Here is a 144,179-nt window from a genome sequence, read left to right as displayed (position 1 = left end):
AGATGTAATGTATTTAGTTCCTGATGTATCCCCACTTGGTTGGGTGATGGATATATGTATTGAGTCTTTTGGTGATAGGAAGGTCATTTATGATATATAGAGTCATGTTCTTCTTATAGAACATCTTTTTGCATACCTTGCTTACAGTCAGGGGGAGCTTGAGCATGAACAGCACTATATAGCAGAGCAGATATCTCAGAAAGAGCATTATCAGATTGGTGCACCATGGCATAATACAAAAGGGGAGCTCATTCAGAGACTTCGGCAGATCTTGTTTATAGTCAAGGGGAGCATGTTCTTAGGGGGAGCAAAACCCTTTGCCCTTGATGTCAAAGGGGGAGAGTGATTTGGTGTTGTTGCCATCAAGTCCAAAGGGGGAGATTGTTGGCATTATGATGCATGTGTTGTACTTGATGGCAACCCTCTCATAGAAGATCATCTCACTTGTATACATTCAGATGAATCCACAGAAGAGATACCAGATATGACAGAATACATGGATGTAGGATAGTTCAAAGGGATCAGATGACAGTTCACAAGTAAGCTTTGCCATCAAGTCCAAAGGGGGAGACTGTTGGCATTATGACTAAAGTGTTGTCCTTGATGGCAACTTATACAGGTGATGGATCACAGTACAACCAGTCTGTAGCAGAGATTGATGATCAGCTCTCAAATATTGAAGAAAATATGGGGTACGCAGGTACACCGTACAAAAGGTGCGGACACGCAGGCATGTCTTAGAAAAGGTGCATACATACCCACAAGTACACCATGTAAAAGGTGCGGACCCCAGTTCACGCACTTTCATGCAGTGAAAAAGTATTCTCACGTGGGAATCCGATGGTGGACCATAGTATTTAGCCCGACGTATTTGATCCTATGGTTTGGTTAGTGGTATTGTTTTATATTATTATTATTATTATTGAGCCCCATGTTTTTGGGCCCCTTGTTTTGGTTATCTATGGTATTGATCCATGATTTTAGGAAGAGCTTGCCTATATAAAGCAAAGGAGATCATTTGGCTAGACACTTGTGAAATTAGAAGATCTTAAGAGAAGCTAGATCTGAAATTCTTGTAATCGGTTTGTGAAAGAGAGTTGAATCAATATCAAGGAGAAACATGAGAATTACAAGTCGGATCTACTAATGGGTTGATATCTCCTCGGCGCATGTTCAGATCTGTAGATCTGATACTCTGGGTTATTCTTGAAGTCTTGAAATTATCTATACCCGCAGGTACGCAAGTACAGTGAAAGAAAAGTGCGGAGATACGCAGGCGCAGAAGTGCTACAGGTGCGCAGATACGCAAGCCCAGAAGCGCTGCAGATGCGGAGGTGCGCAGGCAGTTCATTGGACACAAAGCGCAGGTATGCAGGAAGTCTGTAAGGCACAGTGCGTGGGTACGTAGGAATGCAGTTGGAAACAGTGCGTACTTCTACGCAGGTGTTATATGGGTGAAGCTGCGTACTTCTCATGAAATCTATTTAGCTGCCCCTGTTTATTGTTGTGTTCTGGGTTTTGAAGTGATGTCTGGTTTCTGGTATTAAGTTCCGATAACAGCAGTGATTGATTAAAGGTTTATACATTGATGGATGAATGGATCAAGTTCTTATTGACTCATTTTATGTGATCTCATGGACTAGATCTAATTGATGACTCACTTGTATATGTATTGATCTAGTGCTTGGGTAATTCAGAAGGTTGCTTGATTATGAGCTTCAATGTTGTTGGGCCCAGTATGAAAATTGGATGAAATGTGGCCTTTCAGATTATGTGTTGTGCTTCAGTGTATCTAGTCTGAAAATTGATGAAACATGGTACCTGGAGGAGAGAAGATTGTAGGTCAGCACCTACATACTAGTATCTAAGCTAGTACAAGAGCTAAAGGAAATCTTTGGAGCATTGTACCAGGTAGTAGCCTGCATACTAGTAAATGGATCGGCTAGTACAAGAGCAAAGGGGTTGTAGCTCCTGTACTGGTATAAGACTGCACCAGTACAAAATATTGTAAAAGGATTTTCTTATTAAGAAGAAGATTGAAATGACTTGTAGCAGGTGGTTTTCTCCCGCATTGGGTTTCCACCTTATATCATGGTGTTCATGTGTGTGCCTTATGTGTGATGATCTACTCTATGTTACTGCATCTATTAACTGATAATATGGTTGATAATGTTCTAATGCACTCATTGAAGATCAATTAACTTAATCATAAGAAGTTGTGGAAGTAGCATATATGAATCTGATTATGGAAATGAAAAAGTTTTATTAATGTGATAATACTGATTCACCCCCCCCTCTCAGTATTATTTCCAACAGGAAGTGTGAAGACACTGACACTAACATTATGCTTAGTAGAAGGAAGGCCTGACATGTAATCCATGGAGATGGATTCCTAAGGTCGACTAGGGGTAGGCAACGGAGTATAAAGGCATTGCTCCTTGATGGTAGGTTTTGCAATGGCATAGGTAGTGCAAGATCTAATGTACTTCTCAACATCCTGTCAAAGATTCGGCCAATAGAGATACTTCTAAAACACTACCATGGTTTTCTCGACCCTAAAATTCCTAGTGACTTGACTGTAGTGCGATTCCCAAATCATCTCGGTACGCTCGCTTGAAGGAACAAAAATGTGTCCGAAGTGGCCTAATAGTGCATCCTAGAGGTGAAAATCTAGAACTTGCTGACCCTCCAAGAGCATTTGGTATGTGTGGCCGAATTCCTGGTTGCTTTTGTAGAGAAGTGGCCAATCAAGAGTCTCGTGCTCACAAGAGTTGAACCCGGTTGTTAACGCCATGATAGGTGGTCGGTTGAGGAAGTTTGAAACATTATTGGTGCTTCCTTTCTTGTACTTGATATTCAAATGGAATTGTTGTAGGTATGTGGACCACTTCTGATGGCGATCACTCTGCAACTTCCCTTGCATCTGTATGAACTACAAGGTTCGATGTTCTATGTGGATGACTGTTTCCTTCCCCAAAATGTAATGCTTTGATTGTCGACAGGCCTACACAATGGAATACATCACTTTTTCATAAGTAGGATACTTTCATACTGTGTCTAAAAGTGTGTCACTATTATATGCCACTGGATGCACCTGTTGAGTAATGACTTCCCCAATAGCATAGTTAGAGGCATATGTCTTGATCTCAAATGGTTGTTGTGAGTCTGGTAATGTGAGCACTAGTGTAGAGAAGAGGCATTGTTTCAACTCTATGAATTCATTCTGTTGATATTCAGAGAAAAATAATTTTTCTTTCGCTCCTTCCTTGGTGACTTGACTCAAGGGCCAAGTGATATGAGAGAACCCCAACATGAACATGTGGTAGAAATTTGCAAGACCCGGAAAGCTATAGAGCTATGTCAAAGTGGCTGGGGCTGGCCAATCCTGAATGACCTGGATCTTGGCTGGATCCACATGCACCCCAAATTCATCAATAATTTATCCCAGATACTGAACCTGTCTCATGCCAAAATTGCATTTCTCCAAATTGGCACACAACTTGTGTTGTCGCAGTGTCTAAAGAACCTACCAGATGTGGTGGAGGTGTTATTCCCAACTTTGGTTGAAGATCAGGATGTCATCCAAGTATACCACTACAAATGAGTTGGTGAATGGCTGCAAAATGTCATCGATCAGCCTCATGAAGGTTGCAAGAGCATTCGTCAACCCGAAAGGCATAACCAACCATTTGAAAAGGCCCTCCTTAGCTTTGAAGGCAACCTTCCACACATCAAAGGATTCGATTTGTACGTGGTGATATCCATAATTCAATTTGATCTTACTGAAATATTATGCCCCATTGAGTTGGTCTATAAGGTCATCAATCCATGGGATTGGGTGCCTATTCCGGATAGTGATCTTGTTTAGCACCCAATAGTCAATACAGAGTCTCCAAGGCTAATCCTTCTTCTGTACCAACATGATTAGGCTCCCACAGAGTGATGAACTCAACCAAATGTGACCTTTCTACAACAACTCCTAAATCTTCCTCTTGATTTCATTGTTCTCTAGAATAGAGTGCCCATAGATTAGTCCATTGGGAAACGATGCACCTAGGGTTAGATCAATGGAGTGCTTGACCTAATATTGTAGAGGAACCCCTACAGGGGAGGTGAAGATGTCCTTGTGCTCCTCCACGACTGTGTCCACCTGTTCTTGTCATGCGGAGGGGATCTATTTGAAGGTCATGGCCACCATCTTCTTCTTTCCCTTAGGGTCTATCATCAGGAAAACAAATTTCCTGGTTTTGGAAATGATCTTATTGCATTTTTTTGCAGTAGCCAAAGAGATGGTGGTAAGCGGTGCTACCTCCGGTATCCTATACAACTTGTTTCTATAGGTGACAATAATAATGCAAGGCCTTGACTCATATACAACATGTCACTTCCACACGTATGGTTGGCTTAATAATACATCGAAAACATCAAGGGGAGAAACATCACATAATATTTCATCTATGAAGGGCTTGATGTTGTATGTAAGGCGACACTACTTGGCTAACATGAAGATCTTGTCTTTGGTGAAGCCACCTGATGGTGTACAGTTGGGGTGTGTTGTGGTCAGTAAGCCCAACCGTTTCATGACCTATGCTGAAACGAGGCTCTTTTCACTTCCAATATCAACAATGAACTGTAGCGGGGAACCCTCTACCCACATCTGGGGGTGGAAGAGGCATTCCTCCTCCTTTGGATCTTCGGGTTCCTCCTTCTGGATCTTCATGGTGGCAATAGTGGCCTTAGGCTCCCTCATCGATAATCTTCTTCCCTTTTTCATTCCCCTTCTCAGGTTCAGACTCAGAGTAAGAACATGCATTTGATTCTGAAGCTTTCAGCTTCACCACTAATGACTGTTTGGCTCGACACTCACTTGTGTTGTGAGTGGAGCTCTTATGGAAATCACACCACTTTCCCGTGTCCTTCTTTTGCTTCGCAGTGTTGTTATTTCATTGCGGATTTGGCAGGTTGTCTTGGACCACCCTGCCTTGGATTTTTCCTTTGTTCGATGGTTTGGGGCACCTTTCCCTTGATTGAGATTCGTAGATCGAAAGCCTCGCTTCTTCTGTTTAAACTTCTACTCGATCTTGATAGCGTATCAATACACCGTGTCGAGCAAGGAGATGCCCAGGAACTCCATCTCATCCTGGATGTACCGGAGTAGGAGACCGTTGTACTTGAGTACCAAAGGGTTCCCAAAATCCTTGATACCCAACTTTGTGCGAAGGGTATGAAAAACATTGGTAAACTCTGTAACATCTTGGTTCCTTTCCCTGCCACAGCATGGTCCACTTTATGTATTTATCCTCATAGCTCCTAACAGGGTAGTACGACTCCTTGATGACATTCGAGAATGAATTCCAAGTGGTTGTGGATGAAAACAGTGAGGGCATAATTTCATCCTTCGTCTCACAGTAGGTTTCCCACTAGTCCTTCATGTGGGGGCGACTTTGAGAAGAGAAATAGTAATATTTTCTCGACTAGAAAAATCATGAACAAAAAAAATCATTCTAGCAGATTTAACCATTTATCTACAACACCTGCATCTACTTGGCCCTCAAATGTGGGAATGTCAAAGTTTACTTGTACCTTAAAAGTAGCGACGTCTCCAGAGTGGTTGCTGGATGTGGATGCATCGCCGGTGGGAAATCATTGAAGGACCTAGGGAAAGTTATCAATCATTGCGTTCCTTTGTTTCTCGAGGGCCTCCTCGAGGAATATTTTGATAGGATATCCTGCTCCCTCATATTTATTTTCTTCCACCATGGGAGGTCGTCGGTTTTTGTGAGGCTGGTCTGGAAAAGGTTTGATTAGTTCAAGCCCTAACTCCTTAAATGCCGACATCATTGGGGACATGCAAAGAAAAATATAGAAAGAGAAGGTTGCTCTGATACCACTGATACGAATTTAAACACGAACACAAAAAATTATATATATAACCATAAATACAAATATGAAGAAAAAATAACACTTCATTTCATTAATATCAAATACTAAGGTATGCTTACAAACAAAATGCAAATAAGACTAGCTCGGGTGATGGTAGGTTATCTCTAAGAAGAGATGTGGCGGCTACATGCCTTTGAACTATGTTACAATGAGGCTCAAAGGCCTACTTATTATTGAGAAACAATGGAAAACCCTAAACATCTGAAAACCTAGCCCTAGGAGATGAAGCACCAAACTATCGGCCCTATTTGGGTAAATTGGTACATCAACTTCCCGAGGTCGTAACTTTGGAATATGATCTACGTTTGACGTGCACAATACCTCGTTAGAAATATCTATCTGAGGAATACAACTTTCGAGTGGCCAACATTGACTTATCCATGTGAAATTTCATGAACATAGTTTCTTTAGCTACATATTAATAACAATATTTTTCCTTCATTTATATATTCATTGATGGTATTACAACAATGTGAATGTCATATATTTAAAATCACATTGGTATGGTTTGCACAATCGTGCAACACATGCTACAAAAATAAGGACCATTTTTATCATTGCCATAACTTCTTTACATGCCACTAAGAAAAGATATTAAGCCATTCAAGTAGATATCAACATCAAGTCATGAAAATTAGAGAAAAAACATAGTTAGAGACAAAACTATCACACAAACAAATTACTCGATTATCCATTACTCAAAATTGAGCTACAATTTATAAGGAAAATTGATGCATCAATCAACTCCTAAAATTAAGGACATGATAAAACACTTTCTCTCAACGTAGGAAGCTTCTAGCTTATTATCGAACAACTAGTTCTAACCACCTAAAAATCAATTCATTTCTCAATTATTATGAATGCTCCCCCTCAATATAGAAATACATTTCTACAACACACAAATTGTTTCTACAAATTACAAACTTAACCTTTCCAAAAGGGTTTGTAAATACGTTGGCCACATTTACAATATACCAAGTTAATTTATCTTGATTGTATCTTTTCTCTTACAAAATGGTGTGGTGTTTCAATAAGCTTTAACGTGGTATGATACACTAGATTATTTTCTAATTTTATGGAAAGGATTATCACACTTGATAATTTTAGGTACATGCTACTTTTCTCCAACTTCTTCAAGGATTCTCCTAAGCTATACTGCCTCACAAGTGGCATTGTATAACACTTTGTATTTGAATTTTGTGGACGATAGTGAAACTTTTAGTTGTTTCTTACTGCTCCATGATACAAATCTTGATCTTATATTAAATATATATCTAATGGTAGACTTCCTTTCATCTGCATTTCTAGCCATATTTGAATTAGACCTATCAACTCAATAGTACAATCATTTGTATATTCAGTGCCAAAATTAATAATTCCTTTCTAGTGTCCATTAGGGGAATTTTGAGGTAAAAAACGCATCTCAAAACAAAAAATGTACTAAAAAAATTAACTTTAAAGAAATAATAGGATTCAAAATGATGATGTCATCCCCAAGGCTAAATATTTTTTTAGGGAAAAGAACAAAACTACCCTTTTATTGTATTTTTGGCTTATCTCCTTATAGGTTTACTCAAATCTCAAGTTTAGACACATGTTGGATGCATAATTAAATTTTTCATCCAATGAGTAGCCACTCTACATACTTCTAAGTAGACCCACATTAGAAAAAAATGAAAATACATGGAAAAGCATGTTCAACACACTTTTTTCATGTATTTTCAATTTCTTCGATGTGGTTCTACTCAAAACTATGCAGAGTGGGTATGGAATTTAATCCCATATTCAACAGGTGTCTACTCTTAATATTTGAGTAAACCTATAAAGAGATAAGCCAAAAATAAAATAAAGAAAAGTACTTTCTTGTCTTTTTCCTTAACAAATTATCTCTTATTTTATTATTTTATCTATTAATTCATTATTTTCCTTAGGAGGCTCATTTTAGACCTCAATATTTCCCTAATGCAAAGGATCATTGTTGCAACATTCCAATGATTATTATGAGGCTTTTCCATGAATTGACTAAGCACATTGATTGAATATGCAATATGTGGCATGGTTGTTGTAAGATAATTAAAATTTCCCAACAATTGTACCATCCACCTATTTTTTTCCATCATCATTGCTGAGATTCAAATTTTACTCTAATGGAGTGGACATTTCCTTAGATTCATCCATTTAAATTTTCTAGAGTAACTCCTTAACTTATTTACTTTGTGCGATTAAGGTCTTACCGTTTTCCCTCCATACCTCAAGACCTAAACAATAGTGCAATTGTCCAATATCCTTCATCTCAAGTGCATGTGGAAACTATCTATTGATATCTTTAATCAAGTCAATATCGATCCATGTTATAATTAGGTCATCAACATATAAAGAGACTAAAGAAATTTGTACATTATCATCTGACTTCATACACAAATTAGGATCACTTTTAGTTTTTAGAAAACCTCGTTGAAGGAAAAAGATATATATTTTCACATACCATGACTTGGGTGCCTGTTTAATTCCATATAAACCTTTTTCCAACATACAAAAAAGATGTTCTTAATTTTATTTTGCAAACCATATCGTTGAAAAAGATAAGCCTCTCCTTTTAAATCTCCATTTAGAAAAGTTGATTCTACACATAAATGACATAGCATCCAATTGTATTTAGTGGTTAATGTTGTCATTATTCTAATTGTATTAATCTTTTTTGTTGGTGCAAAAGTAGCATCATAATCTATACCTTTATTTAATGAATAAACCTTTGCAACCAATATTACCTTTTATTTTCCTTTGCTACCATAAACATTAAATTTTAACATGTAAAACCGCTTTGATCCTATAGGAGTTTTATTCTAAAAAAACTCTATTAATTCCCATGTTTCATTTTTTATAATAGAATTATACTCTTCTCTCATAAGATCCATCCATTATTTATGATCCTTGGTGGTTCAAAAATTAAATGTTCTATAAATTGAGTTGTTGAGGCATAGTCATGATACCTTACAAACAGCTAAATTTGTTTTGTTGTGTTGGGATGGGTTCCCCTCGGTCAGTTTTGGGGTTAAGATAACCCAAGTTTTGGTACAATTTTTGTAAATAATGTAAAGTCTTCATGATTTGTCGATGCGGAGCGCGTAGATGAATAAGAGTCAAAGGGGTTTAGCCCCTTGTTTTATGTAAATTTTGAGTCAGTTTTGAGATTCACCCATGGTCCGCAGACCATGGCATTGTATGAAAAATCCTATAAATAGGTGTGTCTTAAAGACTCTAAGGAAAAGAAAAGGAAGTAGATAATTGATGGAAAATGGATGAGAAGTGATATTCAAGGGAAGTGGGTAAGATAAAAGAAAGGCTCTGTAGCTGAGTGCAGAGAGGCCTAGGTATGGTCTGCAACTGAGTGCGCGAACCACTACAACTGTGTCCGCGGGGTAGTTTTGAGTCTATAACCTTGAATTGAAGATAAATAAAGACAATTTCCAAACAATTATTACATATATATGTTTATTTATGTTTATGCTATATGTTTTCGATGAATGATGTGTTTTATGAAATATTGATTGAATACCACACAATTCTCTTGAATAAGTATTAATGATGTATGCAATGCATGTTTAAGTATTTTCTCGAAGACTCTGATGAATTCTTTGATGTATACTAATAACTTAAGTAAATTAGCATGAACCCTAATTTAGGATTGCTCTATAATTTGCGTAAGTAGACAAATTGATTGTTAGAGGTCTGCAAGGACTGATCATAGACCTTTTAAAAGGTTTGAAGGTTGTTTAACAAAATTACAACAACGATCCCTAAGAGTGTATCAATATGCGCGAAGGCAGATCTAAGGCGTTAGAAGACATCACACTAGTCTCTGGATGAAGAAACTTGGTTCTTGCATACCCCCTACTGCTTTGGGTGAGACTGCAGCCTGCGCTACATGAGTTGTTGCCGGAAGGGCCAGTAGTGTAGGGTTTTGTTGGTTGGATCAACTAACTATGAACCTGGGTCAAGACCCCCTAATCTCAATGGGGAAGGTGCAGCTCGATAATTCATAGTGTGGACTCCAAAATTAGCGTGATAGTTAAATCCTCTAAAAACTAGATCACGCGGGTTGTCGATCACTGGATTGATCGAATTATAGGAGGATTTGTTACAGAATTTGCAGTTGATACCTCAGTCAGCTATAGTGAAGCGGAGCAAATATTTTTCAAAGGATCACGAGGTAATTACTTAAGATCATTGAGTATGTGGATTAAAATGTTGTTATGTGAAAAACGGGTGATTCCATTATCTTGATGTTTGGAGCTATGCACAGTGGACAACTCCTTAGAAATTGCGAAGGATCAAGACCAGATTATAGTCCATTGATTAGACCTCTTTTACTTGACGATGAGGGGGCGAAATGGACTCTGCCGCAAAGCATTGTTCATCTAATCACTCAAGGGATTCCTCGAGTAAATAATCTGTCCACTCCACCTTTGCCTCCACCTCCACCACATACACCTTTTCCCAAACCTCCACCTCCACCACCACAATTCAACGTGGTGAACGCAATGAAGTTGTCGATTTTCAAGGGTATAGGAAGTGACAATACAAAGAATTTTTGGTTTGTTGCGAATGTTGTGTGGACATCACAACATATTACTGATGATCATACAAAGAAGGTACAGTTGGTTACCGCTTTGCAAGATCGCACATTAACCTGGTATATTAAGTATTGTTCTGATAATCCTCTTGCATCGCTAGCAGAGACTAATGTGGCTTTAAACAAGGAGGTTAGTAAGCCTAAGTCTGACTCACAATCAGTAATTGGATTCAAAGAAATGATGATGAGGGTCAATGAGATGCCTTGGGAATTAGATCAAAGGTTGTAGTGTTAGATTTGAGAAGCTAACATGCAACTCATAGACAGTTAGCATCGTGAATGGTTTACAGCTTCACTTCTACCCCACCTGAGAATTTCTCTGTCACAATAGAAGATAGGAACACAGGCGAAAGCCTTGGAAATCATGATGAGATTGCATGCATCACCTATTTAGGATGCGACCTTGGGGGTACAAAACATCCACTCACAATTGCAAACCCTACACCTAGAATTACAGAGTTTGAAGAAAGACAAGGAGACTAAACCAAAAGTGCATGTAGAAGTCTAATGTTTGAAGTGCAAGAGCCAAGGGCATGATAAATACCAATGTCTCGTGTATGCGAATTATATTATAGGAGGGGGACCAATTCCCCTGAAGCTAGAAGCCCCAACAGGGTCAAGCATAGGGGCTATGCTATGGTGTGTTATTTTCTGGGTTACTAGACAACATGTGACGAACAATTTCAATTTACTTCAAAAGTTCATCCAGACACCTCGACAATTGTTCTGTAACTTTTGCAAATCAGTGGGCCATGATGAGAGCCACTTTTGAAACTATGAGCTGATGATGGAAAGAACACCTACATACCGGATGCAAGCAGAAACTCGACCTCCAAAGTAGGGCATTGCAGGAGAGCGCAGAAGTTATCAAGGTCAACGAGGAGGACCTGGTTGTTATAGACATTTTTGTGCCTTGCATCACTGAGCATGAAATGTCCATAATCAAGGGATCCAAAGTCCCTAAACATGTTGTTCCTACCCCTAGAGGAACAATGCCAGCAAACCACAGCAATTCACAAAAGTTCTCCACCTGAAAACACTCAAAAACAAGGCAATTCTGGATCATGTCAACTGCTCCACTGAGCATCTGCGCTGAATGTCAACTGCTCCACTGTCTACCTGCGTTGAATGTCAACTACAAAGAAGGCTACCTACGCTGAGCGTAAATGGACAAGTGGCAGGCTCATTTCTCAAGGTGTCAATGCCCAGGAAGTTTCCAAAATGACACTTGGATCAGGGAATTTGACTGGTGATGAGTAAGAGGTTCCAAATCTCCAAGTGGAAGCAAGAACATCCAAGTGGACTCAAGAACTGAAATGGGAGAGGACACTAGTCAGTTTCATACCAGCCTCAAGCTGACTCATCCTCTCTCCAAAACTCCTATATATAGATCTCTCTCCATGAGGTCAAGGGAGGCTGGAATTTGGTATTTGTAAAGAATTTTTGTTGGTTTGTGGCTAGAAACATTGGGTGTGTTATGCTTTGAAGGGAGCTGAAGAAGGAATTCCATTCTGCTGGGAAGGAGATGCTGGATTGGAGCCCTATGGGTTGTATCTCTTCCTGAACCCTGTTACTTTCAATAAAGCTATCTTGATTCTTTCCTATATGCTGGTGTATTTTGTATGATTGCATTAGTATATTTGATTTACTTCTAATCCTGAATCATTTATGAATATGTATATTTTCCTTTGTATTGTGTTCTTCTCTTGTCACAAGTAGCTGTTCTCTTGTCACAGGTAGTTGTTCTCTTGTGATCTCGTGAGATTCAAGTAGCTGTTCTCTTGAGTAAGCGAGGAGACAAGTAGTTGTGGACACACGAAGGGAAGAGGATCCAGATCGAGGGACAACCGGAAGACAAAGGTAAGTCTGCCGATCTCCCCTCTTTCACATTTCATAAAGGAAGAAATCATAATAGCTGTATTCGTTTTTTGCTAAGGCGCTGTCACACCTTAGGTGGATAGGATCGTCCTGCATAGGCATTTTTCCCCACAACAAATTGGCGACTCCGCTGGGGAGGATTGTTTATTCATTTCATTTGTGTTTCCGTCATTTGTTTACTTCATAGACTTGACAGCAACTATTGAACTGCATCTTTCCCGGATGCAAAGTAGAAAGTTGCTGCTTTGATCCAGTTGCTGGACTTGTCTATGATCTAAACTAGATCCACAAATGATTTGATGATCCTTGTGATAGTCTTTAGTACCCTCTCAAAGCATCCCTCTGTTTATACCTTGCTTGTGTTTCTGATTTGGCCTGAAACAGTTGATTTTTGAGCATTTTGTGACCCAGAAACCAAGGGAAACGAGAGTTTCTCTTTCAGCGCAGGCACTGTGAAGGCAGTCTGCATTTCAACGCAGGTCCCGTGAAGGCTACCTGCGCTGAATGTCAACTCCACAGTGTTAGACTTGCGCTGATCTAGTGTGGCTTTGTGCAGCTGGGGTTCTTTGCTGTCTATTGCCCTGTTTTGATCTCTGTTTTTTTGTAGCCTTTAACCAGCATAGGTACCAGTCTGATAACCCCTTTTCTTTGCTTAGATTCCGCCTCTTTTTTGTACAAAAAGACTGTGAATGTTTTTATGTGTTTGTGGCGTCATTTACAGTTTTCCTTTGCATGAGTAAAGTAGTCATCCTGTAGCCTTTGATTCAGATCTGATTGATAGTGATCTTAGAAGAGAGTTCATTGGCTATTTTTCAGATTGATTATAGATTTACTTTTGCTTATTGGTTTGAATTTGTCTCTTTCAAAGTGTCAAAACAAGTCTTTATTTCGAAAATCGCAAAGTGATTGTAATCTCTTCTACCCTTGTTGATTTCGAAGAAAGTGAACTTGTTTGTATTGATCATTTTAAAAGCAAATTCAAAGTTGTGCAAAGAGCTTTATTTGTAGGCATTTATACTAAGAAAGTGGAAAACAAACACCTGCATTGTGCATTTTGCATTTGATAGTTTCCATGTTGGATTTAGGGAAAGTGCATTAGAGTGTGCTGATTGCTCTTTGAGAAAAGATAGTGTTATTCTTTTCCCTTAGTAGCTAGGATTTTCAAAGTTGAAAAGATAATAAAGCTTGCTTATCATCTTAGACTGCATTTTAGAAGTTGTATCATACATCTCGTGGTGAACCTTGAAAGGCAAACTTTAAAAAGATCGACCTAAAATAAACTAAATGAACCTAACAACGCTTTGTAACATAATGCACAACATAGAGGTCTAGGCTAGAGACGTGTTCCAGCGTCGTTAAGCCTAGTGATTGTCGATCTCGTGGAAGGTGGGTGATTCCTCCTGAGGGACGATAGCGCTAGTACAAATTGTGCTCCCACGTACCGTCGCGTATATATTGGGAGACCCCTATAGGCATATATCCTTTATCCTTAGGAAGCCGTGTCGGCCGCCCTATTGATCGCAATGCAGTGAACACAGCATTCACGAAGATCGACCGCTCGTACCCTAAAAAGTATTCTGCGGTTTTGCGAAAAGTTTGGCACACCCTCTGCCTAGAACTCCAGAGTAGTTACCTTTTTCAGACTCTATAACAGAAAAAGTCCATCCGAGCATTTGTCACTTCGGGCTCGTTAAAACATCGAAGGAGACTAGAGTCATCTTTAGCTTTTTCTTGACTCTTTAAAATTGAAAAAGCAAGTTGTGACCAAGCGTCGTTAAAATTTATTTTAAACGGAATAATCATCACCATTCCCTCGTTGATCTTCGAAGTTAGTCTACCTTCATCACAAAGTTCTTATAGAATCGCTAGGAAATCTTTTGGATAAGACTAGATATGTCTGAACAACCATCGACATCCAGGACTGTGTCATCTGACACAGCAGCGGCAGAGCCTCCTGCTGCTAGCCCAACGATGTTCGATGGTATACCATCTGTCTCGGCAAGTTATCAACAACAAGCCGGAGTCCCATCAGGGACTGCTTCGACGACATGGTTAGTTCCTATTTCTTCATCCGGATTATCATCTGGTATTTCTTATGTTGAAACTCAACAAATTGATCCAATGTGTCTTCAAAGGCCAATCTACCCTTTAAGTACTGGATTGCCACCATATGGAGGGCAGTATGCTTTTTCATTGTTTCCCCCCGCAGAACAACCATATGGGAGTTTACAACAAAGTTCAGGTCAAACTGGAATTACATCCAGCGGATGGGTACCGATACTGCCTCAGCAACCAAGGGTTGCATATTCAATGCAACCAGTCCACCCTGTGTCGAATGTTGCCACTATACCTAGTATGGTGATTGCGTCGCAGGTACAAACGCTACCTGTTTTATGTCAACCCCAAGTTTCTCAGGTTGCCATACAACAGCCTCTTGTCTCGACAGCTCAATCACAACCTCCGATTAGTGCCTCCTTATCTGGAGCAACTCAGGCTCAAACAAGTACTATGACTCCTCATCTTGGTCAATCATCTAGTATTGGACAACAACAACTAGTCCAACAACCAGAGCTGTTTCAAACTCATCAACCCCCATTCCAACAATCATTTCAAGGACCTGAGCAACAAGTCTTTGTAAGTAATGGGCAATCCCATTTCCAAAGCGGTAATCAACAACCATATTATAATGGTTATGCCCATCAACCTTGTCAAAGTTGCCAGCATCAAATACATTATGCTGGTATGCAAAGACCCACTGCTCAGGCGATTCCATCTTATCCTGGATATGCTTCGCCTAACCTGAATCAACAGTTGCCCTTTGTAGCAACTCTAGAATTACCAGATCTAAACCGGCTGACGAATGATCCAATTGCTTATGCCCCTTGGTGGCCAGCGATTCCGCATAAACTTCCGTCAGATATTCCTAAATTTAATGGAAATCCGGGTGAAGATCCGTCGAATCATGTGATGACATTTCATCTGTGGTGTTCATCAAACACCCTGAATGATGATTCGATAAGACTTCGCCTTTTTCAGAGGACGTTAACGGGTCCAGCGGCAAAATGGTATATTGAATTGCCTAGAGCTTCGTTCGACAATTTCAGTACCTTAGCCACGACTTTCTTAACCCATTTTCAATTACCGATAAGGTATGAAACGGGAACAGAACTCCTAACCAACTTCAAACAGACAACGGCCACTCACATATCTGATCATATACATGAGTGGCGATGTCGTAATAGGATGGTAAAAATGTACGTTCCCGATTAGTTATTAGCTGAATGGTTTATCAAGTCACTACTTCCTGCCATCACGGAAGACGTGACAAAGGGGGGAGTCGTAATGGAAGAGCAAGTCATCGTTCGTGTGCAATATCTGGACTTGGTCTATACTCAGTCTGGCACGCTCTACGACAAAATACCTGACGCCCCTAGACCAGAATTCTCAATTCCTCCTCCTCCTAAATCAAACAATGACTCTCACGCCGGCGATGGAGTGATTGGCAAAACGGATACGAAATCGACAAAGGCTACATCTAAAAAGGCCTGTAAGATTTCTAGTCAAAATGCGAATGAGGAACTTCTTGCCTCGGAAGTAAAAGCCATGTTGGCCGACAAGGGCAAACAACTGAAGCGACCAGGGGGCAAGAAGAAAAAGAAAGGGAGAAAAAGGAAACCCCCTGCGGGGTGTCATATATGCGATGAGGATCATTGGATGAGATATTGTCCACATATAGCTGAAGTTAAGAAACTCTTTAAGAGTTCAAAAACCCCAGCAGTATTGACTGATCTGTTTCCAAGCCCGGGAACCCAATTGGTTGCTAATCAAAATGCTTCCCGATCCCAAGTGCTTATGTTGTCTGTCTCAAAACATCAAAATGATGCTTTGACAAGGAATAAAGATTACGGGAATCCACGGCTGTCGAATAACAAGGCTAATGAACAACCTAGTAGTTCGACGACAACTTTGACCAAAGTTGTGCCACCCATCGTTCCTGATCCAATGATAAAGTTGCCAAAGGGAGTAGTACACAAATCGACATTTAATCCTCGTGCCAAAGTAGCACAGAATTATAATATAGTAGAGGACCTAGCCCAATCGCCGTCCGCTATGTCAACACTTGAGAGACTGCAAAATTGCTTCTCCCAAGAGCAAGCTTGCAATAGGTGGGATTGGCCCAATGGATTCCAATCTTGTGGCCTTTGATCATAAAGGATATGACCCTCAGTTATCAGCTCCACTAGCTTTCCTTATTCAAGTGAAAGCCCTCAACAAAACTGTTCATCGAACAATTATTGATGAGGGGGCATCTACATGCATTATGTCGATGAGTTGCTGGAAAACTTTAGGATCTCCAACCTTGTCGCGATCTTCGACGACATTAAAAGCATTCGACGGAAGGACATACACCCCATATGGTATCCTAAATAACTTGAAAGTTGAACTAGGAGGGAAAACAATAGAAATAGATGTTGAAGTCATCGATGGGAATCTTGATTACAACATCCTACTAGGAAGACCATGGATCTATGCCATGGCCGTAGTTGTGTCGACCTACTTCAGGAAGATTGCATTTCCCTTCCAAGGAGGAATTACAATCGTCGACCAACAAACATTTCTCCCCAACAATTCACAAGTTACGGGAAGCATTCCAATGATCCATGGAAGGAATCATTTGCTCCAAAATATCGGAGTAGGTCTCCTAAAAGACCCTGCCTTAATGGGAACTTTTGCCCTACCACCTCCGAGTAATCTGGCGGAATTGGCCACAGTGGAATATGAAACCTTCTATATCTGATGGATTTGGACTCCGAGGACGGTTCTTATCTCATGTCAACCTCGTTAAAAAATGAAACAAGGAGTCATGAGGATAGTTCTTTCACTGTGTCAACCTCATTAAAAAATGAAACAACCCCCTTTCCAAATCTCAAAGGTAAACCTTCATTCCAACCACCAAGTTGAATGCAATGAAGCTTGGGGGGCATGCACCTCGATTTGCGTTGTTATGCTGGGGGCATGCAAACTTATCGAGCAGTTTTAGCATAAAGTTCATGCTCGTTAAAAAATAAACGCAAGATCCGTGCAATTTTAACGCGGTCTTCATGCTCGTTAAAAAATAAATATAAGCAGTGAGCAGAGTTTCCTCCAGTGTTTAAGCTCATTTTTAATTAAAAAATGAACCTATCCCGGTAAACAACCACTGTGAATGTAATTTTATCAGCCGTTAAAGCCTTGGTCGTGTTTGCACCTGCCACCTCCACTTTTCATTTGGCCGATCGTTCACCTCCATATGATTGTTTACCCATTTTGAGGAACAGCTGCGAAGAGTGATTTCACCTAGCCATCCTTGTGACACTGCCGTGATTGGAAAATTCCAACCTGTACCTGGAATCAATTGCTATCCCTGTTTATCACTCGTTCCTCAAAAGACGAGTCTTCTTTAAGCTCTTTTCAATTGACTCGTAAAATATGAAAAGAATTGCCGAGTTTTGGCCTTCCAGCTCGTTAAAGGACAGGAAGAGCTATCCCTCCTCTAGATTTTAATCTTTTTGGACCTGAGGGATTATTGCACAAAAAGGTCGAGCGCTTGTTTTATTCGGCTCGTTAAAATTATCGAAAACTCATCCCTTCTGTATCGTTTTATACTTTTTCGGACTTAAGGGATTAGATGACGAAAAAGGAATTTTGGAGTTAACTTTATGTACCTTTTCAGACTCTCTAAAAATGAAAAGGACCGAGTTATCCTTGTCGTTAGACTCGTTAAAATTGTTAAATAGCGACAAACTTGTCTTTAGACGAGAATGAGTTTCACTATCGCTAAGCTCGTTAAAACATAGCGATGGGCTTGCCCGAAGGGCAGGTTATAGAACAAGCATATGTTATCCTCCTCAAGCTTGACAAAAATAAAGAGGTATTGGTCAACAATGACTGGGGAAAAATTGGGAAAAATCAAGAAAACTTTGATGGTAGCAGGTCGCTCTTGAACATGACACTTTTCCTCCATACCACAATCAGGTTGGGTTGTTTCATTCACCGGTCACATCACCATGGTCTTGCCATACCATCCATATTTGGGGTAATGCTACCGATCCATCGCATCAGTGTCGCCATATGTTCAAGAGAAGTCGTTCAGAAAGAGTCAACCGGGTCCCATCCACTGCCATACATTATCCTTCATCCATTCATGACCGCCACCCTGAATCATATGTCACAGATCGTTTTCACCTCCATTAAAATCATTAGCTCCGTTCCATGTCACTGATGTGGGATTCATCAAGGCCCTCCTTTGACGGATCATTCCTTGTCGACATCAGCTCATTATCCAAGGAGTTGATCTAGGAACAACCCCTTCAGTACTTTGAAGCTTGCATGCCTCAATGGCAAGTTTCTCACTTCCGGCGATAGGTATACATCAATGACCTTCGACCAGAAGATCTTGCGTGGTGTTCGATGCCAAGTCCTTTATTCACACCACGTGAATTGTACTGCAGTACCTTGAGGGTCATTATCATTATCGGTGATTCCTCTCGTGCTTGTTAACGGTTTACATCATTGACCAGTAATCAAGCGATGTCTTTCCATGTTCGACTTCAGCGCAATTCTCACATGGATCGACTTGTACTTAGAGTGAAGATCGAACGAGTTTGAAGACCCCGGATCTAGTTTCATCCATCCGGGCTGCGATATATATTCAGGAAAAATAAAGACATTTGACATGTACATCATTACAACAGATGATCATCCTACTCAAAGGATGATAATTTCACTAAAATTATCAGTCTACCATCAGACGATCGTCTGTTCTATGTACAAAAAATGAATTTATAAAGCTGAGCATGGGAATGCCCGCCTCAGCTAGATCATGAAAGCAGTATGAATCATAATGTATTGTATTGTATTTTATTGCAGGTCTCCTCCCAGCAGATGGATGAACTTCGGACCCTCCTGGATAAAGCATTTCACCCGATAAACGGCCTCATACTTTAGGGGGCAACTGTTATAGACATTTTTGTGCCTTGCATCACTGAGCATGAAATGTCAATAATCAAGGGATCCAAAGTCCCTAAACATGTTGTTCCTACCCCTAGAGGAACAAGGCCAGCAAACCACAGCAATTCACAAAAGTTCTCCACCTGAAAACACTCAAAAACAAGGCAATTCTGGATCATGTCAACTGCTCCACTGAGCATCTGCGCTGAATGTCAACTGCTCCACTGTCTACCTGCGTTGAATGTCAACTGCAAAGAAGGCTACCTGCGCTGAGCGTAACTGGACAAGTGGCAGGCTCATTTCTCAAGGTGTCAATGCCCAGGAAGTTTCCAAAATGACACTTGGATCAGGGAATTCGACTGGTGATGAGTAAGAGGTTCCAAATCTCCAAGTGGAAGCAAGAACCTCCAAGTGGACTCAAGAACTGAAGTGGGAGAGGACACTAGTCAGTTTCATACCAGCCTCAAGCTGACTCATCCTCTCTCCAAAACTCCTATATATAGATCTCTCTCCATGAGGTCAAGGGAGGCTGGAATTTGGTATTTGTAAAGAATTGTTGTTGGTTTGTGGCTAAAAACATTGGGTGTGTTATGCTTTGAAGGAAGCTGAAGAAGGAATTCCATTCTGCTGGGAAGGAGATGCTGGATTGGAGCCCTATGGGTTGTATCTCTTCCTGAACCCTGTTACTTTCAATAAAGCTATCTTGATTCTTTCCTATATGCTGGTGTATTTTTTATGATTGCATTAGTATATTTGATTTACTTCTAATCCTGAATCATTTATGAATATGTATATTTTCCTTTGTATTGTGTTCTTCTCTTCTTGCAAGTAGTTGTTCTCTTGTCACAGGTAGCTGTTCTCTTGTGATCTCGTGGGATTCAAGTAGCTGTTCTCTTGAGTAAGCGAGGAGACAAGTAGCTGTGGACACACGAAGGGAAGAGGATCCAGATCGAGGGAAAACCGGAAGACAAAGGTAAGTCTGCCGATCTCCCCTCTTTCACATTTCATAAAGGAAGAAATCATAATAGATGTATTTGTTTGTTGCTAAGGTGCTGTCACACCTTAGGTGGATAGGATCGTCCTGCATAGGCATTTTTCCCCACAACACTGGTAGAGGTTGCAGTCAGATCATCTACTACAACTGTGGAGAGCCAGGACACTACACATGAGAGTGTCAAAATCAGACTAGCCCATCGTGTCAATACTGCAGCTAGTTCAACCATGCTATAGAAGAATGCCCTATGCTGATAGCTAAGTTGCAAGAGAAGAAAGGGCAGCCTCAGCAACCTACGCAAAATTTACAGATGATGAGAGTTGAGCCCCGCGAGGAGGATCAAAGCATGAATATATTGTTGAGAAGTGGAATAATGAATGGTGATGATAAAGGTAAATAGCCTGAAAAGGATGGATGGCTCCACAAAGTGCCAGAGAATGAAGTTGGCTTTGATCTAGATCACACTAAGGAAACATTTATGGAAGCCAAGAAGAGCTTCGCTGAGGCCTCCACATTAGGAAGTCAGGACATGGTGCAAGAAACTAGTGCTCCTATAGAGGTTGATCCCTCTATACTCACTACATTTTTGGAGACCTACATAAAATTTTTGCGCGATAGCAAAGCTGTGGAAGGCCTGCAGGAATTAATAAACAAATGCACCAACAAAGAGAAGGTCCCTGATGGACACTAGGTGGTCAGAAAAATTGGAAAAAATAAGGCACGAACAGGGCGCGAGATGAGGCTCACTACACATATAGGTGATTATGAGATGGACCAAGTCATCTTGGATCTGGGGTCTGATGCGAACGTATTACCAAAACAAACATGGGAAAGAATGGGGAGACCTATGCTGCAGTGGTCTCCAATTTAGCTCAGAATGGTGAACCAACAAAAAATCATCCCCATGGGATGATTATATGGAGTAACAGTTGATATAGAAGGTGTGAGTGTGATGACCGACTTTGAGGTTATAGAAATCATTGATGACAGTAATCCATACCCCACACTCCTGGGAATTGACTGGGCCATTGATATGAATGGGGTCATAAATTTGAAGAAGAGGACAATTTCGTTTGAAAGAAAATTGCTTCAAGTTTTAGTACCATTGGACCCTGTAGAAGGGGCATGTTATACTAAACAAGTCTAGGATTATGAAGAAAGTGATGTTGAACTGGATCAAATTTACAAAATAACAGCACGGGACTAGGACTGGATCAATCCAATGATAGATGGGATGATTGCATGGGATCGGGAGATTTCCTAGACCTATGATTCGGACAAAGAGTTGGAGCATTGGCAGAATCACTTGTATGAAGTATCTACACTATGATGCAATATGATGACAATGTTGTTGCACTGTGTTTTTTCGAAGGTAAGGAAACTACCCTATTATGATGATTTAATTGATGTAGATTTGTTTTTGGATGAATTTTAGCATGAAGTCCCTAAGGATCACTGCTTCCAAGCATTAGAATTGGAACTACGCATTACATCTACATGATGGTGGGGTATGCATAAGGATAGTCTTGATGGATGGCAAGATTACAAAAGAATGATGAAGTTTCCGTTTGGGCATGTTAACACCAAAATGAATGAGAAATATAATGGAAGGGAGGATCCGCATGACCACCTAGTGAAAGGGACTAAAGCATGGGGGGCGGAACCACAGCCAGAATGGGTACACATATTTTTCCATACTTTGGAATACAATTCCCATGAACTGGTATCTAGAAACCGAGCTCCGCCATGGCACGACGGAAGGGGATATATTGAGGGAAGGGTTCTTATTAACCTTGAGCTTTCAATATGGCTTTGCAAGCATCGATGAAGCACTACAAGAGATTAAGGTGGTTATCTTCAGAAGGCTAAGGGAACCTATGGAATGGACCCAACCAGATTAGAGCACTCATATGCACCAAGCATTGGAATGCTATAATGTGACCGCTGAAGAGGACAAGGAAGATCTGAGAAACATTAATATTCCAGAGGTAGAAGGGGATTATGAAGTTAAAGGCCCACAAATAGAAAACCCAAACATCTATGCGCCATTGAAGACAAAGCAAGAAAACATTGGCACTAAAGCAGAACCGAAGTTTGCAAAGTTTGGAGATTATTAGAATGATGCTATGTGGATAAAGTTTCTAAGTAACTCCATGAATACCAGGATATCTTCCTTACTAAGTTTTCAGTTTTGAAGGGCATAGTTGGTGATTTGGGTGTTATAAAGATCACTCTAAAGCCATACGCGAAGCTTATTAAACAGAGGCCATATCACCTTAATCCTAAATACAAGGAAAAGGTTCGCCAAGGGATGGATAAGATGTTGGAGGTAGGAATCATAGAACCTGTTGAGGAATCTAATCGGGTGAGACGAATGGTGGTTTAGGAGGAGAAATAAAAGGGTGAAATAAGGATTTGTGTAGATTTGCTGAACCTTAATGATGCGTCTATCCACTACCCATTCCCAATACCATTTACAGATGAAGTGTTAGACAATGTCAAAGGGCAGGAGGATTATTCCTTCACTGATGGGTTTTCTAGGAATCATTAGATCAAGATTGCGTTGGAGGATAGGAGAAAAATGACCTTCACAATGGAATGGGGTTCTTTTAAATACACTGTGATGCCATTTGGGCTTAAGAATGCACCTGCGATATTTTCTGTCATAGTCATAGCAACGTTCAAGGAGTTCATTCATAAGTTCTTGGAAGTATACTTTGATGATTGGACGGTGTTTGGATTAGTAAAGTGCCATGTAGCAAGTCTGTGCTTGATGTTGGATATGTGTCACAGATACCAAATCATGATTTTGAAGAAATGCATATTCCGTGTTCCCTTTGGGATCTTGCTAGGTCACGTGGTGTGCAATAAAGGATTGATAGTGGACCTTGCAAAGATTGCAGTAACTAGGAAACCGGAGGCCCGTAGGAACATCAAGCAGTGGTGCGTGATGTTGGGACATACAGGATATTATAGAAATTTATCAAATCTTATGCTCAAATTATCACGCTCATGGAAAAACTGTTGAAGAAGGACGCAACATTATATTGGGATGAAGAATGTAAGCACAACCTAGTTGTATTAAAAGAAAATAAGGTCATTGCACCAATCTTGGTATTCCTTTATTGGAAAAAGGAGTTTCACGTACATGTGGATGCCTCTTGCATTGCATTGGGTGCAGTGCTAATGCAAGTCGGTGAAGGAGAAATGCACCATCTTATAGCGTTCACGAGTAGGAAGTTATCGAAGGCCGTGAAGAATTCGATGACTGAGCACGAAGGATTGATCATGGTGTACTCGCTACAAACATTCAGACACTATCTATTAAGAGGACATTTCAAGATGTACATAGATCATTCTGCCTTGAAATACCTGGTCAACAAGCTTGTGTTGTGGGGGCAGGATCTGCAAATGGTTGCTATTATTTCAGGAGTATGAATTTGAAGTCATTGTGAAGCCAGGGAGGTTAAATGCAAGACCTAACCATCTATCGTGGATCGAAAAAGGAGAGGAGCCTAATAATCTGGAGGAAGGGTTTCCAAACACACAGCTCTTTGCAGTACACGTAGCGAATGATCATTTTTCTGATATTATTCACTTGTTGACTATGGGTATGGCAGTGGAAGGATATACAAGTCAGCAAAAGAAGGAATTAGTAGTGTGCATGACATATTTTTCAGTCATTCTAGGACATTTGTATAAGATGGGTGCAGATGAAATATTGCAAAGATATGTGTCGAATTTTGAGCAAGATAGCATTCTTGTTGAAGCTCATGGGGGAGCTGCAGAAGATCATTATGCAGGCAAGGAAACTGCGTAGAAGATTTTGCGCGTAGGTCTATGGTGGCCAACTTTTCACAAGGATTCCAAGGTGTATTGTAAGGCATGCGATGCATGTCAAAGAACTAGCAAACCATCACGAAGGGATGAGTTGCCACTACATCCTCAAGCGTCTTTGCAGCCCTTTAAGAAATCGACATTTGATTGTGTTGGGCCAATTCAAACCCCGAGAAAGAAAATAGGCGCGCACTATATCATCACCACGACGAAATATCCAACCAGATGGGCAGAAGCACACCTAGTTAAGGATTGTAAAGGGGCTACGGTAGCAAATTTTTTGTTTGAGTATGTCTTAACCAGCTTTGGTTACTTTAAAGAGTTGATGAGTGATAGGGGTACACACTTTTTGAATGAGACAATCAACGCATTGACTGAAGAATTCCAAGTATACCATCAAAAGAGTACACCGTATCATCCGAAAGCCAATGGGACTATTGAAGCCTTCAATAAGAATTTGGAAAATGCGCTGACGAAGAACTGCAACGCACAGTGAAATGATTGGGATGTACACATACCTACAATATTATGGGCTTATAGGACTACTTGTAAGAAGCTGATAGGGAAAACATCATTCAGATTAGTATATGAGGCTGAAGCTATAATGTTGATGGAGTACATTGTGACCAGTTTGCGTATAGTAGCCTTGACAGGTATGGTGGATCGCGAGGGCTTAGAGGAATGGATCGTGCATCTGTTGGAGTTTGAAGAGGATCAAATTTTCATAGGATTTCATCAACAAGTACATAAGGAATGTGAAAAATCATTGCATGATCGCCATATCAAGCTTCACCCATTCAAGGTAAATGATCTTGTATTGTTATATGATAGTAAGTTCACTAAATTTCCAGGTAAATTCCAGATGCATTGGTTAGGGCCATATATTGTCAAAGAAATTATAGATGGAGGTGTAGTTCAGCTCACGAAGCTGAATGGGGAACCCTTCCCAGGAAGAGTGAATGGGAGAAGATTGAAATTGTATACAAGGGATCTTGCACAATGACTATATGACAACAGGATAGTCTTAGTGCTCCAGGTAGTTGCAAGGGAGCACGGGACTATAAACTACACTGCCCAATTTGGAGGACAACGCAGGGGGCAGGTTGTGTAAAGAAAGATGAAGATACAACCCATAAAGCTGCATTCATGAAGCTGTGCCATGGAGGAAGGTGGCATGCAACACAGCAGGAAAGTGACCATTGAAGTTACTGTTCATGACTTGATGGCCAGAAGATGGTTAAGTGGAGTAGGCTGGCAACATTTAATGCAAAAATCTTTGAAGATCTGTTGCCAAGACAACATTTATTGTCAAAAATTGGGGGAAACAATCGGATTTGAATTCAAAACTTCCTATCAATTACGCATGCTAGTCCAACAAAGAACACTTTGTGCTCTAAGAATTATTGGTGAATTTAGTTGTTTGTTGCCTATGAGATGAGCATTTTGGGAAGATTTTGTTGCGAACCCCGCGTTTGTTGAGTTTCTTATGATAAACCAGAAGTTTATTCTTCATAAAATGTCTGCACCAAGTCCTACTGAAACTGTTAGTATTGGTGATGTTGCCTTTGAGACTACTACCCCAGAAGTTGTAAGTATGGAAGCTGTGGCTTTTGTGCCTACGACGTCGAGGTCTCCCAGGTCGCAGCCTACCCCTACCAGAGAAACCCAACCAGCCAAATCAAATCAATCAGGGAAGGACAAGCAGAAGAAGCCAATGCCGGTGCGTGCATCCCCAAGGAAGCATACTGAAACACAGAAGTAAAAGAAATATAAGCAGCCAAAGAAGGTAGTGGAACTGGAGGCGGAAGAAGCCCGAAGAAAAAAAGATATTGGTGGTGAAGGATCGGGGCCCATAACAAGGCTACCAAAGTATATACCTTTGCGGAATGGAAAAGAAAAGGTCATGAAGGACCCAGATTTTGAGAAGTTCACCATATCTATGCCCCTGCTACCTCAATAGGTCCCTTTTGAAGGCCCGCGACTCAAGGGTCCTGCTGCTAAAAATCGAGGATTAGGACCTCAAAGACCATGCTAAGTTTCCACACTTGGCGATAGACAAGTATATCCACAGGGTCTATTATGTAGAGTCAGGTGTTACAATGCTGGAAATGAAGGAATGGGTCTACGGTGTCGAGCACTCAAGGTTACCCAATTTTTTGTGGCTACCCCACTACCACCGCACCCCCATTAATATGATATGTGTGCACCAACTTCTCACATCGGTGCACGATGTGTGTTTATGGCTAGGAGGGCCTATCCCCATTACAGACATGCTCATTCATAAAATCACTCACCTACCTTAAAAGGGCACGTACCTGGCTAAAGAGTTTGATCGAAAGACTAAGGAGAAACACCTCACAGAAAGGATGAACATGGATTACGGCCTCCTAAGGAAGTCGCGAGGGTATTCAATTATTTCTATAATAGACCTAACAGTTCAATTGGCTACCCAGATTTTAGCAGGGAAGGTGATGCGAAAATGCTGCGTAGATGAAGTTCCAGCACTATTAGTTTCCCTGGCTACCATGAAAGGCATATAGTTTAATTGGTCAAGATAATTCTGTCAAGAGTTTCTAGCGAACTGTTGAGAGGCCCAAGATAAAATCAAGTCATTCCACTATGCTTGGTTATTGTTGTCAATTTTGCTCATTGCATGGGAATTGCCAGAGGATAGCCAATTTCCTCTAGTTGAGGAAGGATTGCTAGAGGCAGAGCAATTTGCTTCCTTATGGTCCCTAAAGGATGCCACGTGAATTATAGAAATGAATATATTTTTGGTTCTTATCGAAATGAGTCTCCGCATGGCCATCAATCAGCGTCTGAGGTTGTCCCCAACCTTGTTCATGCAACTGTCAGCCTATGCAAGATTCAAGGCCGACTTCCACAAGGTATATATCTAGGTGCAGAAGGATCTAGAGCAGAAATGGCACAACTTTCCCTATTTGGTGACAGAATTGGATGTGCAGGAGGTTGTAGCGAAATGGACTGCAGAGTGGTGCGCCCCATCAGACTTAGCTGTTGGACCAAGCACGTGTGTGGAAAGTTATTTCGTGTAGAAAAGAAAGGAGGCAACTAATCAAGCTGCACGTACTCTAGTAGCATAGAAAAAGAAAGAAGTCGTAGAAAAGGCTTGTGTGGAGCAAGAACGCGCTACCAAGGAGTAGGCGTAATAGGAACATCGCGAGTCACAAAAAGGTGACAAGTCACAAAAAGGTGACAAGTCACCTTTGTCGGAAATAGAGGAAGAATAAATTTCAGGAAAAGGTGGTGAAGGGGATGAGGGGAAGAGCACCCCATTTATTCTAAAGAGACCTGGCAAGGAGGAGCAGGGTGGTACAAGGAATATGCACAAATTAGATAAGTCACAGGTTAATCCCATGCTATTAACAGAGGACGATCTTGATGAGATCAGGGATAGAATTTAAGACACCACCACGGAAGTGTTGTAGCAGTTTGAGCAGCAATATATGTAGATGTTGGGGAGCATCCAGAAGTATCTGCACAAGCTGCAGATCCAAACGATCAGACTACAGGTGGGCATTAGACAAGCGAGGGCAGAGCAAGTGAGCTTGACACTAGGGATAAGCCAAGAGGAAGAGCTAGTAAGGACCCTTAACCTCAAAGCTATACCATTACCAAATGGGTCCATCCGCGTAGAGTTCGCTAAAGATCGCATTATACTAAGTACAATCAAGAAGATGAGACTGAATATAGTGGTCTTTTCCAATGAAACCCTCCATGCGCTACATATAGGTGTGGCATATGAATTGAGAACCTGTGAGAAATGAGCCTTCAAGCTCATAAATGAGTACAAAGTCAATAATGAGCAGATGTTCACTAAAAAGATGAAGGCTTCGAAGGAAAAGGAGGTGCTACAGGTGCATAATTCATGGTTCGAGTTAGTAGTAGCGGAGGCATGTAAGACAATGTTTGAGCTCCACATCCCGAAGGATGCACAACGAGAAGCAAAAATCTGAAAGCTAGCCGCTGGTGTGCACGAGGATAAAGGAGAAGTTGGATGAGTCACATTTGAGTTCAACATGAAGATCACACAGTTGCAGTTAATGTTGCAGCCGACAACTCTGCCTGAGGTTCGGGAGCAGTGCGAAGTTGCAATAAGGACATGCATGCCTACCTTGGATGCCATAGTCACTTACTGTGCGACATTATTTGAGAAGGCTATGGAGCTCATGACCAATCTGTAGGAGGATTTGAACCTGTAGACACTGAACACAGAGGTAAGGGAGCTGCAATGGCAATATGATGAAGTCAGGGCAATTGCATGCTTCTTCATACAAGCACATCGCCTTTCGAAATAACAAGAGGGAAAGCAACTCCTGACACAGGTGGAGGAAGCGGAGAAGAAGGAGGCCTTAATAAAGGCCATATTGTAGCCTTAGTTGGAGGAAGCTTATCAAGTCACAACTTCCATTCAGGATAAGTTTAAAGGACTGCAACAGACACAAAAAATGATCAGGTTGGTCGTAGAAGGACCAGCCATGGAAAAATTGGCTGATGAGGTTCAACAGGTAGCAACGTAGAGCACTGCCGAAGTTGCAGTGGTTCAGGTGGAGTTGGGGGATCTTCACAGTAAGATCGCAGCACCAGCAGAGTGATTTGAGGGCGAGTCACGGTTTTTGTGTTGGGGGCCTGTGGGGATGGGGTCCCTTGGGTCAGTTTTAGGGTTAAGATAACCCAAGTTTTGGTACAGTTTTTGTAAATAATGTAAAGTCTCCACGATTTGTGGATGTAGAGCATGTAGATGAATAGGAGTCAAAGGGGTTTAGCCCTTTCTTTTATGTAAATTTTGAGTCGGTTTTGAGATTCACCCATGGTCTGCAGACCATGCCATTGTATGAAAAGGGCTATAAATTGGTGTGTCTTAGATAGTCTAAGGAAAAGAAAAGGAAGTAGATAATTGATTGATAATGGATGAGAATTGATAGCGAAGAGAAGTGGGTAATATAGAAGAAAGGCTCTACAGCTAAGTTCTGAGAGGCCTAGGTAGGGTCCACAACTGAGTGTGCGGACCCTTGGAGTTGTGTATGTAGGGTAGTTTTGAGTCTGTAACCTTGAATCGAAGATCAATAAAGATAGTTTCCGAAGAATTCTTGCATATATATGTTTATTCCTATTTATGTTATATGGTGTCAATGAATGATGTGTTTTATGAAATATTGATTGAATGCCATGTGATTCTCTTGAATAAGTATTAATTATGTATGCAATGCACATTTAAGTATTTTCACAAAGACTGATGAATTCTCTAACGTATACTAATAACTTAAGTAAATTTGTGCGAAACCTAATTTAGGACTGCTCTCTAATGTGCGTAAGTAGAGAAATTGACTACCAGAGGTCTGCAAGGACTAATTGTAGACCTTCGTGGAGGTCTGAAGGCTGTTTAATTACAGCGACAAGCCCTAAGAGTATATCGATCTGCGCGAAGGCAGATTTGAGGCATTGGAAGACATCACACTAGTCTTTGGATGCAGAAACTTGGTTCTTGCATCCCCCCATACTACTTTGGGTAAGACTGCAGCCTGCGCTATTTGGGTTGTTGCCAAAAGGGCCAATAGTGTAGAGTTTTTTTGGTTGGTGCAACTAACTCCAAACATGGGTCAGGACCCCTAAGCCAACATGTTGACCTCCTTGTGCTACACCTCTTTGACGAGTTCCTTTATTTCTTCTTCTTCTTTGTGGAGTATCTTCATCATTTCTTCGTGTACACTCAATACTTGAGGTGTCCATGCTACACTGGATTTGTTCAACAAATTCTTCTTCTTTGACATTTTCATCAAGTAGATGTCATACATCATGACCATCCTCTTTTCTCCTTTCATCTACATATTCATGATATAAAATGTTTCTGCTTGTAAACACTTTATGAATGATAGGATCAAACACTTTATTAGTTTTATGATTTATATGATGACCAACAAAAATACATTTGATTGCTTTGGCATCAAGCTTTCTTCAATTTTTATGGGGAATATGTGAAAATGTCATGCTTCCAAAATTTTCGAAATTTCTAACTTTTGGTTGATACCCATAAAAAGCTTCAAAAGATGTTTTATGCTTTAAATATTTGGTAGGTATTCTATTTTTTAGATATATATAAATATTAATGGCTTTAGCCCAAAAGCCATTAGAAATTCCTTTACCTTTTATCATGCTTCAAGCAAATTCAACCAATGTTCTATTATTCCTATCAACTACTCCATAATGTTGAAGAGTATGTGGTATTGTATGTTGCTATAAAATTCCATTGTTTTTGCAATACAAGATGAATGTTTTTTTTTTGTATTTTTTGATCCATCACATTCAAATATTTTTAGTCAACATTTTGAGCCAACAAATGTGGCTCATCATCAGTACTTAGATAAGAAATTTGATCAAGCATTGAAAAATTATAAATGGATGAGAGATGCCATGTTAAGAGACAGTAGATAGTTAAGCTTAAAATAATACAAATATTAAATTAATAATAATAAGAGCTAAACAATCATATTAATTAATATAAAATATAAAATAAATTAATATAAAAATATAAAATATGTATAATAGTAATAAAAACCTTATAATAAGGAAAAAATCAAGAAAGAAGTTAACTAATTGAAATTGGAAATTAATACGAACAAATTAAAAATAAAGAGACAATATCTAAATAAATAGTCAAATATATAGAACTAAAAAGCATAAAGCCTCCTTGATTTGATCTAAGGATTTTTATGTACGTTTCTATTTGTTTTTCAACCATATTCTTGCATTCTTTAAACTACTCAAATACATCACTTTTCTTCTTGATGAAATATATCTAAATATATCTAGTGATATCATCAATGTAATAAGAAAATAACATGCTCCACCAAGATAATTTGTGTACATAATTCAACATACATCAATATGGACTAGCTGAAGAATTTCACATATTCTTCTCTTGTATGTATAGAAAAGTATTATCTATGTTGTTTACCTAGTACACATCCCTCACATTATTTTCACCATTTCTTTATTTTGAAGTAATATAAGATCATTATGATTCAAGTGTCCATACCTCTAATGCCATAATTATTCATTTGAAATGGTTATTGATGCAAATGCTTAATGACACTTCCTTTTTAAATCAATCTTGTATATTCCTAAAACTCTTACTTTTGTTGCTACAATTTTGTAGGGATCCTACATATCCTTCAACACACATTATGACTTCACAAATTCAACCTTTAAACCTCAATTTTCAGTAATAGAGATTGAAATCAAACTCTCCTTTATACCTAGTACATACAGAAAGTTTTGTATTTTCTTCTCCTATATATTAGGTAAAGTCACATATATGTCTCCATAACCTTTCATTTCATGAGATCTATCATCTCCAAAATATATATATATGCACAAAGTAATGTTTTCATTGTATGTATGAAAAGCAATCTCTATCTCAAGGCATATAAGTTGATTGATTCACAAACTACCTTGGATATTCCACTATAAAATTCGCCACAACAAATCTAATAAAGCATACTTGAAAATCTGAAATCTACATTATGAAGGTTTATTTATCTTTATCTTTCAAAATTATTGTTTATTGTGTATGCATGTGAATTATAATCATTCGAAAAATAGAGAACAACGAAAAAAATAAAAAAATAATAATTAGAAAAAATATATAACTTAGGAAACCCTTTTGGGACAAAACCCAACCAGAAGGTGAGACCACTCTACTCTCATTCTCTAAATAGAAAATGGGTGTGCGTACAAATAAGTAAGGCATGTGGCTCATGTTGGGTATGTGTTATATTATTTGCATTACTAGCTCCAATAACTAGTACATTGCACTAGGTGCAACAGGGAGGTAGGAAGGGGAGGGGGGTGGAAACCCCCTTGTCGGGGGGTTTGCAAGGGGGTGGTAGCCCTCTGCACAAGGTTTGAGGTAGCGCCTTGATTTTTATTTTTTTATTAGACCTAAGGATGGTGGGAAAATCCACCCATGGTTTTGGGCATGATTTTGTGTATAATGGTTTTTCCCATCGTATTTTGTAGATCCAGTCAAGGGAAATATGATTATTTTCTATTATAAGATTACTTGATTGGGGGTTTATAAATGCTTTGGCATTATTATAGTGTATTGTAGCATTGTGCTGACGTTGTGATCAACACCATCTAAAATTTTACCGACACGAGAATTTTGGAGCCTAATAAGGATCTATCGATCTTTCATTCCATAGTCGCTTCATGATCAATTAATGTTATGCTAAGTGTTTAAGTCTTCTTCTTAGTCTCTAAGTGTCAAAGTCACTTCCTCACACATGTTCAGTCCATAATAAGTTCGTGAGTGCCTTTTTTTACACGAGATTGAATAGGCATAGCATAGTTCATCAAGATAGTTCTTGTGCAATGTTTAACCTATGCCAATAGTCAGTGCACACTTTCATTGACAATATATCACTTTTGGTTGTGATTGTACTTCTATTTTGTGATTTTTTCCAATTGTCACTTTTGCATACCTTCACTTTCGAAATTTTTGTTTTCATGTTTATGACTGTCACTTTTGCTTGTTTTCACTCTAATAAGTGTGGTTTTCATGTTATCCTTACTTTGACATGTGTCACTTTTGATGTGGTTCGCATTTGCAAGTGTTGTTTCACTTTTCTCTAACTGTCACAAGTGTCGTATTTTGGCATGGGAAGTGTCACACATTGTAAAAGTAGAGTTGTGGTTCATCACAAGAGGAAAATTTGTACTGATGGGTCCTATTTACCATGTATACACATACTAGACCCATTTCCAATGTTTATTGTATTGTTTTACTAGTGTCATCACTGTCTTCGCAACGTGTATCTTAAGTGTCACAACTAGTTAGAGGTAATCAATTATACATTCTTAAAGGGTGGTTCTGATGCATTATCCTATACTAATGTGTCAAATTCATATTAGGGAAATACATCAAACATATTCCCCATGTCTTGAGAGTTATCGTACATGTGGCATTACTATCTTCACAAATTCTACCCTAAGTGTCACACTAGGAGGAGGTTGTTGTATTGATGTCACATTGAGGGGATCACATTGTTCTTGTGTATTAAATTTTCAATGTTGTGTTGTCAATTGTTTTGAGTGTGTGTGATCATTCATAAGTTCAATCCTGGTCTCACTTATACCTTACTAATTGCACACTTAGCAAAATCATGAAAATATTTCTGCTCGACCAACATGACCCAACTCAACCTCCTTGAACTATGCATTATGCAATAGAAAGGCTCAAGCTGCCCCCTTGCCTCTTGGAACTACATAATGCACAATTATTTCCTCCAAGGACTAGCATTGTGCATTATGAGTGCACAAAATTAACTGCTTGACCTCAACAATTATTCAGTTTGGCCTTCTAGTTAGTGTCCTTCTATGCATTATGCAATGACAAGCATCAAGTTATCTCCTTACCTCCTTGACTTGTCTATTGGGATGGGGTCCTTGGGTCAAATTTTGTCAGTTAAGTCAATTTTTGTACTAATTTTCGTGAAAGAATGTAAAGTCTCCACAAAATATGGAAGCAGAGCACGAAGTTAAGTAAGAGTGAAAGGGGAATTAGTCCCTTGTATGGGTAGGTGACAACATGGTTTTGAGACTTGCCCATGGTCTACAGACCATGGTATTGTAACGAAAAGGCTATGTATAGTTGAGTCATAGCGAGTCTAAGGAAATAACTCTTGAGGAAGAATTATGTAAAGGCAAGGTGCTAAGGTAGGAAAGGCCCGTTTCCTATACTTAGGTGAAAGGGGAAGGCTCTTGCAGCTAAGTGCGTGGAGACCTTGGTAAGTCTACAAGTAGAGTGCGCGGGCCCTTGCAGCTGAGTGCGTAGGGAGGATAAGTCTGTATCTGAATTTTTACATCTTAATAAAGACTTTCTTTAGTCGAATCCGTGCACTGTGTCTTGTTTATTTACTTATGTGTAAGTTTATGTATATTCTCTTTGTGATCTATTTATATGAATTAATAGAGTTTATTGCATGAAAGTAGTGAATATGTATCTTTTATGTATGTTAAGTACAATCAAGTACCTTCACAAAGGTTTGAAGGTCATTTCGATAGAGTTGTAGCAGTTGACAGTCAGAAGGAACAGATCCACAGGAAGGTAGATCTAAGATATCATATCCTTAGGAAGGCCATCACAAAAGACTCTGGATGCAGAAACCTGGTTCTATCATCCCCTAATATTGCTTCGGGTGAGAGTAAGCATGTGCTACATAGGTTGTTGCTGAAAGGGCCAACAGTTAAGGTTTTGTTGGTTGGTGCGAATAACTCTAAACCTGGTTCAAGCCCCCTTAAGCCAACAAATGGTTTTGTTACCAAGAGAGGGATCAAATCTGATGAATGCGTGATGTCGAATAAGTAGTTCCCTACTACGAAGGAAATTGAGAAGTGGCTCGATCGAAAGGAACACACGTTTGCAGCTAAGGATAATAGAAACCTAGATTTATGCAAGGCAAAGTTGTTGAATAGGTACCTATACTTAGACGAAACTGAGAACTTTTTTTGTTTCTTCCCTTGCGAATTGCACTAGTGGATGTCTAGATTAGTAGACAATCAGGGTATGTGGAGACTTGATGGCCCTATTGTGTGGACTCCAAAGCTCGTGAGGTGCCTAGAAGCTTCAGAAAACAACATCGCATAGGTCGTCGATCACTGGATTGATCACATACTCGTAGGAGTTGTTACTGAAGTCACGATCGATATGACTTTCAGTTATAGCCAAGCAGCATGCAAGCTCTTCAAAGGACCATGGGGTAAGTACTTAAAATCTTTGAAAAATTGGATTAAGATGTTATTGTGTGAAAAGTGGGTTATGCCATTACCTTGATGTTTGGGAATACGCAAAGTGGAAAACCCTTTAAAAGGAATGGAGAATCAGGCTCTGAATATAGTCCACTATTGGGATCCTTGTCAAGCAATGACAAAGGTACTATTCTAAATACACCACGAAGTGTGCTGCAGTTGGTAAGTCAGGGTATCCCATGGATACCTCATCCCTCAACTTTGCCTCCACCTCCACCTCTACCACATACACCTTCACCTCCACCTCCACCTCTGCCACATACACTTACACCTCCACCTCCACCTCTGCCACATACACCTACACCTTCACCTCCACCTCCACCTCTGCCACATGCACCTGCACCTTCACCTCCACCTCCACCATTAAACATGGTAAACACAATGAAGATGTCGATATTCAAAGGGGTAGGAAGCAAAGACCCCAAACAGTCCTGGTTCATTGCAGATGTTGTGCGGACAGTGCAGAAGATCAATGATGATAATATAAAGAAAGCACATTTATTCACAGAACTGCAGGATAGAACACTGACTTGGTATATCAAGTACTTTCAAGATCACCCTGGTGCGACATTGGCAGATACTTGGCAAGCATTGAACAATGAGTTTAAGAAGCCTAAATCTTAGGTGCAATCTATTACAAAGTTTAAGAATATAAAGAAAGTGATGAATGAATCCTCATGGGATTTCAATTAGAGGATAAAATGTTTGATCTGATAGGCTAACATGAACATCACAGATGAACAACAAAAACAATGGTACATTTCTTCATTGTTACCCCACCTAAGATTATCGTTATCACAACAAAAAATAGCAACGCAAGCAGAAGTTGTGGAGATTGTGATGAGGTTGAAAGCCTCGCCAATACAAGATACAAACACTAGAGTACAATATATTCACTCGTAGCTAGCAAGTCTACACCTGGAGTTTTAAAGCCTAAAGAAGGGAAACGAAGCCCAACCTGAAGTTCGCGCAGAAGTTTGGTGCTTGAAATGCAAGGGCCACGGTCACGATAAGGGCCATTGTCCGATTTATCATAATTATCTTATTATGGGACCCCTTTGCCCATAAAGCCATAAAATACCATTAGGTTGAGCACAGGAGTAGCGCTGAGTGCAGGAGCAACGCCATGGTGCACTATTTGTTAGGTCACATGACAACATGCGACAAGCAATTTCCATCTACTACAAAATTTTGTACAGACCCCCCAGCAATTGTTTTGCAAAATTTGTAAATCTATAGGTCATAATGAGCCCCATTTTTGAAGTTATGAACTAATGATGGATAGGACCCCTACCTACCGATTGTAGGTAAAAAATCGACCTCAGGATTAGGGCATAGGTGTAGCGCGCACGGGATTCCAAATCCATGGGCGACGAAGAGGAGGAGGGGTTGGAATAGGTTGCAGACAAGTTATTTGTTATAGCCGTGGCGAATATGGGAATTTTGCGTGCGAATGTCAAAACCTAACGCATCCATCTTGTCAAATCGTTTCAATATTGTACACAGTTCGACCATGTGATAAAATATTTCCTGATCCTTATGGAAAAGATGCAAGAAAAGAAGATGCAGATCCAACAACATACACAAAATATCCAGATGATGAGGGTGGGACCTCGCAAAGAAGATCACAGTTTTAATACAATGATGTGCAGTGGTATGGCCACAAGAGAAGATAAGGGGAAGCAACCAAAGACTGAGGGTTGGGTGCACAAGGCCACTGAAAAGGTAGTCGGGTTTGACCTTAGCTAGGCTAAAGAAACTTTAATGGAGGCTAAAAATAATTTCACTGAAACTTCTACATCTGGGAGTCAAGAGAAATAAGTTTGAACAGTGAAGTGAAAGATGTGGATCCTTCGATGTTAGCTACTTTCCTAAAGACCTGTATGAAGTTGTTACACGATAAGAAGGAAGTAGAAGGGCTCCAAGAGCTAATAGACAACTGTGCGGGTAAGATTAATCTTCCTTCATAACAACGCATTGTAAGGAAGCTAGCTAAGCATAAGAAGAAGACAGGGTGTGAGATGAGGCTGACCATGCAGATGGGGGAGTATGAAATGGACCAAGTAATCTTGGATTTGGGGCCTGATGCAAATGTACTGCCTAAATAGACATGGGAAAGGATGGGGAGACCTATGCTGCAATGGTCTCCTATACAACTACACATGGATAATCAGTAGAAGATTATTCCTATGGGGTGGCTGTATGGGGTAATAGTGGACATTGAAGGAGCGAGTGCATTGGATGACTTTGAGGTAATTGAAATAGTCAATGACAATAATCCTTACCCTGCACTACTAGGAATTTATTGGGCCTTTGACATGGATGTGGTGAATAATTTTAAGAAGTGGAAGATGACATTTGAGAGGAAGGCGCTGAATATTATTGTGCCACTACACCCTGTTGAAGGAGCGCGCTATACTGAACATGTTTGCAACTTTGTGGAGGATGAGGATGATCTAGACCAGATATACAATATAATGGCATGAGACAAACATTGGATCAACCCCACTGAGATGGATGGATTGCATGGAATAGAGACAGCTCATGCACCTCAGATTCAGATGAAGAGCTCGAACACTGGCAGAATAGGTTGGATGAGGTCACTGTGCTACGTTCCAATATGATGAAAAAATTGTTGCGATGCGTATCTACAGAGGTAAGGAAAATTCCACATTATGATGACTTAAATGATGTTAATATATTTTTCGATGAGATTTAAAAGGAGGTTCTCGAGGAACATCAATTCCAAGCACTAGAATTGGCATTGTGCGCTACGTCGGCCCGATGGTGAGGTACACATAAGGAAATCTTCACTAACTAGAAGGAATACAAGCAGATGATGAAGTTGCAGTTTGGATATGCTAATACCCGAATGACTAAGAAATATAGTGTGAAGGATAATCAGCGTGAACACTTGGCACATTGGACTAAAGCTTGGGGAGAAGAGATGCAACCATAGTGGATGTATATCTTCTGTCACACCTTAGATACTATCCCAATGAATTGGTATTTGGAAATAGAGTTAAGCCATGTGATGAACAAATGGGATATCTTGAGTGAAAGATTCTTATTAAATTTCAACTCTGAGGATGGATTTGAATGCATTAATGAAGCACTACAAGAAATTAAGGCCACCATATTTGAATGCCTGAAGAACCGGTGGAATGGGTACAACCAGACTGGAGTACATAGTTATGCCACATGATGGAGTGCTACAATGTGACTACTGAAGAAGAAGAAGAGGATTCAAGAAAAATTAACATTTTAGGAAATGAAGGACAATGCAAGGTCGAAGGACCTCAAACAAAGAACCTTGATGTAACAGATCCATTGAAAACCTGGCAAGTAAATATTGGTTCTGATGCATAACCTAAGTTTGCGAAGATAGGAGACTATTGGGACAAAGATGCAGTCGATAAGGTGGCCTAACTACTGTGCAAATACGACGATCTATTCCCAATGAACTTCTCGGATCTAAAGGGTATTGTAGGAGATATGGGAGTAATGAAAATTACTCTGAAACCTTATGAAAAGCCTGTAAAGAAGAGAACTTATCAGCTCAATCTGAGTATAAAGAAAAGGTGCACAAAGAAATCGACAAGATGCTAGAGGCCAAAATTATTGAGCCAATAGAAGAATCTGATTGGGTAAGCCCAATGGTTGTCCAGGAAAAGAAACACCAACGCGAAATTAGGATATGCGTAGATCTGAGGAAGATGAACGATTCAAGTGTGCATGATCCCTTACACCATTCATAGATGAAGTTTTAGAAAATGTTGGAGGACAGGAAGCTTATTCATTTATTGATGGATTCTCAAGTTATCATCAAATTAATATTGCACCAAAGGACCGTAGTAAGATGACCTTCGCAATAGAGTGGGGATGCTTTCAGTATACATTAATGCCATTTGGGCTGGATAATGTGCCAACAATCTTCTCAAGGGTATTAATCACGATGTTCAAGGAGTTTATTCATAAGTTCTTGGAGGTATATTTTGATCACTAGACTGTGTTTGGATTGGTAAAGCATCATGTTACAAGTCTGCGCCTCAAGCTGGATACATGTCGCAGATACCAGATTGCGCTGAACTTGAAGAAATGTATATTTTGCATGCCTATTGGAATTTTTCTAGGTCATGTAGTATGCAAGCAGGGATTGATGGTGGACCCTTGTGAATTTAGAAGCTCCCAAGAATGTTAAGCAGCTGCACCACACAGGCTACTATAGGAAGTTTATCAAATCTTATGTCCATATAACTACACCAATGGAGAAACTATTAAAGAATGATGCGGCTTTTTTTTGGGATGAGGAGTGTCAACAAAGTCTTGATGTGATAAAGGACAAGACGGTGACTATGCCCATCTTAGTATTTCTAGATTGGAAGAAAGGGTTCCATGTGCATGTCGATGCCTCATGTATTGCGATGGGTGCGGTATTAACCCAACTTGGCGAAGGTGAGATTGATCATCCAATAGCATTTTCAAGTAGGACACTGTCAAAAGCCAAAAAGAATTATTCCACTAAAGAGCGTGAAGGGATGGCGATTGTCTACGCATTGCAAAAGTTTCGACAATATTTGTTGGGCGCACACTTCAAAATGTACATTGATCACTCTGCTCTCAAGTACCTGGTCAATAAGCCTGTGTTGGGGTGGGGGGACTGTAGGTGGTTGTTGTTGTTCCAAGAGTATGACTTTCAAGTAAAATTGAAGCCTGGACAGTTGAACGTAGGACCAATCACCTATGATGAATCGAGAAAGGTGAAGAACTAACCAATTTGGAAGAGTATGACTTTCAAGTAATAGTGAAGCCTGGACAGTTGAACGTAGGACCAATCACCTATGCTGAATCGAGAAAGTTGAAGAACTAACCAATTTGGAAGAGTATGACTTTCAAGTAATAGTGAAGCCTGGACAGTTGAACGTAGGACCAATCACCTATGATGAATCGAGAAAGGTGAAGAACTAACCAATTTGGAAGAAGGATTGTTGGATGTGCAGCTCTTTGTTGTGCGTGTTGCAGATGACCACTTTGCTTATATCATTCAGTTTTTTACCATAGGTACACCCCCGAAAGGCTATTCTACTCAACAAAAAAAGGAATTAGTGGTTCGTGCAGTTGATTTTTCTGTTATAGCAGGATATTTGTATAAGATGGGAACAAATGAAATATTGCGCCAATATCTTCCGAATTTTGAGTGCGCTAGTATCCTCAATTAGGCAGATGAAGGAGTGGTGGGAGGACACTATGCAGGTAGAGCGACTACACAGAAGATTTTATGCATAGGGTTATGGTGGTCAGCAGTAAAGATTCTACGGCATTTTGTAAAGCATGCGATGTTTGTCAAAGGATGGGAAAGCCTTCGCAAAGAGATGAATTTCCATTAAACACTCAAGTTTTGTTACAAGTATTTCACAAATGGTAACTTGATTTTATAGGTTTGATACTACCACCGAGAAGGAAGATAGGTGCACGGTACATCATTACTGTGACAAAGTACTTAACTAGATGGGCAGAAGCGCAGCCAGTGAAGGATTGTACTGCTGCTATAGTTGCTAAGTTCCTATTTGAATATGTCTTAATGTGGTTTGGGTGCCCTAAGATATTAATGAGTGATAGGGCTATGCATTTCCTAAATGAAAACATCAGAGTGATGCTCGAAGAATTACAAGTTTACCATCAAAATATTACACCCTATCATCCCCAAGCCAATGGTACAGTGGAAGCATTCAATAAGATTCTAGATAATGCATTGACAAACATTTGTAACACAAAGAGAAATGATTTGGATGTATGCATACTGTCTTTTCTATGGGCATATACGATGATGTGCAAGAAGTTGACAGGCCAAACTCCATTTAAGTTGGTCTATGGGATCGAGACGGTGATGCCCATGGAATATGTTGTTCCAAGCTTGCACATTACAACTTTGAAAGAGTTGGTGGATCATGAGACCTTGGATGAATGACTTGCGTAGTTGATGGAGTTGGAAGAAGGTTGATTTCTTGCAGAATTTCACCAGCAAGTGGAAAAGAAACGTGAGAAGGCCTGGCATGATAGGAATATTAAGATGTGAATTTTCAAGGTGAAAAATTTGGTTCTTCTCTATGATAGTAAGTTCACAAAGTTTCTAGCAAAACTCCAAATGAACTGGTTAGGCCCGTATGTTGTTAAGGAAATCACAGATGGTGGCGAAGTTCAGCTCGCGAAGTTGAATGGTGAATTATTCCCTGGAAGGGTTAATGGAAGTCAGTTGAAGTTGTATAAAGGGGAACCTGCCCCTGCGCAATGACTACATGGTAGCAGAATAGTCTTAGCACTCCAGGAAGATGCAAGGGAGAATGGGACTATAAACTACACTTCCCGAAGAAAAGGAAAATTCAGTAAGGGGTTGTGCGAGGAAAGAAAGTAGCATGCCAGGAGAAGGTGCACCAGGAGGGTTGCGCCATGAAGGACGCTGCCACACAGATAGGTCCAAAAGTATTTGTTGAAGTTAGTGTTCATGATTGGATAGTGAAAACATCATTAGGAGGAGTGGCCAGGCAACATTTGTGGTGAAAATATTTGGAGATATGCCGCCAAAGATGCATTTATGATCCGAAAACAGAGGGAACAGTTGGATTTGAATTAAAAATCGCCTATACATCTGGCATTTTGGTCTGTCGTAGAACACTTTGCCTTCTGAAAATCATGTATGAGCCATATTGTTTTCACTCTATGAGTCGAAAAACTTGGGAGGATTTATTTGCAAGCCCAACATTGGCGAGACTACCTGAGTGGAACCAGAAGATTATCCTGGAACAGATGTCTGCCGAGCCTATAAATTCCGAAGCTATTGTCTCTCAAGTGGAGGCCCCTAAATTTGCATCAATGGAAGCTATGCCACCTATGCCTACGGCACCGTAGTCACCTAGGCTGAAGCAATCTATTGCTAAGGAGAAGCAGAAGAAGCCACAGCCTGTACTAGTGAGGCAGTCACCCAGGGAGAACCCCATGGAGGTTCAGTAGAAAGGGAGGATGGACAAGGCAAAGAAACCATACGAACCCGTGGATTTGGACATAGAATAACTCCCAATGGAGTTGAGGAATTGGATGTTGATGAGGGTGAGCCTATCACTAGTCTCCCAACATATATCCCTCGCAAAAAGGGAAAGCGAATGAACCCAAGGAACCGGATTCAGGAAACTTCACAATCTCTACAATGCTACTGTCGAAAGAAGTGGTATTTGAAGGCATGCTCATAGCACGTATTCCTGTGTTAAAAATGGAGGATTGGGATCTTGCCAATCATGAGAAATTTTCGCATTTTGCCACCAATAATTACATGACCAAGATTTACAATGAAGATACTAGGGTCAAAAAGTTGGAGCCAATGAAATGGGTAGAAGGGGTCGAGCAAGATGGATTGTTACATATGCCATGCATGCCACACTTCCACAGGTTGATTATCAATACTGTATGTGTGCACCAATTTCTCGCATTGGTTCACAATGTGTGTTTTTGGTTATGCAAACCCATCCCCATAACATACATGCTGATCCACATCATTACGAAATTTCCCTATAAAGGGGTGGATCTAGCCAAGGAGTTTGGAGGTAAATGCAAGGAGAATGAACTTGCAGATAAAATGAAAATTGAGTTTGGGCTAGTCAAGAAGTCAAGCAAATACTCTATCCGCTCTATTATATACCAAGTGTTGGAGTTTTTTGCTCAGATTTTGGCTGGGAAGCTCATGATCAAATGTCACATGGACGAACTTTCAGTGCCAGTAATTTCATTGGCTGCACAGTGCAAAAAGGCGGTGCAGTACAACTGGGTGCAGTACCACTGCAAGGAATTCTTAGCAAATTATCATGAAGCATGGGAAGAAAGAAAGGCTTTTCATTATGCCTGGCTCCTACTATTGATTATGCTTGTCACATGGCGACTCTCGGAGGATAGTCAGTTACCTCCACAGGATGAGGATTTATCGAAGGTAGTGAAGTTTGCTTCATTGTGGGCGACGAATGATCTGGAGAGGATCATAGAGTCAAAAGTATTCTAGATACTAGTCGAGATGGACCTCCGCACAATGATCAGTGAGAGGCCAAAGTTGTTTCCCACCTTGTTTGAGCAGTTGCGGGCCTTCGTGGAATTTAAGGCCGATTTTCATAATGTATCCATCCATGTGAGGTGAGACCCTAAGAAGATATGGCACAAGATGCCATACCTAGTTATAGAGGCCAATGTATAGGATATTATGGGGACATGGCCAGCGGAGTGCCAACAACCCACAGATCTTGGCGTAAGTACCAGCAAAGGTAGAGAAAGATCTTCTTCACAAATGACAGTTGCATAGAAATGGAAAGAAGAAGCACAAGCAACATCATGGGAGTTAGCTTATCAGAAGAAGAAAGAAGTTGTTGCTAAAGCAGATGCTACTAAGGTAGTTGCCAATAAAGAGCACGTTGTAAAAGAGGCCACAATAGAAGTTGAAGTATCAGCTTCTCAGCATACTGAAGAGTATGAACAGTTCGAGCAGGAAGGAGGCAGGGGTGACGAGTAGAGAACTCCCTTCAAATTGCAGAGGTGGACTAAGGAGACGACTTAAGGACCCAAGAATAAGAAAACATCAGACAAACATGCACACGTGGATCTAATGGTCCTCACTGAGGGGCACTTAGATGAGATCGAGGATAAGGTCCGCGACACAACGATAGAGTTGTGGACTCAATTTGAGCAGTAGTACATGAAGACATTGGGGAGCATCTAGAAGGATTTGTGCAAGTTACATATTCAAGCAAGCATAATTCAGGCAAGCGTGGGACAAGCGAGCGAGGTTCAAGAGAGCCTACAGTAAGCAAGCGAGAGCGTAATGGAAACAGAACGAACTCTGGACCTCAAAGTGACTCCCTTGATAGAAGGGGCATTATATGCAGAGTCAGAGGAAGATAACACTCAGCTCAAAAATATCAAAGGGATGGGTATGAATTTAGCCGCACCACCCCTTCAAACCCTCCATGTGCTTCATCAGAGGGTCTTAGATGAGCTTTAGATCAGAGAGAAGAGCGCGCTATTGGTAATTAGTGAAGAAAAAATGAAAAATGAGCAGATATTCACCAAAAAGGCTTAGGCTCTTAAGGAAAAATAAGAGCTATCAGTGTGAAGCCAGAACCTAGAAGCCACAATTACACAAGCATGTAATTTAGTACTAGAACTACACATTCCAGAGGATGCAGCAGCTTCAGCAAAGATTCAAAAATTGGCTGCTGCAGTGTGACAGTCTAAGGATGAGGTAGGATGAGTTACTTTTTATTTTCAAATCAAGATCTCGGAACTGCAATTGAAACTATGATTGAATACTCCGCCAGATGTTAGGGAGTAGCATGGCACAGCCATCAGAGAGCGCATGTCTACTTTGGAGAATGTAGTATCGGGCTGCAGTGGTCTTTTTGAAAATGCAATGGAGCTATGGACTACGTTGTAGGAGGACTCAAATCTGCAATGAATGCGTACATAGATCATAGAGGCACAATAGCAAGTTGATGAGATCAAGGTGACTACGTGCACTTTAGAGCCAGTCTAGCGCTTTGTGCACTTGCAAGAAATGAAGATGTTGCAGGCATAGGTTGAGGAGTTGCACCACAAAGAAGTAATTTTGAAGGCTCGGTTTCAACCATGGACAGAGGAAGCAAGCTAGATTACTCTAGCCATCCAAGAAAAGATGAAAATTTTCCAGCACACAGAAAGGACCATGCACCTCACGATGGAGGGGTCAATTATAGAGAAGCTAGTAGAAGAAGTGTAGTAGGCTGTAGTACAGAGTATATCAGACCTTGAAGTATTGAAGCACGAGTTTAGTGACCTCCACAATAAAGTGGAGAAGCCAACTTAGTGGTTTGAGGTCGAGTCACCATATTTGTATTAGGGGCCTATTGGGATGGGATCCTTGGGGTCAAATTTTATCAGTTAAGGCAATTTTTGTAATAATTTTTGTGAAAGAATGTAAAGTCTCCATGAAATATGGAAGCAGAGTGCGAAGTTAAGTAAAAGTCAAAGGGGCATTAGTCCCTTTTATGGGTAGGTGACAGGATGGTTTTGAGACCCGCCTATGGTCCACATACCATGATATTGCAATGAAAAGGCTATATATAGTTGAGTCATAGCGAGTCTAAGGGGATAACACTTGAGGAATAATTATTGTAAGGACAAGGTGTTTAAGATAGGAAAGGTTTACTTCCTGTACTTAGGCGAAAGAGGAAGGCTCCTGCAGTTGAGTACGCAGAGACCTTGATAAGTCCACAAGCTGAGTGTGCGAGCCCCTGCAGCTGAGTGTGCAAGGAGAAGTCTATATCTGAAATTTTATATCTTAATAAACATTCTTTTGAGCCAAATATGTGCATATATGCCTTGTTTATTTACCTCTGTTTAAGTTTATGTATCTTTGCTCTATGATCTATTTATATGAATTAATACAATTTATTGCTTGAAAGTAGTTAATCTATATCTTTTATGCATGTTAAGCACAATCAGGAACCGTAGCGAAGGTCTGAAGGTCATTTTGATAGAGTTGCAGCAATTGGTAGTTGGAAGGAATAGATCTACATGAAGGCAGATCTAAGCTATGATGTCCTTAGGAAGACCATCACATAGGCCTCTGGATGTAGAAACCTGGTTCTAGCATCCCCCAATACTGCTTCGAGTGAGACTGCAGCCTACGCTACACAGGTTGTTGCTGAAAGGGCCTGTAATTAGGTTTTTCTTGGTTGGCGTAAATAACTCTGAACCTGGGTTATGCCCCCTTAAGCCAACATTGTGCAATCCCTAGGCCTCTCTCTCTCTCTCTCTCATATAGCACATTCAGAAACTTTAAGGCTCAAGATTACCTCACTGAGCTCCTCAACTATACAGTCTCCCTACCCAAGGCTCCAAAACTATGAATTGTGCACTCTCAAGTTTCAATCCATCACTTGTGGCCCATGGAACTATGCACTACACGATCCTTGTGTATTCCTCTTCATCCAGTGCCCAGTCCTAGCGCAATTTGTCATATTTAGGAAGAAATATAGACTAGGATATTTATGGACTGATGTCATCTTATCATGAGTGGATTCCACTTGCATGTATTACATCTTGACATGAGAGGATGATGCTCAAAGAAGAAGAGAAGGAGACCATACGAGAAGACACTTGTGAAGCTGGAACCATGAATAAGTCATCGAGCAATAAGATGAAGGGATGCTATCTTATCACAAAATATCAAAGATCTAGATCACATGAAGACTCCATATCAATTAACCGCTTGGAGGATGAAGATGAAACACATGCAATATCCATCATGAAAATGAAAAGAAAGAAGCAAAAGGAGTAGCTTGGCAATGCCACATCATCATGAATTTCCATGTCATTATTTTCAAGGGTCATCTCAAGAGTCACATGTGTCATAATGCCTTGCCACATCATTTGTGGAATATAATTGTATAATTTCCCAAAATGAGAAAATGTAAAATATGTGGAAGACCAAGGGTCCCACATGGAATATGAAGAGTCACTATTGAGTTCTAAAGTCATATAGAATCTCAAAGGTCATGTAAGAATTTGAAAAGTCATTGTAGAAGCTTTAGAGTCATGAGGGAGGTCAAGAGTCACATGGGAGGTGGAGAGTCACCTCATTTGTTATAAATACATGTTCATAACTCAAGTAAGGGACTTTTTGGACTGGAACTTCCCAAATTGGCTTCTCTAGTTTGGCATAGGAGAGAAGATATTTCTTTGGAAGATCAAGTGGTGACTTAATGTTTTACTATTGAGGCTCGTGTGGTAGCATTGTACTTTATATCTTGGTACTTACACTTAATATATGAAGATTGATGAGCCAACATATTTTCATGCATGTATCGTGAATATAGTAAGACTATTATTTATATGTTTGTGGTATGTGTTTTGTTCACATGTACCAAGGAAATTGAACTATTTTGGTGCCTTTGGTACTTACATTGTTGAATGTGTTTTTTATTTGGTTTTATGATCATGGTTGTCTTGTGAAATACTTTGCAGGTTAACTAATGCTCCTCTTATGCTCTTGTGTGTCTCTTTTAGGATAATGCTATTACTTTTCTTCTAGAGGCTCACTCTCTTTTTTTCTTGCCATGAAAGTACCTTATATACACCACAATTGTATGCCTCATAGTGCCAGATTACGTTCTTGTTTCAAAAACTATTTGTATAACCTATTATGCTAATAATGCTAGTCAAGGAAAGTCCATAAGGATAATGGTAACTGACCATATTTCTGGTTGGGGCTCCTACTCCAAACAATGCGAGGTATAATTGGGACTTCACATCATGGATACCCCCTTGGTTGAAAAATTTCAAGCACAGACAACACATTGAAAGAAATATAATGAAAAATCAATCTAGTTTTTTTCGGTTTTAAGTTCCAGGAGAAAACTATCTATGTATATTTTATGTTATCGCCATTGCATATTTTCAGTTTTTTATTTTTTAAGAATTTGTTTACAGGTAATTTTTTTATAGGGCTAAAAACTTCATTTGGCATCAAAGAAATTTTACCTTCAAGGGATTCCTTTGCAGTTGAGGGGAATTTCTTAGGCCTCTTGGTAGACCCTGTTATAGTGAGAGATATTCGGGATCAATTCTTATGGTGAAAGGGAATGGAGAACAAGGGAAAGATAGAGATTTAGAAATTCAACAATCAAAATTTTATGGTATGGAAGCTCAAGATTAAGGATCTGTTGGTGGATAAAGATCAGTGGATCATGATGGGTCCATGTACTAAAATAATGAAATTATCCACAGAGGACTAAAGCAATTTGGAAGGAAAAGAACACAATACTATTTTGTGTCTCAAATTCAATGTTACTAAATGTTATAGGATAATTTAAAACAAAAGCTTTGTGGGATAAGTTAGGTACTTTGTATTAGTCTAAGTCCCTAGTAAGTAAATTGTTCCTATGGAAAAAGCTATATAACCTAAAGATGAGGCATGGAGATGTAGGTTTTAATCCTGTACATAACTTACCTGCACACAAATTCTTGAAACAAAAAAATATACAATGGCTAGAACATAAAACAAATGTACATGGCGATTTCCCCTGGATCCCAAAACTAGGACTATCGGATTGATTTTTCATTATATACCTTTCAATGTTACAATACATATATATACATGTCAATGCATTCATAAACCCCAAATTATTCATTAATTCTATATTAGAACATAACCATAGTTCCCTTGATCGGATATACAAAATACCATGGGAAGAAAACCATTATGCCCAAAACCATGTGAAAACACCATCTACAAAACCAAGGGGAGGTCTTCCCACCATCTTTGGGTTGAACTCCCCATCCTTGGGTCCGTGTAAACTACTTTTTTCTCCGGAGTGTTGCCCTAGACGCCATGACACGTCGAAAGAATATAGCACACACCAAACATTCTCCCATTTATTTTTTTCTTTCCACACAGGGGGCCACATGAGAGCTTGGCCATTGGTCGAGGGCTGCAATTCCCATTGTTTCTCTACACCAATAAAACTTCTGAGTGCTCATAGACTTTTTCAATGCATCCACAACATTCTTCAAAGTGTCCACCTTTACCAACAACACCTTTTTTTCTTCAACCATATCCCTCACAAAATGATACTAAACATCAATGTGCTTTGTCTTCAAATGGTAAGCAGGGTTCTTTTCCCATAAAATTGCACTTTGGCTATCACATTTTATCCGTATAGCTCACTATACCAACCCTATATTTGAACACAATCTCTGACACCAAATTACTTCCTTTCTTGCATGAGTGGTTTCCATGTATTAAACCTCTATAGTTTAAAGTGCCACTATAGACTATCTCTTTCTCATCCAATTGATTTCTCCTCCAAATAGGTTAAACACATACCCACTTGTAGATCTTCTCTGATCTAGATCTCTAGCCCAGTCTGCATCAGCAAAGCCACAAATGTCCAAATATCTGTCCAATTTTCTCTTCCTTAGTAGCACATACCATAATCAATAGTGTCATGCAAATGCCTAAAAACCCGCTTCATTGTTGTCCAATGCTTCTTCCCTGTTTTTGACATAAACCTACTAAATATTCCCACTGCATGTGTAATGCCTAGTCTAGTACAAATCATTGCACACATCAAGCTATCAACCGCACTCGCATATGGAGCATGTGGCATTTCTTCATACTCTTCTTGTTTCTTGGGACATTGTTCAATAGATAAATTTACACCTACATGAATAGGAACCTTGACCGGTTTACTATCCCGAATATCAAACCTCTACAATATTATCTCAACATACTTTTTGTATTTTCACTAGAGTTTCCTCTTTTCTTGTTCTCATTCAATTTCCATGTCCAATATATAGTTTGTAGCACCAAGATCCTTTATGTCAAATTTTGAGGACAATTGGCTCTTCAATTCCTGGATAATTTCTTTGTCATTTCCATTCAACAACATATCATCCACATATAAGACCAAATAATTAACACAATTACCAATTAATTTAAAATACACATAGTGATATTCTTTTCTTCTTGCGAAGCCAAGTCCCCATATATATGTATCACAATTTTGATACCACATCCTTGGTGACCGTTTTAACCCATACGAAGACTTTTTTAACCTGCATAATAGTTATTTCTTACCCATCCCCGTAAATCCTTCTAGTTGCTTTATGTAGATCTATACTTCCATATCCCTGTGAAGAAATGTTGTCTTCACGTCCATCTATTCTACCTCAAACTCAAAATAAAAATAAAAATAAACAAAACAAAACAAATAAAAGTAATCTAATAGAAGCCAACTTGGCAATAGGATAAAAAATATCACCAAAATCAATAAACAACACCTGGGAATAACCTTTTTCTACCAACCGAGCTTTGTATTTCTCCACCTTTCCTTATGCATTCATATTCTTCTTAAACACCCATTTGTTGCCAATGGGTTTCCTTCAAGCTGACAACTCCACCAGATCTGAAGCCCCATTTTTGGCCAAAGATACCATTCCATCAACCATGGCCTCTTTTTGGTGTTTTCCATCTTTTGAATCCACTGCCTCCCTAAAAGTTCTGTTATCTTCATTAGTAATAGATAAAGAAAAATTTGAATAGAAATTAGATGGATTTTACCTCTTTGGCTTCCTTCTCTCTTGAATTGATCTTCTCAAAGATGGATTTTGTGGCCCTTCCTCTTCTGATCCCTGTTCTGTTGTAGAGCCTAATTCTTCCTCCTATAATTCAAACTCTATCTTTTTAGGTTCCTTTGCTAGGACTTCATGTTTAATAACATCTTTCACCTCTCTAAACACCACATCTTAGTCATACACCACCTTCCTAGTTTTTGGGTTCCAAATCTTATAGCCTCTTAAGCCATCCTTATACCCAATAAATATGCACCTTTTAGACATATTATCCAACTTGGTTCTTTTCTCCTTTAGAATGTGTACATATGCAACATAGCATACCCTCAAATGTGAAAGAGATGGTTTCTTACCAGTCCATACCGCATGTAGAGTCTTATCCTCCAACATTGATCAAGGTGATTTGTTAACCAGTTAACATGTAGTATGCACTCCCTCTCCCTAGAATTCCTACCTTAAGCGAGTGCCACTGAGCATGCTTCTTGCCCTTTCCATCAATGTATTCTTCATTCTTTCGACAACTCCATTTTGTTGGTACCTGTATGGAGTAATATTCTACTGTGCTATACCACACTTCTTATAGAATTCTTCAAATTCCTTCTTACAAAATTCTCCACCATTATCTATCCTTAACACCTTAATCTTCTTCTCTGTCTCATTTTCCACCAGAGCATTAAATTATTTAAACCTTTCAAATATGTCAAATTTCTTCTTCAGGAAATATATCCATTTATTCCTCAAGAAGTCATTTATAAATGAGACATAGTACAAAAATTTACCCAGAGATGGAACCAAAATAGATCCAAACACATCACTGTGCACAAGATCCAATATCCATTTCACCCTCTTATCACTAGAGGGGAAACTCACTCGATTTTTCTTCCCATATAAAAAATATTCATAGAAATCAAAATCTAGAGAGAAACTAGACATACCTTTTATCATAACATTACCATGCAGTATTTGAAGTCCCTTGTCTCCAATATGTCTAAGTCTTTGATGCCACAACATGGTTTTTTCTCTTGAGACGACTATATTTTCAGCTCCACTTTCAGGAACCACAAAACTGTTGCACCCATTAATAATAGTGCTACCTAGAAGCTTGTACATAGTTCCAATCTAAAGTCCCTGCATCAATACCAGTGCTCCCTAAACCATCCTGCAGGTACCTTTCTCAAACATTGTTTTTACACTTGCATCATCCATCTTGCTTACAAAAATTAGATTTCTTACTAATGGAGGAATATGAAAAACACCAAGAATTGTTCTAATCCTTCCACATTGAAACTTCAACTTGAATTTTCCACATCCCATGATTTTTTCCTTCTTTTCATCCTCTAAGAATACATCACCACCATCATATTTCTCATACTCATAGTACCACTCCCTATGGGGAGTGAAGTGAAAGGATGCACCTGAGTCAATCAACCATGCCTCATGATCTACATGTGTACTTGAATAATAAGCCAAGTACACATCCCCACCTTCGTCTAAGGTGGTTTTCACCTCCACAAAAGGAGCATCATTAAATCCCTTTCCTTTCTCAGGAATTTTAGATTTATAATCATTTTTATAGTTCCCTTCTTGTCTGCATTTCCAGCATCTTTACAGGTTTTCCTAGAGATTTATATCTCCCTCTATATTTATATCTCTCACTTGAGGACTTATTTTTGTTTGTATTTTGGGACTGTTCTCTCATGGACAAGGCATCTCCATATTTTTCCATCTCATCTCCTCTAAAAACAAGGATGATAGCAACAACCAGACTATCCCATGAATCTAGTAGAGAACACAATAGACTGATGCACTTATCTTCATCTGAAATTTTAATATCAATAGATAATAACTGGCTCACCACAATATTAAAGGCATTTAATCCTTTGTCATCGAGTCTCCATCCTTCATTATTAGGTTATACAACTTTTTGAACAAGAACAATTTTTCACAAGAGACTTAGAATGATATAAAGTGCCTAACTTGTCCTATAAAGCCTTGGTTGTAGCTTCTCTTGAAACATTCAACAATACTAAATATAATATGCACAACTATGTTGTGCTCTTTGCCCTCCAATCCAACATCACCCAGCCTTCTATTGACATTGTCTTTGGTTCAGTACCTATATCTACTATGATCCACTGATCTTTATCCACCAACAGATGCTCCATATTGAGCTTTCACAACTCAAAACTCTATCCATTAAATTTGTCGATCTCTATCTTTCCACTATTCGCCATCTCCATTCATTGCAAGAATTGATCCCACAGATCTCCCACTATAATAGGGTCTACCACAGTCCTGAGCAAAACCCCTTATCAAAAAATGCATTATGTTGAAGCTGAAAAAACTCTGATACCTAATATAAGTTTTAACCCTATACAAAAATTACCTGCCCATGAATTATTAAAACAAAAAAAAATGCAATGGTGAAACATAAAACAAATATACATAGAGATTTTCATTTGGATCCCAAAACCGGGACTACTACAAAAACAAATTTTTCATTATATTCCTTTCAATGTTAAAATACATATATATACATGTTGAAGCATTCATAAACCCCAATCCACTAACCTTGGATTATAACATAATCATAATTCCCTTGACCAAATCTACAAAATACCATGGGGAAAAGACCGTCATGCCCAAAACCATGTGCAAAAACCATGTACAAAGACACGGGTAGGTTTGCCCACCATATTTGGGTCTAGCCCCCCATCCTTGGGTTTGGTCAACTATTATTGGGTCTCCATGATGCGTAGAAAGAATATAACACACACCCAAAAGGAGACTTGATGACCAAGCATCTAAACGCCTTCAATACTATGGTAAGCCAGTTATTATTTGTTGATATTAAAATTTTACATGAAAATAAGTGCATCAATTTGTTATGTTTTGTACCATACCCATGGGATAGTCTGGTTATTTCCATAGGTAGGAACATAACTACCTTAAAATCGAATGAAATAGTCTCATCCTTGTTGTCGAAGAAGATGATATCGAAAAACATGGAGAATGAAAATGACGATGCCTTTTCTATAAGAGGATACTCCTAGACCATAAATAGAAATAAATCCTCAAGTGGTAGATCTAAATCTAAAGGGAGATATAAATCTCTAGGAAAATTCATAAAGGCATGCTAGAAATGTGGAAAGTAAGGGCACTGCAAGAGGATTCTAGATCTAAAACTTCTTAGAAATGAAAGGGATCTAATGATGCAACTTTTGTAGAGGTGAAACCACCTCAGATGAAGGTGGGATGTGTACTTGGATTTTTTGACTAAACATGTAGATCATAAGGCATGGTTAATTAAATCAAGTACATCCTTTCATATGACTCCCCATAGGGAGTGGTTTTGCAAATATGAGAAAAAGGATGGTCGTGATGTATTCCTAGGTAATGAAAAGAAGACCAGAATCATAGGATGAGGAAAATTCAAGTTAAATTTAATAGGTAAAAGGATTAGAATTTTTTTTTGTTGTTTTGCACATTCCAAGATTTTCCATAAATATAATTTTTATAAGCACGATGGATGATGCAAGTTTGAAGATAGTGTTTAAAAAAGATACCTACATGATCGTTCAAGAAGCATTGGTGTTGATGCAGGGAGTTCAAATCAGAACTCTGTACAAATTGCTAGGAAGAACTATTATTAATGGGTGCAATAGTTTTGTTGTTCTTGAAAGTGGAGCGACATATGTTGTAGTCTCTAGAGAAAAGACTCTATTATGGCATCAAATACTAAAGCATATTAGAGATAAGGGCCTTCAAATATTACATGGTAATGGTATGGTAGAAGGTATGTCTACTTTCTCTTTAGATTTTTCTTTCTATGAACATTTTGTATATCAGAAGCATAATCGGGTGAGTTTTTCTTCTGTTGCCAAAAGGGAGAAGGAATATTAGTGCTTTGTGCACAATGATGTGTTTGGACTTGTCTTGGTTCCATCACTAGGTAAATTTGTGTACTACATATCATTTATAGATGACTTCTTTAGTAATACATGGATATATTTCCTCATGAAGAAATATGAAGTCTTTGACAGGTTTAAAGAATTTAAGGCTCTAGTGGAAAATTAGATAGAGAAGAAGATTAAGGTGTTGAGGATAGATAATGGCTAGGAAATCTGCAAGAAAGAATTCAAAGCATTTTGTAAAAAGTGTGGTATATCATGGCAGAAGACTACTCCATATGCACATCAACAACATAGATTTGTAGAAAGGATGAACACGATGTAGATGGAAAAGGAAAGAATCATGCTCAGTGACTCGATTAGGGTTGGAATTCTAAGAAGAAGTAGTGGATACTACATGTTACTTGTATAATATATCATCTTCACTAGCATTGGAGGATAAGACTCCACATGAGGTATGGAATGGTAAGACACCCTCTATGTAACATCTTAAGTATTTGGCTACACTACATATGTACATGTTTGAAAGAAGAAAAGAACCAAGTTGGATAGTAAATCTGAAAGGTTCATCTTTATCAGGAATAAAGATGATTTAAAAGTTTACAAGATTTGGAACCCATAAATAAAGAAGGTAGTGTACAATCAAGATATGGTATTTAGATAAATGAAGGATGTCATGAAATAGGAAGTCCTACCAAGGGAAAAGGAACTAGAGAATATAGAGTTTGATCTAAAGGATGAAGAATCAAACTCCACAAAAGAACAAGAATAAAAAGAAGAAGAACCACACACTTCGATTTTAAGGAGACCAGTTTGAGAAAGAAGGAATCTAGAGAGGTATAGTCCATATGATTTCCATTCAAATTTTTCTTTATTTATTATTTATGATGATCCAATAACTATTAGGGAAGTAGTGGATTTAAAGGATGGAAAGCTCTGGAAAGGGGCCATGGTTGCAGAAATGGCAACCTTAGACAAGAATGAGGCTTGGGATTTGGTGGAGTTTTTGGCTAGAAGAAAACCCATTGGAAACAAATGGGCATTTAAGAAGAAGATGAATGAATAAGGAAAAGTGGAGAAATACAAAGATTGATTAGTGGAAAAAGGTTATTCCTAGGTGTTTGGTATTGATTTCAGTGATATTTTTTCTACTTTTGTAATGTTAGCTTCTATTAGATTACTTTTAATGTTGCTACTTTTGATTTTTAGGTAGAACATATGAGCATGAAGAAAACATTCTTACATGGGGATCTGGAAGAAGAGATCTACATGAAGTAGCCAAAAGGATTCATAGTGAAGGCTAAGAAAGAATTGGTGTGTAGGTTAAAGAATTCCCTATATGGGTTATAGGAATGACCAATGACGTGGTAAAAAAAATATGATGCATATATATAGGGACTTGGATCCATAAGGAGAAAAGCGGATCACTGTGTGTACTGTTAGCTACCTATACCAATAGGTTTCATATTTCATGATTGGCAAAGAAAGTTCCAAATATGCTCTGCTTTGATGATACAAAGATCCCATATTTCCAAAAGGAGACAAGGTGTGTATATAGTTTCATGTTGATTAAGTTTTGATGGATGGTCCAAAAGCCTAATCTGGATCATGCCAGGTTTCAATTTTTCTGTTGTAGAATAGAGAAAGAAGTCTGTCCAAACTGTTTAATCTTGGCAGACCAGTAGCTTAGGTAGAGAAGTAAGGTTCCCAACTGCTTAATCTGGGACCTTGGAAGCAATAAGGGTAGTTCTACATAGAAAATCAAAAGGAAAAATCCAAAGAAAAGAAAAGGCACATAAGGGTCTACAAGTCTAAGTGCACCCTCCATGAAGAAACAAAAAAATGCTAGGCAAGTAGATGGGTAGGCAGATGGGGTTGCAGAAATGTCATTCCTTACAACTCAATGTGTGCTAACCTATTCACAAAGGAATAGCAATGGATTGAGAAGGTCTTCTTCTCCATCATGTTGCAGCAAAACAAAGAAGCGTGACTAACTTCCTTTTCCCCCTTTTTACCTTCATTACTAACATCCCTTCATCAGTTGTGTTGATGAAAGAATTTGAGGTTTTATGCTGGTTCTTATTCCTTTGAAAGCCACATTTCTTGTCTAAAAATCTTTTTATTTTGATCTACTCCATAAGCTAAGTTATCTCCACATAAACTTAGTGATTTCACTCCTCATTCACCTTTTCCATCCATATTAACCCCTAACTTCTACTATCTAAATCCCCTATGTTACCCTTTCCCTACTGTTATAACACTATGGTATAAATATCCCTCCCCTTGGCATTATAGCCATATGTTCACTATCAAGGATTAAATTGACATCTGGTCAGTTTAAGAGCCCTAAGCCTTACCCCCCTTTCCCCTCCAGAAGTCATTTAACCCATTAAACCCTTCATTTGCTAAGAAACCTTGCGGTAAACCCCATTTTACCCCTAACCCGCTTCATTTGCAAATACATATAAAAACCCACTTTTTCCATTTATCCAAAGTCTTAGCGCTATCCGCATTTTTATAAAAAAACATTGAAAAAACCATGCAGACCGCCAAATTCCTAAGGTTCCCGCCGGGCGCAAATCTCAAAAGAAATATTATTTTAATCCCGCCCCCCATCCGTATCGTTCGGCCACCTCAACGATCCGTCGACCGTCGGATCGGGCCCTTTTCATCCGACGACCCTCGTGCATTTCGGACCGGCCCCGACGTCCGAAAGATACCGTCCGAAATTTCTCAGAGGGTGACGTCAAGCCTCTGCCACGCGTCACCCCCACATCGTATCGGAGGCCCCTCTGACATTTCCACTTCTGTATGCAAGGCGGTGCGATATGAAACCGCGAACCACTTCCGGTTTCGGTCAACCCGCCTGCCAGCGTCACTGCCAGCGTCACCGCCAGCGTCATCGCCGCGTCGGCACCCCCGTCCGCCTGTGCTCCACCTGTCTGCCACCTCACCATCCCTGTCGATCTCTCTTATGCCGCCACGTCACCCGATGATGTCATGCTGACGTCATCCGACCTTGACCCCACCTGATGACGTCATGCTGACGTCATCCAAAAAAAGCGCCAATGTTCCAAAAAATCCATATTTTGGCCAAAATTTCGCGTTTTTTGCACTTTTTGCAAAAACGGCTGTCGTTTTCTCTGCATGTTTTTCACGTCCAAACTCACGCCAACCTGCTGAATTCGACCTGGAGACCGCTGGCGCGCCATTTCCACCTGCATTCGTGACCATTGTTAACAGTTGCCAGGTATTTATCCCTGTAAATCCCTCCTGCGCCTCGTTTTGTCTGTGAAACGCCAAAAATAGCTTAAAACAGCGAAAAAACACATAATTCACCGGCGAATCCCCTGCGCCTAGTCCCCATTTGCACTGTAAGGTCGAAATTCACCAGCTGAGCTTTATATTACCAGAGTTTTCATAAAACTTACATTTTGTTCGCGCAATCGTGGACTGGTAGCCTAAACTGCACCAATTTGCTGTGAAAAAGAGTTTAAAGCCAGGCATTTGTCTTATCCATACTTTGAGCAGTATTTCAATTGCTGTAATTAACCATTTATTCTCTGTTCATCAGTAATTCACCTTTCTTTTAAAGAAAAACTCTTTGGTGTTGCTCTGCACAGTAACACCAGTCTATAAACAACAGAAATCCTAAAAGTGACCATGGATCCTCCAATAGCACCTGTAGCCTTGAATGATGCCCCTTTAAATGCCCCTCAGAGAGAATTGGAATGGCAACCTCTAGCAAACCTGGATTATCAAATATCAGAGGAAATGTTGATGAAGACCAAGTTCCACATCCGCCTGCTAAATGAATTGAAGGCTAAACATGAGAGTGGAACAGATGTATTGGGCATATGGGACTCTTCTCTCCCTATCTTCAAGCTCCCTCAGGTCAACCAGTTCCCTGATTTAATCCACCTATGTGTCGAATGCTATGACCCTACTCAGAGGGTTGTGCTTGATCCTTCAGGCTCAGTTGTTTTCTATATCACCCCTGAAGCTATCAAAGAGATGCTGAACTTCAAGACTGAGAAGAAATTAGTCCCTTTATCACTAATAGATTTGATAAATCAAGGAGCTAGATTGACAGATGCTCAGGTCACCAAACTCAATCAGCTGTACATTGGCTCTGACTCTGTGAAGTATACTCCTATTAACCAAGTATACCTCAACCAATTGGGCAGAGATCTTGCAGACATGATTAGTCCCATTTTGGGCTATAATTCAATTGAATTTGTTCATGAAACTGTGCTAGTGATCATGCTCATGTTTGCTCCTGGCAAGTCTCCAATTTGCTATGACTATGCCACCTACATCTCTGATAAGATACATGAGCAGTTGATGAACTTGGCAAGAGAAAAGGTGTTCAGATACACCTCTTACATCTACCACTTAATCCTATATTATCAACATGAAAAGTTTTCTTTTGCTGTGAAAAGAGTGGATGCCCAAGGCAATCCAAGGTCAGTGGTCTATTGGTCCTCTGTCTTCCACTGCAGACCTGACTCTCCATATACTTACTGTGAGTTCATAGATCTCTTCATCCACCCAGCCATGTCTCTGATGATGAGCTCACCTCCTCCAAGACTAACTGATGAGATGCAAAGGGTACTTCAGTTGTCTAAATCTTATAGCATTGGGGACTGGTACTTCTACCAGAACCACAAAGTTATAAGGATATATGGGTGTGAGTTGCCCCCATACAGATTGCCCAAATATGTGCCCATGAGATTGTTTGCCCTGGAATACCTCAGGCAATTTTGGAATGCTGATGTGCTACACTTTTCAGGCAGAGGCAAGAAAGCAGAGCTCAAGGTCAGGAACCAATTAGGCCACTTTATCTACAACAAAAGCGAGGAAGGTTGGCAAGAGGCGGATAGAATGTTAGAATCCCTTGGCTTGCAAACCAGTTTCCTTTGGAAACCATATGACCCCAATCACTTCATAAGCCTAAGAAGGGTCAAATATAGGTTGGCCTGTTATGACCACGTAAGACTTCCTCATATAGAAAAGTATGCAAATCAAACAAAGTGGAGGAGAGGAACCTTAGAGGAGCCTATCACACAAGAAGAGTTAAATCAAAGAGCACTAAGAAATATGAAAAAGGTGGCTGACCTAGAGCTTTGTTCACAGGTGTTTACTCTTCCAAGCACTCAACTGGGAATAGCTGCATCTTCCTCCACAGCAAATCAGCAAGCAGCCAAAGCTACCGAGCAAACCTCTACCAAAGGCAAGGAAAAGGAAATGGAACCAGAACAGCCACCTCATGAGGAGGTACAGCAGCAACAACAATAGGTACAACAACCACAAGAGGGGCAGCAAGAGAAAAAGCAACCACTACAGCAAGAAAAGGCAGTTGAGGCCTCAATCCTCCTAGCCAGGAAACAACAGTTGAAGCCTCAATCCTCCAAACCCCACAAAAGGAGGATATAAGTAGAAAGAGGGACAGAGAGACTCCCCTCACAACAACAACAACTCAAGGGGAGAAAAGACACAAAATGAATCCCCTTTCAGAAGAGGAAATGCCTATGGGGCAATCTTTGGGCATGGGCCCACCAAGTATGGAGGCCTCAGCAAGTTCCTTCCAGCAGGAACAAGAGAGGATAGTGGGAGGAGAAGTCAGCTCCTCAAGCCAGCAGAGAGAAGGTGAACTGAGCATCAAACAGCAGTTCATTGACATAAAGAGGAGGAATGAGCCAATAAAAATACAGCTATATAATCATTTGTTGAAAATGGCTCCCACTAACCAGCAAAGACTAATGTCTGCATATGATGTTAATGAAGGCAAAATGATCATGAGTCACTTCATGCCAACTGCATTGCAACCACAGTCCCCTAGAGATTACATAAGGACCAACCTTGAGGTCCTTGCCAAGGACATCCACCCAATGGACAAAATCGAATTGCATAAGCAAACGGGTGAGATGGTGTATGCCTCCTTGGCAGATAAGACATTGGATAACTACAGGCTAGAAAATAGCCTAAATAATACAGCTGCCCAACTTGAGTTGGAAAGAGCATCCTCTCAAGCAAAGGACAACAGGATCAGGGCCTTAGAAGATATAATCATAGAGATTGGGCATGACCCCAAGGACATCAAGGGCATACAAGCATTATTGAAATTGAGGGATGCAGACATGGCAGCTTTGAGGAAAAAGATCAAAATCCCAGCAACTATTCACCCTCAAACGGAAGAAGTTTCCCAGCTGAGACATGATCAAGATGCAGTAGCTTTGCTGGTGTCTTTATACAAACAGCTGATCCAGACTCAAGAAAAGTTGGGAGAATCAGAGGCTGCACAGGCAGCATTGCAAGCAGCATTACAGCAAAAGGAAGGAGGTCAAACATCTCAGCCTCCTCCAGAAATAATTAACCTTGAGGAAGCTCCTCCAACTACTGTTCCCCTCACTCAACAAACAGAACAGGCAGCACCTCCTACTTCAGCACCACCACCAACAACAGAGCAGGCCCCAAGCCTGGACATGCAAAAGCTGAGAAATGAGATTCAGGCCCTGGAAGCCCAAATGACAGAATTAAATGAGGCCAGGGAGAATTTAGCCAAGGTAAATGAAAGATATGATAAATCCAAGCAGACTGTGGCAGAAAAGGGTAGGGATATAAAAGCCCTCAAAGACAGGATAAAGGAGGTGGAGAAAGAGCTCACACTGGATAAAGTAGTGGCTGAGCTCAAGACAGTGCTATGGGCCAATATTGGCCAAACCATCACTGATCAATGGCAGTATATTGAGACAATACATGAGCAGTTGGAGCTCATTGCAAAAGCACAGAGGGAAATCCAGAGATCAAGGGCCTCTCTAGGCAATATGCCTGAAGTTGCCAACAAGATGATCAATGTGCTTAATAATAGAACAAGTGCTCAGTTAGCAACTATGGGAATCTCCAACAGGACTGAGACTATTTTGTTAATAAAGAGGGTCCTAACACTAAGAAACCTGGTGCAGACATTAGAAAGAAGGACCCAAGACATGCAGACAGAGGTCAATAGATTCATGGACAAATTTGTGGTATTGCAAAACAGAGGTCTCCCTGGCTTACTGAACAGCGCAGGAAGGCTACTTACACATGAGCAATATGCCAAGAGGGTCAACACATTCGCCACAAATCAGATCACTGAAAGGCCCAGCACCTCAGAGGAAACAGGGCCAGCTACAGGACAAAGTCTCTACAACAGGGTAGAAAACTTATTTTTTATCATGGATGAGATCAAACATCTGTTTGAAGTGCCTCCCAACTTCTACAAATACACAGAGGCAGATGAGACATTAGAGGCAATTCTGAGACATCAATTGCCCACACAGGAATACTGGACCAAAATGATACAGTTGATATTATAAACCAGAGCCTGTAAATCAAATTTTCATTTAAATTCATAGGTGATCATGCACAGGAAAATTTGATAAAATCAGCATGCATGAAAAGGAAAAGGCTGGGCCAACTCAGCAGAACTAATCGGCCAATAAAGCAAGATTGACAGCTACAGATGACAGGGCCAAAAAACTACAGCACGACAGCCATAAAGGCACATTTTTCCAGAGTTAAAGCAGAACGTTCAGACCGACTCAGTGGCCTCCAAAGGTCAAAATATCTTCTGACATACATAAAGAGCACTTATTTTGTATTCAATGATGTAATAACTTTCTTATCTACTATCTTGAAAAGTGGGTGAACGTATTCATTTCTAGAATGACTCAAGGCTCCAGATATTTTGTATGACCAATTGTATATATTCCCCCTCGCATAATCTTGCAGGGGTTGTTGTTGATCTCTCTTCAAGAGTTTCTTATGCTGTAAATTTCCAGACTATTAATACAAAAGCTGATGGAATTTCCAAAGCTCTGCGTTATCTGAGTCATTGTGGTGTTTTGCTGAATGTTACAGGATTCCTGCGTGTTTCATGAATCAATAAGTTTTCTTCAAACTCTTAGTTATGTGTTTTGTCATCTTCTCATAGCTCATTCATGTTCTGTGTTTTACAGTTAATGGCAAAGAAAAAGAATAGTTCTAGGATTTAATCACAGATTACTCTAGACTCAATCTATGCTATTATAAATGTTTTCTTCAGTTACAGTTATAAAGGTGTAATTCTTAATTGCTGCACTTTCAAACTATATACTTTCACAGTGATTGTTGTTTCAGGAATTCAAGTTTGCTCCTGTGCAACATATCTCTTTCTCACACCCAGCTTAGTGGAAAATTCTTAATTGCCTTTCACTGGTTGAACACACCTCATAATCACAATTTCAGATTTGTTCCATGAGATATTTAAATGGCCCTGTAATTTCAGTAACTCAACTCAATATTCAGTCAACCTGTAGCCACAGACTCCATTGCCCAATGGACTAATACTGCCTGAAAACTTACACCTTAGATGCAGAAGACATCCCTCAACCAAAACATAAAACAAAACCCTGAACATCATAGCTAGCCTAAAATACTACCAAAACAGAGACAAATCATAAAGAGAGAGCCCTCTCTGATTACAGTTTGGCTAGAAACTGTAATCCAAAGATTGGTTAGTGGTTACCCCGGCCGTATTCCCTTGGGAGTCAAAGGGAACAACCTGGGAGTTAACATAATTGGCGACTCCACTGGGGACAAAGCATATTATTTTTCAACTGTGGTCTGTCCATAGACTGTGGTTCTAAAAGCTTGAGAAGTCCCTTAAAACAGTCCTAAAATATCCTAAAAATACCAAAAAGAAATTCAGAAGTTGGCTCCCAAGAAGAATCCACGATATACAAGGTCAAATCCTGACCCAAATCCACCAGCTGTTTTTGAAAATCCTAATACAATCCCTAAGATCATTAGGAAGCAGCAGGGACAGGAAACTCTTGCTGATTCAAGTCCTGAGACAGCCCATCCAAACCCTGTTCCAACTCCAATCAAGGTTCTATTTCGGTCTACCCTTGATTCCCCCAATTCACCATCCACATCTCAAAGCCCTCCTTTCACACCTCCATCCACTGCACATATTCCCTTGACCAAAACTCTAGTTTCCACCTTTCCCACTACCCCTGTTGTACCAGTCATTCATGCTATCCCAGTTATCCCTGTCAACCCTATAAATCCTGCAAGTATGGCTAATAGATATGCACCCCTGCAGTTACCTGCCAATGCTCCAGCTCTACCTCAGGACTATCAATCCAAGATCTCATATTTTGACTCCACTGGCCCTTTCACAGCAATTCAGCATGCCAGAAGGATGCAAGACCACTTTGAGAACTATGAAATAGATGATGACAGTGTGAGAATGAGAATCTTTGTTCAGAGCCTCACAGGGGATGTAAGAACTTGGTTTAGATCACTGGCTGCAAATACCATCACAACACCTGATGACCTTTATCAAGCCTTTACTAATAGATGGGAGAAGAAGAAAGATCCCCTGCACATACTTGGTGAATATGACACAATCAAATGAGGTCCTCAAGAGACCGTTTTGGAGTATTGTGCAAGATTCAATAATGTATATAACGCAATACCACAGAATTTAAGACCTCCCCCTGATTTAGCCTTGTACAAATTTCCTGATGGTTTTGACCCTGATATGGCATATCAATTGAAGGAAAGAGCTCCTGAAACCCTTGAAGATGCCCAAAAGGTTGCTGTCACAGTAGAGGCTAACCTTATTGCCAAAAGAAACAGGGCAAGATTGGAAAAGAGAACCACTTTTAAAGAAGAACCCTCAGCCTTTGATCAAAAATTGGATGCAATACTTACTGGTATGAAGAGATTGGGTGATAGAGTAGAATCAGTTGAGAGAAAGTCATCATGGGAAGCACCACAAAATAACCCTATCAGGAATCCAAATTTTAGGAGAAATCAAATCCCAAACACTGGCAAAACCGGTTCTGATCCAGACATAAGGCCTCCTTTCCAGGAAAACTATACTGAGGCATCCACTTCAAATGAGCAAACAGATGACACCCACATTAACCTAATGGGCCTGAATGATGAGCAGCAAGTTTTCTTGAGTCAAGAGGATCATAAAGATGATGACATTCAGCAATTCCAAACCAGGTCAGGTGAGTCATTTGACTTTAAACAAGGATATGACACAGCTATTTATGAAGTTCATAAACAATATAAGCTAAGAAGCAGAACTATAAATGTGACACAGCCTGACAAGACAAAGGACACCACACAGCCTACGAAAGCTATTATCACGGAACCAGGTGACAAAACTTGTCCAATTACAGATGAGGTAACAGTTGAGGAAATAGCTGAAACTTCTCCCTCAAAACAGCAACCAGTAGATTCATCACCCTTGCAGCCCAATCCAAGTAACACTCCTCAAGAGATGAGTAAGAAGGACAAGCCGCAAGACCAAGATAAGAATCAAGAAGAAGACTTAGTGAACAAGGAAAAGACTGTCATCCACAACCCCAAAATCCAATCTGAAAAACCCTTTGACTTAGAAGCTGAAATTGGCAAACTAAAAGTAGCTATTCCTCTTTCAGAACTAGCCAAGCATGACATTTATAGACAACAAATCAAGAAGTCCCTTCAAATTACTCGTAATAAAGATAATGTCAATGTGTTGGATGACACCCCAGAATTACTGTTCGGTCCAGAAGTTGATGGAAAAACAGCAGTCACAGGTGTCTTACCTTTCTATGTCAGCCTGCATGTTCATGACAAGATACTACACAACGCAATGTTTGACTCAGGTGCCTCTCACAACTTGATGCCTAAATCAGTCATGGAAAGATTGAATCTAGATATTACAAGACCATACAAGGACTTATTCTCATTTGACTCCAGCCAAGTTAAGTGTTTAGGTCTGATAAAAGATCTATGTGTGTCTGTAGTTCAGTACCCAAATAAAACAATTCTAATGGACGTTGTAGTTGCTGATATCCCACCCAAATATGGGATGCTGTTATCAAGGTCATGGGGGGCTAAACTCCAAGGTTCCCTACAACTAGACATGTCATATGCAACCATCTCAGTCTTTGGTCAACCCAAGAGGTTATATAGAGAGTCACTTATGAAATACATGGTCAGCAGTGAAGAAAAACGTCAAAACTTTCCCATATATGCTGTCCATTCTGACATAGACTCATACATTCTTTTCAATGACAATACAGGTCTTACAAATAATGATGTTGAAACCAAAACACTTGAACAAGATCATGACATTAATGAACAAGCTGCTGCCCTAGAAATAGAGCTGATCCAAACAAGTAATGAGATTGTCCTAAAAGACAAAATAAGTGAAAAACCAGAACTTCAACTCACTATCCCAGATCACAGAGAAGTTGTTAAATCTCCCCTAGAAAAAGAGAACCTATGGTTTCTAGAATTTGATGGGTCAGTTAACAAATTAGGGGCAGGAGCTGGGGTTTGGATACATAACAAGCAGAACAATCATGCAGAAGGTCGAGCCTATAGACTAAATTTCAGATGCACTAATAACATGGCAGAATATGAAGCTCTCTTGCTAGGCCTTAAGCTAGTAAAATCCTTACAAGCCATAAAAGTTTCAATCATGGGAGATTCAGACTTGATTATCCAACAAGTAAAGGGAAATTTTGTTACTAATGATAAAAGACTGAGATCTTATAGATCTGTTGCTGCTGAACTACTACAGTCCTTCACTGAATTTCAAATTACCAAGATTCCCAAGACCCATAACCTGCATGCTCATAGCTTGGCCACATTTGCAAGCACCTGAAAGTTACCTTTTGAGCCCCACCATTGCTTTACAGCTGAGGTAAAACACAGACCTTTTGTCCCAAACAATGTCAAAGACTGGCAAGTATTTGAAGATGATGCACAAATAAATAATTTCCTAACCCTGCAACAAGAATTTGCAGGACTAAATATTGACATTGAAGGAGCAAGTCAATCACAAATACTTGAGGGAGCAAGTCAATCACAAATACTTGAGGGAGCAAGTCAATCACAAATACTTGAAAGAGCAAGTCAATCACAAATACAGAGTGAACAGAATAACAAGCCACTATCACCCAGGACAGCTCACCAAATCCTACATCCAACAATTTTCAACAAAGACAGTATACAAAAAATTCAACAAATTAGTTGTGAAAAAGTGGCTGATGCTGAGGCTGAAGTAATACAATTGAAAGACAATTTTCTTCCAACGGGCCTAACTCCACTAGAGGATATTTTTGATTCAAATGATGTCCCAAGAAAACCAAAAATGCAGCCCCTTAACTCTGCCATTGAAGAATGCAACATTGGAACCATTGAGAAACCCAAGATAATAAAATTATCTGCATCCCTACCTCCTGATCAGAAGCCTAAATACATTGACCTTTTCAAAGAGTTTCAAGATTTTTTTGCATGGAGTTATGAGGACTTAAAATCCTATGACACCTCTGTGATTCAACACACTACCCCTCTCAAGCCAAATCAAAAACCCTTTAAGCAAAAATTGAGGAGAATCAATCCTATGCTTCTCCCAGCAATGGAGCAAGAGGTACAAAAAATGTTTAAAGCTGGTATCATAGCACCAATCAGGTTTTCTGATTGGATCTCAAATTTAGTGCCCACAAGAAAGAAAACTGGTGAAATAAGACTCTGTGTTGATCTTAGAAATCTAAACCAAGTGTCTCTCAAAGACAACTATCCCCTACCTAAGATGGATCACATTCTCCAAAGAGTGGTAGGAGCATCAAGGATCTCATTACTGGATGGATTCTCAGGTTTTAATCAAATCCTAGTGCACCCTGATGATCAAGACAAAACTGCATTCACAACCCCATGGGGAACTTTCAAATATGTAAAAATGCCTTTTGGATTGAAAAATGCAGGGGCAACATTTCAAAGAGCAATGGATATTGCTTTTGCCAAGGAGATTCATGACTTTCTTGTCATTTATTTAGATGACCTCACACCTTTCTCAAAATCAGACCAAGAACACTTGAAGCACTTAAGACAGATTTTCTTAACATGTAGGAAATATGGAATTTCCTTGAATCCCAAGAAGTCTCTATTTGGTTTGGAAGAAGGTAAGTTGTTAGGACATATCATTTCTAAGGATGGCATAAGAATTGACCCAGACAGGATACAAGCTATCTTACAAATGCCCCACCCAAGAAACATCAAAGAATTGCAAGCCTTCTTGGGTAAGATCAACTTCTTAAGAAGGTTTATCCCAAACTTAGCAGAATTGATCAGATTACTAAATAACATGCTAAAGAAGGATTCAAAAGTGAAATGGACAGTTGAGGCAAATCAAGCCTTTGAAGGTATAAAGTTGGCCCTTACCCAAACCCCAGTCTTAACAAATCCTCAATTTGACAGAGAATTTATCATTTTCTCATTTGCCTCCCAGCATACCATTGCTGTTGTTTTATTACAAAAACATGACCAAGGAAATGAGAAACCCATTGCTTTCTTTAGCAGAGCTCTTAGAGATGCACCTCTGAAATATCAGATCACGGAGAAGCAAGCATATGCTCTAGTCAAGGCCATTAAAGACTTTAGGATTTACATCCTTTATTCCCATGTTATAGCTTATGTGCCAAGTCCCATCGTAAAGGACATTCTCACTCAAGAAAACTTAGAGGGTAGAAGAGGAAAATGGATTGCCAACATCTTGGAATTTGATATTGAGATAAAACCAACAAAACTGATAAAAGGGCAAGGCTTGGCCAAACTAATGACAGAAGCAAACTTCCAAGCCCTAGACATAAACCAACTGGACAATGAACCGGAGCTGGCGACTCCAAAGATCAATGTAGCCTTTGAACAATCCCCTTGGTACTCTGATATATGCTATGTGTTACAAAACCTGTGTGCTCCACCAGGATTGTCCAAAACTAAGTGTAGGTTCCTAAAAATGAAAGCTTCAAGATTTTGTGTCATGGAAGGAAATTTGCTTTGGAAAAACCATGAAGGTATACTGTTAAACTGCCTGCTTGAAAATGACACTAACAATATTACCAAAGAATTTCATGCAGGTGACTGTGGTGGACACTTGTATTGGAAGTCCATTGTGGATAAGATACTAAGGGCTGGTTACTATTGGCCCACTGTTTTCTCTGATGTCAAGAAATTTACCACCTCCTGTCATAAATGTCAAGTGTTTGAGGGAAAAAGAAAGTTACTACCACTTCCTTTGAGGCCTATTGCAACAGAGAGACCTTTTCAACAATGGGGCTTGGATTTCATTGGGGAAATTCACCCTTCATCTTCAGGCCAACATAGATGGATTCTAACAGCTACAGACTACTTTACTAAATGGATTGAAGTTGTTCCATGCAGACAAGCAAATGATTCCACTATCATTCAGTTTCTTGAGACTAATATTCTTTCTAGATTTGGTTGTCCTGATAAAATAATAACAGACAATGCTGCTACCTTCAGATCTAAGAAAATGGTGAATTTCTACCACAAATTTCACATTACCTTGGGCCATTCTACTGCATATTATCCCCAAGGAAATGGCCTTGCTGAATCATCAAACAAAAGCCTTGTGAACATCATAAAGAAGGTATTGGAAGAAAATAAGAAGAATTGGCATAAGAAGCTTGTGAATGCCTTATGGGCAGATAGACTAACAACCAAAAGATCAATTGGGATCAGCCCATATGAGTTAGTTTATGAATTAGAAGCCAAATTTCCTTCATCACTGGGAATCCCTGTCATGAAATTACTTCAAGAGAATCAAGCTGAGCCAAATGATATGCAAAGAAGGATAAATCAAATAATATGTTTGCAGCAAACTAGAGACCAAGTTTACAACAGAGTTCAAGCTTTACAAGAAAAGTTAAAGAAAGCCTTTGACAGAAGGACCAAGGCAGAAGATTTTAATGTTGGAGACAAAGTCCTCAAGTGGGACTCAAGAAGAGAAGATAAGGGAAAACATGGAAAATTTTATTCCCTTTGGAGAGGACCATTTGCTGTTCAAGCAGTACAAGGAAACAATACTTATTTCCTTAAAAGTCTTAATGAAACTGATTTGGATGAAGGTCCTGTGAATGGCAGGATGTTGAAGCACTATTTTGACTACTATCCATGAGTGCAGCATAAGTTTCCCCTGTACATAATCAACTGTATATATTATCTTTTAGCAGGTAAATAGTTCAGTTTGAGAAGTCACTACAAATAAGCAGAAAAGGGACTTTACATCCCAGAAATTCCACAGAGATAATAGCCTCTAGTTTTGAAATACAAAGCAGCACACTTCAAGTTTTGGTAAAAGCATTCAAGGGCTAAGGCATTCTGACCTGCTGTTCTTGGCTGTTCAAATGGAAAAGCCATCCCCATGTGGAGCCACTGTTAGCTACCTATACCAATAGGTTTCATATTTCATGATTGGCAAAGAAAGTTCCAAATATGCTCTGCTTTGGTGATACAAAGATCCCATATTTCCAAAAGGAGACAAGGTGTGTATATATTTTCATGTTGATTAAGTTTTGATGGATGGTCCAAAAACCTAATCTGGATCATGCCATGTTTCAATTTTTCTGTTGTAGAATAGAGAAAGAAGTCTGTCCAAACTGTTTAATCTTGGCAGACCAGTAGCTTAGGTAGAGAAGTAAGGTTCCCAACTGCTTAATCTGGGACCTTGGAAGCAATAAGGGTAGTTCTACATAGAAAATCAAAAGGAAAAAGCCAAAGAAAAGAAAAGGCACATAAGGGTCTGCAAGTCTAAGTGCACCCTCCATGAAGAAACAAAAAAATGCTAGGCAAGTAGATGGGTAGGCAGATGGGGTTGCAGAAATTTCATTCCTTACAACTCAATGTGTGCTAACCTATTCACAAAGGAATATCAATGGATTGAGAAGATCTTCTTCTCCATCATGTTGCAGCAAAACAAAGAAGCATGACTAACTTCCTTTTCCCCCTTTTACCTTCATTACTAACATCCTTTCATCAGTTGTGTTCATGAAAGAATTTGAGGTTTTATGCTGGTTCTTATTCCTTTGAAAGCCACATTTCTTGTCTAAAAATCTTTTTATTTTGATCTACTCCATAAGCTAAGTTATCTTCACATAAACTTAGTGATTTCACTCCTCATTCACCTTTTCCATCCATATTAACCCTAACTTCTATTATCTAAATCCCCTATGTTACCCTTTCCCTACTATTATAACACTATGGTGTATAAATCCCAAGCATTGTATAAATATCCCTCCCCTTGGCATTATAGCCATATGTTCACTATCAGGGATTAAATTGACATCTGGTCAGTTTAAGAGCCCTAAGCCTTACCCCCCTTTCCCCTCCAGAAGTCATTTAACCCATTAAACCCTTCATTTGCTAAGAAACCTTGCGGTAAACCCCTTTTTACCCCTAACCCGCTTCATTTGCAAATACATATAAAAACCCACTTTTTCCATTTATCCAAAGTCTTAGCGCTATCCGCATTTTTATAAAAAAACATTGAAAAAACCATGCAGACCGCCAAATTCCTAAGGTTCCCGCTGGGCGCAAATCTCAAAATAAATATTATTTTAATCCCGCCCCCCATCCGTATCGTCCGGCCACCTCAACGATCCGTCGACCGTCGGATCGTGCCCTTTTCATCCGACGGCCCTCGTGCATTTCGGACCAGCCCCGACGTCCGAAAGATACCGTCCGAAATTTGTCAAAGGGTGACGTCAGGCCTCTGCCACGCGTCACCCCCACATCGTATCGGAGGCCCCTCTGACATTTCCACTTCCGTATGGAAGGCGGTGCGATATGAAACCGCAAACCACTTCCGGTTTCGGTCAACCCACCTGCCAACGTCACTGCCAGCGTCACCGCTAGCGTCATCGTCGCGTCGGCGCCCCCATCCGCATGTGCTCCACCTGTCTGCCACCTCACCATCCCCGTGGATCTCTCTTATGCTGCCACATCACCCGATGACGTCATGCTGACGTCATCCGACCTTGACCCCACCTGATGACGTCATGCTGACGTCATCCAAAAAATGCGCCAATGTTCCAAAAACTCCATATTTTGGCCAAAATTTCTCGTTTTTTTGCACTTTTTGCAAAAACGGCTATCGTTTTCTCTGCATGTTTTTCACGTCCAAACTCACGCCAACCTGCTGAATTCGACCTGGAGACCGCTGGCGCGCCATTTCCACCTGCATTCGTGACCATTGTTAACAGTTGCCAGGTATTTATCCCTGTAAATCCCTCCTGCGCCTCATTTTGTCTGTGAAACGCCAAAAATAGCTTAAAACAGTGAAAAAACACATAATTCACCGGCGAATCCCCTGTGCCTAGTCCCCATTTGCACTGTAAGGTCGAAATTCACCAGCTGAGCTTTATATTACCAGAGTTTTCATAAAACTTACATTCTGTTCGCGCAATCGTGGACTGGTAGCCTAAACTGCACCAATTTGCTGTGAAAAAGAGTTTAAAGCCAGGCATTTGTCTTATCCATACTTTGAGCAGTATTTCAATTGCTGTAATTAACCATTTATTCTCTGTTCATCATTAATTCACCTTTCTTTTAAAGAAAAACTCTTTGGTGTTGCTCTGCACAGTAACACCAGTCTATAAACAACAGAAATCCTAAAAGTGACCATGCCCCTTTAAATGCCCCTCAGAGAGAATTGGAATGGCAACCTCTAGCAGACCTGGATTATCAAATATCAGAGGAAATGCTGATGAAGACCAAGTTCCACATCCACCTGCTAAATGAATTGAAGGCTAAACATGAGATTGGAACAGATGTATTGGGCATATGGGACTCTTCTCTCCCTATCTTCAAGCTCCCTCAGGTCAACCAGTTCCCTGATTTAATCCACCTATGTGCCGAATGCTATGACCCTACTTAGAGGGTTGTGCTTGATCCTTCAGGCTCAGTTGTTTTCTATATCACCCCTGAAGCTATCAAAGAGATGCTGAACTTCAAGACTGAGAAGAAATTAGTCCCTTTATCACTAATAGATTTGATAAATCAAGGAGCTAGATTGACAGATGCTCAGGTCACCAAACTCAATCAGCTATACATTGGCTCTGACTCTGTGAAGTATCCTCCTATTAACCAAGTATACCTCAACCAATTGGGCAGAGATCTTGCAGACATGATTAGTCCCATTTTGGGCTATAATTCAATTGAATTTGTTCATGAAACTGTGCTAGTGATCATGCTCATGTTTGCTCCTGGCAAGTCTCCAATCTGCTATGACTATGCCACCTACATCTCTGATAAGATACATGAGCAGTTGATGAACTTGGAAAGAGAAAAGGTGTTCAGATACACCTCTTACATCTACCACTTAATCCTATATTATCAACATGAAAAGTTTTCTTTTGTTGTGAAAAGAGTGGATGCCCAAGGCAATCCAAGGTCAATGGTCTATTGGTCCTCTGTCTTCCACTGTAGACCTGACTCTCCATATACTTACTGTGAGTTCATAGATCTCTTCATCCACCCAGCCATGTCTCTGATGATGAGCTCACCTCCTCCAAGACTAACTGATGAGATGCAAAGGGTACTTCAGTTGTCTAAACCTTACAGCATTGGGGACTGGTACTTCTACCAAAACCACATAGTTATAAGGATATATGGGTGTGAGTTGCCCCCATACAGATTGCCCAAATATGTTCCCATGAGATTGTTTGCCCTGGAATACTTCAGGCAATTTGGGAATGCTGATTTTCTACACTTTTCAGGCAGAGGCAAGAAAGCACAGCTCAAGGTCAGGAACCAATTAGGCCACTTTATCTACAACAAAAGGGAGGAAGGTTGGCAAGAGGCGGATAGAATGTTAGAATCCCTTGGCTTGCAAACCTGTTTCCTTTGGAAACCATATGACCCCAATCACTTCATAAGCCTAAGAAGGGTCAAATATAGGCTGGCCTGTTATGACCACGTAAGACTTCCTCATATAGAAAAGTATGCAAATCAAAAAAAGTGGAGGAGAGGAACCTTAGAGGAGCCTATCACACAAGAAGAGTTAAATCAAAGAGCACTAAGAAATATGAAAAAGGTGGCTGACCTAGAGCTTTGTTCACAGGTGTTTACTCTTCCAAGCACTCAAGTGGGAATAGCTGCATCTTCCTCCACAGCAAATCAGCAAGCAGCCAAAGCTACCGAGCAAACCTCTACCAAAGGCAAGGAAAAGGAAATGGAACCAGAACAGCCACCTCATGAGGAGGTACAGCAGCAACAACAACAGGTACAACAGCCACAAGAGGGGCAACAAGAGAAAGAGCAGCCACTACAGCAAGAAAAGGCAGCTGAGGCCCCAATTTTTACTGAGCAGCAGCCACCACAAATTGTGCCTCCTAGGCAGGAAACAACAGCTGAAGCCTCAATCCTCCAAACCCCACAAAAGGAGGATATAAGTAGAAAGAGGGACAGAGAGACTCCCCTCACAACAACAACAACTCAAGGGGAGAAAAGACACAGAATGAATCCCCTTTCAGAAGAGGAAATGCCTATGGGGCAATCTTTGGGCATGGGCCCACCAAGTATGGAGGCCTCAGCAAGTTCCTTCCAGCAGGAACAAGAGAGGATAGTGGGAGGAGAAGTCAGCTCCTCAAGCCAGCAGAGAGAAGGTGAACTGAGCATCAAGCAGCAGTTCATTGACATAAAGAGGAGGAATGAGCCAATAAAAATACAGTTATATAATCATTTGTTGAAAATGGCTCCCACTAACCAGCAAAGACTAATGTCTGCATATGATGTTAATGAAGGCAAAATGATCATGAGTCACTTCATGCCAACTGCATTGCAACCACAGTCCCCTGGAGATTACATAAGGACCAACCTTGAGGTCCTTGCCAAGGACATCCACCCAATGGACAAAATCGAATTGCATAAGCAAACGGGTGAGATGGTGTATGCCTCCTTGGCAGATAAGACATTGGATAACTACAGGATAGAAAATAGCCTAAATAATACAGCTGCCCAACTTGAGTTGGAAAGAGCATCCTCTCAAGCAAGGGACAACAGGATCAGGGCCTTAGAAGATATAATCATAGAGTTTGGGCATGACCCCAAGGACATCAAGGGCATACAAGCATTATTGAAATTGAGGGATGCAGACATGGCAGCTTTGAGGAAAAAGATCAAAATCCTAGCAACTATTCACCCTCAAACGGAAGAAGTTGCCCAGCTGAGACATGATCAAGATGCGGTAGCTTTGTTGGTGTCTTTATACAAACATCTGATCCAGACTCAAGAAAAGTTGGGAGAATCAGAGGCTGCACAGGCAGCATTGCAAGTAGCATTACAGCAAAAGGAAGGAGGTCAAACATCTTAGCCTCCTCCAGAAATAATTAACCTTGAGGAAGCTCCTCCAACTACTGTTCCCCTCACTCAACAAACAGAACAGGCAGCACCTCCTACTTCAGCACCACCACCAACAACAGAGCAGGCCCCAAGGGTGGACATGCAAAAGCTGAGAAATGAGATTCAGGCCCTGGAAGCCCAAATGACAGAATTAAATGAGGCCAGGGAGAATTTAGCCAAGGTAAATGAAAGATATGATAAATCCAAGCAGACTGTGGCAGAAAAGGGCAGGGAAATAAAAGCCCTCAAAGACAGGATAAAGGAGCTGGAGAAAGAGCTCACACTGGATAAAGTAGTGGCTGAGCTCAAGACAGTGCTATGGGCCAATATTGGCCAATCCATCACTGATCAATGGCAGTATATTGAGACAATACATGAGCAGTTGGAGCTCATTGCAAAAGCACAGAGGGAAATCCAGAGATCAAGGGCCTCTCTATGCAATATGCCTGAAGTTGCCAACAGGATGATCAATGTGCTTAATAATAGAACAAGTGCTCAGGTAGCAACTATGGGAATCTCCAACAGGACTAAGACTATTTTGTTAATAAAGAGGGTCCTAACACTAAGAAACCTGGTGCAGACATTAGAAAGAAGGACCCAGGACATGCAGATAAAGGTCAATAGATTCATGGACAAATTTGTGGTATTGCAAAACAGAGGTCTCCCTGGCTTACTGAACAGCGCAGGAAGGCTACTTACACATGAGCAATATGCCAAGAGGTTCAACACATTCGCCACAAATCAGATCACTGAAAGGCCCAGCACCTCAGAGGAAACAGGGCCACCTACAGGACAAAGTCTCTACAACAAGGTAGAAAACTTATTTTTTATCATGGATGAGATCAAACATCTGTTTGAAGTGCCTCCCAACTTCTACAAATACACAGAGGCAGATGAGACATTAGAGGCAATTCTGAGACATCAATTGCCCACACAGGAATACTGGACCAAAATGATACAGTTGATATTATAAACCAGAGCCTGTAAATCAAATTTTCATTTAAATTCATAGGTGATCATGCGCAGGAAAATTTGATAAAATCAGCATGCATGAAAAGGAAAAGGCTGGGCCAACTCAGCAGAACTAATCGGCCAATAAAGCAAGATTGACAGCTACAGATGACAGGGCCAAAAAACTACAGCACGACAGCCGTAAAGGCACATTTTTCCAGAGTTAAAGCAGAACGTTCAGACCGACTCAGTGGCCTCCAAAGGTCAACATATCTTCTGACATACATAAAGAGCACTTATTTTGTATTCAATGATGTAATAACTTTCTTATCTACTATCTTGAAAAGTGGGTGAACGTATTCATTTCTAGAATGACTCAAGGCTCCAGATATTTTGTATGACCAATTGTATATATTCCCCCCTCGCATAAGTTTGCAGGGGTTGTTGTTGATCTCTCTTCAAGAGTTTCTTATGCTGTAAATTTCCAGACTATTAATACAAAAGCTGATGGAATTTCCAAAGCTCTGCGTTATCTGAGTCATTGTGGTGTTTTGCTGAATGTTACAGGATTCCTGCGTGTTTCATGAATCAATAAGTTTTCTTCAAACTCTTAGTTATGTGTTTTGTCATCTTCTCATAGCTCATTCATGTTCTGTGTTTTACAGTTAATGGCAAAGAAAAAGAATAGTTCTAGGATTTAATCACAGATTACTCTAGACTCAATCTATGCTATTATAAATGTTTTCTTCAGTTACAGTTATAAAGGTGTAATTCTTAATTGTTGCACTTTCAAACTATATACTTTCACAGTGAATTTTGTTTCAGGAATTCAAGTTTGCTCCTGTGCAACATATCTCTTTCTCACACCCAGCTTAGTGGAAAATTCTTAATTGCCTTTCACTGGTTGAACACACCTCATAATCACAATTTCATATTTGTTCCATGAGATATTTAAATGGCCCTATAATTTAAGTAACTCAACTCAATATTCAGTCAACCTGTAGCCACAGACTCCATTGCCCAATGGACTAATACTGCCTGAAAACTTACACCTTAGATGCAGAAGACATCCCTCAACCAAAACATAAAACAAAACCCTGAACATCATAGCTAGCCTAAAATACTATCAAAACAGAGACAAATCATAAAGAGAGAGCCCTCTCTGATTACAGTTTGGCTAGAAACTGTAATCCAAAGATTGGTTAGTGGTTACCCCGGCCGTATTCCCTTGGGAGTCAAAGGGAACAACCTGGGAGTTAACATGTACTATAAATTAGTTAGTGATCATGTTATTTATTTGGTCTTGTCTATGGATGATATGTTGCTGAAGAAATGACAAAGAAATTATCAAGGATGTGAAGACCCAATTGTCCTCTAAATTCAACATGAAGGATATAGGCACTGCAAACTTCATTTTGGGCATGGAAATTAAATGAGAATGGGAAAAGACGAAGTTATAGTTAAACCAATGGAAGTGTGTCGATACAATATTACAAAGGTTTAATATGTAGGATAGTAAACTAGTAAAGGTTCATATTCATGTAGGTGTAAATTTATTTGTAGAATAGTGTCCAAAGGCATAGGAAGAAGAAGAGGACATGTCGTATGTTCCACATGTGAGAGCAGTTTGTAGTTTGATGTATGCAATGGTATGTAAGAGATCATACAATGCACATCCATTGGGAATATTGAGTAGGTTTATGTTAAAATAGGGAAGGATCACTAAACAACAATAAATTGAGATTTTAAGTATCTGCGTAGCACTAGTGATTATGGTTTGTGCTACTACAATGCATAAATCCTCTAATGTGCACTCTCCCTATCCCTCTTAGCTAGTCTAATTGTCTATGGAACAAATGCACTAAAAGATAATGGAACCACTTTTCCTCGTAGTGGTTGGTTATAAGACAACTCGATAGCCCACTTGTGTTTAGGTTTGACTCCCTCAAATCTTAACCAAAGTTACAATATGGACTCTTCTAGAGTAATCTTTATCAATATCATGTGGCTAACCGCTTTTCCATGAGTAGTGGGGGATGGTGAGGAACCTTGTTGAAATAGGATGGCAAAAATAGGAAGGTCAACTTCTAAGTGGCATAAAAATTTTCATACAAACTCCAATTGGGGAAATTCTTGCACTCTTGGTAAGGTATCTATGATTAGAATAGGAAAAAAGGGTGTTGTGCTAAAATGACAAATTTTTGGCCCATAAAAGTGTCATCCAATGCCTTAAATTATTGTCAAAAGATTTCAGTGATCCATATTTATGTAGCAACAAAATGAAATATAGGTTTAAATAGAAAAACAAAGCTACAACAAAAAATGAACTTCAATTCATTAATAAAAAATAATGAATAATTATTTATATGCAAAATGGAAACAAACTAGACCAGGCAATGGTAACTATATTTGAGAAGAGATGTGGAAGGTACATGCCTTCTAAAGTATGTTACAATGAGGTTCTCAAACCTTTTTATTATTTAGAAATAATGGAAAACCCTAAACGTCCAAAAACCTAACCCTAGGAGATGAATCACCAAAAGTATGTGGACCCTCTTAGGGTTAGTTGGTACATCATCTTCCTGGGTTTTGTAACTTTGGCATATGATCTTCGTTTGATGCATATGATACCTTGTTAGAAAGATTTATCTGAGGACTACAAATTTTAATAGTAGATCCCTAATATCTTCTAATGGTCTGCTTTTTTTCCCAAAACACACGTCATTTAAGGCCTCAAAATGACTCCAGAAGTTTAGGACCCAAAAAATTTCCTAAAATAGTAAATTGTGCTACAATTAAGGAAATTGAAAGAAAATGTGGTGGGGGTCCAAATGGAATAGGTGGGTGGCCACCAATATCCACCTAGATAATTCATACCCCAATTTACCAAATGGGGCCTCGCTGGTAAAAATGGTCTTGTGAGCTTATTCCTCCACTTTTTCAACTCTAAAAACTTTGATATGGATGACAAAGAAGAAGATGATCCAATATGAATCATTGATGCACCATAATATATGAAACAAACATTAATATTATATGTTTTAATTGATAAAGAAACATAAAAGCAAACAATTTTACATTTCTGAAATCATTACTTATTGAGGCATCATTGCTAATAAAGTTCCTTGTATCCATTTTATTTTTGAATTTATTATACTTTCCTTTTGAAAAATCCCTAGCAAAATTACCAATATTTCCACACTAGTAATAGGCATCATTTTTCTTCATATTTTCATTTGTTGTTGGTCATAGTGGTGTTCATTGATACAACTTTCAATGTGGCTTTCGTCTTTATTTCTCTCCCACAATTTTCCTTTGAATAGTTGTTTTCCTTTGGCTACCAATGCCAAATTGGAACTTTGAGACACATGACTAAGATTTCCTTCTTTGATCAGATTTCCAACCAATTCGTCAAAAATAGGTGCCGTCTCCCTAGCTGCAAGACCCGTGATGAATATTTGGTATATCCAACTTTCCATTTAAAGTAATAGTAACTAAATCAATGCTAGAAACCATTTCACCTACATTAACAATTTTGTCTTTAAGTTATCTAATCCTTGAAATGAAATCATTGATATTTACATTCTCCTCCATCTTAATTGAAAGAAACTTACTCTTTAAAAATAATACTTGATTTTTGTTCTTTGTCTCATACAAAGTTTAGAGTGTCACCTATGTCTCGTTGGATGTTTTTCAGTCTCCAATATAAGGAATGATGTCTTATTTTATGGGAATTCTCACAAGCACTTTTGCCTTTGTCTCTCATCACTCCTATTGTTGAATTGAATATGTGGTATTAGTTGGGACTTTTGTATTAAATTCATAACCATACCTAATTGAATAGACATTATAGCTTTCCATTAATATCTGCATCTTATTCCCCACCTAATTTGGTTAAAAAGTTTAAAAATTATTTTACTAATCAATTTTCCATTTTAATCACACTTCAAATACTCCCACAATTTATCTCTCATGCAAGCTTCACTCTCCAACTTGGTGCTACTCAATCCACATAACAATTCCACTTACTCAACCATAATTCTAGTGATTGCAGCTCCTCATGTTGGGCTCTTCACTTGGCTTCTTCATGTATTTCTTTGAGGAAGCTCCACTATATCATTTCTAATCTCTCACAATCTCCCATACAACTGAAATTGACAAACACATAGATAAACACATATGAGAATTTCCACAAACAACTCCCTATGCACAACTCTTCACACATTTGAAAATTAATATAGATTGGAAAAGTTCTAGTGGTCCTCAATCAAGAGTAACATATCACATAAGAAGATCATGCACAAGAAGTTATAGTTTCCTCTACTTGCATAGCCTACACAAAAAAATGTAATGCTATTTGATTGTCTCATAAACTTTACACCTCCTTGATCCTCTCTCACTCAACAACTAGTGGAAACCTTTGAGTTCTAATTAATATGTTGGTTTGCGAGTAGTTTGAGATTTATAGGCCTTAATTTGGGCTTACCTTTGCTTTTTGTTGATTGAAACACAAATCTTTGAAACCACATGTCTTGACAAAGCTAGGGTACCATACTCCACACAATATTTCTCCGCTCACTTAGCTTACTATAGCATGCATACAACCATTCCATGTATTCTATCTCCTCATAATGGTTCACATGGTTGAATGTATCTCCTCAACAAAACAATTATCTTCAATGTATCTGGGGCTCAGTCGTTCTCTCAGTCATACACAGTTTCTGAGCTCTGATACCAAGTCTGTGAAAAAACAATTAGAGACAAAACTATCTCACACAAACAAATAACTCGATTATCCATTACTCTAAATTGAGTTACAATTTATAAGGAAATATCACACTTCAATCAACTCCTGAATTTAAGGACATTATAAAACACCCACTCTAAACTTAGGAAGCTTCTAATTGATTCTAGAACCATTAGTTCTAACCACCTAACAATCGATTCATTTGTTGATTATTCCTAATAATGAATTTATTTGATACCATTATATTTCAAGTTTCATGTAAAAGAAATGTAAATTTTATCATTGAAGTATATGATTTCATCCATATATCATTAAGTTTTTGTGAATTTTTTTATGAGTGATAACTAAATTAGTGGGAACCTTTGCCTGATATTTATACTTGTCCATATAACATGAAAAGGAAACCATATGCTCTTATTCATCTTTTTTAATCATTTCATAAAGAAAGTTTCATTTCACCAAACATCAAAGTTCCTGAAAAACATAAAGCATTATTTGACACATATAACATGGAAATGGAAACAACATATTAGTATTCATCCTTGTAAACCATTTCATTGAGAAGGTTTTACTTAACCAAATATCAAAATTCCAATAAAAGAGAAAGCATCATTTCATATTTAAAATAACAAAACAACAAATAACAAGAAGGCTTTTTTTCACCAAGTATTGAAGTTCCTACAGAAAGAGAAAGCATCATTTCACACCCATAACATGGAAATGGAAACAATATATTCTTATTCATCCTTGTAAACCATTTCATTGAGAAGGTTTTACTTAACCAAATATCAAAATTCTACTAAAAGAGTGAGCATCATTTCATATATAAAACAAGAAAACAACAAACATATGCAAACATTTGGGATTTTTTATGTGCCATGATTTTACAACACACACACACACACACACAGATAGATATATATATATATATATATATATATATATATATATATATATATATATATATATATATATATATATATATATATATATATATAATTTAAGTATTATCATAATCATTGAGAGAACAATCAATACTAGTTGAATTCTTTTGTTAATGTATTAGATTTATTTTGTTCACTTGTGTAGTATTCAATAATTTCATGTTGGACATCTGTTGTAAATTTTGTAAGTAGAGTTAGTATTATTCTAGTGCAATGGGGGATTGAGGGGTGATGATCCCTTTGGTTGGGGGGATGCAAGGCCTAGTGCTCCCTAAGATATTTTAGAGGCATAGTCCTCAATAGATTTTTTCTGGCTAAATTTTGGTTTGCTTTTGTGCTCATTGTAATCTAATATTAATTAAGGGATTAAGGTTGTAATATAATCCAAGTTAATGAATTAGAGTTTTTAATTCCATTGAATACTTAAAATACTATATTATAAATAATGAAGTTAATCTAATAAATAAGATAGAGGTGTGGCTCTAAGCTAGGTTGGTTATTTTGTGAAAATGTTATTCTTATATTTTAGATTCTATTAGTATTTCCTTTCTTGCACACGTTTATCAAACTATTGATTTGGTATTAAAGAGAGGTTAATAACTTTAGCATGATGTATTTTCTAATAGGGCTTACCTTATTCAATAAATAGCAAGGGTATCTTGGCTCTATGTGATAATCTTGTTCTCGAGAGGGAGATTTGCATCACGAACCTTGTGTAAAGGCAAATGGCAAGTGCTTCAAGAGTAGAAATATATAAGTTTAATGGCAAAAGCTTCAAGTTGTGGAAGCTAAATATGGAAGGTATTCTTGTGGATAGATAATAGTGGGTTACTATGGATCCAAGTGCAAAACCTAACGGTATGTCAAAAGAAGACTAGGAGAAGCTAGAAAATAGAGTAGGAAGAGATATTTAATTAGAATCCACAAGTAAACATTTAGATCATGACGAAAGATTCATTGATTTGAGCACTCAATTTAATTTTTATCCACATAAGGAGTGGTTTACGAATATAAAAATTACAATAAAGGTTATGTTTTCCTAGGAGATGACTCAACAAGAAAAATCATACATCATAAAAGAGTCAAATTACTACTATATTAGCTAAGGTATATGTCCTACTATTAACATCTTGATTCACCTCAAGGATAAGTCACAATCAAACCTCCCACCATATGGAATAATGAACTCTCCATATTCCAACTCGATTACCATTACTAGATCTTGGTTATGAGAATTATTTCTAAATCTAAATGTAGAAATGTAAAGTGTAGAATGCAAATGCTTGGGCTAACCTAATAAGAGGAAAAAAAATAGATATGAAGATAAAGGAATAAATGCAACATAAAGGGTTCGAAAAAATAGAAAAAATCCCCATTCCATCATTTGGACAAAATAATTCCATTTATTTGAGAGGGTTTGCGACTCATGGTCTTCCACCTTATTGTGACATTTCAGATGCCCCTTTCTTGGTCTTTTTTCTATCTTTTTCTTTTAGAGCGTTATCTTTTCATTGAGAGGAATTTCATGTAATTTTAAGCATTTGATAAATTTAGTCTTCTTTTAAAATCATTTTTGTCTTTTGACTATTCAAGAGAAATTGAAGATCAATACATTCACAATCATAATTGTTCACTTAAATTGTCTTCTTGTGAATGAATTATAATTACTATTCCTTTTCTTTAGATTTTTTATTTCTTATAGCTAAGCCTTCTTTGTTTTTGGCTATAAGCCAAATATACAAATAATTTGTGACTTGGTAAGAAATTGGGTTCTAGAGGATCTACCCTTCAATCTTTATCACAACAAATCAACATGTCACTTTTGATAATTGAACCTAAGAGGGGAGAAGAAAAAATAGTCCACCCAACCACCCAAGCTATAACCCCTGAATAATAGAACAATCCCTTTAATTCAAAAGGAAATAAAAGAAAGTGCCCTTTGATTCAAGGACAATATTTAGTTCAACTAGTATAAGGAATAATAAAATAAGGATAAAAAGAAAATTAGTTACTCAGATATTCACTTTTGTTTAAGAGATAACAAAATAATAAATTCAATAAAATATTTAGGGATGTTTCATTTATTGGATAAGAAAATGATAAAGTTGATAAAATATCTCCATTTTTTTAACAAGAAAATGACAAAGTATTTGTTGAGAGAATATTATTTACTTAAAAAGTTGTAAGTTGTGATAAATGCATGCAGAAGAATTACAACAAAAGAACCAACCAACTTATTTAACTCCCTTATAATTTTCACATAGATTTGGGTTTTCTCTACCAAGCCTAAAATCACATGCAATTCCTAATAGATGCCATATTTTCCCAACTATAAGTTCTCCAATGCGAAATGGGCCATCAATAGGGCTAATTATATCCCATAAGCTTTGTGTGAGAGAATAAAAGAAAGAATAATGCCTTGGTAGTGGAAATGCAATACATCATGACTGGACTTGTTGATGTTCATATAACATTGGAGAGAGGTTGAGACTATGGTATAGACTAGTTGACAAAGTAATCCATTGAATAGTAATAATAATAAAATATTTTAAAATTAATAAAATTAATAGAATATCTATTTTTATGAATGATAATACAGTTATTTTGGTAATATGTCTTTTGGATTAATCAAAACAACATATGATGTGATTAATCCAAAAGACATTACCAAAATCAGTATGGTCATAAAAGTCTAAAATCATGAATAATAAAGTTAATAAATTATTTTAAAAATAATACTTTAATATTTAATTTTAATAAAATATTTTATGTTGTGTGAGTTTTTGGAATGATAAAAAATTGATAAAGTAGATACATTCCATTCAAATTACGTGAAATGCCAAAAAATTTAAACAATATTTTAAATTAATATTATCTCAAACTAATTGAAAATAATTACATTAAATTGAAAATTGTTGTAAGAACTATAATATTGAAATTTTATTAATAATTATATGAATATATTAATAAAATATTAAAACTTTAATACATATGTAAAATTTTAATGTTTTTGTAAAATTCAACTTTACACCTAAAATTTTAGTATTTTGTAAATTTAAAACATTATTATATATTTAATTAGAAAAAAGATAAATAGCATTACTCGTAGAGCAAAAATTAATTGATAAAACAATAAATTAGAACATTGATTTATTTGACTTTCATATTCAGTGCTTACTCAAAAACAATGCTATATAAATTAAAATATATTCATATCCATAACTATAAAATGAACATTCCCAAATTTCTAAAATCTCTTTTACCCAATTAAAATAAAAAAATTTATAAACTAAAAAATCATTTTTTTATATAAATTTAAAAAACATAGAAATCAAGGAAATGTGTTTAAAAGATATTGAAAATAATTCAGGTAGGTAGTAGAGAAATAAGAAAATAAGGAAATAATTGGTATTGAAATATTTATTTTTATTTTGAGAAATAATTTTTTATTAAAGAAATAAGGAATTGACAAACTATTCACTTTAGTTAGAAGATAATAAAATTATTGAAATATTTTGAAAATGATAATAGATATTGAAATATTTATATTTATTTCGAAGAATAATAAAATATTACAATATTTTTTTATTAAGGAAATAAGAAACTAATAAAATATCAACTTCATACAAAGATATAAAATTAATTAAATATTCCAAAAGGTTAAGGCAACTCGAGTGCTACTTTGTAGCTAGTACCTTCAATATAGCTAAATTTAAGTAAAAAATAGTCTGACATAAGTGACAACTAACTATATAAAATTTTAAAAATGAAACAAATTCTTGAGTATGTTCCAAAAATCCCCACATGTCCATGAACCTCAATTGACTACACAACATGAATATACAATTTGCTAAAATGTGTTTTGTTCTCTAATTTGTGATATGATATATAATAATGTGTAGATATAAGGTTTCAAACTGAGTACCAATCAAACTTAATTGCCAATTTCTTTGGACCAAAAATTAAATAAAAACAAATAAAAAATTTAACCAAATATCAACTAAATTAATATGAAAAAAATAATATAATTTTAAAATATTCTTAAATAAAATATATATTGACTATCTGCTTCAAATCTTTAGTCTTCTATTAAAAGATCAAAGCTCACACTTTGAATGATAATATGAAAGATTAAACTCTTTGAAATCAATAACATTTGATAGATTTTATATCTTTGTATATGGAAAAAGCAAATTGAAATATGAATTAAACAATCGAATCTGTATATTTAATGATATTTCCACGTCTAATCTTTTCAAATAAAACATTTTCTCAAATTGCTTTCAAAAAATTGTTCAATGGACAAGTCTATAAAATTGAAAGTCTAAAGATTGAAAAAATTGAAATGATATATGAATTTTAAGAACCTAAATAATAGAAAAAAATTGACATAATATATGAACTTTGAGAACCTAAATAGTTGAAAAAATTGACATGATATATGAACTTTTAGAACCTAAATAATAGAAAAAATTGACATGATATATGAACTTTAAGAACCTAAATAATGACTAGTGAAACAAAACACAAAACACATAATATCATGTCCACTGCAGGTAGAAAATTTCAGTTACAAAACACTAGCTTTTTCTCTAAAATGAAGTTTCTTATTACAAGAACTCCTAATACACTAGTTTCTTAAATATTTTAAAATAAATTTATAATCGTAACAATTATGTCTCTATGCACCTAATAAATTTCTAAACAAATAAAATTAAATTAACTTTTACAAAACTAAACTACAATATTGATTAAAAAATGTAACTAGAAAACAAGATCAAGTTTAAGCACACACTAGCTCTTAAATGAAGTTTCTTATTACAAGAACTCCTAATAAACTTACTAAATCATAAATTCTACTTACTTTTAGAATGTCTCTGGTTTCTCTCAATACATATAATCCCAAAAAAAATTATATATGAAGTCTGAGTGAACCTAACATAATCTATATGTGGATCAAAACAAAAATAGTCGAACTAGGAATGCCCACACATGGAGAATATCGAAGTTGTGGCTGCCATTAATTGGAACAATCATATAATAGGTTGTGGCTGCCATTAATTGGAATAATCCTATAATACAAGTAGTACTTACTCATAAAAGAAAATGAAATCCCAAAAAATGGCTTCAAGCATTTGGCCTTTCCAATTTACCGACAAGTTTTTTTTTTTTACAGAGAATCACTTAATTTTTTACCTAAGTGACATTGCTAAAATCTAAAATCTTAGGACATAACTTCATCAATATCTTACCGACAAGTTTTTTTTTTTTACAGAGAATCACTTAATTTTTTACCTAAGTGACATTGCTAAAATCTAAAATCTTAGGACATAACTTCATCAATATCTTACCGACAAAAGTGTACAGAAAATGTGGTGCTTGATAGTCTCTCATAAATGTTGGAAAAAATACTTGAAGTGACATAACTTCTTCAATATCTTACCAATTGGAAATTGACTTTAGTTAGAGAGCAAGCTCCCTAGCCTTGGCATTCATGGACCCCTCAAAGAAGTTGGGAGTCATAAAAGGGGAGTCATAAAAGCTTGCATGCAACAACAGACTTCACTGAAAGTGGAAAATGAATGTGCAGCGAAATCACTTTGGTCCAAGATTTTGGCAAAAAAATCAAGAAGGATAATTTTACAATGAAAATCTGAAGAGAAGCGGAAACTTTACAAAATCACTTTTGTGTGACTGTGGCTAAAAAATTTTAAGAATAATATCTTAACAAGATTTTGACAAAAAATTTAAGAATAATAATTTTAGAGGGAGAATAGGAAGAAAAGGAAAACTTTCTCTTGTGAAGAAGATTAATAATAGAAAAGGGAAAAAATAAAAAATAAAAATAAAAAGAAATAAAACTAAAAACAAAAAAATAGTAATTAACCAAGTGCCTTACAAATACATAAATTTAAATAATAGTAATATTATGGAAATAACAGAAAAGAAAAATTATAAAAAAATAAGAAAGTTAAATAAAAAACAAAAAAATAGTAACTAATAAAAATGAAAATCACTGATAAAATCTTAACCAATTACTATACAAATGAATATTTAAATAATAATAAAAATAACAAAAATTAAAATCTCACTATTAAATTAGGAATAAGTAACAAAAAAAATAATAAAAAATAAATCAATACATAATCCATACCAAATAAATCAATACATAATCAATACCATGACTTCTGCACTTATATCAATACATAATCAATACCATGACTTCTGCACTTATAATAAGACCATAAAAACATATCCACTTCATACAAAAATATAAAATTAAATTAATAAAATAATCCAAAAGCAATAAAGTTTTATAAGCATTTTTAATTATACCATTTCGTAGCAATACATGCAACACTTTAAAACCTTTGAACTACGTGTTTATATAGATGCTAAAGAATCTCTTGGTGTAATACGTGTGGGATTAATGAATGCATACCTGCAAAATCGTGCTCATTACATAATATATTCATAATGTATTGGGGTTGCAAATTCCCAGTGATCGATACCGCAGAGCCATTTGAAATGAGATTCGTCAAACTGTTTTCCTTATTTAGATATTTGCGGAGCAAGATTTCCTTCATCCAAATTAATACCATGTACACGGTAAATCATAACCCTTTTTTGAGCATATGCGCTTGATTTCAAGTTTGACTCAATTTTAGATTGCCACAGTTGATATGACATCTTGATGAACTGGAGAATATTAGATGACTTGACAACACAGGGGAGTACTTGTAGCATAGCCTGTAGGCCTTTTTTTTGTGATGTGAAGAATGAAATAACTCAATGTTCGGAAACGCAGAACCTCCAGTCTTCTTGAGAAACGGGAATGTGAATATATAATCTCACCCGTCAGTCGCGTTATTTTCTTCAACCAGATTTGAATTGACTTATTCTACTGATGCCACCAGATTTGAATTTGAATTGACTTATTCTACTGATGCCACCAGATTTGAATTGACTGCTTCTGCTGCTCCCGGACCATGAATCCAAGAGGAGTATATTCTTTTGATTCAAATTCTGTGCTTCTTTTGATTTAAAATATGTACCTTGAATGGCACAAAGGTCATTTGTATCTATATAGTAATCTCAGATTAGTAATTACCAAATTTGGAAGTATCAAGAGTGTAATGAAAGAAGTTATTGTATTTAAAGTCAAATTAGATTCTAGGTTTATTTAGGTTTTAAATTTGTATCAAAATTAGTCTAGTTATATATATTAAATGGCTAATACAGGTAGATAATTTAGATAGTAATTAAAATAAAGTTAACAGTGAAATTTGGAAATTGATAGTAATCTAAATAAGATAAGAGTAAAGTTTCAAAACAATTTAAAAATTCTTATTTTATTCATTAAATCATATATGTTACTAAAAATATTTTCATATCCAAATTATTTATATTTTAAAGAATAAAAAGTCCAAAAACTTTATTTTAAAATATGAAAAAATATTACTTCTACATTAAAAAAAATAATAAGATTGTTCCATTTATCAAAGAAATCCAAACTGTTATTTCTGCCATTAGTAAATAACCAGATATTCTAATCATCTTCATGGTATCCCCTAATGATCCCATTAACTCACCATTTGTTCAATAAAATGATTAAAATAACGAAAGCCTTGTGGGCGTTGTATTTTGGTTTAACCTTAAAATTCTCCCATTTCAAAGGAATCCGTTTAAATTTGAAAAAGAATTATCCATATATTTTCTCAAAATTATCATCATAATTTATAATTTTCTTTTATCTAAATAAACCATACAAATTTCCATAATTTTCTTTTCTTTTATATCATCTTTTTATATTTCTTTTTAACTTAAATAAACCATATAAACTACTATAATTCACTCCTATTTTATAAATAAATCATCCCTTTTATTCTATTATAAAATTCCATAATCATCTCATCTTTTATAAATTAGTATCCCTTTTTATTTTATTATTATATTTATCATAGTAATAACTTTCATAACCAAAGCCACAATGAAGAAGTAAATTAAACCATTCCACATAAATACGTATATTATTTCAAACCATAATATATGAATGATTATAAGTACACATAAGGATACGATTGAATTACTGTGATAATGGGTTCCATAGAAGGAGAAACAACAGAGAAATACACAATTACACCCACACTGATTGAAATATCCAATGTATTACACCCACACAGATATGGGGAATTGTTACGAGGAATTGTTGTGAATATTACATTTAGCAATAAAATTAACAACGGAAGCACTAAACCCACACTAATATGGCTGAATTGCTGTGATAAAACGAATTACTACACTCACACAGATATGGCTGAATTTTCCTGAGATTTGAGTGCAGCAAATCGTATTAAACCGAATTATTCGGTGAAAGAGTAAAGCTCCCGACTTTCCGAATTCAGTGACCTCATTCCGCTGCATGAAGCGGGGAAACTTTCGAGTATTCTCCCTAGCTTCCTCTTTCCACCTATGGATCCGTAAATTTGTTAATTCAGTGGCTCAGTGTCTCAGTGTCTCGCAATTTTTATAAACAAATAAATTTTCAATGAAGATATGTTGCCATCACAAAAGGATTTCAATGCTATTTATAGTTCTCACTTGACTTACGAGAACAATCTCATTGGGAGGTCTAGGCAATGTCAATCAGAATTGTCACATGATGTGTGTTTGGCCATAGCTACTAGAATTGTGTTTTCAAGGATTGTTTTATCAAAAGATGGTGTGAAATGGCATAGTTTTTATTTTAATTTTCAAAATATTTAATTAACTTTATTTGAAATTTGATTATTTTGGAATCATAAAGGTTATTTATCTAATTTATAGAATTAGATTTTAAAATTTATTATTAATATTCAGAATAGAGTTCAATGATGTTATAATAAAAATCATAAACGACTTGAATGTAAAATATGTAAATTTAGATAAAGTGGTGTTTGCTATGGTTAACAATGCTGTTTGGTTTGGGTTATAGTTTATTTATTTCTTGCATATTTACAAGTTTATTATTTTTATTAAAAGGTAGTTAGTTTTTATGGTAAGTATGAAAGTTTTTGTTGGATTTTGACATTTTTTTGTTGGGAATGGATTACATGGACTAATAGCCATTTTGAGATCTATTTGGGACCACTCAAAAAAGTAATGATAATGGTTTGGAAGTATAATAATACCCTGGGTTATGATGTAATGGAAAACTCAACATGGTATGAGAACCTTGACCCACAATCTATTCATGAAAACCTCAACATGGTATCAGAACTTTGGCCGGCGATCTATTCCCTCATTTGGGTAATTGATTGAAAATAGATCACTGCCACTCCAGTATTCACCCTAAAACTACTTAAATAAAATAATAATAATATTTCAAAATTTTAATAAAAATAATTTTTGGTGTAACTAAAAACTTCAACAAATCTATATCCTTCCTATTTAGAGACCTAAATTTTATGAAACTTTCGAATATTCTCTCTAGCTTCCTCTTTCCACCCATGGATCCATAAATTTGTTAATTCAGTGGCTCAGTGTTATTACTCATCACTATTATTCAAAGAAAACCATATTATCTAAAATGATTTAATAGAAAATCTTAAAAAATCTTTAACTGATTTAAGGAAATAAACTCTTACTCAAACAAAAACAATTTTGAAAACAATTTACACTTTACATTTTTACAACTTTACCTCTCAAAACAAAAATGAATTCCCTGCACTACGTTTTAAAGACCTGGCCAGAAATCTCAAACGAAAAATGTAATAAGATATCTCAAACCAAAAATGAATAAAATGAATTCCCTGCACTACGTTTTAAAGGCCTGGCCAGAAATCTCAAACGAAAAATGAATTCCCTGCACTACGTTTTAAAGACCCGGTCAGACTGAAAGTGGCGTTGCTTTCCTTAACGTTTAACAGTAGAGTTATTTCTTGTCCACGTGTAATGCTTATCTACCATCGAAAGCATGTGTGTAATGCTTATCTACCATCGAAAGCAATCATGTAAGGATTTTATATCCATGTTCATCTTTAGCTTCCAACAATTTTATAGCCTTCTTGGTATTGGGCTTTTAATAAATTTTAGGTCGCTGTATAGGGTTTCACTTCTGATTGGTTTGAATATTTAATAAGAAGAATAATTTTAGTGCTCAGTATATAATAAAAAGATTGTGATTAAATTTATTGATTTGTATTTTATAGAGGAAACTTTATTATTATTTATTTTATTTAAAGTTTTTAATGCGTGTTTTATTTTTAACTTTCAAATTTAAATTATTTTTAATTGAAAATTTTGTTTTTTAATTTATCACATAAGGTTTTTTGCATCATTAATTATTAATATGGTTTATTTTTATTTAATATTTTCTAAATTGATTTTTATCTTATTTTTATTTATATTTTTTAAAAACACTTTGGTTTCATTAAAAGAAAAGTATTTCAAAAAGAGTAACAAATAATGAATCCACATTAATTGTGTGTTTTTCAACACCAATTAAATGTTAATTCAAGTTGTTAATTTAATAAAAAAATTCAGGTTGTAAATTTAATCCATTTTTATAATATAAATTAGGTGTAAATGTTGAAAAGGGCTAACAAGCATTTTAGTAATTTTATATTGGATCATTGTTTTATGAATATTTTTATTTTATTTTTATTTTTTTTGTATTGATTTTTTTGTGTTGAGTTGAATTTTAAATTTTTACTTTTATTTTTCCATCTACATATTAGGAAGGGGTGTGAAAGAAAGTTAATGTTTATAAATAGTTTAAACAAGAAGAATATGGATTTTAATGAGGAAGGTGTCAGTAGTGCATTAAATATTATTTAGTAATTATTATTTTACATTTCAATTAATATATCACACGTACATTATGTTGCAAATTATTTCATTATCAATTATTAATTATATGATTTGAGGAAGAATTAACCACTTGATACAAGTTAAGAATATTTGTTACAAGTTTTCTTGTTTTATTGTCATTGATATTTTATATTTTTAATGGTTTAAAAAATATTATATGTTTCTTTTGTATAGGCTTCTATAAAACCTCAAAGTATTTATGATTTTATCTAAAAAAAAAAATTGCAACATACAACAAAGGAATGTACCAACTTATCAAAATAATTTTTCTCCATCCATTTCATTTACCTCTCATATAATAGTTGAATATGGAAAGTTGAATAATATTTATTTTATCACTTCTATTAGTGACCTAATTCTAATCACTAGAAATTATTTCTTATAATTGAATGGGGGACTCCATTGGGAATAACTCTATGATCTTCATTTTACATTATTTTATATCTAACTTCATTTTATTTGAGTTGGAATTACTTATTTAACATTGTTTGGTTCATTATGTAAATTGAAAATAAAAAAATCTTTTTGGCATTTTTTCCTTTTACATTTTTAAACTACATTTTAATTATTTTCAAGGTTAGAAGCAACTACCCATACATTTTCTTCATTAGAAACATGAGCAAACCAAAGAATGGTATATGTTTGTTTCATTTTAGATACAAGTGGATGTCTCTTCTATGAGTCAGTTTTGTAGTTTTCTTGATTTTATGGATTTTAAATCTTGTTTCTTTGTAATATTGGAAGTGTTTAGTCTATAGTCATATACAATATCAATGTAGTGTTTCTCATATGCATTTAAGTGTTTTGTATTCTTTAAAATAAGAAAACAAAAAAAAAAATCTCGGTTAGCCATTACAATAAATGTTTGCCATTAAAATGTAAGAAAATAAATATTGCAAAATTCAAAATAATTTATTTTAGTTTGTTTGAATTAGTTCTACACATTTGGAAAATGGGGACATTTAAAGAAAAATATTTGTTTCCTTTAATTGGCATGCTCAAATCTAAAAGAACTGATTGCTTTGGTTGGAAATTGTTTTTATCAAAAAGTTATATTACAAAGTAGTGTTTTCATTTACAAACTTTCTCTTTCTATTCTTTTTCATTTGAAAATTTCATATTTTCTTACTTTTGCATCCATGCGAGTAAAAATTGCAATTAAAATCAATGCTCAATACAATCAATTAGATATTTTCATTTTCATCGGAAAATATATAATAGTTTAGGATTTTAGAGCTCTGGTGGAGGTTGGACAATAAACTCTCCATGGACATGAAAAAAAAACTAGAAGCATTTGTAAGAGTCATAAATCCAATAGTAGTGACACCATTTATTGGGAAAGCACACCTCACATGTATTTCAACCACAAGGTTAAGGCTAAGTATTGACACAATACCTTCTTACATGTTCAGTGGGCTATGCATACATGGGAACTTTAGGTAAAGTGAAAAATCCTTGGAGTGACACCATTTCTTTGAAGTTTTAGGTATCAGATTAATCCGTATGCTCCCTACCCAAATGTAGAAACATAACCCATGACTGTTTTGTTTAGTTCCTATTGCGAAGTAGTAACCTTAGTAGCCTTTCTAAGGTTTCCATTTGGGTGTCTACAAGTAGGAAATGATGGTAGTACATGAATAGATGCATAACATCTACCTTAACTCCTTTACTGGGTGGCCATCTTTGTGAGGATACTTGCACCTTTAGTGATTGTTACATGATCATTACCTTAACTATCTCTCACACATTTTTTGGCTATATATGGAACCTTTAAATCACAAAATAACTTTTAGAAGGCCCATTTAAGCTATTTACTAGTTTGATTTAGGACTCAATCACCCTAAACATGCTTTTGAAAAAGTGTTATTACTTGGATAAAGCTTAGAAAATATTTTATAAGTATGTGTTGATTATAATTTTTCAACCCCATAAAAGGCTTTATAGGTTTCCATTTTTCTAAATTACAAGTTATGGGTGATGTTCCTAGGAATAGCAACCAAGGGTTCCCTTTACAAGAGGACCCTTCTAGTTTTCCTTTGTTTGGAAGCATTGGTTCCCTTTTAATGTCTACCTTGAATCTCTTAGAATATTTAGGATACATATAATATTACATTAGGGGAATTTTGTGGTCTAAAATAGGCCTCCTAAGAAAAATGTACAACCAAAATAAACTTTATAAGAATGAACAGGATTCAAGATGATGATGTCAACCATGAGGGATGATTCACCATTTTTGGAGTAAAAAATGTAAAAATATTAAAAAATAATAAAACTATTTTTTCAACTTGTATTTTCAAATTATCTCCCTAGGGTTTTACTCAAATTTCAAGCGGGATTACTCGTTGGATATAAAATTTAATTCCTCATCCAAGGACTACCCATGTTACATACATTTGATAGGCCCTGCTACACAAAAAATGAGAAATACATAAAAAAAAAACGTGATTGCAATCACAATTTTCATGTATTTCTCATTTCCGGTGTAGCAGGGTCCATCAAAATTATGCAACATGGGTACTCCTTAGACGATGAATCAAATTCTGGATCGAACGATTGTTGTTGCTCGAAATTTGAGTAAACCCATAGGGAGATAAGTTGAAAATATGAGTTGAAAAATTAGTTTTTTTCCCCTCTAAAATTTGATGATGTAATCTAATCTTATTTTATTATTTCCACTATTAATTTTATAATTTCCTTAGGAGGCCCATTTTAGACCTCAAAATTCCCCTATTGCTACAAATAAAAAAAAAAAACCACAAATTTTTATTAGTATAACCTCATAGGAATAAAAACAATAGTTAATTAGTAAAAGAAAGGAAGAAAGAGACAAAAGAAATAACACACCATATTACATGGTGAAACCCCAATTTGGAAAACATCCATGGGAAGGTAATAGTGTCTTTGTTATTGTTAGAAATATTTAAGCTTACAAAGAGTGCCTCCACAAATACTTTATCTCTTTGCAAACATAATACTTTGACATGCAATGTGATGTGTGTTTCATGAGACTCCTTAATTTCTATTATATACTAATATATTTGGAGCGATTACATCTCAAAAATACATGTGGGATAATGCAATTTCACCTCCTTATATAATAGATTATTAAAATTGTATTTTACTCCATGATCGATATGAGACATGCATCTTTAATTTAGTGTTTCTCCTAACATAACCTATAAATTATTACTTTATAAAGGGACACATTTTAACTTTCCCCCTTAGTGACTACTAGGGATAAGGGACACTTATGGAGGAATATGGAATTATATAAATGCTTCCCTTTGATGACAACTTCTTACATTCCCAACAACTTTCAAGTTGTATAAAATTTACCTCCATCATGGATGTGGTGAAGGCCTCCAAAGAAATTTGAACATTGTCATAAGTAATGAACAACCCTTCTGAGGAAGTCTGAACATTATGATCAGTAACAAAGAAACACTTATAAGGAAATTTGAACCAATAACACTTTTGAAGAATTTTGAACACTATCACGAGTAACAAGTAACATTCTTGAATATTTCTATACATTTTCACCAATAAGAAATAAAACGTTTTGAGGAAGTCTGAATAAACAACAATATTGAATAAGTCCAAACAATGACACCAACAACAAGCAATACTCCTAAAGAAGTCTGAACATTTTCACCAGTGAGAATGAAACACTTATGAGAAGTTTCAACAAACATCACTCCTAAAGAAGTTTGAACATTGTCACCAACAACTAGTACTTCTAAGGAATTATGAAGATTGTCACTAATCAGAAATCAACACTTCTAAGGAAATTTGAATAAACAACACTCTTGAAGAAGTATGGACACTATAACCAACAACAAGAAATACTTTTAATGAAGTTGAATCATTATCACTAGTAATAAGGAAACATTTCCAAGGAAGTCTCAATCAAAACACTCTTAAAGAAGTATGAGCATTATCACTGGCAATAAGAAGTGCTCCCAAATAAGTTTGAACAATGTAACTCACCGTCAATGTTGATTAAACACAAGAACATGCAAGACTATATTTCCTTATAATAGTGGATGCTACAGAGTGATATGAGGTCCTCAAGCATATATGAAATGCACTCCATGACCATTTATCAATCTAACCAAAGTCTACTATGATAATCACCATTGGTACATGGTTCCGTCTTTCACATTTTTACCTTCCATGTTTCCAAGATTTTTTCTTCCTTAGTAAATTCCTTTAATTGTTATGAGGATGATGATATGGCATATACACAAGCTTAAGTTTTGATTCACTAACAAGAGAGAATGACCATGTACATCATCAACACTTTTGAGGACATTAACAACAACATGGTCAATCATCTTATTCATTTTTTTAATGTAGTTAGTAGAGGACAACCCTTTCAACAACCTCGTGCAACAAATAACACCTGTTAGGATTCAACACGATTGGGTGTAGGTAGTGAGGCAAGAGTAGTTGTATTATATCCAAGACATGCTCTGGATTTTTGTATCTCAAGGGTAGTAGGATTAGTAAGTCCCTATCCATTCTTCCCATATCCATCTCCAGTATATCCCATTTTTCTCAATAGTCGAAACCCAATACCTATAATGTGGTTTTCAAAACTGAGAGAAACAACATGTTTTATGGCCAATAAAACATGTGGTGAAATAGAAAAGTCAACATTAATGGTCTCATAATCAACTAGAAAATAATAAATATCATCAATATGTGAGTTTGACTACTCAACATCATTAGTTTCTTCTCAGCATTTTGCAAGCAGTTAACTTCTAGCTCAAAGTTATGTTTGTAGTCCTATATGTTTTGAATAGTTTCATCCTTCTCAATCATTTGTATCAATAAGGAGTCATGATCTTTCTTTAAAGCTTGATATTGATTTTTTAATCCTTCTTGCTCTACTTGCAACTTAGCAATATTAGATTGTAAGGTAAGGACTTCTTAACAAAGTGGATCGACATCCTTCATCCTCGAGGAATAGGTAGTACCATCATTATTCTTGTCATACAGAGCCTAAATTTTTCTACATCTAAACTAGACTATCTTCAACTATTATATTTACCTATAAACTGTCTAAGATTGCTATCCCAATGAGTCATCTTCCGTATTTACAACAATTTTCCCATACAACTAAATCTCTAACATGAGTTAGTTTCTTATTAGTACCATTGACTATGTGCTAGAGGTTCTCACTCCTAAGAATATCAATTAGTTTTATTTTCCATTGAAGATAGTTAGTGTCAGACAACTTAGGAACTAAGACAACCTCTTAAGTCATGATGACTAAACTAAAAAATTGAGAATTTGAAGCAATGAAGTAAAACAAAAAGGAGCTCAACAAACCATATGATAATACCCTTACTTCCAATTACCTACAACAAAAATTGTGAGCAAGACAATCACAAAGAAATGTGAAAAAAAAACACTTGAACAAAGATAACAATAAACCCACAAGGCTAATTAATTCACTCTTATCATACAGTAAAATATTCTCAAAAAGCCAGTTCCATTCACACTTAAAACCAGCTTGCAAACACATTGAACTCTTTTATAAATTGGCAAACGCAATGCCTAATTTCTCACTTACAAAAGAAAACCACCTTCTGCACCTAGATATTGACATACATCTCTCTGCTTCACATTACATGGAATCCATTAGCATAAGCCAACTTACTCAACTGGCGGCATTGTTTCTCTTAGCGCTTGTTCTCATGACTCTTCTGATTATCGACATCGTAAAAGTAGAAACACAAAGAAAAAAGAAACCAAGAAAACAATAACATCTCGAACGAGGAGCATATGATTCTACAACAAGTACTTGGCATGATTATGGAGTATGTTTGAGCTGTATAGTCAAAATTTTGAATCTCACGCCTATTTTTGCATTACTTTACGCGTTGTCTTAATTCCCCGCTTCCTTGTCTGTTACAGGTCTACGACGGATGCTTCAAATATGCATTTGGATCTGCCATGGTGCTGAAATTCTTATTTTTATGCTTTTATCGTCTCTGCTAGGATGCCGATGATTACAAAACTAGCATATCAAGCTCACAAAGGAGAGGCACTGCAGACTGCCCTGATTGGAAATAACAACGCTCCTTGAATCTAAAGAATCTAATATATGTATCATTGATGCCAATATTCCAGTTTCGTTTTTTCTATATATATGAAAACTTTCTAAAAAGAGTATCAGTCTACTTCATAGGCATAATGTCTTAATTGTTAGCATTCGTGCTTGTCTTGTATTCTTCACATGTTATAGTCTGTCATAAGAAATGCTTATTTTAACTTGATGCAAGAACTTGCTGCCTCGCAACTTCCCTTGTTCGCTATATATATATATATATATATAAATATATATATAACTTTAACTATAACTCACAATTATAATTTACGAAAAAAACACTAAACTAAGCCTAGAGTTTCAAAAGTATCGATGTCTTATTTTATTCGCGAATAGATATACCAATGAGTGTTGTATTATTATATGAAATTAATACATTATATTATATAATAATAAACCACTAATTTTATATCAAATATGGTGTCATATACCTAATAATATTCTAATATTATTTGAAAGTACATATATATATAGACTTGCATTCTATAAAGGCATACCAAATAATATTATAGTACAATTCCTAATAGATGCTATATTTGTTCTCCAATGCGGAATGGGCCATGAATAGGGCCAATTATATCCCTTAGGCTTTGTGTGAGAGAATACAAGACAGGATAACGCCCTGGGTAGTGGAAATACAATCCATCATGAATGGACTTGTTGAGGTTCATAAAATATGTGGAGAGAGGTTGAGATTTTTGGGGTTGCAAGCTCCCCTGTGATCGATACCGCAAAGGCATTTGAAATGAGATTCGGTCCAACTGTTTTCCTTTTTTTTTAGATATTTGTGGAGCGAGATTTTCTTCATCCAAATTAATTACCCATTTTGGAGCATATGCCCTTGATTTCAAGTTTGGTAACTCATTTTTAGATTGCCACAATTGATATGACATCTTGATCAACGGGAGAACATTAGGTGACATGACAACACAGGGGAGTACTTGTAACACAGCCTGTAGTCCTTTTTTTTGTGATGTGAAGAATGAAATAACTCAATGCTCGGAAACGCAGAACCTCCAGTGTTCTTGAGAAACGGGAATGTGAATACATAATCTCACCCGTCAGTTTTCTTAAACCAGATTTGAATTGACTTATTCTACTGATGATGCTACCAGATTTGAATTGACTGCTTAGACTGCTCCCGGACCATGAATCCAAGAGGAGTATATTCCTTTGATTCAATATCTGTGCTTCCTTTGATTTAAAATATGTGCCTTCAATGGTACAAAGGTCGCTTGTATCTATATAAGAATTTCAAATCAGTAATCACCAAATTTGGAAAGAGGAAGAAGTTATTGTATTCCAAGTCAAATCAGATTGTAAGTTTGTTTAGGTTTTGAATTTTATCAAAATTAACGTAGTTATATATATTTAATGGCTAATATGTGTAGATAACCCAAATAGTAATTAAAATAAAGTTAACAGTGAAGTTTGGAAATTGATAGTAATTCAAATAGATTAAGAATAAAATTGGGAAATAATTTAAAAACTCTTATTTCATTCTTTAAATCATATATGTTTCTAAAAATATTCTATATCTAAATTATTTATAATTATTTATATTTAAAAAATAAAAAGTCTAAAATTATTTATAATTATTTATATTTAGAAAATAAAAAGTCTAAAAACTTTTTCTCAAAATGTGTAATAATATTACTTCCGCATTAAAAAAAATAAGATTCCTCTATTTATCAAAAAACACCCAAGTGTTATTCCTGCCATTAGTAAATAACCAAATATTTAAATATAATGATCCTATTAACTCACCATTTGTTCACTCAAATGGTTGAAGTAATGAAAGCCTTGTGGGTGTTGTATTTTGGTTTAACCTTGAAATTCTTCCCTTAGTTTAAATTTTAAAAATTATTAATTTAAAAAAATTATTAATATATTTTCTCAAAATTATCATCATAATTTATAATTTTCTTTTCATTTAAATAAACCATATAAATTTCCATAATTTTCTCCTCTTCTATATGAGTTGCCTTTTGTATTTCTTTCTAACATTAAAAAACCATATAAACTTCCATAATTCTCTCATCTTTTTATAAATGAATCATCTTTTTTATTTCATTATAAACTTCCATGATTATCTCAATTTTTATAAATAAGTATCCCTTTCTGTTTTATTATTATATTTATTATAGTTGCACATGAGTGCATGATGTAGCACTCGGGGACGTCAGTTTGCACACACCCCGGCCGCGTTCGAGTCCTATGGAGCTGCGCGGATGCTGCATCATATTTGGTCCTATGGCTTATACCGCTCTTGTAATGTGATTGTCCTGATGTGATGGCTGTCAGGCTGTCAGCTTGTCCTGACACGCATATGTACACAAAAAAAAAAACTCATAAATGCTTCTAAAGAGAACTAGCCCCTCTCATTTTAAAAAAATATTTATTATAGTAATAACTTTAATAACAAAAACAACAATGAAGAAGTAAATTAAACTATTCCATCTAATATACGTATATTATTTCAAACCATAATATATGAATGAAGATAAGTACAAATAAGGATATGATTGAATTACTGTGATAATGGCTTCAATAGAAGGAGAAACAGCAGAGAAATACACAATTACACCCACACTGATTGAAATATCCAATGTATTACACCCACACAAACATGGGGAATTGTTGTGAATATTATATTTAACAATAAAATAAACAACGTGTTGTGCTCTACAACAACCCCCCATTTCATATCATCTTTATTTATAAATATTAACGTATGAAATGGGTCCCTTCAAAGTTTAATTAGTATCAATACTTTTATTGTTCAAAAGAGGTCCGATAATCAAATGAATTCATTTCATAAAAACCCTTTTTGAAAAAACCCTTTAAAGAAATAAGGCAAATCTTTGTCATCGCGATAAAGCGATCGCAAGATCGCATATCGCAATGACATAAGAAATATAAATAAGCGGCACATTGATTACCCCCGATGCGATATCGCAATCGGCGATCGGCAACACTTCATACACATCTTAAAAACGCACATAACATAAGCTCCGATGCGACGCGATATCGGCGATCGGCTATCGGCGATACTCCGTATGCGGTCAAAGCATATTAAGTCATTTACTCCGATCGATGCAATTACGCAATCGGCAGTCGACAACATCCCATGCACATTAATAAGGCGCCCAGGTCTTACCCCCGATGCGATGCGATATCGGCGATCGGGGAATCGGCAATTCACTCTAAATGCACCTTGTTATATTTCTTCGCACTAATCCGATGCGACGTCGCAATCGGCGTTCGGGAGGATCCTATGCTTATGATTATATAATACCTATTCTCCTAAAGCGATGCGATATCGCTATCGGCGATCGGAATTTCAAAAGGCATAGCTTGAAGATATAAAGTGGATGAGCTGATGATGAAAACAAAAGACGAGCAAATAGCTCAATTATCATCACGGCTCGAGGCACCCAAAAAGTGGAGGATTTCAGAGCAGAGGCATCGCAAATAAACAGTGCTTTAATATCGCAGATTAGACTCCTGTGTAATCAACTCACTGAGGCAGAACCATTGTGCGAGCTAACTACATCAGTATGTCAGCAGGTAGAGAAGGCCAGGAATGAGTTAGACCAAGCTGAAGAAACCATAATCGGATATCTTGATTGGCAAGATTCTGATGTGGGAAAAGCAGCGAATTTTCCTAGAATCCAAGAAACATACAAGGACATACTCTTTGCAGAATGGCACACTCAAGTGATGAAAGCAGAAAGGGTGGCTTCAAGATGTAAATTAACTGCCAGCAATATGATTGATCTGATCAACAACACCCTCTACTTGGCAAACATGATCTCCCAGTGTACACCTGGAAGCATAACAACAACAAATATGATTGAGCAAACAAGTTATCCTGACTTAGAGGAGAAGGGGAGATTAATCGCTGGGGTTAACACTTTGACTTTCGATGCATATTGGCTCTTTCTGATCAAGCCACACACACAAAGGTCTGCCCTCAAGTGTTTAACTGATGCACTCGGGTGTATAATTTCCGATATTCAAGATGCCACATACGCTGCTCAGCTCAGTTCGCGCCTCAACAAACCGCCTGAAGTAGAGCCAATGCTAGCGATAAGTCAGCTCAGGTTTAAAGGCAAAGAGCCTACCTGATGAATCATTGCCGCCGATTGCCAGATCGCTCCAGGAAATAGGATCAATATTTATTGATGCCAATTATGTAGGATTTCTGTTTATTAGATATTTAGATTAGCTTAGTATTTATAGACCCTTTCATTGTTTTGGAAAGGGTCGTAAAATTTTGTAATAGACTTAAAGACTGAAGTTTGCACTACTGTGCTTCAGCCTATATTCTTTTATGAAACTCAACCAATCGTTCTTAATTTGACAAGGAAGTTTCTTTATGCAATTGCGCACTACTGTCTTTTGTTGGGGATGTTTTCTGAGTCGAAGGAAGAACTGCGACATAGCGATTGATATATGGGAGTGCTAAGCAGCTTATATGGTACTTTTATCTGCATCTGTATTCATTCCTTTTATATGAATTGTTGTGTAATTATTCTTGCTATTGTTGAATACATGTATGTGTTGTAACAGCAAATCTCTATCTCATTCCACTATTGGATGTTTTGCGATATGCCTTTTCCTTTAATCATGCATGTAACAATGATATAAATGATAAAGTGTGGTAATTTCGTTGTTATCGCTTTGCGTAACTATTTATGCACAGCAGTCTTGAATGATTTAATATCTATGTTTTAGAGATGGAGTCATCTATATGCCTGTGTGAAAGCACAGATCATCAAACGCTACGCTTTAGAAATCAATAAGTCCCCGGGATAGATCATAGTTATTATATTTTGCTGATAGTTTTAGTTATTCGCTTATCGCCATCATATTCTATAAGTCATTCATCCATCCCGTTTACCTATAATTTTTGGGAAACTGGTCCCATTATCCCCAGTCGGAGCCACTATTCCAAACGGAAAAGGAGCTGTATCAAGGTCCGGACCGGGTGGTTTCCCCAATGTTGTTGCAGCGATTTTTGAGGCCTCAACATAATTGGCGCTAGAAGGAGGGCCATCAACTGTGAATGGCACATAAGTTAAAACCTATAAGCCATTCTAAGAGTAATTCTCCCTCCGAATCCCCTCGATCTTCCCATCTGCATACTGGTTCGCCGGTATCCAAACAAGGAGAAGGGGAATCAACTACCACTGCTTAAACCCATCATACTCCAGAACAATTAAGTCTTGAATCACCTGAAGTCCAGTCTCTAATCCATAAACTTCAGAGCTTCTCGATTTCACCACAGAAATCTGAGGTATCACAAAGCAGTGCGACTTCGCAGTTCAATTTAACTCATCCTCTCACCCGACTTCAGAGCGAAAAACTCGGTATTGAACCCACTGAGTTCCCTTTACCCAAAAGGAAAAAGGCGAAGAAAATTACTGAAGGATCTAATAGTGAAGAGCTTTCATCCACGTCCTCCATTGCATCTTCATCTCTACAAAGTCAACCACCCACTTCCCCATTACATATTGTCGTTCACCAGGGATTAGAAGCCTCAACATCCCAACCTGTTCACTCCTCATCATTAATTCCTTCCCATACATCTGGAATTCCAACAATAGTATCAACCACTGTTGCTATTATAATGGCAGACCCATGGACTAGGCCAGGTGCAGTCAACATGCCTGCACCATTGCATCCTCTACCAGATGCTCCTGAAAAATGGCTACCTAAATTTAACCCAGATGACGGGACCCAGGCTGAAGAACACATTAATAATTTTATGTTAGCGGTTAACTTGAAAGGAGTGACAGAACAAGATGTTGTTGTAAGACTCTTCCCTTACACCTTGCAAGGATCAGCAGGATCCTGGTATTTTTCCTTACCCTCTGGTTCAATTACCAGTTGGAACACTTGCCAAGAGCAGTTTCTTACCAAATATGGAGATGATAGGTCCTTAGCTACTTTAATAAACGACCTCTCCAATCTGAGAATAGAGCATAGGGAACCAATAAAGGAATTTAATGCTAGATTTAATAAACTCCTGAATAAAATCCCTACAGCTTCCAAACCGAGTGAACAAATTCGAAGTGAATGGTATATTACCGCCCTACCTGCCAATATAGCCATTTTTTTGGACAGGGCTGGGAAACCTACCTTAGCTGAAAACATGAGAGAAGCACTTGCTGTGGAAAAGCGCATCAATGCTCTAGAGAAGAAAGCTGCTTTGGAAGACAGAAAAGCCAAAAAAGTTTCATTTAAAGAAGATTCCAAGAAGAAAACCCCAAAGGACCCATACGACATGGAGGGTTTACAAAAAGTCCTGAAAACTTTGTCTAACGAAATGGTTGAAATAAAGAAACAGGTGGCCGAAACCTCAAACAAAACACCATTTAGGACTTATAAGAAAACTGAAACAAAGCCACCTAATGTTATATCTAACGCAGATTCAGAGCAAGAAGAAGAGGAAGAGGAAACAACCTCACAAACTGATGATGAAGAAGAAGTAGTTGAATGCCACGAAATGTGGGATTTTATACTCCCCAACTCTGATACCGATAACAAGAAGAAGCCTTCCCGGTTACTACAAGAAGTAAAAGTACTTCTGAACCTGCCCAGGCAACTTCAAAGAAAAGGAGTGCAGGTGCTACCACAACAAAGGAAAAGGTTCCCCCAAAGAAGTTGCCTGTAGTAGTTCCCCAAAACCAGCCTTCAACTTCTAATTCTCCTTCAACATCCAAAACATTAGTGGTATCCGATTCAATGGAATATAACCTTGTTGATGACATGAAGAAAACTAAAGCAAACATAACTATGTTTGAACTTAGTAAATTAAAGCATCAGCAAAAATTACTTCTTAAAGAATTGAATGTTGTTCCCTCTACACCCCTTCCCAGTGCAAAAGCTGCTAATGATTCAGGCCAACCTCCTCCAGGTATGGTTGAAGCTACCGATTCAGTTCTAATTGGAGATAGATCGAATTCTCATACTCCACCCTTCCTGCTGACCTATGAGATTTATAACAGAAACCTGCACAACTGTCTAATTGATTCAGGGGCATCATCTAACATAATGCCAGCTTCAGTTTGCTCTAAACTGAACATTGAACCCTAGAAGTCCGCTATTCATATTGTACAGTTGGACAGGACCAAAGTGAAGGTTGTGGGAGAAATTAATTCCGTAACTATCAGGTTTTCTTCCGATCCCAGAATTGTATAGAGGATTGACATCTTAATAGCTGACATACCTGAATTCTACGGTTTAATTTTGAGTAGGGATTGGTCCGAAAAATTGCATGGGTATATTTCCACAGATTGGTCACATATGTGGCTTCCCTACAAGGGGAAGCCAAATCAAATAAGGATCGATCGAGAGAAGCACATGACCCACACAGTTACTGAATTTGAGCAAGAAAACCAACCTGTAGCGTTCAACAACAACATTTTGGGGAATTATTCGTCAGAGTCATTCTTTGGCAACTTTGTTGCCCAACCATCTCCTTTTTCAGTTAATCATTTTAAATCTCAGATTGAAAATTTTTCACAAACTGATAAGTCTAGATGTTTTAATGATGCTGAGGAAAATGTAAATATTTTTGGTAATACTTCTTTATTTTGGTCTTTATATTTTGATGGCTCTAAGTCCAGCGAGGGCTCAGGAGCAGGTTGCATTTTGGTTAGTCCACAAGGAGAAAAGACAATGCCGTCTTGTAGGTTAGAATTTGACTGCACTAACAACACAGCCGAATATGAAGCTTTAGTCCAGGGATTATATAAAGCAATCGGCCTTAAAGTGCAATATCTAAAAGTATTCGGCGATTCGGAAATTATTGTTAAACAGGTGAGGAATGCAATTCATTGTCTTTCAAATCACCTCAAGCATTATCAATCGCTAGTACAGGATCTTACCTCACACTTTTCAGCATTTAACATTTCCTCCATTCCTAGGTCGCAAAACTCGGCAGCCGACCTACTAGCCAAGGTAGCTTCCAAGCTTCTACCTTCTGAAGACTACAACCTTGATAGATTTTCCGTAGAATTGCTTTTTAGGCCTTCAATTCCCGACAATGTCACTAATTGGAGAGTATTTAACCATGATGAAGATATCTTGCAATTTCTAACTTCCAAAAAGTCCTATGACAATCAAATTATTGAGGAAAATGACCATGATCTATAGATGAAAGAAACTCCTCAGGAAAATTCAATTCCTAAACCAGTGGTAAAGCTCGAAGATCTTTATGATATCAAAGACATGTTTAAACCTGTAATTAATGCAAATCTTCAAAGTTCTACCCTTAGGTTTGAATTGATAAATCTAGGTACTGACCATGCTCCTCAAAACATCAATTTAGGATTAGGACTTTCCTTGGAAGAGAAGGAGGCATTCATTAAACTGTTAAGAAAAAACAAACAGGTCTTTGCTTGGAAGTATGATGATTTGAAGACATATGATACATCTATTATCCAGCATACCATTCCTATGCTTCCTGATCAAAAACGGATTCAGCAGAAGTTAAGAAAAATACATCCAAATTTAGAGAACCAGATAAAGTCGGAACTTAACAAGCTCTTGAAAGCCAAGATTATTTTTCCTATCCGACACTCAAATTGGGTCTCTAATATGGTGCCAGTCAGAAAGAAAAATGGCGACATTCGAATTTGTATTGATTTCAGGAACCTGAACAAAGCGAACTTGAAAGATAACTTCCCATTACCCACTATGGAGCAAATACTCCAATCAGTAGCAGGCTCTGAATTGATGTCCTTTCTTGATGGATTCTCAGGATATAACCAAGTTCTGGTCCATCCTGATGACCAACTTAAAACCACATTCAGAACAAAATGGGGAACATATGCGTATCAGAAAATGCCTTTCGGACTTATAAATGCAGGAGCGACATTCCAGAGAGCTATGGATATAGCCTTTAGAGGGTTGATTAATCGAACAGTAGTCGTCTATCTAGACGATATTACTGTATTTTCTAAGAAGAGGTATAATCATTTGCATGATCTAAATCAAATCTTTCAGCGATGCAAAAGATATGGTATTTCTCTGAACCCAAAAAAGTCTTTCTTTGCTCTTGATCAAGGAAAACTCTTAGGCTTTATTGTATCCAAAGATGGCATTTATATCGATCCTGATCGGATCAAGGAAATTTCTGAAATCCCTTTCCCACACAATAAAAAGTCGATGCAGTCATTTTTAGGCCAGATCAATTTTGTTAAACGATTTGTTCCAGATTTTTCTCAAATTATATTACCACTTCAGACAATGATCAAGAAGAATTCAGTCTTCAAGTGGGGATCAGCAGAAAAGAAAGCTTTTGATGTAATCAAGCAATCAATAATCAATGCCCCAACCTTGAATACTCCAAATTTTTCTAATCATTTTACATTGTATACCATTGCATCCGACGTGTCTTATGCTGCAGTTCTCACGCAGCCAAATGCCCACAATTTGGAAGCACCCATATCATTCTTCAGCTCAAATCTTCAGGGTGCCGAATTAAATTACTCCGATGTAGAAAAACAAGCCTTTGTTGTATTTAAAGCGGTCAAACATTATAGACCCTTCCTTTTGAAAACCCATACAAAAGTAATAGTTCCTTTCCCGGCAGTTAGGCAACTATTAATCCAAAAAGAGCTGGGTGAAAAAAGGGCAAATTGGGTCACAGCGCTTCAAGAGTATGACTTAGAAATTAGGCCAGCAAAGATTGTTAGGGGCCAAGGTTTTTGCAGGATATTGGCAGGAGCATCCAACATTCCAGAATCAAGCGATACAGATCAAACTCAAGAAATTAATCAGATAAGTGTTACTGATTCTGGATCTCAATATGCAGATTTAATCTTTTATTTAAAGAATGGTTATGCACCTCCGAATTTGTCTTACAAAAACAAAAGGGCCATTAGGTTAAAAGCGAAGAATTTTACAATCATTGATGACGTGCTATTTAGGCAGAATTATGATTCTATCTTGTTAAGATGCCTTGAGAAACCTGAAGCCCAAAAGGTTTTACAGGAATTACATGATGGACCAGCAGGAGGACATTTCGGAGCTGACACAACAGCTCACAAAATTATTCATGCTGGTTACTATTGGCCTACTCTGTTTAAAGATGCCCATGAGTATGTAAGGAAATGTCTCAATTGTCAAACTGCTAGTGGAAGACAACGTAAGCCAGCTTTCCCTCTGCAACCAGTCAACATTGAAAAACCATTTGAGCAATGGGGATTGGACATCATTGGGAAGATTACTCCACCATCTTCCAAACAGCATAAGTATATCCTTACTGCTACCGATTATTTTACTAAGTGGGTTGAGGCAATCCCTTTAAAGACAACAAATTCTGAAGCAATCATTGAATTCATAGACCAATTCATTATTACCAGGTTTGGTGTCCCAAACGCTCTTGTTTTTGATAATGCATCTTACTTTTCAGGCAATGCTGTGTTTGATTTCGCTATTAAAAGAGGATTTAAGTTAAAATATTCTGCTAATTACTATCCCCAAGGAAATGGTTTAGCGGAATCTACTAATAAGAATCTGATTAAAATAATTAAGCGAACTATCGCACAAAATCAGAGAAATTGGCACAAATCCTTAGTGTTTGCAATATGGGCTGATAGGATAACACAGAAAGCTTCTATTGGAACTTCTCCATTTAATCTTGTATATGGAAAAGAAGCAATCCTACCCACAAATCTTGTTCTTCCTTCTTTAGCCCTAGTGCAGTTCATTGAGGAAACTCCTTCCTCTTCTATTCAGTTTAGACATGACCAGATTCTAAAATTAGAGGAGGAAAGAGAAAAAGCCAAGGTTATCCATGCCAAACATCAGCAAGTCATCAAAGCAGCTTTTGATTCAGTCTCATCCGGTTCAAAACAATTCCAAGTCGGTGATTTAGTTCTGAAATGGGACAAAGCCCATGAGGACAAGGGTAAACACTCCAAGTTCCAGAAGTTGTGGCTTGGACCATTTCAGATCTGTGAGAAGATAGGCCATTCAACCTTTATATTGCAAGATTTATCAGGTTTGAGAGACTCTCTCCCTGTTAATGGCCTTGTCTTGAAGAAATTATTTAACTAAGGAGGTAACCCCTTCTCCTTTCATTTTAGTAGGATTTTATAGTTTGTAGGATTTTTAGGAAATAAGGTTGTGAGATGTCTCCCATTGACCTTTTGCTGTGTTTGAAAAGTTGTCCCACAGAACTAGTATGAACATTTGCTTTTAAAATGATAGAACTTTTAACCAAAAAGGATAATTTCTAGGAAATTAGATATCTTTGTATTCTGAAATCACAATTCAAGTTTTGTCAACTCCTCTCAAAGCATAGAAATATTGTAAATCATTTTTTTTTTTAAATTGGTCTCTAAAGGTTATCCATACTAAGATAGAAGCTAATCCAATTTCAACACCTTCAACTCTTGACCTGTCATCCATTCGTTCTTAAGGAGAAGATTGTTCACCCCATTCACTAAAGTTTATGATTACTCAGAGTGTAATTCTAAAATATAAGAGATTAAAGATAAGAGGTCTTATTACAAGCCTGCTTACCATGCTCATAGGAAAATAATTTGACTGACATTACCAATACTGCATATCAAAACAGGGTAATGGCTTGAAATTACAAGACAAGGGGTCTCATCACGAGCCAGCTTGTTCAGTTAGATTACTACCAGTGAATGGCATTGTCAACAGCTGGCCACCAAACCAGGACAATGGCTTTTTATCTTATCAACAACAGAAAAGGAAATGAAGTACAAAATATGAAAAAATATTTTGAATTCATTCTGTTAATCACACTCTTAATTGGATGGGACAATCACATGGTTAAAAGGTATCCCTATCGAAACTATAGATGTTTGCTGGCAGCAGAGGCTCTACCTATGACAGATGAGTTTACTATAAAGGCTGATTTGGAAAGGTATTGTATTTTATCATTATAAACCAATAAAAGGCCTATTTTAAAGCTTAGAATGTTTTTATTTTCTTAAAAAAAGAGGAAGTCAACAAAATAGTTTCATTTTTCTCAGAATATATAGAAATCTAGTTATATTAGAATTTTCCCCATTGATTGAAACTCTATTTTTGAAAAAGCTTAAATGTTTCTATTTTTGAAAGAGATAACTGGTTCTTCCAGCGAATCGCCAATTGTTGTGCTCTACAACAACCCCCCATTTCATATCATCTTTATTTATAAATATTAACGTATGAAATGGGTCCCTTCAAAGTTTAATTGGTATCAATACTTTTATTGTTCAAAAGAGGTCCGATAATCAAATGAATTAATTTCATAAAAACCCTTTTTGAAAAAACCCTTTAAAGAAATAAGGCAAATCTTTGTCATCGCGATAAATCGATCGCAAGATCGCATATCGCAATGACATAAGAAATATAAATAAGCGGCACATTGATTACCCCCGATGCGATATCGCAATTGGCGATCGGCAACACTTCATACACATCTTAAAAACGCACATAACATAAGCTCCGACGCAACGCGATATCGGCAATCGGCTATCGGCGATACTCTGTATGCGGTCAAAGCATCTTAAGTCATTTACTCCGATCCGATGCAATTACGCAATCGGCAGTCAGCAACATCCCATGCACATTAATAAGGCGCCCAGGTCTTACCCCCGATGCGATGCGATATCGGCAATCGGGGAATCGGCAATTCACTCTAAATGCACCTTGTTATATTTCTTCGCACTAATCTGATGCGATGTCGCAATCGGCGTTCGGGAGGATCCTATGCTTATGATTATATAATACCTATTCTCCTAAAGCGATGCGATATCGCTATCGGCGATTGGAATTTCAAAAGGCATAGCTTGAAGATCTAAAGTATTATTGATATCCGATCGATAGAGCGCGGATTTCGAAAAAGCCGTTAAATGGAGGGATAAGGTGATGTATTCATATTTAAAATTTTTCCCCTTCGATTAACGATCACCTGCGCTCAACCGCCAAAATATCCATTGCACGCTTAAGGGATTCATTCAGCCGGATAACGGTGTAATAAGCATTTAAGGAGTAGCATGTCTTAAATGGACATTTAATATATCTGTAATATCTTCTCATTGATTGGATCCGCAGCCATTTTTGAGAGTTAATCTCTCAGCACGCTTCGATTGATATATCTCTCCCACCATAAGTCCTCATTATTATATTTTTATGTTATGGTTTTTCTTGCCTTTGTGCAGAATTCATCTTCCAACAGAAGCCTGAGCATGATTGGAAAGAAATCTAAGAAGACCGCGGGTTCCGCTGCTACATCAGTTGCAGGACAAGCTGCCACAGATAAAAAGAAGGGCTTAATATCATATACTACATGGACGGGTCTTACCAGAGCTACATGGCAAGGCACGTATAATTTGATTGAAGTCGAACAACCAGAAAAGGCAGTGACAGAAGCTACTGCGGATCCTACTCGTAAGTCTGATTGCACTCTCAAAGACTTAGCCGACTCTTTCCTTCACAGGATAGCGGCCAGAGAACAGATTCTCCCCTACACAGACGTCGTGCGATGGGAAATTGAGGAAATTCCAATCCTCGACAGAACTTTTAACACCAAAGATGGGAGGATTTTCGGATCATTCAAGCCAGAGCATCTAAGGCAAATGTATCATTTGCCTGAGCTAGAGAAAGTGTATAACAAGACGTTCCTGGAGAAATTTGCAAGTGATAATGAATTCGAATCCGAACCTATCCGGGATTGGAGACAGAATCCAGCCAAACACAAGCACGAGTCTTCCGGTAAGTACTCAGTCGATTCTTTGGCTTCTCCCTATTGCTATGCGGGGATAATGATGTGTAGGCTATGGGGATTACATGACTCCGCTAACTTTACCATAGAGATGGTTCCTCTAATGGAAGCAGCAGTAAACAACATAATTATGGATTGGGCCACTATTCTCTCTGATAAGCTAGCCGTAGCTGTTCGTGATTTTAGAACTAATTCTGTTGTCACTGAAAGTAAAATTCCCCCGTTTTATTACAGTGCATATATTTTAGATACATTATGTTTCAATTCTGAGTTTCCCGTCCTCGGTTGGAGGTGGACTGCCCAAGACCCCTCACCCATTCATATATACCACCAGAAATTGTGGAAATCTTCTTACAAGCACCATTTGTACCAAATCTGCAATGGCTTTATGGTTCCCATTCATTATTCTATTTTTGATAAGCCCATTCCCAGAATCTCCTATCTAGCTTCCTTTGATTTACCGGCGGTAGCGAGTTGGTTTGGAGAAGAGAGATTTACCTACATTAGGGTTTTCGGCAGCCAAGCCAATCCGCATGTTCTCCCTTTGTATATTCCAGATAAACTGCTAGCAAGATAAATCGCCTATCAAATTATGGCAGAGAGTACTACAAAGACTCTCAAGAAAGAAAAGAAGAGGGGCTGGCCCTCTTTTCCCTTGAGAATTGGTGTCTATACTCTGCATGATCTCAAACATGTAGAAAAGGAAGCCACAAAGATTCAATCCTTAACCTTGGCCACTATCCCAAATAGGCTATATGATCCAAAGAAAAATGCCTATGCTGCATTGGAACAGGCCAAATTAACAAAATTTGACCATCAAGAAGATTGGTTTGATGACCTATTCGTTTCAATCGAAACAATAGGTCAAGCTAAAGAACTTGCTCGATTGAAATATAATGATGAAGGGTTAACTGAGTTCAATAAAATTAGGGAGCAGAGGTTGCAAACTCTGCCTCTAGATATACTGGCAACAACCCCAGCGACGTCTTCAAGCGAGCCTGGTCGGCAACAGTCAAGCCAGCCTCCTGTTATAACAGGAGGAAAGGCAAAAGAAGCAACAAGAGGAAAGGAAAAAGAAAGAACAAGCAGAAGAACAACAGAAGAGGGAACAAGAGGAGAAACAGAATGAAGAACTGGCAGATAGGCAGAAAAGGGAACAAGAAGAAAAGCAGAGGGGAGAGCAAGAGGAGCAGCAGAAAAAAGAGCAGGAAAAAGAGCGGAGCGAGTCCCAAGCCGAAAAGCAGAAACAAACCACCATTGATCCCGAATTGCTCCAACAGTGGAAGCAATTCGACTCTATTATCAGTGGAATAGAATGTTCCAAAGATACGGACACCTCCAAAACAAATGACACACAGGACATCACTTCTCCTCAGGTTCTAAGCGAACCAGCGGCCCACCCATTTCTAAGGATGTTGAGGTAATTCCTAAAGACCCTTCCGATCAAATCGTTCTCCAGGTGGAAGATATTCCTCCCTTGGATGTTTTCTACAGCCCAAGGCATAGAGTAGTTGTAAAGCGATCAAGGAAAAGATGAAGGATTGATCAACCTTCTATCTTTCCAGAGCAAACAGTCACGGGTAATGTAGTATGGAAGGAGGAATTGGATCCCTCCGATGACCTAACATAGCTGTCACAGTATGCAGGTGCCTATTCTGCAGCGACTATCGACAAGGCATCGGAGGTAAGTCTTCTACTGAAGACTAAGGACCAAGAAATTTTTGCACTGCAGGCAGAAGTGACCGAGGCAAAGCAAAGGGCAGCACAAGCAGAGGAGCAGTTGCTGGTACAACAACAAATGAATGATCAATTAACCCAGCAATTGCAAGAAGAAAGGCAGAGGATCAACCAAAGCGCGATCCAGAAACAAAAAGAATTATCGGAGGCAATGGCACAGTTGAGAACAGCAAATGAGCTGATGATGAAAACAAAAGACGAGCAAATAGCTCAATTATCATCACGGCTCGAAGTCATAAAAGGCACCCAAAAAGTGGAGGATTTCAGAGCAGAGGCATCGCAAATAAACAGTGCTTTAATATCGCAGATTAGACTCCTGTGTAATCAACTCACTGAGGCAGAACCATTGTGCGAGCTAACTACATCAGTATGTCAGCAGGTAGAGAAGGCCAGGAATGAGTTAGACCAAGCTGAAGAAACCATAATCGGATATCTTGATTGGCAAGATTCTGATGTGGGAAAAGCAGCGAATTTGCCTAGAATCCAAGAAACATACAAGGACATACTCTTTACAGAATGGCACACTCAAGTGATGAAAGCAGAAAGGGCGGCTTCAAGATGTAAATTAACTGCCAGCAATATGATTGATCTGATCAACAACACCCTCTACTTGGCAAACATGATCTCCCAGTGTACACCTGGAAGCATAACAACAGCAAATATGATTGAGCAAACAAGTTATCCTGACTTAGAGGAGAAGGGGAGATTAATCGCTGGGGTTAACACTTTGACTTTCGATGCATATTGGCTCTTTCTGATCAAGCCACACACACAAAGGTCTGCCCTCAAGTGTTTAACTGATGCACTCGGGTGTATAATTCCCGATATTCAAGATGCCACATACGCTGCTCAGCTCAGTTCGCGCCTCAACAAACCGCCTGAAGTAGAGCCAATGCTAGCGATAAGTCAGCTCAGGTTTAAAGGCAAAGAGCCTACCTGATGAATCATTGCCGCCGATTGCCAGATCGCTCCAGGAAATAGGATCAATATTTATTGATGCCAGTTATGTAGGATTTCTGTTTATTAGATATTTAGATTAGCTTAGTATTTATAGACCCTTTCATTGTTTTGGAAAGGGTCGTAAAATTTTGTAATAGACTTAAAGACTGAAGTTTGCACTACTGTGCTTCAGCCTATATTCTTTTATGAAACTTGACCAATCGTTCTTAATTTGACAAGGAAGTTTCTTTATGCAATTGCGCACTACTGTCTTTTGTTGGGGATGTTTTCTGAGTCGAAGGAAGAACTGCGACATAGCAATTGATATATGGGAGTGCTAAGCAGCTTATATGGTACTTTTATCTGCATCTATATTCATTCCTTTTATATGAATTGTTGTGTAATTATTCTTGCTATTGTTGAATACATGTATGTGTTGTAACAGCAAATCTCTATCTCATTCCACTATTGGATGTTTTGCGATATGCCTTTTCCTTTAATCATGCATGTAACAATGATATAAATGATAAAGTGTGGTAATTTCGCTGTTATCGCTTTGCGTAACTATTTATGCACAACAGTCTTGAATGATTTAATATCTATGTTTTAGAGATGGAGTCATCTATATGCCTGTCTTAAAGCACAGATCATCAAACGCTACGCTTTAGAAATCAATAAGTCCCCGGGATAGATCATAGTTATTATATTTTGCTGATAGTTTTAGTTATTCGCTTATCGCCAGCATATTCTATAAGTCATTCATCCATCTCGTTTACCTATAATTTTTGGGAAACTGGTCCCATTATCCCCAGTCAGAGCCACTATTCCAAACGGAAAAGGAGCTGTATCAAGGTCCGGACCGGGTGGTTTCCCCAATGTTGTTGCAGCGATTTTCGAGGCCTCAACACAACGGAACCACTACATCCACGCTAACATGGCCGAATTGTTGCGATAAAATGAATTACCACACTCACACAGATATGGCTGAATTTTCCTGAGATTTGAGTGCAGCAAATCGTATTAAACCAAATTATTTGGCGAACAAGTAAAGCTCCCGACTTTCCGAATTACTTTCGAGTATTCTGCCCAGCTTCTTCTTTCCACCTACGGATCCGTAAATTCAGTGGCTCTAAATTGGAAGAATACAGATTTGTTGAGTTTTTAGTTACACTAAGTATTTGTAAATTTTTGAAATATTATTATTATTTTATTAATTTTTTCTGAGTGGTTTTAAAGTGATACTAGCTGTTATTCATTCTTAATTGAATATAGGAATAGATCGTGGGCCAAGGTTCTGATATCATGTTAAAGTTTTTGGTTACATTAAAAGGTGAAGACATTATTATACTTCCAAACCATTATCATTACTTTTTTGAGTAGTCCCATGTGGATCCTAGAATGACTATTAATCCATATAATCGATTCCCAACAAAAAAACGTGAAAATCCAACCAAACTATCATACTTATAATAAAAACCAGCTACCTTTTAATAAAAATGATATATCTATAGATATACAAGAGATAAATAAACTATCACCCAAACCAAACACCATTATTTTCCATACTAAACAGGCAAACACCACTTTAACTAAATTTACATATTTTACATTCAAGCCATTTATGTTTTTTATTTTTTCAACCGGCTAATATAACACCATTGGTGGGCTCCAGTATTGTAGCAATAATGCTACAACTCCTGGAGCTTCCTATCTCTAATTTTATCAACCCGGTAATTCGTACAAACTTGGAAGCGACGGTGCTGTATGCACAAGTACTAGCTCTTGTCGCAGCTGTCACTTGGTCAGCTGGCACAAGTCCGCTAGGGCTCAAGCCAACTTCTATATGTTCTCAGAAGAAGATTCTAAATGATGGACGAAGGCTATCTCAGAGGAAATTAATCTACTTTGCAAAAACGAACTGAAAGCCAACCAAAACATGGAAACCCTAGTAAACCCTAATCTGACTAGCTTAACCTCTATGATGCAATGGTGGGAGTGCAAGTGTCTAGAAATGATGCCATTACTTCTAATGATGTGAAATGCATGAACTTAAACTACTTCTATTGAAAAGAACATGTTTTTGTATTTTTGCTTAAATGGTTGGAGTGATGATGATTTTGTTTCTTATTAGGGTTTGGTTGTGCAGAGGTGGTGCGAAGGGAAGGAAAGCTCGGGAAAGGTCAGGGGGGCTAGGAGAGGTTCCAGGGGATCTCTAACATCATCCCATAGAAGTTCCACACATTCAGATGCTCAGCAACCGAGTTTGCAGGCTTCTACAGGATGTCTGCAGGGGATCCTACAGGAAGTCTCGGGATTTCTACAGGATGTTTCGAAATGGGATGGTTGAGGATGGATGGTTGATGGAAGGTGCATGGATGGTTATGGAGGTAGGATGGGGGTCTGAAGTGATCCAGGAACTGATGGATGGAGTGGTGAGATGATGTGGAAGGCTGACTTGCATCAACGAAGGTTTAGGCAATGGAAAAGCAAGAAGGTAGGGTTACGTGGCAAAAGAGCAGATGGGAGATGAGGAAACAGACTTGGTGATGGAGGAGCTGATCTGGACGAGGCTCAGATGAACGAGGAGGTGATGAAGGTGATAGAGATGCCCTGCACAATTCTCATTCAAACAAATCAATGAATCCTTGCAAACAAACCAAGTCCTAGCTAACTTAATCCAACTGTCAATGAAATGAATAAACAGTAGCTTTGTTTGGAAAGAGAACCATGTACATCGCGTGAGTAAGAACATTCAAAAATATCTAAATGCATGAAAAACTCCTACCAATCGATTCTAACCATAAAAAGCTACTTTAACCATAAAAAACAACCACAATAACAAAGCAAGATCTAAAGAGCAGATTTCATTTTAAGAACATAGCAAACACATAAAGATAGTCAAGGGAGGTACTGAGCGCTTGAGATGGGCCCAACCCCAAGAGCTACAGCCTCCCAAGAGAGATTTAGAGCTGGTGCAAAGCTGGATTCATCTTTATTAATCAAGAATGAAGAGTTACATCAAAACTGTCCACAAGAATAACTTGAACATGAGCTGAAAGCAAAGCTAATCTATTGCATAAAAATCGAACTACAAACTAGCTAACTAATGGCTAAAACAAAATGACTAACTGGCTACAAAATGACTACCCACTAGCTAACCCAAATGAGGCTCTGAGCCTTCTTATTTATACAATTTGAGGACCCAACAGTTCTCCTAAAATTTAGGGACTTGGCTGCCCAAGACTTGTAGTTAACAGCAATCCTACTTGACTTGCTTGGCTGCCCTTGTGCTCATTGATTTGGTGGCCTTTGAACTCCAAGCTGATGGTGGAGAATTCGAGGTAAGGGCCCATAAATGAAGGGGAAACCTTCCTACAAATCCTCTAGCTTGTTCTCCCACGAATTTGGCTGCCAAGTGCTCATTAAGACCTTCAATTTTGTCTCCAAGTTGACCAAAAAGGCTACACAAAGCACCCATTAGACTTGTTGGCATAATGACTAACCAAATTCACTCTATTAACATAAAAATAATCAAAAACATGCAATAAACCAATGAGAATGGTGGATTAAGTCAACTTAGGAGGTTGAATGAGCCCAAATAATTGTCCATTTTTGGGGCTCATCATCACCCCCCTACTGAAAGTGTTGCTCATCCTCTGAGCAACCAATCTCTCTCCTCATCTTTGATAGCCCTGGTGGCTTCTTTCTTTTCAAACTTCCTGTAGAGACAGTTTGCTGGCTTCCTGTAGAAACAGTCTGCTAACTTCCTGTAGAAACAGTCTGCTAACAGTTCTCTGTCTTCCTGTAGAAACAGTCGGCACTGTCTTAGCCTGCTTGTCCTCTCTCTGCTATTCATCAGATGTTTCCTTGTCTGCTGGAGGCCCTTCTTGCTGCTGTTGTTCTCCCAAAATGGAGGGCCTATCTTCATTATGATTTCCCTATAGCTGTAACTACTGTTTCAGCAGCTCATTCTCCTCCTGTACTTTGTCTCTGTCTCTATCTCTGATCCTGTCCCTAAAGTGATTTTCTCGAGCAAATGTGGCCCTTGATGACTTACTCTTTACTTCATTAACTCTTACAGTCCTCCCACCAATTGCCTTTCCATCCATGTCATTGATTGCATTAACTGCAGCTCTGGGATTAGTAAAAGTGACAAATCCATAGCATTTACCCCCAAACTCTTGGTCATTCACAATCATCAGGCTCTTCACATAGAATTTATCCCAATCCAGACAGTAATGATCATAAACAATAAAGCTTGACAATTAGGTCTGCTGCCCAAGTTTTCCTGGAACATTGGCACCTTGATAATTTCTTATAATGCAGTGTATGATGCCTCTGATATTAGGTCTGGCACCAGGGACCACCAGTGGACCTGACCAATATCTGATTAGGTCCAACAATAACACCGCTGCACTCTTCAAGCCGAGAATAGAGTCCCAATAATGCACAATTACAACAGTAATGAAGTATACATATATCAATGAAAGCCCAGAAGTACCACGTTTCAAATAAAGATAAGCCATATGTTGCCGGACTAAAAGCGATATTAGAGCAAAAAAAAAACTCTCGTTGATAAGCAATAATCGTTTTTAGAAGAGATGTGTATTGATGTCAAATTCACATGTGTAGAAACCCAACTATCTCAGATAAGGATGCATGATGAGGCAAATCTGGAATAGAATATCTGGATAGAGCCTTTACTGCAATAATAGTGCCATAAATCTCAAAGGCCCTTTGAATGGAATCTTCAGTAGAATCATATGGAAGGCCACCAACATATACTGAATTTTCATCATCAACCGTCATCTTTCTAATACTTTGGATGCTTGATAACCTGTTTTTCACTTCAAACTTGAAACATCGAAGAACTTAAAGAAGACCAAACACTGGACATCCTTGAATTTTCAGCATCAAAGGTGCAAGAATGCCTTCTTATGAAATAGGAAGTAAAGGAATTGAACTTGTGATATTTTTCTTGAAAAGGAAGTGATAATGTTCCCACAATGTTAATAGGCCATTTGTATTTGTTGGTCCTGCTGAAATTAGTCACAACATCTAAACCAAACCAACAATATGGTGATAGACCCCTTTCTCAAGGTCATCCTCCAATTGATATCAAGGTTCTGCAACCCAAGCTTTCATGCAGAAAATCACAGTATCTCGTCTGGAGCTCCAAATTCAACAAAAATTCTGGGTTTTCCTTCCGCAGAGCTGTTCTCTGCCTTTCCTGTAGACGACTTCCTGTAGAAATGCCTGTAGAGTGCGACAGGCGGGATTTTTTTAAGGAACTGAAGAGATCTCGAGAATAAAAGGCAGAAATTGGTAGAGCACCATTGTTTAACTGATCTGGAAATGGTGGACATGCGCTTCAGTTGACCGCAGTTGAACAAAGAGTGGTGAGAGTTTCAGCCGAGCGTCCCTTGAATTACTGTGTGATTTGTGGTGAGGTGGCAAAAAAACATGCGTGCTGGCTTTTTTGAACTGAAGCGATGTTATGAACTACATGTCTTCTATTTGTTAATCAACTGATGCCCTGTTCACTGGAGTTCAACACATCTACCATTGCTTGTGTTTCTCAACTTCCACGTGAATGGCTATCCACGCATGCTACGTGATTTTTCATGAGTGCTAGAGGACTGGATGTCGGGTTAAACTTATTCTATTCGTGGCTTAATTCCACCATCCCATCAATTCATGCAGTTTTCAAATTAAATCTATGCAATAGAAGAATGAGATCAGTCACATACCTCGAAGTTGAATGGCTGTCGTGAGTTGTTGTGGGCTGTCATTGCTGTATGCATTTGATTTTATGGTTGCATGATGGCTTGGTTGCTGATTCATGGCTGGTTTCCTTGTGCAGGTGTCCTCTGGCCAGATGCATGCAACAAGAGTTCATTTCCACGTTCAGATCTGCACCCTCAAACTGCTGCCATTGAATTTTCACAGGACCAGAACTTGTTTTCATCATTTCTCCCAAACGGTGAAGCGGATTGATCTGAAACTCGGTGAGCATGTTCCTATCATCATTATTCATCTCCCATAGCAAAATCGTGATCAATGGATGCACGGATATGGAGAAAAATGGAAAATGGATGAAGATTGCAAAGCTCGATTTCTCGGAAACCGTGCATCGGAATCGGCTGAAACTGCTTGGGTAGGCTACTATCACCCATGTACATCTCCCCATGAAACAGGTTTTAAAACAGATGCACGGATATGGAGAAAACGCAAAAATGGATGATGGTGATGGAGGCTGATTTCTTGGAAACCATGCACCGGAATTGGCTGAAACTGCTCAGGCATGTTTTCATCAACTTTGTACAATTCCCCATAAAACGGTTTGTCAAATGGATGCATGGTTTTCAAGTTATGGCAAAAACAAATTTTGCTCTATGGATTTTTCCTTCAAGGCACTTTGCATGTGTTTGCATGGTATGACAAAATGAATTTTGGTTGTGATGCAGGTATAGAGATGATGGAGGAGGAGTTGGAAGACTGCATGAGGACTTCTGAACCCTTGAGGAAGCTACCATGTTCGCCAAACCACTTTTTGAAATGCATGCCTAGTTTCCCACAATTTCTACAGGAAGTTCCTGTAGAAGCACAATGAGAAGCACAAGGAGGTGAAAAAATGATGGATGAAGGCAAGGGATGGACACACAAGTGCTTGTAGGCCTAATCAACAGATTCCCACCATCAGATTCACTTTTGAAATTGGATTTGGCTCGTCCAAAGGTTCTACAGGATGTTTCCTGTAGAAATACAGAGCTTCCTGTAGAAGGCAAGAAAATTCCTTTGACCTTGATTTGAGTGCTCCTCCTGTCATGAAACGTCCTTCTTGCAACCTGCAATGTCACTGCTGCAACATGAAATTATTCAATGGAGATTAGCTTTATTTTTCTTTTTCTTTTTCTCTTCTTTTTTTTTTGAAAAACAACTAGGGCGCCTCATGGAGGTTTTCACCCTAATTGCCTGCCTTGGGCGCCTCCAAGGGAGGTTTTCACCCAAAGATCTTATTCTCTTTTCTATTTTTTCCAACCCATTGACTGCCTCATGGAGGTTTTCAATCAATGAGCCAATCTAAGGCGCCTCCGAGGAGGTTTTCACCTTAGATTTCTATTTTCCTCTTTTTTTCATTTTTTTCTTTTTCTTTTTTTTTTTTCTTTTTTTTCTTTTTTTCTTTTTTTTTTCTACCCTACCCTACTTGAAAAACAAAATCATTTTCAAGTATAGGAATACTTCCAATGGAGCCATGTGCACATCAAGATTAGAGACAAAATGATGTGAAGGCTCGAAATGCATGCTTGGACAAGTATCCAGATCTCAGAGACCAAATGATCTGGCGTTGAAGGGATCAAACAAAGCTGAGGAAGAAAGTACTGCTGCAACTTAGTGACCTTCTGAAACCATATCTCAATATAGCTTTGATATCCTTGGTTCTTTTACTGATCTGGATCATTCTTCATGTCACCTTCTATTATGACCTTCTGATCTTCCTCTTTTTGTTGATCTTTCTCTTGAATACATGGAAGATTTGATGGAAACCATGAGGAAACTCTCTCGATCTTTGATTCTGATCTATTCTCTTCATCAAGTCCAGCCCATGGTTCTTTGATCTCCTCTTTTGAATCTTCTTTTGCCTTTGGTCCTTCAATGTTGTCAATAGATTCTCTCTTTTGCAACACTCTTCCTGAGCTTTGGTGAACATCATTGAGCTCAAAAGGAGTCATTTGCATATGTTGTGCCTCAGATTTGCAATGGGGTTGAGCTGCTTCATTGTATGGCTTTGGAAATGGTATGGGTAGTTGAGTGGAGGTGTGAAATTGAGATGGAGATGGATGGCATTGTGGATGAGCAGGTGGTGGAGGAGAATGAGCGGGATGAGAGTTGTACTGGGGCCTCCACTCCTGATAAGGTGCATTCCACTGAGGTTGTGGCTGAGCATAAGAGTGAAATGAATGAGCAACTGGTAGGGCATAATATGGATCTGTGAAGGAACAAGGAGGATATGACCAAGGAGGAGGTGTAGACCAGGAAGGATGAGCAGGGGGACCCCAAGAAGGCATGAAAGTGGCTTGATAAGGGTCATAATAGGTCTCGGATGTCCCTTGTAGTTCCTGTTGGTAAGATCTAGGTCCATGCGGCCAACTTTGGTTCATGTAATAGAGTGATTCAGTGGCTCCTTTGGCTCTCTGATATGCAGCTTTGAATCTGGGTAAGGAAGGGCACTGATCTGTAGGATTGTATTCTTCACAGACAAAACACACTTCTATGGAGTACAATGGACATTCGTTCCTAGGATGCTTTCTAGTGCACCTAGGACAAAAAATGACCAAAGCCCTCTTGGCTTCTTCTTGCTTCTTTTGGATCTGCAAGGTATCCAGTTGCATGGCAAGAAACTGCCTCATATCACTCTTGAAATCTTCCAGCTGATTTTCAAATTCATCTTTGGACAAGATGTTGCTCCCAACATTTCTGTTTGTAGCCATTTGCTCCAGAGGAATGTTTTCTTCTTCTTCTCCCCTAGGGGTTCTTCAAATATGTCTTGATGTCCACCGAGGGGTTCTTCAATCACAGCCATCGAAGAAGAAAGAAGGTTGTGTGAAGCAGTGGGGGTGTTTTGCAATCATTTTTCTAACTTATCTCTACTCCTACAAGGCATGAAATGAAATATTTTTGCTTGATTTTTGTTTTTTCCTACTTCTACTTGCAAAACTGAAATAGATCGAACTGCAACTAACTATCTTGCTAAAATGAAAATGCAGAATTGAAATGAAAGCAGGAAAGGACTAATCTATTTTGCTCAAATGAAATTGCAGAAATGAAATTGCGGAATTGAAATGCTAATCTATGAAAGCGGGAAATGCTAATCTATGAAAGCAGGAAATGCTAATCTATGGAAGCAGGAAATGTCTATGCTACTTTTGCAGAATGGAAACGAAATAAACTACTTAGCAGAAGATTGTAGTGGAAAATAGAAGAAAAGCGACAATCACCAATACTCTGACGCTTCCCCGGAAACGACACCAAAAATATGGTGGGCTCCAGTATTGTAGCAATAATGCTACAACTCCTGGAGCTTCCTATCTCTAATTTTATCAACCCGGTAGTTCGTACAAACTTGGAAGCAACGGTGCTGTATGCACAAGTACTAGCTCTTGTCGCAGCTGTCACTTGGTCAGCTGGCACAAGTCCGCTAGGGCTCAAGCCAACTTCTATATGTTCTCAGAAGAAGCTTTCTAAATGATGGACGAAGGCTATCTCAGAGGAAATTAATCTACTTTGCAAAAACGAACTGAAAGCCAACCAAAACATGGAAACCCTAGTAAACCCTAATCTGACTAGCTTAACCTCTATGATGCAATGGTGGGAGTGCAAGTGTCTGGAAATGATGCCATTACTTCTAATGATGTGAAATGCATGAACTTAAACTACTTCTATTGAAAAGAACATGTTTTTGTATTTTTGCTTAAATGGTTGGAGTGATGATGATTTTGTTTCTTATTAGGGTTTGGTTGTGCAGAGGTGGTGCGAAGGGAAGGAAAGCTTGGGAAAGGTCAGGGGGGCTAGGAGAGGTTCCAGGGGATCTCTAACATCATCCCATAGAAGTTCCACACGTTCAGATGCTCAGCAACCGAGTTTGCAGGCTTCTACAGGATGTCTGCAGGGGATCCTACAGGAAGTCTCGGGATTTCTACAGGATGTTTCGAAATGGGATGGTTGAGGATGGATGGTTGATGGAAGGTGCATGGATGGTTATGGAGGTAGGATGGGGGTCTGAAGTGACCCAGGAACTGATGGATGGAGTGGTGAGATGATGTGGAAGGCTGACTTGCATCAACGAAGGTTTAGGCAATGGAAAAGCAAGAAGGTAGGGTTACGTGGCAAAAGAGCAGATGGGAGATGAGGAAACAGACTTGGTGATGGAGGAGCTGATCTAGACGAGGCTCAGATGAACGAGGAGGTGATGAAGGTGATAGAGATGCCCTGCACAATGCTCATTCAAATGAATCAATGAATCCTTGCAAACAAACCAAGTCCTAGCTAACTTAATCCAACTGTCAATGAAATGAATAAACAACAGCTTTGTTTGGAAAGAGAACCATGTACATCACGTGAGTAAGAACATTCAAAAAGATCTAAATGCATGACAAACTCCTACCAATCGATTCTAACCATAAAAAGCTACTTTAACCATCAAAAACAACCACAATAACAAAGCAAGATCTAAAGAGCAGATTTCATTTTAAGAACACAGCAAACACATAAAGATAGTCAAGGGAGGTACTGAGCGCTTGAGATGGGCCCAACCCCAAAAGCTACAGCCTCCCAAGAGAGATTTAGAGCTGGTGCAAAGCTGGATTCATCTTTATTAATCAAGAATGAAGAGTTACATCAAAACTGTCCACAAGAATAACTTGAACATGAGCTAAAAGCAAAGCTAATCTATTGCATAAAAATCGAACTACAAACTAGCTAACTAATGGCTAAAACAAAATGACTAACTGGCTACAAAATGACTACCCACTAGCTAACCCAAATGAGGCCCTGAGCCTTCTTATTTATACAATTTGAGGACCCAACAGTCCTCCTAAAATTTAGGGACTTGGCTGCCCAAGACTTGTAGTTAACAGCAGTCCTACTTGACTTGCTTGGCTGCCCTTGTGCTCATTGATTTGGTGGCCTTTGAACTCCAAGCTGATGGTGGAGAATTCGAGGTAAGGGCCCATAAATGAAGAGGACACCTTCCTACAAATCCTCTAGCTTGTTCTCCCACGAATTTGGCTGCCAAGTGCTCATTAAGACCTTCAATTTTGTCTCCAAGTTGACCAAAAAGGCTACACAAAGCATCCATTAGACTTGTTGGCATAATGACTAACCAAATTCACTCTATTAACATAAAAATAATCAAAAACATGCAATAAACCAATGAGAATGGTGGATTAAGTCAACTTAGGAGGTTGAATGAGCCCAAATAATTGTCCATTTTTGGGGCTCATCAACCATTGAACTCTATTCTGAATTAGCCATTTATGTTTTTCATTTTTTCAACCGGCTAATATAACACCATTGAACTCTATTCTAAATTTTAATAATAACATTTGAAATGTAATTTTATAAATTATATAACTAACTTTTATGATTCCCAAAAAAAATCAAATTTCACATGAAATTAATTAAATATTTTGAAAAATAAAATAAAATTTCTATACTAGGCCATTTCACACCATCGTTTGATAAAAACAATCCTTGAAAACACAATTTCTAATTGCTATGGCCAAACAAACGTCATGCGACAATTCTAAGATTATTCTACTAAGTCGAGTGAGAACTATAAATAGCATGGAAATCCTTTTGCGATGGCAACATCTCCTCATTGTATATCTATCTGTGTTTGAAAACTGCGATTCGAGCACTCCTACGATGTGGGGGTTTTACAAATATGTCCATTACATACATCGACTTCTCAATTGGTCACTACAGAAGCATACACGATTTTATTTTTATTATTAATAAAAAGATAAAAACATAATAACTAACATTTGCACCAAATGTTGCAAAGGAAATGCCGTAAGGCATAAATTGAGGAACAATTCCGACATGGGAATGGGAAAATGTACATAAGATGCAGATATGTAGCATAAATGAGATTCTAAAGATGTATAAATTGAAGTTTATTTAGGGTGCCTAAGTCTATATTTTTTTTAATTATTGAATTAATATTGCATATAAATCTCATAAAATTCAACAAACTTATAATTGAGGGCTCTGATCTCTAAGTTTGACTTTGGGTCATTAACATGGTAATGCACTGTCTCAACCATTAAACCACATAACAACAAACAAAAGACTACAAAATGTTACGATCATTACTATAGTAAACCCAATGACTCTACACACAATAATTTATTCTTTACTCGAAGAGAATATTGCTTAACCATATCCACATAAATATTGCAAGGTGGAAAGCATTATGCAGAACAGAATCTCTGTTATTATAACTTGTAAGTTGTAGCATTGTTCCAACCAATAAAACTATCTTCACATTTTGGAAGATCAAATGGAAATAAGTTTTGAAGAATTCAATAGAAATCGTCCAAGATCATTGGATCACATGATTAATGGTACCCTGTCCTATGAATCTAATATTTTTATGCACTTACAATTAAGGGAGAAAACAAGGTCCAAACAATGTATACCACAGGGACCAATAAATAGTATATTTGAAAATCCTTACTAGGATCAGAAAAAACAACATTACTTCTCCTTAAATCCTTCACAATCAAATTATACAATTGTTGTACAACACAAGGCCCATGCTGTTGCCAATAGTTCTGATTGAGAATGCGACCAGATTCCTTCAATCTCATACAGTGATTAATGCACCAATTATACAATTGTTGTACAACACAAGACTCATGCTGTTGTCAATCAAGCAATAGTTTTGATCGAGAATGCGCCAGATTCCTTCAATCTCATATAGTGATTAATGCACCAAACACAGGTGTACTAGTTGCAACGACTTTTATATCATTTTACTAATGTTGTCATGTCAAAATCAATGTGATACAATTAAGTCACCTTTAAGAAGAACCTCATTGCAATTTCTATACAAGGATGTCTGTCTTATCATTACTAATTCTAATTTCACCTCTTTTATTGTCAGACTTCACGAATTAGCCTCCAAATGCTTGCTTCATCCACAGACCAGTCAATTACCTTTTATAAATATTTTGTTTGAGCATTGGAACTCAATAACATTTACAAAATTATAAAAATTTTATCTCCAATCAATTTCTTTTCTTTTCTTGTTCTTTTTATGATTTCCACTTATTATTGTTATATAAATATCTAAACTCATTTTATAATACTTTAAAAATAGAAATTTTCAGATATTATAATCCCTAAATCCTTTCTTCCCATTCTTAATGACTTTTGCAATTGGAAATAGGGCTTTGCAATGAGGTTCCCTCTGCATTAAACTCTGCAACTGACCCACCACGGTTAGTGTTAGAGTCCTTGGAGGGGTTTTATTCTCTTGAACAAAAGTCAAGTGACAAGAAAGAGTCTGGGCTCCCGGCTCTACGTCAGGCCTGTACATTATTACTGGAATCTCTTGTACATGTTTTGGCAGATCCTATTTTGGGTGTTGAACATCCAATTCTGCCCTTAAATATAAAAGAGCAAGCCAAAAGTATTGCACATGAATGGAAGTCGAAGATAAACCTTGAAGGAGATGTTGCCAATGGCAATTCGTTGGAGACCCAGGCCTTCTTGCAACTTCTAGCTACTTTTGGAATTGCGCCAGAGTTTGATAAAGATGACTTATGCAAGCTTGTTCTTGCAGTTGCACGGTGCAGGCAGACACCTGAACTCTGTCGTTCCCTTGGACTTGAATCAAAAATGCCAGGTTGGTTGGCTGGTGTTATGTAATGTTAGCCTCAGTGGCTAGGATGGTAAAATTTCCATCCATTTTGGTAGATAGGTTTTTTGTTGTTTTTCTGGCATTCATGGCTAGCTTGGTTTTTTTTAGGGACTGGTGGATTTTATCAGTATACTTGGTTGTGGCTGATTGAGTCGAAGATAAATTTTGGTAATCCTGGCTGTAGTAAACCTTCCCAACGTTTTTTTTTTAGTCCAGTGAACAGGTTTCTAAGTTGACGGGGTTGGTAGTCTTTTCTTTAGATCTCAACATTTCATATGCAAGGCAGATACTGAGTGGCCTCTACTAGGTAGACATCTTTTTATGAGGTAGAAAGTTGTATGTAAGTTATTTTGTTGATATTAATAAAGGCACCTGAAGATGATCAGCTATGGTAAAGTGTCATAAGGTCTTTCATGAGTGGGGAACTGTTTACTTATGAAAATGGTCTCAAGTTGACATAGTTGTTATCTTTATTGACAAATCTGTTGAAGTTGTCTGTATTGTTTTATCTTTCACAGTAAACTGTCTTTTGGTATTTCAAATGTTTGTGACATATTCAGATTAACTGAAAATTTTGTGACAATTTCATGCAGATGTTGTAGAAACCCTGGTCAATAGTGGAAAACAAATTGAGGCAGTCAACTTTGCTCATGCATTTGGGTTGACAGAGAAGTTTGCACCTGTTCCTTTGTTGAAGGAATATCTGAAAGATGCTAAGAAAGCTTCTCAGGCAAGTTTAAAAAGCGGGAATAACTCTACTGTTGCACAAGTATGATTGTATTACTGTTATACAAAATGTCTTGTTATGAGATGATCATTTTGGCTTAGTATTGTTGGTTATATCAGAAGTTCCTTTTTTGACCGATATTTTTATTTGGTGCTACAGAATGAAGTAAATACAAAAGAGCTTTCTGCTTACAGAGCTGTTATAAAGTGCATTGAGGAGCACAAACTTGAATCGCAGTTCTCACCAGATCCTCTTCAAAAGCGTGTAGCTCAGCTAGAGAAAGCTAAGGCTGACAGAAAAAGGTCTGCAGGTGCTATTAAGTCTCAACCTAAGCGTCCTCGTGCTAATGGAGGAAATGCTGGTGTATATATGCCTCCGTTAAGTGCAGATGAAAGAACTCCGACTCTTTATGCTTCTTCCAATGGTGCAGACATAAGCTTTTATAGGTCTTTGGATAGAGTACAATATTATGGTGCAGCTCCAGGTGTTACATCCTACAACCCACAGGGCCAAAATGCATATGATAGATCAAACCAAGGATTATATGGAGCAGGCTTTGGTGTTGGAAATAGGACTCCAGTCTCGCTCTCAAGGCCATATATGTATCCATCAGATAACATGGGACCTTCGTTGTTGGGTTCCGGTTCTTACAATTCCTCTACTAATTACAGCAACCATCACTTTGGCAGTAGACTGCCTGCCCCTCCTCCAGCTTATCAGTCTTATTTTATACATTAGGTAGGTACGGTGCTTATCTTACCATGGTCAAGCAAGTTATGATCTTATCAGGCCCCATAAAACCTTTTCTATTGGATGTGGCTGGTAGTAAGCACTTAGCTTTGAAGAGGTTTTTTGACTTTGTTTCTGTAAATCTAAAAGATTGGCAAAGTTCATTTGGCAGCTTTTCACAATTTTCAGTGGTGTTTTCTTATATTAAGGAATCTTCTATTAAGGAATTTTATTTTTGTATGGTATTGAGTGCTTCATCACTTTCCCAGGTTACTATATACTGTAGTGTTTATAGTTCAAAGATGATTCTATGCATAATTTTGGTATTTTTTTATTTGTTTGACAAATCAGAGAGGATCAATCTATCTCTTTGTGGAAGATTAAAATTTGGTGAATAATATATCATTTTTGATCTTGTTCGGAGCTCATAACACAAGACTTTCAATTGCATTTGTATGCCGAGGGCTTGTCTTGTGCTGAATATGATTTAATTGTTCACTTGCACCTTACCTCATTGGTACCTGTTTACTCTACGCCTATGAAGCGAATCAGAATTTATTTTGATTAGTCCAATTGTAAGGCTATTTTTGAAACTGGACCCTGCCCCTCTTAAGTTGCTGCATGATTTAAATCCCCCTTTTTGAGCAGAAATGATTTGTAGTACTAGTGGTATAGTTGTTATACCCTGCATTAATATTTTTGTGTTCTCTGTAACGAGGACAAAGCACATTGGAGTTATATGTCCCATCTAGAACTAGCAATTGTCTCAAAAGGTACAAAGAGAGGCCAATAGGATTATTAAATTAGAATTGTTGAATTTCTCTAGAAGAGATGTTGGTTCAAGCCTACAAGGAGCAAAGAGATTTGATGTTTGGAGTTCTATGCTTTTTAGACACCATATTTCTTTAAATACAACTTAATTTTAGAAAAGTTCAGCCCCAATGCAGTTTTGCCATGCAGACATACACTTAAATCGCTATTGGGCTTATGATATTGACAAATTCAAAGTAAACTAGTGTACAAGAGAATGTACCAAGCTAAACCACAAGTTACACATCTTCAGACCTAAAAAAGTACATAACAATGGTTTGGCATATCAATAGCGATATCATAATTGCTTTTCCTTCCACATACATACAATTGCTCCAAAGGCAAGGACAAGAAAATTTTCAGCTCTAGTGAGCACCAGTGGGTCACCAAAATGAGTGACCACTAATGGCTTTCACATTTATACAAGGAATTGGCAAGGGACTTTACATGGACTCCACTCAACTACAGACACAGCTTCAGCCAATATGGAGAGTGATTGAAATTGAACATAGCTAAGTAGTGGCATTGGCTCACAGCAATACACCAAGTATAAAATATTGAAGCTTTTACAGAAGCAAGGAGTAAGAAAAATTATGAAGCTCAGAGAAGTAGATTTAAATCAATCAAAGCTTGTTGAACAGCTATAATATCCATAGAAATAATCTTCCAATGTTCTGCTCTCATGTACAAGATTTACACTTTGATCTGGACTACTATTTGATACCAAATCATCATCAACTCCAAGCATTGCAAGTGATAGATGAGTTTGGATGTCACAACTCCCAGAGTTTTCTCCAGATTCATCCTCAATCAATTCATCTAATTCCATGGCCATTGTCAATTACCTCTTGGTCCAATAAGGTAGGTCATCTCCTTCTCCTCGTAGTAATTTCAAAGTTTGCAATAATAAGTTACAGACAAACAATGAGGAAGAATAAGTTCACGTTCTTACATTAACATTTATCCATTGTTTGAAATTTCACAAAGTCGGTTTAATGCAAAGGTAAGCCACTTTATTTGGGGAAACCAAAGCTTTCAATTCAAATCTTGCAATCTAGATTTCAACTAGGATAGTGATTCTCAGGAAAGCTATATACTCTCTTGATATTGGAGTGAAAGCAGATATGCTGGCTCTTCTTGCCTATTCAGGGAGGGGTAATTTGCATACCATCAACATCTCTTCTGCGGTTTAAGGGTGATGATTTCACAAATTGAACTACTAAACAAATGTTTAGATTGCAACCCTAAACACTAGGTCTAAACACCCTTTACTCTATGTCAGAAGGATATCAACTCGATATTTCATGTGCCATTCTTTGTTATGGGAAAAAACAATTCTAGCACTAACTCCTCACAGGAAATGAAATGTCTTCAAGCAACTAAATTTGACATCAGAAACTGAAACATATATATGCAACTAATGAGAATAAGAGTAATTACTCTGTTCATTCGAGGTCGAAACTGAGCTGCCTGTCTCAGACAACATGCTGCACAAATGACCATTCTCTTCATCTTCCTCATGTCATAAGCATCTTCCAAAAGTGGATCTGCAAGTTCTTTTACAGAGCCAGCTGCCAGTAATGGCCTTGCTTAAATTTTGAAATTTACAAGAGATTAAGATTCTGAACCAAGACAAAGAAACCAAAAGAATCCAAAATTATCAAATACAAAACAAGCAAGAACACTAGAGCCCTACCCACATAACCAAGCTTTCTTGGCCTTTAGGATTCTTGTCATTGATTGGTTTTCTTCTAGTTATTAGCTCTAGAAGAACTACTCCAAAGGAATACACGTCTATTGTTGTTTCCCACCCCCTCGAGAATAGATTCACTAATGGATTCCCACAGTCTGAAATAGAATCCAAGGTATCAAAAGGTAAACCTAGGATACTCACTTATTCAAGACATGTTCTCTAGAGACTGTCACTTTGCATTTAAGTAATTTCATTCATCCTCTTATGCATATCTCAACAAGGTTCCTTCAATCGATCATCTTGGGTACCTGCTTGAGGTACTGGAGAATAACGAAGATGAGCCTAAGCGGGACAATGATGATCAAGAAAAGTAGAGACCATCATCCATAGTCTGTAGTTCTGTAAAATAAAGAACATGACAAAGATTTTACTTAGAAAACAAGCTATCAATAATGGGTTCCTGGAAGTAGTTGAATAGAAGCTACTTTGTTTTGTTTTGGTGTTTATTATAAAAAAGTAATGATCAGTGAGTTTCTTTCCTTGCAACAGCTATGGACATAACCTTCCAGAGAGTCCATTTTCAAATCTTAATGGATCCAATCGTATTAAAACAGTATTATATACTACAGAGAAAACAATGGGGAACATGCCCACTATTTCCAAAGTTTTAACACAAGCATCATCAAAATCTGCTATCGATAAGGAACTTACTTTTTCTATATGCCTGGGTACTTAGAATATTCGTTTTTTTTACATTGTTATTTCAATGATTTATCTGTATTCTAACAACAGACAACAAAATCTGAAACTTCTACCCATAAATATATGTGCAGATGCCGTTGTGGAGTCGAAGCAATTAGCATGTAGCCACTTATTTTGTTTCAAATGTGCACCAAAGGTGAGATAAACCAAGCACTCATTTGCATTATTAAATCAATATATTTTTGAAAGAACATATATAACTGATTCAGGCTGCCATTTCTGTGAATTTTGTTGGTGCAGGTAATTAAATTGTCTGAGGAGTGCCCTATCTGTGTGCAACACAAGGGCAGCCAAGTCTTTAAACTTTCTTCAAGGAGAGATTTACAATTTGATTATTACCCTTGGGAAAGAGAGCCAGTCCCACACCAAATGTGTCGTAGTTATACAAAATATACATCATGATACTCAGCTTGGTCCATTTCTCAGATGGCACCGGGTCTAAAATATAAAACAATTTGAAAATGGTGCAAATGCAATCCTTTGTACCTATATGAAGATACAGATAATGTACACAGTGCCCCGAGATACATCAAGGTTCTGCGCTGGGGCCTGATTTATATTTTGTTTTTTCCGACTGAGATGTTCATCCCCACTGAATTGGGATTTTCAAACTGAGCAGGCAGCCAGGAAATTTGTCTACAGATAACTATAGAAAATTCAATAGAAAATTCAGAAGATGCCAAGGAAATCGAAACTCCAGCGAAGCCATCACAACTGTCTGCGAAGGGTTTCGAGCGGGTAATCTCTCCAGCATGAGATAAACAGGGAGTTCAACCAGCGCTGATTAAAATTCCAACTATAAAATTCCAACTATAATGATCTGATCCAACGGCACAATCTCTTTTAATCGTCTAACACATCATATCAATGGTCGAAAATAGGACACGGTGGCATATAAGGGAGTTCTTCCCCGAAGGAAACACCTTACAACATAATTAACTTATAAAATATCTAGATTAAAACATATTTTATGATCAGACTAATATTTTAAAAGCTTCCTTAGTACAGGATGGAACATCAAAATAATATTTAGACAAAAACATCAAGCTAATATTTAGATGACAGCTAAAATAAATATCATGCCAAGGGTAACTTTAGAAGGAAATTGCCAAACACATACCAACCCACTGCGTAGTCTGAATTAAAGGTTAAAAATAACACAGTGAAACATCCATTTTCAGTGTAAAGAAAACGGGAATGACAATTAACCCATTAATACTGCAGTACACTAATGAAGCATCTGTAGTGAAACTGAAGACCGGCAAATGGAGATATAAGTCCTATCTAAAAAGTAAAACAAGGAAGCGAGCAGATAGATACGCTTAAAGCCTAACAATTTTTTGAGGATTCCTGAACCAAGAAAAAGAGTGGAAAGTGTGAAGTTTGATGAGAGATTCCTTTGCAAGCATCTAATCATGGTTCAACTAACCATCCGAGTCATTCCTACCAGTACAGTTGGTAGGATATCGCTAGTCGAGTTGTGGTTGAGATGGACACTCACTCGCAGTCCTCGTGACAGTCCTTATTGGTGTTTGATAATCCTCTGGTGATCTGTTCAGGTCTGTTGTCATTGTACCAAAATGATCTACTAGCTCTCGACAAAGGGCAACTAAACGAGACTGTCAAAGACAACAACGGCCGCGGAAGCGACGGTTTTCTCTGGTTTGCCTGGAGGCGCCAAAAATGAACCGTTGCATATTGTCTTCCAGCAACTGCAGATTTATATTTCTGCTCACATTTACTCTCTGCTGTTGTCGCCATTGCCGATTTGGGTTCCTTATCTGCGGTGGATGCAATCCTAGGCAGTTATGATACCGCTGTCGATGTTGCGCCCCTTCCCGCGGGTAATCTCTCCAGCATGAGATAAACAGGGAGTTCAACCAGCGCTGATTAAAATTCCAACTATAAAATTCCAACTATAATGATCTGATCCAACGGCACAATCTCTTTTAATCGTCTAACACATCATATCAATGGTCGAAAATAAGACACGGTGGCATATAAGGGAGTTCTTCCCAGAGGGAAACACCTTACGACGTAACTAGATGTTATCAAAGCAACTACTCCATTACTACAACTGAAACAAAACTTGGTAATGTTGTAGCTGAAGAGGGCAACATAGACTAAAACTAAAAAGGGTAGATGATTGTCCAAGTAATACTTGAAGTCTGTTATAGATAGTTGAGTTCTGCCCACTCTTCAAATTTCTATCCGTTGCCTGCTGAAAATGGATCAAGTGGGGCATTTCTGAGAGCATTCCTTGTTATGACAGGGATTGACAAATTTAAGGTAAAGTCCAATCCAGACTAACTCTCTTTAGTTGAAACTTGAAACAATCTGAACAAGAAGTCTCGTCTAAATTATCATTCGCAAGAGCATCATGAAAGATAGCATCATGAAATACCTCAAGAGCATTATGAAATACCGCAAGAGCGTCATGAAGATTATATAGCCAAAAATCCCCCTTATTAAAATTGCTAGATCACACTTTCAAAATTTGTTGAAAGATTAGAATCTACACTGTAATGGTAAGGAACATCAACCATCTCGTCAAACAAATGAACCAGACGTCATACATTTGGACTACTCATTCACAACATGACTAAAATTTATCAAGAACAAATAATTCACTACATTTTTCATTGAAATGAATTGTTAGCTTTTGCAAAGATGAGGTGTTTACTTTTGCAAACTACAACCGAAGCAAAACTTGGTAACGTTGTAACTGCAGAGGGCAGCATAGCCTAAAACTTAAAAAGGCAGATGATTGTCCAAATAATACTTGAACTCTGTTATAGATAGTAGAGTTATGCCCAATCTCTTCAAATTTCTATCCTTTCCCTGCCCAAAATGAATCAAGTGGGACATTTCTGAGAGCACTCCTTGTTATGACAGGGAATGACAAATTTAAGCTAGAGTCCCATCCAGGCTAACTCTCTTTAGTTGAAACCATCTGAACAACAAGCCTCAATTTTTTTTAAATTACCAATCATATTGAAATACCGCAAGAGAAATCATGAAGATTATATAGCCAAAATGTCCCCTTATTAAAATTGCCAATAGTGGAGCGTTTACCTGGAGTTCTTTGGTGAAAAAATAAAAACTATGAACAGGAAAAATCATATTAAAGATTTATCTGGCATAATCTTAGCAAATGTTTTTACTAACAAATTCAGTGCATGTGTCATTTTAATAGGGATTTTGTTCAGATCAGATACAACTTACAATGACGAGCTTTTTATCTACCCCAAATTTTCTCATAAATTTCTGAGACCAAGAATTGCAGAATCTGCCAGCTCTATGCTGAGCTATTCTCATACTAAACATAATATTTCTCGGCTGCAATATCATCTATACAAAAAAAAGAAAAAAAAAAGTAATCCACCAAAACCTAACATCGCACTTGGTTACAAAATTTGCTTCTCTATAATAGAGCTTATCTGTAGCCATAGCCATATTTGTCCTTTGGTCACTAAAGAGTAGCCATATTATCCCTGGTTCATTCTGACCTATATGCTGACATGTGTAGACAAGCTTGATCTCCATGTTGCTGATGTACCACTGAATCTGAGGAAAGTGTGAGTGATCTCACCATCCGTTTGAAAGCCACAGAATAGACAGATCCCGATCTATCATTTGCGAAATTTTTTTCTTTGAGAAACCCAAACTGCTCAAACACTGTAATCTTTTCTTCTAAGGTTTCTTTCGCTAGATTAAACGTTCCATGTACCGCAACTACAAACTTCTTTGATCCCAGCTTGAAACCCAAATCCTCGGCAATTCTAAATGACTTCATTACCTTTTCCTCTGAAGCCATGAACATATGAGGATGGTTAGCTACTAACTCTAATAATACTCGACCCACAACACCCAATTGTAGATTTAATCTTCTTCTCACTGGCTCCAAATTCCCTTGCATACGTAATAATTAGTTTAGAGATATCCTCTTCCTCCATGAAGGTCCCAAGGAAAGGCAACTTAGACTTCAGGTTCATTTTGGATCTATAAAAAAGGAACCTAGGGTTGAGATAGACCACTCTTCGAAACTGAGCAAGGGTGGTCAAACGACAGCCCTTTAACAATTCCAACACCTCTTCCAAATTTTGAGTCGATTTTTCCCTAAGAAGACTGTTGTGATGTCTAAAGTATTTTGCAAAACAAAAATAAAGGATCTGTAAAATTAACTAGCAGACAGGCAATCGCATTGAAGAATTTCAATCCAACCGACAGTTCATCATTCATGGAGGAGAAACTATGTCAAAGGAAGAAATGGAAGCAATTTTGAATAACGCTTCATCTGTGTTTAGGCTTATGTCAGAGCTTGAAGGCAGAGTTGAGACGGTTTCAAAATTACTCCATCTCATCCAATGCCATACTTCGTGCTCCATAAAACAATAATGAAACAATAATCTGAACTAAACCACACACAATTAAAGTAATCCACAATCTACACGTCATTGATACATTGAATAGATTTCATTTGCACATTTTATGATATTAAAAGAGAGAAATACATGAAACTAAATTTTAGACATTGAACAGTTTTCTTAATGCCTGATAAGGAAAACACATACATATGCATCTGTGTAATTTGGAGGTCCGATCGGTATAAAACTCTGGTTTTGGTAGCCTTTAACCACCAAACTAAAACCAAAGAAGATGCCGATAATTATGTTCATGAATACATAACTAAATAACAACCAGTAACTATGTTCTTGACTACATAATTAAATAACATCCAACAAACCGAAAGTTGCTGGGTGCAGACTCCACTTCAGTTTTTTCCCTATGAATCTTGGAGATAGCACCTATAACAATTGCCTGACACATTTCAATGCCTTTATTTGCAATTACAAAAACCATGAACGTCTGATTGTTCATGTATCCTCAATTCAAAACAATTTATTACAAGAGCTTAGTTGTCTGTAAAGTTCAAAACTTGTACTCAACTCAAATGCATTGTCCCCTCCATAATGGAATGCATCATGGATTCAAATGGCTTCATCCTTGGAGGGATTAGTTTTTTCCAGAGAATATTATTCAAAGAAATCATAAATGCATCCTGGAAAACCTTAAATCTTGAATAGCAGGTATAATTTCCTGGATTATGGTCTTTCTCATTTCCTTCCTCTGTTCCTTGGGGATTTTCTGAAGAGCCTCTATCACATTTATATTATTTTCTTCAACTGTCTCTTCTGCTATGTAAACTGAAGATGCCATGGATACTTATAATATGCTGTAAAGGGATTGAACAACACATGAATGCACCCAACTTTAAGAGAATCGAACAGGGATCTCCGAGTAGGGCTATCACCAGGAGGCTGAAGGTAGAATTCGGATTGCATGAAGAGCTTCACTTTGTTTTTGGGACCTAGGCAAACGTAGGAATTGCAGTTCAAAAAATTGCAACTCTTTGGTTTGCCTAACACTGTTCAATGAGGACGGAACGAATGGATTTTGTATTGTTGCATCTTGGAGAACCTGCAAAGCTTATTAGATGGGGTCTCTGGCTTATCCTGATCTGCCATTGCCATTGCCAAATATCTTCATCAGAAAGAGGATGAAAGAAAATACAAGCATCCAAGTATTTAAAGTGCAGTAGAGATTCAACAGTCCCATGTGCATGAAAGAGAACTCCTACATTGCCAGCTTGGTTAGCACAGTAAATGTGAAAGGAATCATACCATCGTGGGTTTTTGGGTTCGTCAAGGATCTGAGTTCAACCCACTAGAGCTTTCTCTAGACCGAGTTCAACCCACTAGAGCTTTCTCCAGATCGATGGTCGCGTACAGTCTGTTAGCTCCTTTTCCAAACCCCATAGTCTCTTGAATGCCCCTCAATGTCTTGAATGAACTGTAACCATAGACACAAACAATAATAAAAAAAAGACAAAAAAAAGACAAAATGAATCACAGAGGATTCGATCGTTCTATATCTTAGAACTCAAATTACGCCATTTTTTACCTTTCTGAAGGACTTGGGAGCTCCTCCCGTCACTCAACCAGGATCACTCAGTGAATCTGCCTCGAAGATAGTTACATGGAGAGTTCCATGAATCAATAGCCGAGCCATTACTGATCACAGCCCATTTAGAGCGATTTCTAAGCCAATCTAAAGATAATCCTTGCAAAAATGGAGCCTTTGTTCCATACACAGGAAAAGGAGCCTCCATAGTTATTAGCAGGTGGCTTACAAAGTCTTCCTCTATCACCACCATTGCTGGTCTACTGAAGCCCTCCTTTACTTATTGTGTGGTTTCTTTACCGTTACAGCTGCTTGGCAGTTAATAAACTCATGGATATGCCGGGAGTTAATAACCGCATGGATATGCCCCGTATCCCATGGATATGCATAATGGAGTTATCACCGCTGCCGATTTGGGTTCCTTATCTGCGGCGGATGCAATCCTAGCCAGTTATGATACCGCTGTCGATGTTGCGCCCCTTCCCGCGGGTAATCTCTCCAGCATGAGATAAACAGGGAGTTCAACCAGCGCTGATTAAAATTCCAACTATAATGATCTGATCCAACGACACAATTTCTTTTAATAGTCTAACACATCAGATCAATGGTCGAAAATAAGACACGGTGGCATATAAGGGAGTTCTTCCCAAAGGGAAACGCCTTACGACGTAATTATTTATCTCTTAAATTGTAAATTTATTTCTTTAAATTTAAAAAAATAAACTCTTAAACAAAAACCGTTTCAAAAACACTTTACAAATAAACTTCCCCAAAAAATTGCCAATAAAAATAATATGAAATTTCAAACCAAAAATGAATTCCCTACACTAGGTTTTAAAGACACGACCAGAGTTTAACAGTACATTTAGAACCCTGACCTCGTGAGTTTCACCCAACAAACTCAGCCGCCACACCACACATCACTGTATATATCCTGATTGATATTTAGCTTCCAATAATTTTATAGCCTTCTTGGTATTGGGCTTTTAATAAATTTTAAGTAGTTGTATAGGGAAGAGAGGGTTTTCACTTCCAGAAGAATAATTTTAGTGGTAAGGATATAATAAAAAGATTGAGATTAAAATTATTGATTTGCATATTATAAATGAAGATGGGTTATTATTTATTTTATTTAAAGGTTTTTAACATGTGTTTTATTTTTAAATTTAATTTAACTCTAAAATTTAAATTATTTTAATTCAGAGATTTGTTTTCCTAATTTATTACATAATTTGTTTAGATCACTAACAATTAAAACGGTTTATTTTTACTTAATATTATCTAAATTAACTTTTTAAAGACACCTAAATATCTATCTTTATTTTTCATTTAAAGAAAAGTATTTTCACACAGAGTAACAAATAATGGATGCACATTAATTAATTGTGTGCTCTTCAACACAGATTAAATGTTAGTTCATGTTGTTAATTTAACCAATTTGTATAGTATAAATTAGGTGTAAATGTTGAAAATCGCTAACAAGCATTTTAGTAATTTTATATTGGATCATTGTTTTACAAATTTGATTTAAATTTTATGAATATATATATATATATATATATTTTCTCGTGTATTGACTATTTTTTACTTGAGTTGAATTTTAAATTTTTTATTTTTAGTTTTCCATCCTAGGAAGGGGTTTGGAAAAAAGTTAATGTTTATAAATAATCTAAATAAGAAGAATGCGGATTTTAATGAAGAAGGTGTTATTAGTGCATTAAATATTATTTATTAATTATTATTTTACATTTAAATTAATATATTATGGGCAAATTATGTTGCAATTTATTTCATTATCAATTATTAATAATATGATTTGAGGAATAATTAACCACTTGATACAAGTTAAGAATATTTAGTTACAAGTTTTCTTGTTTTATTTCATTGATATTTTATGTTTTAAATGGTTTCACAAGTATTATATGTTGCTTTTGTGTAGGCTTCTGTAAAACCTCAAAGTATTTATGACCTTATCTAAACAAAGTGTAACATAATATTGATTTTATCACTTCTATAGGTGACCTAATTCTAATCACTAGAAATTATTTCTTATAGTTGAATTGGGGACTCCATTGGCAATAACTCTATGATGCTTCATTTCACCTTATTTTGTATCTAATTTCATTTTATTTGAGTTGGAATTACTTATTTAACTTTGTTTTGTTCATTATGTAAATTGAAAATTGAAAATTCTTTTTGGAATTTTTTTTATACATTTTAATTATTTTCAAGATTAGAAGCAACTACCCATACATACATTTCATTAGAAACATGAGGAAACCAAAGAATGGTATATGTTTGTTTCATTTTAGATACAAGTGGATGTCCCTCCGTTGAATAACTTTTGTAGTTTTCTTGATTTATGGATTTTTAATCTTGTTTTTTCCTAATATTGGAAGTGTTTAGTCTATAGTCATAAACAATATCAACATAGTGGAAGTGTTTAGTCTATAGTCATAGACAATATCAATGTAGTGTTTCTCATGTGCATTTAAATGTTTTGTATTCTTTAAAATAAAAAACAAACAAAAAACAAAAATATTTCTTGGATAAATGTTTGTGATTAAAATGTAAAAAATTAAATACTGCAAAATTCAAAAATAATTTATTTTGGTTTGTTTGAAGTAGTTCTACACATTTGGAAAATGGGACATTTAAAGAAAAATATTTGTTTCCTTTAATTAGCATGCTCTCATGAAAATCTAAAAGCACTGCTTGCCTTGGTTGGAAATTGTTTTTATCAAAACGTTATATTACAAAGTAGTGTTTTCATTTACAAACTTTCTCTTTCTATTCTTTTCTATTTGAAGATTTCATATTTTCGCACTTTTTATCCATTTGAGTAAAAAATGCAATTAAAATCAATACTCAATACAATCAATTATATGTTTTTTTTCATTGGAAAACATATACTTGTTTAGGATTTTAGAGCTTTGGTGGAGATTGGACAATAAACTCTCCATTGACATGAAAACAAAACTAGAAGCATTTGTAAGAGTTGTAAATTCAATAGTAGTCACACCATTTATTGGGAAAGCACACATCAAATGTATTTCAATCACAAGGTTCAAGGCTAAGTATTGAAACAATGCCTTCTTACATGTTCAGTGGGCTATGCATACATGGGAACTTTAGCTAAAGTGAAAAATCCTTGGAGTCACACCATTTCTTTGAAGTTTTAGGTATCACATTAATCCATGTGCTTCCTATCCATAAGAAATATAACCCGTGACTTTTTTGTTTAGTTTCCTATTGCAAAGTAGTAACCTTAATGGCCTTTCTTAGGTTTCCATTTCGGTGGCTACAATTAGGAAATGATTGTTGGACATGAATAGATGCATAACGTCTACCTTAAATCCTTTACAGGGTGGCCATATTTGCGAGGATACTTGAACCTTTAGTGATTGTTACATGATCATTACCATAACTATCTTTCACACATTCTTTGGCTATATATCGAACCTTGTCATCACAAACTTTTAGAAGGCCCATTTAAACTCTTTACTAGTTGGATTTAGGACTCAATCACCCTAAACATGATTTTGAAAAAGTGTTATTACTTGGATAAAACTTAGATAATATTTTATAAGTGTGTATTAATTATAATTTTTTAACCTGATAAAAGGCTTTATAGATTTCCAATTTTCTAAATTACAAGTTATGGTTGATGTTCCTAGGAGTAGCAATCAAGGGTTCCCTTTGCAAGAGGACCCTTCTACTTTTTCTTTATTTGGAAGCATTGGCTCCCCTTTAATGTCTACCTTTAATCTCTTAGAATATTGAGGATACAAATAATCATACATTAGGAGAATTTTGAGGTATAAAATGGGCCTCCAAAGAAAAATGTACAACCAAAATAGAATTTATAAGAACCAGTAGGATTCAAGATGATGATGTCAACCATGGGGGATGATTCACCATTTTTGGAGTAAAAAAGTTAAAAATATTAAAAAATAATAAAATAATAAAACTATTTTTTGAACTTGTATTTTCAACTTATCTCCCTAGGGTTTACTCAAATTTCAAGTGAGATTACTCGTTGGATACAAAATTTAATTCCGCATCCAATGAGTAACCATGTTACATACTTTCGATACACCCTACAACATGAAAAATGAGAAATACATGAAAAAACGTGATTGCAATCACAATTTTCATGTATTTCTCATTTTCCATGTAGCAGGTTCCATCAAAAGTATGCAACACGGGTAACAAAGAAGTCTAAACATTATCATCAGTAACAAAGAAACACTTCTAAGGAATATTGAACCAATAACACTTTTGAAGAATTTTGAAAACTATCACGAGTAACATGTAATATTCTTGAAGAACTATATACATTTTCACCAACAAGAAATAAATACTTTTGAGGAAGTTTGAATAAACAACACCCTTGATTAAGTCTAAACAATGACACCAAAAACAAGAAATACTCCTAAAGAAGTATGAACACTATCACCAGTAAGAATGAAACACTTGTGAGGAAGTTTGAATAAACAACACTCCTAAAGAAGTCTCAACATTGTCACCAACAAGTAGTACTCCTAAGGAATTATGAACATTGTCATTAATAAGAAATCAACGCTTCTAAGGAAATTTGAATAAACAACACTCTTGAAGAAGTATGGACACTATAACCAACAACAAGCAATACTTTTAATGAAGTCTGATCACTATCACTAGTAGTAAGGAAACACTTTCGAGGAAGTCTCAATCAAAACACTCTTAAAGAAGTATGAGCATTGTCAATGGCAATAAGAAGAGCTCCTAAATAAGTTTGAACAATGTAACACACCATCAATGTTGATTAAACACAAGAACGTGCAAAACTATATTTCCTTATAATAGTGGATGTGACACAGTGATATGAGGTCCTCAAACATTTATGAAATGCACTCCATGAACATTTATCAATCTAACCAAAGTCCAGTATGATAGTCACCATTGATCCATGGTTCTGCCTTTCACATTTTTACCTTCCATGTTTCTAAGATTTTTTCTTCCTTAGTAAATTCCTTTGATTGTTATGAGGATGATGATATGGCATATACACAAGCTCAGGTTTTGATTCACTAACAAGAAAGAATGACCATGTACATCATCAATACTTTTGAGGACATCAACAATGTCATGGTCAATCATCTCATTCATTTTTTTAATGTAGTTAGTAGAGGACAACTCTTTCAACAAACTCGTGCAGCAAATAACACCTGTTAGGATTCAACACAATTGGGTGTAGGTAGTGAGGCAAGAGTAGTTGTATTATATCCAAGACATGCTCTAGATTTTTGTATCTAAAGGGTAGTAGGATTAGTAAGGCCCTATCCATTCTTCTCATATCCATCTCTAGTATATCCCATTTTTCTCAATAGTCGAAACCCAATACCTATAATGTGGTTTTCAAAACTGAGAGAAATAACATGATTTGTGGCCAATAAAACATGTGGTGAAATAGAAAAGTCAACATTAATGGTCTCATAATCAACTAGAAAATAATAAATATCATCAATATGTGAGTTTGACTGCTCAACATCATCAGTTTCTTCTCAACATTTTGCAAGCAGTTAACTTCTAGCTCAAAGTCATGTTTGTAGTCCTATATGTTTTGAATAGTTTCATCCTTCTCA

General features: G+C 37.4%; 1 protein-coding gene and 1 long non-coding RNA gene across 2 annotated transcripts; one reads left to right on the top strand and one right to left on the bottom strand.

The window, feature by feature from the left end:
• Positions 1-43,959: 43,959 nt before the first annotated feature.
• Positions 43,960-129,332, top strand: LOC149147832 (FRIGIDA-like protein 3). The gene is made up of 4 exons (XM_089441962.1): positions 43,960-44,068; positions 127,394-127,852; positions 128,461-128,636; positions 128,754-129,332. The coding sequence occupies exons 1-4, from the start codon at positions 43,960-43,962 to the stop codon at positions 129,330-129,332; spliced, it is 1,323 nt and encodes a 440-aa protein (XP_089298088.1).
• Positions 129,333-137,629: 8,297 nt separating this feature from the next.
• On the bottom strand, positions 137,630-138,843 carry LOC149147831 (uncharacterized). The gene is made up of 3 exons (XR_016263160.1): positions 138,553-138,843; positions 138,273-138,441; positions 137,630-138,109 (listed from the first exon to the last, which is right to left on the bottom strand). It is a non-coding gene; the product is annotated as an uncharacterized LOC149147831 (long non-coding RNA).
• Between the last annotated feature and the right edge of the window lie 5,336 nt (positions 138,844-144,179).

This window comes from Pinus tabuliformis, chromosome 9 (assembly GCF_031772625.1).
Source record: "Pinus tabuliformis cultivar Carrire ecotype Pingquan chromosome 9, CPIR1, whole genome shotgun sequence".
In the NCBI taxonomy this organism is placed as follows: Eukaryota; Viridiplantae; Streptophyta; class Pinopsida; order Pinales; family Pinaceae; genus Pinus; species Pinus tabuliformis.
This window is presented reverse-complemented; position numbering and strand designations above follow the sequence as displayed.

What these genes read in the sequence shown, in the direction of transcription:
- LOC149147832 (XM_089441962.1), top strand. Translation starts at nt 43,960, where the DNA reads ATGGAAACAGAACGAACTCTGGACCTCAAAGTGACTCCCTTGATAGAA. An exon ending in CAAAAATATCAAAGGGATGG is followed by an intron (nt 44,069 to 127,393) that starts GTATGAATTTAG and finishes AATTGGAAATAG; the next exon opens with GGCTTTGCAATGAGGTTCCC. An exon ending in ACTTGAATCAAAAATGCCAG is followed by an intron (nt 127,853 to 128,460) that starts GTTGGTTGGCTG and finishes AATTTCATGCAG; the next exon opens with ATGTTGTAGAAACCCTGGTC.